Here is a 104221-nt window from a genome sequence, read left to right as displayed (position 1 = left end):
GTACACACGATAAGAAAATCGGAAGGGAAATTTCGTCCAACGAACGATCTGCCGATTTTCGGATTGTTAGTATAGTGCTTTCGACAGCCGATTACGGATTTTCGGATGACAAAAACTGGATGTACAGGCTATAAAATGTTTATCGTCCGTCAACACAACGTCCGATTTTCGTCTCATTAGTACAGTTTTCGACGGAAAAAAATCTTGAGAGCAAGACTAGGCATGCTCAGAGACGAAAGAACATATACAAAGCAATCCAACACATGACATCATTTCTGAAGTAGAATTCTGTCGTACGGGAAAATTCATATGAAAATAACCTCTTCACTTTCCACATCAGACTAGCATGCCACAAAAAAACAACGGACGACGGATCGTTTGATAATCTGATCGTGTGTACAGGGCTTTAGGGGTAGATTTACTAAAACTGGTGGACTCAGAATCTGGTGCAGCTGTGCATGGTAGCCAATCAGCTTCTAACTTCAGCTTGCTCAATTAACCACTTGCCTACTGGGCACTTCTACCCGCTTCCTGCCTAGGCCAATTTTCACTTTTCAGTGCTGTCGCACTTTGAATGACAATTGCACGGTCATGCAATGCTGTACCCAAATTAAATTTTTATCATTTTTTTTCCACACAAACAGAGCTTTCTTTTGCTAGGTTTATTTATTTTCAATGTTTGTTAAAAAAAATTGCAAACTGGTAATTTTTCTCCTTCACTAATGAGGCGGCACTGATAGGTGGCACCGATGGGCTCTGATAGCGGCACTGATAGGCAGCACTGATAGGTGACACTGATTGGCAGCACTGGTGGGCACTATTGGGACCGATAACAGATCCTGGTTATCTGCTTTCTTCTTTTCTCCTCATGGACAGAATGAGGAGAGAAAAGCCAATAACCAGCTTGTGTTTACGTCCTGTGATCAGCTGTCAGTGGCTGACAGTTGATCACGTGGTAAAGGGCTGCTGTGATTGGCCCTTTACCCCATCTGTGATCAGCCAAGTCCGAAGGCAGCAGGATAAGGTGAGGATGTCCATGACATTGGAAACCCGTGCTGTAGCCATCTTTTGGCTATTGAGGTAGTTAAGCTTTGGCAATAAAATCTGGAAGCTGATTGGTTTCTATGCAGAGTTGCACCAGATTTTGCACTCTAGTTTTAGTAAATAACGCCCACGGTGCTTTTATTTGAGACAAGTACATACTATAGAAGCATATGTTTTGTTCATAATTCTTGTCTGAGGCTTACAACCACTTTAATGATTTATAGGTTCTATCTTTGTGTGCTGTCTGTATGCCAGACTGAGTAGATAAAATTCCTGCTGCACAACTCCTGAGATAAAATTATTACAGGGTTAGCCTTTTAGATGTTGTATTACTGTGCTTCCATCACAGTACCTGTGAGAAACAAATAAGCTCCTATCTATTGTATATTTTTAATGAAAAACTGTATATGGAAGCGGTTACTTTAAGCATTATTTATATTAAGGTTATCACATTAAAGTATAACTCTACTGTAACTGAGAGTCATTCACTTTGGATAGAACGGTCAAAACAAAACTAAACCCTTCTTTTAACCCATCAGCCAAGGACGATGCCATCTTGGCCTCTGTTTAGATCTGCAGCTGCCATGGTGCTACACATGTGACCAGCTATGACACCAGCCATTCAAGGATTTGAAAGTTCAGTCCAGAGCTGACATAAGCACGCTGGCAACTTTGACAGTTACCACCATAGGCATGCCTTGAATGTAGCATAACTAACTGGAGCTTTATTTTGTGAAACACTTTAATCAATGGGTTTACTTCCACTTTAAGAATTAGTCACTGTCAACTTTTAATGGATGCACTTTTATTGCATATATTACATAGTTACATAGTAGTTGAGGTTGAATAAAGACAATAGTCCATCCAGTTCAACCTGTGTAGGCGCCCGTAGCCGTAATCATCTCTCATACCCTTGAATGTTCTGATCCTTGAGATGTACATCCAGGAGTCTTTTGACAGCCACCATACTTCCCGCAGAAACCACCCTTCGTGGTAGAGAATTCCACAATCTTGTAGCCCTAACAGTAAAAAACCCCCTGAGTTGCCTGAGGTCAAAACGCTTCTCCTCTAATCGCATTGTATGCCCTCGAGTCCTCATGCAATATTGCACATAAGACACTTACTTTTCATGTAGCGGGGAAGGGTTAAAATCTCAGGAGTTTTATGAAATTCTTTTTTCCCTTGGAAAAATTCTCTTCCAGTTCCTGGCGGTGTTTTTTGGGATAGAAAAGGGAAGATGATTCTCTCCAAAGAAGACGTAGCCAGCAAAAGAAGAATCTTCTCAAAACTTGACACAGAATTTATATTTTATTTGAAACTGTAAGAGAAAAAGTTTGCGATTGCATGATTCTTTATTATAAACATCCTACATTCTTTAAAGCCTATTGGTTTCATTTTAAAGCCCAATTTCTAACTCCATAATGGCTCCGGCAGGATTCAGGAGAAGTTCCAGGTAGAAAATCATACCATTCAATGAGCTAGTGCTTTCTGCAATGCTGTAGCCAGCAGGTACAATAAGTTTATCTATATCTAGAAGTTTCACAATCTATGCCAGCCATAGTTAGGCCTCGTGCAAACTGGTATAAAAACAATTGCAGTGCTCAGTGATCAATCGTAATTAAAAACATAATGAAAAAGTCCAATAAAGGTCCAAAGATTGAAATAAATAAAAAAAAGTTGAAGTGTCCCAGTGTAAAAGTGAAAATAATAAATTAGTCGTGAACGTTGTCCTCCACCTTATAGAAAAAGTGCACACTCACCAGAGCTAATTGCTGTCTAAATTATAGGACAGCAATAGCGTATGTAGCTGCTGGTGTCTTGATCTTTTGATAGTCCTGAAGACCAAACCAGTCACTGCAAGGATCTCCCCATATAGAGTTTTGCATTGATCAAATGCGTATAGGTCCAAATAGAAAAGAGATACTCATAGTGTAGTATTGATATAACAATAAATGTATGTAGCACCCTCCTAGATAGGTGCTAGGTAGGGAGTATAGTTTGCTGTGCCTGCTTATCAGGACAGTGGTAGGTAAAACCTAGTTGCTCTTTCTGCTTAACAGGGGAGCAGGATTTCTAATCAGGCCTGTTGCATGTGTCTATGTGTGATTCATCTGGCCAGTGGGAGTATCCCCACTGTGTCCAATAGGGGAGCCTGTGGGACAGTGGAGGAAACCCAGCCAAAGACGCACAGGCTTTGTAACTGTCCCAGTGGGTTGGCACAGAGAGTGGTGCATTCTGGGATATGTTAAAAAAGCCAAGGGCACATGTGACAGGGTGTTTTTGGACAGGAAGCCAGGTCCCAGGAGGAGGGTGACGACTGTCTCTCCTCCTGTTTGCTGAGGAAGGTGGTACAGGCAGTCAGCCTAGTGAACCAGTGGTGTGGCTGAACCCGGAGGTCCAGTGAAACTGACTGTGGAGTTGGAGGCAGAGCAACTCTGGAAAAACAGTGTCCGTGAGTACAGGGGAGCTTGCCAAAGGGTCTGCCCAAGAAGGGGACCACTCCAGTGGCTAGAGTCAGCGGATGGGTGTCAGCACACAGGCAGTGATAGTAAAGGGGGTAAGTTGTTAACCCTGAAGAGAAAATTCAAACAGGAACAGTCTATTTATCTTCACTTCAGTGGCAAGGTGAAGCAGAGGCCTTGCCGCACACTACAGTTCGTTGTCCTCAAGTTTGTGCATAGTTCATAGTTGGAGTATCCCACTCATCCCTTCTCCCATCCCAGTTCTAAGTAAAACACAAAAACCAAATCCGCTGGACTGATTATTGTCTGAGCCAAGAACTGTTACTGCCGTTTATCTACTGTCAGTTGCTAATGGTAATCCAAGTGTAATTCTCAGCAGCTCTCTAGGGAGCAGTGCTACATTTAATAAAAAATAGATGAACAAAAACATTAAAATAACACTGACCATGAACAGTGTAATGGCATTACACAAGGTCCAAAGAAGACAAAAAAAAAGCAGATACTGTATGTATCCGTCAACTTACATCAAAAGCCACTACGCTAAAGATTAGAATGGCGGCTGGACTTCAGGCATGTCTCAGTAACTCTATGGCCATTTCGTGTCACGCGCATCATCCGGAGTATTCAGCCCTAGTGCATGAGGCTCCGGCTCTTAGCTATGGCTTGAAGGCACAGCCAGGCGCTCTGAGTCTGACAGCTGCTACAGCTGGACGGGGCTGGGCAGTGCAGATAGGGGTATGTTTGTTTTGGGCAGTATGCGTCTAGGGACTAATGCCCGAAATGTAAGCAGTCTGCCTTCTGAGTATTTGTCCTGGAGTGCATACCACCTTAAAAAGAGGTACTGCTAAGTGTACCCTCCAGCTCTGTTCGACTGCAGCAGCTGTCCCACTTGGCAGGCTGGGACCTCCAGCAACAGCTAAATGCTGGGGCCTCATGCACCAGGGCTAAACTCCCAGTGTGCACGAGGCCTTAGCAGGCTTTTTATTGTGCCTTTGGTTTAGATTGTAGGCAGTTGTATTTGATTCTCACTGTGCAGTTCACCTCTCTGAAAACGACATAAGCTGGTGATCAAAACATTTGGTTTGTGTATGTGCAGGCTATGGATCGGGGCTATCAGACAATAAGATTGCCCCATCCATATGAGTTTAGGGTGTATAGCAAATAGAGGTATAGTCAGAAACCTATTAGGCCATCATCCTAAATACAATGTGTAAGTCATAGATGTGCGCAGCCTATTGCATTAGGGTGTGCACTATATATATATATATATATATATATAGCAGTAGGGCAATGGACAGTGTCAGTGGAGCAGTGGACAATGCCAGCAGGGCAGAGATTGGTGTCAGTAGAGCAGTGGATGATGTCAGTAGGGCAGAGATTGGTGTTAGTAGTTTATTTTTACTATTTTTAAAATGTTTACAATTTTTTTTTAATAATGTATTATGATTTTATTTTTTACAATTTTTAGGAGCCCCACAGACCCCTGCTGTCTCACCTTTGGGACAGAGAAAGGGACTGAGGACAGAGATTTCCCAGTCACTTTCTAGGCACACCTGGCACACCTATGGTACAAGTCCAATCTACCCCCCCCCCCCCCCACCGGGGACTTTATCAGCTAGATAAAGCCCCCGGGGAGATTAGATTGGACTTAAATATGGATTTATGTCAGTGCCAGGATGAATCTCTTAATCAATCAGTAGGTGGCTGCATCCACTGAATCTTTTGAAAAGATTTTTTTGGTGATAACTGGTCCCAAATACAAAAAGACATTTTACCTGTGAAAAGATTTGTTTTCAGCACTTCTGTACATCCAGTGCTAAGATTTACACATCCCTGCCCCCTGCCAGACAGCACAGTCAGTTACTTGACCTGACATTTATCCAGTGCAGTTATGCAACACAGCCTGGCTGCCTCAGTAAATGGACAATAAAAGAGCAGCAGAAGACTGATGAGCTCATCCCTTCGCTCACACCCACTATCAGCATGTTACTGATCAGTACATATGCTTGTGCCACATCTGATTAGACCCTAGTTCTGCCTTTCTCTCTTTTAGTTTGAATATTCCTGCACAGGGTATTGCCTGAGGCTTATACAAAGGTAAATGTAGGTACTTAAACTAGCAGCATTTAAATATAAATTGAATATGTTTTAATAAATGCATTCATTTTGTTTTTTTTTATATCTTCTCAAGATTCAGCTTGAGATGTAAAATCTTCTGAAGATTTTACGGTGCTTAAAACTTAGTCATCCAATTCCTCATTTTATTTCCCTGATGAAAATATTGGCAGAGAACTGTGGAAGTAAAATGACTCGTGAAGCTCACTGCTATGTATAATTTCCCCATCTCCTTTCTTCTTCCCATCAGGCTTTTAGCGTTGGGGTGGAAGTCCTTTTCCCAGTACTAGCTTTACATACATTGGTTAAGATACAGTTTCACTGTGACTATAGCAGATGGTACAGACGGCATTACTGGCAGAATAAAGGAACTGAGCTTCCAAGAGTTAGGAGAGTCTTTAGCATGGGCTTTTGGAACAGATGACAATGTATTATACTCCAGTATCTTACACTCAGCTGTGTTCCACCATTATAACCTTTGCACAGTCTGGAGCTTGTCACATATATTGCAGTCTGGTTGTACAAGCTCCAACCTTAACAATCCTTTCAATTAAAATCAAGCAAGCTCTTGAACCATAAAGCTCATATCTAAACACTGAGGACTGTACACTTAGACTGCAGTGTGCGTGGACAGCTTGAGATCCACCTGTACTGTTAAAAAAGAAAAAAAAGACATTGCACTTTCACTGCCAGGTTCCGCTTACAATGTTGTCTTAGCCAAAAACCCCACAGGAACATATGTATATTCTGCCTTGCTCGTTAGAATATCTACCATTGGTAGTAGGTGGTTTCCCACCTGCAGCAAGGACACTGCAAGCTACTCCTATAGCGGAAAGAGGTGCACTATGTCTAAAGGCCACTAGATGGCAATGTTGCCTACCACTACCTTACAGTAAGCCTCCCATGAGAGGAATATGGGGGATTCTATTGCTGACCTCCTCTTGCTACTTCCCTAGTTGTCATGTTGATCCTCTGGTTTCAAAACTTTCTAAGTCTCTGACATGAACAAATACATTGATCACATAAAACGGATAAGAGTCAGAACTCTTGGTTTAAATGCTCATGGTTTAAATGCTCAGGTCAGTTATTCCAAGTACTGAAGCCAGAGGCACAGAGTAACGGTCAGAAAACAAACATTTTTGTAGCAATGGCAATGGCCCTATTTATTCAGTCTGATTCCTGTAAGCCAGGGGTGTCCAACTTTTTCACTTTCCTTGGACACACTGGAAGAAGAGGAATTGTCTTGGGCCACACATAAAATACACTAACAATAAGGCTTATTGCTGACGGGGGAGGAGGGGGCTGCAAAGCTACTACCAACACCAGGAAAAAGCATCTGTAAAAACGTGATTTTAGTAGTGTGTTGCATTAGGGTTAATGCGTGTTTAGCCATATTCGTTTTTAGCAGCATTTTTCTGCCTCTATTCAAAATGAATGGTTCCCTATGAGAGCCATCTTAAATTATCCCACTTCTATCCCATTGATTTGAAATATAGTCCCAGCCAAGTTGGAACATCATGATCCGATTTGTGCTCTGAGGATCTTGAAGGGGAACCCCACGCCAAATTGTAAAATAAATAAGATGGTGTAGGGTCCCCCCCTAAAGATCCATACCAAGCCCTTTGAGTCTGGGAAAACCCCAGGGGAAACCCCACGCCAAAAAAAAAAAAAGGTGTGAGGTCCCCTCAAAATCTGTACCATACCTTTATCTGAGCATGCAGGTCAGGAAAGGGGGGGGGGGGGGCGAGGGAGCACCCCCCCCCGGACCATACTAGACCACACTCCCTCAACATGGGGCAGGGGGGGCTCTGCGTCTTTTCCCGACAACCCTGGGCGGTGGTTGTGGGGGTCTGCAGGCAGGTGGCTTATCGGAATCTGGAGGCCTCCTTTAACAAGGGGGCCCCCAGATCCCAGCCTTCCTCCATGTAAATGTGTATGGGGTACCCATACCCATTCACCCCAAAAAAGGCAGTGTATTGTAAATAAAAACAAGAGACGGTTTTGACAAGTCCTTTATTAAAAATCTTCCTCTGGTCTTCTCCTCCTCCGGTGTTCTCCCTCCCTGCCCCACTTTCTGCTGGTGACGTCCCCATGAGACCATTCCCTTGTGACATCACTTGTTAAAGGGGGCCTCCAGATTGCGATAAGCCCCCTGCCCACAGACCCCACAACCACCACCCAGGGTTGTTGGGAAGAGGCCATTGTCCCCATCGACATGGGAAAAAGGTGCTTTGGGGTGCAGAGCCCCCCCTGCCCCAAAGTACCCACACCCCCTTATGTTCAGGGTGTGTGGCCTGGTATGATGCAGGAGGGGGGGGGGGGCGCTTGCTCTTTCCCCCCTTTCTTGACCTGCGGGGCTGCATGCTCAGAGAAGGGTCTGGTATGAATTTTGGGGGGCCCGCGCCATTTTTTTCCCCATTTTAGCATGGGCTTCCCTTTCAAGATCCATACCAGACTCAAAGGGCCTGATATGGATCTTGGGGGGGGGGACTCCACATCTATATTGTATGTTCACATCAAGCCCTTCCCTCAAAGAGCTTACAGTCTAAAGACCCTAACTCCCGTTCAAACATACCCATAAAAGGGTAATAAGCATTTTCTATTTTCATTTTCTCTTCTGGCAGGTTTACAAAAAAGCTGCCCAAAGAGACTGGAGGCATCGGTGTCACAAATATACATGCTCAGATCACCTAAATGACCTGAGTTTCACAAAGTCTGCCGATTCAGTGTTTTTAGATCTTTTTGTCAGATGTTACTACGGTATACTGAAATATAATTACAAGCATTTCATAAGTGTCAAAGGCTTTTAATGACAGTTACATTAAGTTTATGCAGAGTCAATAGTTGCAGTGTTTGACACTTCTTTTTCAAGACCTCTGCAATTCGCCCTGGCATGTGGTCGATCAACTTCTGGGCCACAACCTGACTGATGGCACCCCATTCTTGCATAATCAATGCTTGGAGTTTGTCAGAATTTGTGGGGTTTTTTTTGGTCACCCGCCTCTTGAGGATTGACCAGGAGTTATCAATGGGATTAAGGTCTGGGAAGTTTCCTTGCCATGGGCCCAAAATTTTGATGTTTTGTTCCCCAAGCCCCTTAGTTATCACTTTTGCCTTATGACAAGGTGCTCCATCATGTTGGAAAAGGCATTGTTCCTCACCAAATTGTTCTTGGATGGTTGGGAGAAGTTGCTCTCAGGGGATGTTTTTGTACCATTCTTTATATATGGTGTGTTCTTAAGCCTCGTACACACGCAACGATTATCGGCTGTCTTTTGTCCAGTGTTGTTGTGTTGGTTGAAATGTGCTCTAGACTGCACACGAATTTTGTCGGCCAACAAAAACCAACTTCAGAATTGATGTCATGTGCTGGTTTACTTTCCGTCTGTTTTTTCTTCTCTGAGCATGCCCAGTCTTGCTCATCTGAATTTTGTCTGCCGAAATCTGTCCTGACGGAAAATCGGCCGTTCTGTTGACGGCCAACAAAAATTTTATAGCCTGCACACCAGATTCTGTTCGGCCGAAAAGTCAGAGTCAGTTGTTGGAAGCATCATACTAACAAGCCGAAAATCGGCCGATCGGACGTCGGCCGAAAATTCACGGCCAACAATCGTTGCGTGTGTACAAGGCATTAGACACAATTGTGAGTGAGCCCACTACCATGGCTGAGAAGAAACCCCACACATGAATGGTCTCAGGAGGCTTTGCTGTTGGTACACACAGGACTGATGATAACCACTCACCTTTTCTTCTCTGGACAAGTTTTTTTTCTGGATGCCCCAAACACTCGGAAAGGGGATTCATCAGAGAAAATGACTTTACACCAGTTGTCAGCAGTCCACTCCCTGTACCTTTTTCAAAATATCAGTCTATCCGTGATGTTTTTCCTGGAGAGAAGTATCTTCTTTGCTGCCCTTCTTGACACCAGGCCATCCTCCAAAAGACTTCTTCTCACTGTGCTTGCCAATGTACTCTCACACCTACCTGATGCCAAAGCTCTGCACTGGTGGTGCCCAGATCCCACAAATGAATCAACTGTAGGAAACGGTCCTGGCGCTTGCTGGACTTTCTTGGGAGCCCTGAAGCCTTCTTCACAAAGGCAGCCTAAATGTTTTTTTATGTAATTAAGTTCAATTTCATTGCAAACTTTGGAATTAATTGCAATTCCTCTGATCACTCTTCATAACATTCTGGAGTAGATGCAAACTGTCAATATAAAAACGGAGGCAGCAGACTGTGAAAATGAATATTTGTGTCATTCTCAAAACCTTTGACCACAGCTGTACACATTTATGACTATGTAGCAGAGAAGGGAAGAGCAGGCAAATAAATCCTGCATTGATAACAGCCAACTAATCATAACACAGCCAGATCATAACACAGTAATCTGCCAGGACCTTGTTTACATGGCTCAGCTCAGGGTTCTATCCAGTTCTAGAGGCTACTATTAAGAAGCTAGTTCTATGTGTGCAGCGTAACCACTTGCCGACCAGCTGCTGTAGTTTTACTGCGGCAGGTCGGCTCTGGTACGCTAAGCGACGTACATGTACGTCTCTTCGTGTAGCAATTAGTGTGGGCGTGAGCTGATTGACTAGAGGGGGAGCCAATCAGCCGGTCCGGCGTCTGCAATGTCCACCGGACACCCGCGATTGCTCCCAATAGAGACAGAACGGCGGTCTGCCAATGTAAACACGGCAGACCGCTGTTCTGTCAGCGATTAACACAGGGATCCTGTGTTCCTCCTCTTTCAGAACACAGGTCTCGGTGTTAATTCAGGGAGCCCATACCCCACACAGTTAGAAAGCACCCCATAGGCACACATTTAACCCTTTGATCGTCCCCAGCTGTTAATCCCTTCCCTGCCACACTTTGTTACCTGTATCATCTTGTTCTTTTTCAGGCATACGTGTCCAATAACTTATTTTTGTTATATTATTTACACTCAGTGTCCTTAGTTGTTCTCCTTTTGGTTGATAAGACGCTCTGTCTTTCACCCGATTTTCTTTTTGCCTTCCCTGCCAGTGCCATTAGTACAGTAACAGTGCATATTTCTAGCACTGATTACTGTAGTAATGTCACTGGTCCCCCCAAAAGTGTCAAAAATGTCAGTTAGGGGTCCGATCTGTCCGCCATCTCAGTCCCGCTACAAAATGCAGATCACCGCCATTACTAGTAAAAAAATAAACAACATAAATCTTTCCCCTAGTTTGTAGACGCAATAACTTTTGCGCAAACCAATCAAAATACACTTATTGGGATTTTTTTTTAATCAAAAATATGTAGCAGAATACATATTAGCCTAAAATGATGAAAAAATTTGATTTTTTTAATTTTTTTTTTATTGGGAATGTTTTATAGCAGAAAGCAAAAAAATATTGACTTTTTTTTCAGAATTGTCGCTCTTTTTTTGTTTAAAGCGAAAAAAATCAAAAAATTGCAGGTGATCAAATACCACCAAAAGAAAGCTCTATTTGTGAGTGGAAAAGGACATCAATTTTGAGTACAGCGCCGCACGACCGCGCAGTTGTCAGTTAAAGTAACGCAGTGCCGCATCGCAAAAAATGTCCTGGTCATTGAGGGGGTAAAACCTTCTGGTCTTTAAGTGGTTAAAGTGATACTAAGCACACACTTTAATTTACATTATCCCTCTCTTTCTGTATATGGCTAAAGGCACTGTAATTATTTTAATAAAAAAAAAACATCCAAGTACCTTCTTTTATAATCGATATACAGCTGTCACATGACCAACATCTTTCCCAGCCTGTCTGCAGGGAAACCATGGCAGAAGGAACCTCCAGTTCTCTGCTACTGGTCACATGTTCAAAATAAATAAAAAAAATAAAAAAAAACAGCCTTTGGGATACAGAGTGAAATATAAATAATTATTATCAATAAACGTTTTTAAATTGTTATACACTATATTACCAAAAGTATTGGTACGCCTGCCTTTGCACGCACATGAACTTTAATAGCATTCCAGTTTTAGTCTGTAGGGTTCAATATTGAGTTGGCCCACCCTTTGCAGCTATAACAGCTTCAACTCTTCTGGGAAGGCTGTCCACAAGGTTCAGTAGTGTGTCTATGGGAATGTTTGACCATTCTTCCAGAAGAGCATTTGTGAGGTCAGGCACTGATGCGGATGAGAAGGCCTGACTCGCAGTCTAGGCTCTAATTCATCCCAAAGGTGTTCTATTGGGTTGAGGTTAGGGCTCTGTGCAGGCCAGTCACCCAAAACTCGCTCATCCATGTCTTTATGGACCTTGCTTTGTACACTGGTGCACAGTCATGTTGGAACAGGAAGGGGCCATCCCAAAACTGTTACCACGAAGTTGGGGGCATGAAATTATCCAAAATGCCCTGGTATGCTGATGCCTTAAGAGTTTCCTTCACTGGAACTAAGGGGCCAGGCCCAACCCCTGAAAAACAACCCCACACCATAATCCCCCCTCCACCAAATGATTTGGACCAGTGAACAGAGCAAGGTCCATAAAGACATGGATGAGCAAGTTTGGAGTGGAGGAACTTGACTGGCCTGCACAGAGTCCTGACCTCAACCCGATAGAACACCTTTGGGATGAAATAGAGTGGAGACTGCGAACCAGGCCTTCTCTACAGCAGTGCCTGACCTCACAAATGTGCTTCTGGAAGAATGGTCAAACATTCCCATAGACACACTCCTAAACCTTGTGGACAGTCTTCCAAAGCTGCAAAAGGTGGGCCAACTCAATATTGAACTCTACGGACTAAGACTGGGATGCCTTTAAAGTTTGTGTGTGTGTAAAGGCAGGCATCACAATACTTTTGGTAATATAGTGTATATCTGAAATGCAATAACATGGTGTGGGTGGATTTCTGCCAATCACGGACTGTGTCCCACCCCTCCAGCCTGAGTCTTAGAATAACAGGGAGGGGAAGCCACCATCAATCAAGATGTAATATCCTGCTCCCATAGTGTTTTGCAATAGAAAGGCATTGAGGAGTAGGGAGAGGGTGGGCTGTCATTGACCACTGTGTATACGCCAACAAGTGTGACCCTATAGTCACATGGGCCGCTCAGATGTGATTGGGAGGAAATGCTCAGGGTAGAAAATACACTGAAAACTGAGCATGCACACTAGCTGCCAACAATGCTCTGCAAAATCCCCAACTACAGTGGGGACATGGACAGGAGGGGGAGACAGAGAACCAGCTTTTTTGCAGAAAACAAATCGCATAGTGACTGAGTGAGTATAAACAGCATGTAATAACCATTTATTGATGCTTTAAGGCACATCATATTACCTGCCCTGAGCTAGCACCACTACCAGGGGTCAGATGATGGCAGCCTTATCTAGGAGCCTCAGCTCTGCCAGGTATATACTGTAGGTTTCTGACAAGTTCTCTTTAAAAACAATTTCTGAAATTGGGGCCTGAACTAGGGACAGGCAGGAGCCGATTGGTAGAAAAGTTGCAACAGAGCTAGAACACAATACAGTATGATAAAAAAATAAATAAAAAAATATTCGCTTAATCACAAATATATATATTTCAGTAATTACAGTTATTTATAATGATGTTTCCAGACCGCGAGGAAAAAACATTTTTTTACAAACCTAAAACAGCCAGGATGACGCCATGCCCATTTCTGCCAATTACTATATTTAAACCAGGTCATTCAACCCAAAACAAATTCATGTTTGGATGCAAACTGGTGAGCCAATTCTTACATTCATTTTTTTTTAAAGCTAATGTACAAAAATCTTTCCACCAGATGATGGCCGGATGACTCCCCAAGAACAGGAAGCAAAGAGACATCTGCCCATCCTCAATTATTTTAGGAACATCCGATTACTACGCATCTTTCGATTGGCCAGGTTGCCTATCGGTTTTTCCAGCCAGCTAAAAAAACCTCTTTCCTGACAGACTCCATGGCAGCATACATATGGGTTAACCCTGCCTCTACTCCTTCCCTATAGGACCCTACTCCCATAAATCTTTGCTCTGAGGCAGAGGCTGCATTCCTTTTTTGTCCTCCTCCTAAGGACCAGAATGGTTGAAGTCTTACCTTGGATGAAGTGTCCATGATCGAGGCCTGGTTGTTCGGCAAGCTGTGCCCCGGAAGACGCGTGGGGTCTCCAGCAGTCCCCAGCTATTAGCGGGGTGGAGAAGGCCGATGGATTTGGTGCCATGTGGAGTCTCCAGCAATCCCCAGCTATTAGCAGGGTGGAGAAGGGTGATTGATACGGTGCCATGTGGGGTCTCCACCAATCCCCAGCTTATTAGCGGGATGGAGAAGGGCGATGGATTCGGTGCCATGTGGAGTCTCCAGCAATCCCCACACGGGATGGAGAAGAGCGATGGATTCAGTGCCACGTGGAGTCTCCAGCAAACCCCACACGGGATGGAGAAGGGCGATGGATTCGGTGCCATGTGGAGTCTCCAGCAATCAGCAGCTATTAGCGGGGTGGAGAAGGGCGATGGATTCCTTGCCATGTGGAGTCTCCAGCAATCCCAAATGATTAGCGGGGTGGAGAAGGGCAATAGATTCAGTGCCATGTGGAATCTCCTGCAATCCTTAGCTATTAGCGGGGTGGAGAAGGGCGATGGATTTGGTGCCATATGGAGTCTCCAGCAATCCCCAGCTATTAGCGGGGTTGAGAAGGGCGATGGATTCCGTGCCATGTGGAGTCTCTAGCAATCTCCAGCTATTAGCAGGATGGAGAAGGGCGATGGATTCCGTGCCATGTGGAGTCTCCAGCAATCCCCAGTGATTAGCGGGGTGAAGAAGGGCAATGGATTCAGTGCCATGTGGAATCTCCTGCAATCCTTAGCTATTAGCGGTGTGGAGAAGGGCGATGGATTCGGTGCCATATGGAGGCATGGTACAGGGGATGCAGAAGCTGCGGGCATGGTACAGGAGATGCAGAGGCTGCGGGCATGGTACAGGAGATGTCAGAGGTTGTACGGGCATGGTACAGGAGATGTCAGAGGCTGCAGGCATGGTACAGAAGATGTCAAAGGCTGCGGGCATGGTACAGAAGATGTCAAAGGCTGCCGACATTGTACAGGAGATGCAGGGGCTGTTGGCATGGTACAGAAGATGCAGAGGCTGTACGGGCATGGTACAGGAGATGTCAGAGGCTGTACGGGCATGGTACAGGAGATGTCAGAGGCTGTACGGGCATGGTACAGGAGATGTCAGAGGCTGTACGGGCATGGTACAGGAGATGTCAGAGGCTGCAGACATTGTATAGGAGATGCAGGGGCTGCGGACATGGTACATAGGGTTGCCACCTCATCCCTTTAAACCAGGACACACATTATTTACACAGGTTCTGTGGCTGATTAAGGTGGTAATTAAACTCACTTAGTGCCTTATCTGCATTATATTAGCCTCAGAACCTGTGTCATTCATATGTGTCCTGGTTTAAACGGATGAGGTGGCAACCCTAATGGTACAGGAGATGCAGAGACTGCGGGCATGGTACAGGAGAGGCAGATGCTATGGAGGGGGTCTTAATCTGTGAGGCGCCTTACTTTTAAAAATGGCACTGCCCGGCACCATCACCTTACTGCGCATGCGCCAACTGCCCGAGAATGGCTGAGCGTGTACGGGCTTTCCCAAGCGGCGGCACATGCACAGTTGACATGTCAGGCCAGCTGAAGCCTTTTTTTTTTTTTACGGGTGCCACTGCCCTTCAAGCAGCCCCAGGGCAGGGAGACTTGCTGGCCTATCGGGAAATTTCCCAGTATCCCGGTAGGCCAGTCCGGCCCTGCTCCTTACACTTGCCCGAGCTAGATTTCAATCCGGCGATGTGCATGAGAGCAATGTCTCTTTCTGCTCTCGCCCTCCTCACTGGACAGACTGATAGCAGAAGGAGCCATTGGCTCCTGCTGCTGTCAATCAAATTCTCTGAGGAAGGAGCGAGGGATGGGGCCAAGCCACACTGTCTGTGTCAAGGGACAAAGATAAGGAGCGAGCCTGCACAAGTGGCCCCATAGGAAGCAGCTTGCTATGGGGGACACCTGCTGCATAGGAGGAGCCAGGAGCGCTGGCGGAGACCCCAGAAACAGAGGAGGATCAGGGCTGTTCTATGCAAAACCATCACACAGAGCAGGTAAGTATGACATGTTTATTATTTTAATGCAAAAAAAAAAAAAAAATTAAGCTTTAATGTCATTTTAAATATCAGGTTTGGATGGTCTGACCCTTTATAAGTCTATGTGCTTTCTAGTTTCAGATAGTAATACACCACAATGGGTCTATATCACCTGTAGACAGGCAGTCGATCGGTACAGTAGAATGTAATCACATAGCTGTGGCATGACAGTAAGTACTACCAGACAGACAATTATTGTCTGGGAAAGTCCAATGATGACACAACTGTAGTAATATTCAGTGCAATTAGTGTGCAGCACACAAAGGTTTCAAGCATTATCCAGTTGCATATTCTTCCTCTATTGCTAGATGCCCCTGAGAAACTTTAATGGATAAACAAGAGGCTTCCTCATACAGTGTCTAAGTGCAAAAAAAAAAGCTTTACAAGTTCAGATTTTAATGTTGGGCAGTGGCGGGATGCCAATTTCTTTCCTTAGAGATTCCACACTCTGTTCCCAGCGCTTCTCATAGTAAAAATTAAGGACGCATCGTGCGTTACGCCCACCATGAACCGCCCAAGGAACTAGTTCGATCAGTTTCTTTTTTCTTCTGCAAAAGAGAAGAGCGGTTAAGCAAACCAGTTATTTAATTTGCCATAAAAACTACTAATGAGACATGAAATATGAACAAAGCATATCCCTCTATAGTGTGTACTGGTTTCAATTAAGAGCAATAGGTGTCACTTTTCATTGCTGCTTCTTTCTTCTGCTATCAGCATGCGTCACTTCAGACAAGTTTTCCTGGCACCAAGAGAAAAATGGTGATATGGGGGGGGGGGGGGGGGGGTTGAATCTCCAGTTGATGGCTCAGAGAAGCTTTAAAATTCATCACTTTGAAATTATATAGAAGAGAAGACTGCAGGTAGACAGGTATACCTTATGTAGGAGGATTTGTTTACATTTCTGTGTATTACATTTCTGAGGTCAGTCACTTCAATGGGCATATGTGGGGGTTTACAACCACTTTAACCTCTTCCCGATGACCATGCTATGCCATAGCCAAAGGATGGCTACAATGCAGTCATCCAGTTCTGGGAGGGTGTCGATGGCCACGCGCTCTGTGATTGCTGTGTCCTCTGGACACAGCTGATTACAGATCATGGTAAAGAGCCAATCACAGCGATCCTTTACAATGTGATCAGCTGTGTCCAATCACAGCTGATCACTTGTAAACAAACTTCCCAGTTTTCGGCATTCCTTTCCTCTTGCGCTGTCACAGCATGAGGACAGAAGAGCCAGTAACTGGCAATTCTGACAGGGGACATTTACACGGATATCAGGGCACTGATCATCAGTGCCCTGATTATCACTGCAACCCCATCAGTGCATCCTATCTGGGCTGCCCATCAGTGCTGCCCATCAGTAAACAGCAAACATTACTTATTTGCAAAATTTTATAACAGAAACTAAAGAAAAACTTTTTTGTTCAAAATGTGCAGTCTTTTTTTAGTTTAAGCAAAAAAAAAAAAAAAAGAAGCTCAGTGGTAAATACCACCAAAAGAGAGCTCTATCTGTCTCAAAACAATTATAAAAAATGTCACATGGGTGCATATTTATTATTTATTATTACATGGGGGCAGTGTAGCATAAACCCACAATTGTCATTCAAAGTGCAATAGCACCTGAAAGCTAAAAATAGGCCTGGGCAGGAAAGGGGGAAAAAGTGGCCAGTATTGAAGTGGTTAAACAAGTGGTACAATGAGAAAGTCAATGCATAAAGATAGTGACAGCTGCTATAGCCTCTTCACTTACTTGGTACTGAGTCGCAGAGGCCCAAAAACAGCTCCCAGGAGGCACATGGGCAGTCCAGTCTGCACAGCTTCAAACCATTTCACCACAACTTCCCCTGCCACAGAGATTAATAGGTTAGACTGCTGTAATCAAAGTGAAGCTCTAGGATTAGGCCCCTTTCACACACGCTGTCCGTTTTTCATCCATCCGTTGACGGATGAAAGACGGACATCAATGCATCTCTATGTAAAAACGGATGACAACGGATGATCATTCGTTACCATCCGTTTCCGTCAATGTCCGTTTTTTTGGAACGGATGAATGCCCTATTTTTCATCCGTCACAAAAAAAAAAAAAACGGATCGGATGAAAAACAGATGTAAAATGGACAAACGGTCCGTTTTTCATCCGTTTTTGCATTGGTAGTGGATGTAAAAAAAAAAAAAAACTGATGAAAAATGGATGAAAAACTGGCGAAAAACGGATGAAAAACGGACGAAAAACTGATACGTTTTGACGTGACTGAACTGATGAACTGAACGGACGTTTGTGTGAAAGAGGCCTTATGATGCATAGATTTCAGCAGACATCACTACAGGTGCTTACTTGCTTCTGTGCCGAAGATACTGAGATAATCCATGCCAGTGGAAGGGAGTGGGAAGGTCTGCTGTCTATAATAAAGCGATCAGTCCCAATGTTGGAGCATAATTGGCCATACACTTTTGATTACTTAATCAATTTTTATCAAAGAGGGGAGGCTGAAAACTGTTGGAGCTAGTAGCTATTAGAATACAATAGCTCAGCACAGGGATTAGTCTATCCATGCCATTGGTGTGGATGGAGGAATCTGTTAGATTTTCTGAATAAAAGAAATATATTAGTGTATGGCCAGATTTAGAAAAACTCAAATTCCTGCAAAGTTTGCAATGCTGCTTTATAGAAGACATATCAATAGAAGACTTATATCAGGTTTGGGTACCTAATCAAGTTCTGTGTACAAATCATAAATTGAATCTATAACTGGGTGAATTTCTTTTTTTTTAATGTGTCTGAAGATTTAGGCACATATAGGGGTCTAGTAATAACCTCTTACCCAGCATATTAGTTGGCATCCCCAGCAGAGTGTGCATGAGATCATGGACTTCCCGATACCGCTGGGCTACATACGCCAATTCCTCGTCATCTACAAACTTCACTGGCATTCGGGTATCAGGGGTAACATTCTGAGGGCAAGACAACATTTCTGTATATTTCTATAGAACAAGTAAACAGTCTTGCAGCTAAACATACACTGATAGCGGGGACTAATCTAAGGCAGGAAACCTGTATCAGGAGATATGTGGAGGCTGCCTTCTGAAAATGCTATTTCTTTGGCTGCTGGCTACCTCTCTTTGCATTACTCATCTGTAAGATGCAGGTAGTAAAGTCAGAGGCAGCCAAAGTTGAGTGCACATTTTAAAGTATATCTAAAGCCAAAAGTCTTCTTTTTTTTTTTTTTATTTGATCAAGTAGGGAAGGCTTAAAACCTGTATCAAATTTTGTTTTAGTTATCTTTGTTTAATTAAGGAGATTTTCCTTCACTTCCTGCCCTATAGACTTAACAGGAAATAAGAGGTTTTAATGCAAAAGTAAGGTAAGTCTCCTCGTTGAAAGTTGGGAGCAAGTGTCCCCACTGAAAGATTAGCCCTCTATTCTCTCTTTAGTCTCTCATTTCATTACATAAAAGGACCAACAGAAAGGCTCAGTGGCAGGGATAAAGTGGCAACAAGTACATTTTGGAAAGGTTTTACACTACATTACCACAAGGATTGGGACGCCTGCCTTTACACACACATGAATTTTAATGGCATCCCAGTCTTAGTCCGTCAAGTTTAATATTGAGTTGGCCCACCCTTTGCAGCTATAACAGCTTCAACTGGCCACAAGGTTTAGGAGTGTCTATGGGAATGTTTGACCATTCATCCAGAAGTGCATTTGTGAGGTCAGGCACAAGACAAGAAGGCCTGGCTCGCAGTCTCCCCACTACTTCATCCCAAAGGGGTTCTACCGGGTTGATGTTTGGACTCTGTGCAGGTCAGTCAAGTTCCTCCACCCCAAACTCGCTCATCCATGTCTTTTTATGGACCTTGATTTGTGCACTGGTCCAAATCATATGGTGGAGGGGGGATTATGGTGTGGGGTTGTTTTTCAGGGGTCGGGCTTGGCCCCCTAGTTCCAGTTAGGTGAACACTTAAGGCATCAGCATACCAAGACATTGTGGACAATTTTATGCTCCCAACTTTGTGGGAACAGTTTGGGGATGGCCCCTTCCTGTTCTAATATGACTGCACACCAGTGCATGAAGCAAGTTCCATAAAGACATGGATGAGCAAGTTTGGGGTGGAGGAACTTGACTGGCCTGCACAGAGTCCTGACCTCAACCTGATAGAACACCTTTGGGATGACTTAGTGAGGAGACAGCGAGCCAGGCCTTCTCGTCCAATATCAGTGCCTGACCTTAAAAATGCGCTTCTGGAAGAATGGTCAAACATTCCCATAGACACACCCTTAAACCTTGTGGACAGCCTTCCCAGAAGAGTTGAAGTCGTTATAGCTGCTTACTAAGACTGGGATGCCATTAAAGTTCATGTGCGTGTAAAGGTGTACATAATAGTGCATAAACCATTGATGGGGAAATTTCATATTTCCTTTTTGTTATTGGCTCACAATATCTAAAAATGAATTCTAAGCCTGGTTACCCAAGCTGGCTTCATACCAAAAGGAATGTCATTACGAAGTGACCAAATGACCAAGTCCTTAAAAGGTAATGTCCTGTATATACCACAGCCAAAACTTGAAATAGTCTTTTTTCAGGGCTGACTAAATGAATGTGCCTGGCTTTGATCATCTGTGCCAAGCTACAATAGAAGCAGACGGAACACCTTGGTGAAAGGGCATCTATAGCCAAGTATTCCTGTTACATTTTCTAACATTTTTTAATCTTTATCTGTCCATACTTAATTAAATGTTATACCTACTGTACAAGTATTTGCATGATCTCTCTTTACTCATCTCAAATATCTGTGCAAAAAAATATCTGTTGATCTTGCAGAAAATCAGAGTTGTCCTGTGGACATTTCCTGTGTCATTTCAAGGAGTCTTATTAGCCCTTAAAGGAGAAGTATGGCCAAAGCTTACACAAAGAGCTGGTCCAGGCTTGGAAAGGATCCTGACTTTACAGTTGGGATCCACCCAGGTTCCTGTACAGGCAGCTGGCTCAGCCTCTCAGCAAGCTGCTAAGAGCCTAAACCAGCTGCTCCCAACACCTCCACAGCCTTGGGCTCTAGTGAGTGCTGGAGGGGCAGAGCAGAGAGCCACTGACTGACCAGTCACCAGCTCTCTGCAGTTTGAGGACTGAGAGCTAAGCGATCTACCAGCTTTGCACATCTAGAGAGTGACATTTTTGCCCATCCTTCCTTGCAAAATATCTCAAGATCTGTCAGATTGGATGGAGAGCGTCTGTGAACAGCAATTTTCAGGTCTTGCCACAGATTCTCAATTGGATTTAGGGCTGGACTTTGACTGGACCATTCTAACACATGAATATGCTTTGATCTAAACCATTCCATTGTAGCTCTGGCTGTATGTTTAGGGTCTTTGTTGTGCTGAAAGGTGAACCTCTGCCCCAGTCTAACAGGTTTTTGTCTAAGATTGCCCTGTATTTGGCTCCATCCATCTTCCCATCAACTGATCAGCTTCCCTGTCCCTGCTAAAGAAAATAATCTCCACAACATGTTGCTGCCGCCACCATGTTTCACGGTAGGGATGGTGTGTTTAGGGTGCTGTGCAGTTAGTTTTCCGCCACACATAGCGTTTTGCTTTTAGGCCAAAAAGTTAAATTTTCACTGTTAACCAGCAAAACTGCAGGTGAGAGGGAGTGCCAACAACTGATGGGCCATGGGTGGCACTCCCATGCATTACCTACTGTTGTCAGAGCGTTCTCTCCTCTCCCCCAAAGCCAGCGCTGGTTGACACGGGAGATCACGTGACCTGACTGGAGAGGCTTGAAAATAAGTATACGATTTTTCTTACACTGGTTAGTAAGCATGGGTGGGGGACAGTTTTAGGAGTAGTTAGGGTTATCCTGGAATTCCACTTTTAAATTCTTATCTTGGACTACAGAATAAGGATGTAAGTTGTAAAAATAAAAAGGGTGGAAGGAATGGAGTAGTTTAGCAAAAAGACAACTGGCACGGCTGACACCACTCAGTCTACAAAAATGCTGGGTGTTGTCAGCCAGCTACTGGTTTATCTTGCCAGAAATCCAGTTTTCTTATGATTACCTCTACCATCTCCTGTGAACTACAGAACATGTACTCCCTATGTAATGGGCATAAGAAGAATGGAATTTATGATGGTCCAAATTAGGAGAGACGCCTGGGGTAACAATCTTGCTCCTCCAAAATTACAGTGCAAGGAGTGAGCATGGTCACTGTAGGACAGGAAGAGTGTGTTACTGGCAGTATCACCAAGTGAAAATAAAGGGTAAAAAATCCTAAAATGATGTAGCCACCACTTCCCGGGAAGGAAGCAGCCATCACATCCCGGGAAGGAAGCAGCCACCACATCCCGGGAAGGAAGCAGCCACCACATCCCAGGAAAGGAAGCAGCCACCACATCCCAGGAAAGGAAGCAGCCACCACATCCCGGGAAAGGAAGCAGCCACCACATCCCGGGAAAGGAAGCAGCCACCACATCCCGGGAAGGAAGCAGCCACCACATCCCGGGAAGGAAGCAGCCACCACATCCCGGGAAGGAAGCAGCCACCACATCCCGGGAAGGAAGCAGCCACCACATCCCAGGAAAGGAAGCAGCCACCACATCCCAGGAAAGGAAGCAGCCACCACATCCCAGGAAAGGAAGCAGCCACCACATCCCAGGAAAGGAAGCAGCCACCACATCTATAGAATGATGTAGATAAACTCAATTTTATTGGGGGCCACATCAGCAGTATGGTTTCCCTTAAAAGACCGGTTATATCTGGGGTGCCCTACATACAAAAAGCAGGGTTCAGAAGTGCGCTACATACAGAGTGCAGAGTTCATGGGTGTCCTATGCACAAAATGCAAAGTTCAGGGGTGCCCTACGCATAGAGTTTAGGGGTGCGTTATGTACAGAGTGCAGTGTGATACATAGAGTGCATGGTTTAGAGGTGCACCATGTACAGAGTGCAGTTCCAGGGGTGACCTATGCACAGAATGCAGAGATCAGGGATGCACTACAGAGTGCAGAGTTAAGGGCTATTAGGGAGTTTAGTGTGCAACCCCCGGCTCCACCTCCCCCCCTCCCAAAAGCTTTCTCACATCTCTCTCTCCTACTTGGTCTGGCTCTAGTACCTCCCTGTGTAGGCGGCTCTGCTACACATGTATTCGGCTCTGTAACTCCCTGTGTTGGCGGCTATGCCTTGCAGTGAGATCATTCTCCCTTTCAGATTCTGAGAGCAAAGCTGCCTCTTGTAAACACAGAAAGCTTCTATGTTTACAAGTGAGCGTGAGTGAAGGATGAGAGGCAGAAAAGGCAGAATGGAGTTTAAGCATGTACCGGCTACATAACTGGGTGCGGGGGGGGGCACATGACAAGGCGGGCTGGATTTGGCCCTTAGGCCCTGTGTTTGACATATGTGAGATAAGAGATCACCTATAGAAAATACATGGTTTATTGAGTGCAGTAAAACACAACCATTGTGTAGCACTACAAAGCAGTAAGCAAAACAGTGTATGTAATGAGCAAAGATGGTTGCCTCCATGTAAATATACAATTACAAAGCATACAAAGAAATAGGGTATTTAAAAAATGAACATCCCCCCCCGATACAATTTTTTTTTCACATAATGCCAATTCCTTTTTACATATACTATATATGAAAGATTATACATGCCCTTTAAATAAACATTGCAAAGGAAGCGGGTTATTAAATAACTCACATTATCATCTAAGAATCGGGCGTACTCTCTGCCAAACACCCCATCTGGCATCTCCCTGAACCTCTCAATATCCAGATTGGACATCCGAATCCGTGGTCTTTCTCTGCAAGGACAGATCAGATTTATATAGGATGGACAGTGACCCTACCAACACTTACATTTGCCCATTTTTATCCAGACAAAAAGAAAAACACATAAAAAAAGGTGAGTTTCGGTTAATCTACCAGCATTAGATCATCCACCTAAGTTTCTGCCCTTCTAAAAGCCCCATAGCAGTATAGATTACTGTGCTGGCATTTGAAATGCATTAAATCTGTGTCCACAGCATTCTGCCATCTTGTACTATTATTAAAGTGTTTTAAACCCGACACCAGTGCAGCCTATGGACAGGATAAAGTTTACAGGACAGCAGCAAATGATTGAAGCATCCAAAAGATCTTTTCACAATTCAACAGATACAAACACATAAGCGAGTACGCTCATTTCCTAGGAGCATTTATTTTACACTGAAATAAAGCTACAGCCTCTAAAGCTGAACTCCAGGCAAATGGTCAAATACACAGATGATATATATATAGAAATATATATTATATATATATATATATATATACACACACATACACACTATTTTACCTACCAAAGGATTTGTAGTTCAGCAACACAGTCCTGTGATTTATGCACCTCTAACCCACCATACAGTGCTGTCTAGCAGGGTATGGGATGTGACATGATTCTCTGCTGCAGTTTCACTTTCACCTACATGTACCCACACCCACCCTATGATTGGACAGTGAAAAGAAAAGCAGCACACTGATGAGCTTATCATGCTGTCACTCTGCTCTCTCCTCCTATCAGAACGTTCTTTGTGTTGCTTTCCCTCTCCCTCCCTTGGCTCGCTGTAGACTGTAACAGTAGTGTGCAAGAGGCGCATACCAAGGCAAGTGCAGGTACTTACACTTCTTGTATTTAAAAAAAATAAATAAATAAATAAATGTAATGATGTATTAAAGTGGTTGTAAACGCTTACATATGCCCAGTGAAGTGACTATCCTTAGGTGATACACAGAGATGAAACAAATGCACCTACATAGCCTGTACCCGTTAATTCACAGTCTTTTCTACATCTACATCCAAAGTGCAGAATTTATAAAGCTTGTCTGAGCTGTCGGAAAAATAGGAGGCAGAGAGCTGGAGTTACAATCTACAAATCTCAATGAGAAGAGCTCTGAGAGATGATTGGAGGGAAGAGACACCCCCCCCCCCTCTACACAGCTCACAGGAACAGAGCTGAGGCTGTAAATCAGCTGGAGATCCCTCCCCTGTCACCATTTTTCTCTTGATGTCAGGAAAACTTGTCAGAAATGATTCATGCTGTTAGCAGAGGAATGAAGAAATTACACTTAGTGCTCCTAATTCAGACAAGTACACACTATAGAAGGATATGTTTGGTTCATCTTTCATGTCTGAGTAAAATAAAAAAAAAATAAAAAAAACCTGCAAGACAAAGCCATAATGAGCTAGTATGCATACTAGCTCATTATGAATTACTTACCTTAGAACGAAGCCCCGACACGGACCCCTGGACACCGCTGCGGGCGCTGACATGATCCCACGGCGTCTCTTCCGGGTTTGGCGGCTCTGGCGCTGTGATTGGCCGGAGCTGCAATGACGTCACTCCCGCGCATGCGCGCGAGAGTCATTTTCCGGCAAGCTCCCGGCAAGGGAAGCTGAAGGTCCGTCAGACCTTCAGAGCGCATGCGCCGCTTGCGTGAGCGGCTGCATGCACTACAAATATCTCCTAAACCGTGCCGGTTTAGTAGATATTAATTGTACCTACAGGTTTTTTTTTTATAGGCTTACCTGTAGTTAAAAGTGAAAAAAAGCGGTATACTACCGCTTTAATAAATACAAACCCAAATTATGTGCGTATTTTATATATGCCTGGAGTTCAGCTTTAAGAGCTAGCTTACACTAGCATTAGCCCTTTGAAGAGCTTTCCATGGTAGATCGCTTTTTAAAGGGTTTTTGACAAATGGTGAGGAGAGTTAGGTCTCCTCCTTGCTGCCTATTTTCACCCCTAAAAGCCTATACCACCATGCCACACCCAGCTGCATTGCATTTGGTTATGGTGAAGCCCCACTCACTTATATGGGCCATGTTCAGAAGGTGATACTGCCCAACACACACAACAGGGGATTTCATTCTTGCTGTAGCTGTGATAAAAGCATTGCTGGTGTGATGTGTGTATACCCCTGTCCGCTGCATAGAATGCGGCTTTATTGCGTGTTTTTACTGCACCCCAACTACATGTGTAAATGAGCTCTAAAAGATATTACTATTTTAGAGCAATAAGAGAGTTGTTCCAGCAGAAACTCACTGTAAAATCTGTATCCCCTCCGGATCATTGCTCATTTTCTCTCTGAGGCTTCGCAAGGCCTGAACTCCAGTGGTTTCCCCAAGAACAGCAATCATATCTGTGGGTTTGAGACAGAAATATTAGTCCACACCCGGCTGTAAGGTTGTGACAAAATTGTTTATGTGGCTCACTGACAAAATGGGCTACCTCCTACGGTTATGGAGCGACTTCTAAAAATAACCAATCTTCTTCTCAGCAGATTTTGCTTTTGTTCTGTGTGCCTCTCTTATAAACTAGCTGCATCTTGTTACTGGAGGTTAAAGTTAGCCATACACGCTACAATAAGTTTTAGATTTCTTTTCCAATCGATCGCTTTCATTAGAAATAATCGATCTATACTCCACTACCCATTCGATCGATCTGATACACATAGAAAAGTGGATTTTTTAATCAACAATTGGAAGATATGATCAAAGGTTATCATATATATATATATATATATATATATATATCTTTGTTTTCACAATGCAATCTCATAATCTGATCGATTAAAATCAGAATAAATTCATAAACAATATATTTCAGTGCTGCCGATGGATACTAATTCATTGATAATTTTCTGCCCTGGCTAATCCACTCTTTTTCATCGAATCAGTAGGATAATAGAATTGTGTATTACCAGCAATACACTGGGCTAAGATCTACTAGTTCAATAACAGTGCTTTAACAGTCATCTAATAAAAAATCCTATCCTACTGTACATTAAAGTAGAACTAAAAGCAAAACTTTTTTTTTTCTTTTTTTGGATAGAGTGGAGATGGATTAGAACCCCTGTCAGTTTTTATTGCTGTCTATGTCCCTGTTGGGGAGATTCACTCTCTCTCTTGATCCTGCTTACCATTATCATTGAAAGTAAAATAAATTACCCAAATTTTGGGTTGTCCCCAGAAAAGTAATAGAGGGGAAATCTTTCAATGGGTACACTAATTCTGGAGACCTGGGGGGCCCCAATGCACTCCCTGTGCAGCCAGGGGCATTATGCTGTCAGCTGCTCACTCTGTATCGGGAGCCCTGTGCTGATGATTACACAGGGAGAGCTGTATTCTCCCAGTATAATCAGCAGGATTAACCTATCAATTTGACACCTCATGCTCTGCTCTAGTCCCTATTAATCCTTCGTGAACCTCAATTCATTTTTAATTTTACTCCTTCTTTCCTTGGTTCTTTTTTTTTGTGCGGATACCTTTTTGTAATTGTTAGTATGTAAACTTTTTAAATAAGTGTTTTTTCATGTTTGTAGCACCACAATAAAAGAAAATTGTTTTAGACCCCTTTCACACTGGAGGAGTCCACCAGGGGATATGCCTGCTCAGCAGGGGATCTCTCCATTGATTCCCACTGAGCAGGCAGATGACAGGTCCGTGTCCGCTATGCTTTCTTTCCTCTATGGGCTGTCGGATAGAAACGGACCGCCTGTCGGTTTCCATCCGACTGTCATCTGATCCACCAGATAGATGGAGACCGGATCCCCATCTGTCGTTTTTAGCAGACAGGATAGGACTGGATGTTGGTGGGTGTCAACGGACACACATCTGTTGACATCCGCTGCTCCATAGAGAGCAATGGATGGTCCGATCGGGTCCACCTGAAAAACTGACAGGTGGACCCTATCGGTCCGCACGTGTGAAAGAAACTTGATTCCGATGCCTCCATAAAAACAAACAAATCACAGAATAATACTTGTTTTTTAATCCCACAATTTAGTTACAGCGGAGTTCCAGCCTAAAAATAAACTTTGCAGCATCAGTAAAGAGTACAAAAACATGAAAAAGAATTGGATAATTAATAATTTTTTTTTGTTTCACTTACCTTGTTTTTAATGAAAATAAACTTACCTTCCTTCCTCTTCCTCCTTGTGCGGCCACGGCCCCCGACGTCACTTCCTCCTTTGCATTGTGTCCTGGAAAATGAGCGTCATTAATCCCAGGATGCAATGGGAACGGCCGGCCGGTACTCTGAGTGCCGATCGCAATCTACAGCGCATGCGCGAGATTGTGATCGGGATTCTGGGTAACCCAGAATCAGGAAGAGGAACACAGCGGGGGGACACCACGGCATCAGATGCCCACACCGGAGATGGCCGCGCTCTGCAATCACTTTTAAAGGTAAGTATTTATCTTTATTCAGTAAATGTAATGTACTGTAATGTGGGGTTAGTGTTAGGGTAATTGGGGATAGCTTAGGATTAGGGGGGTATTTTTAGCTCAAAAAAGTGTATGTGGCCGGAACTCCGCTTTAAAATGTAAGTACCCTTATTTTTATTTACTTTTCTATTCCTGTCCCTTAGCATTGCTTCATTTTTTTTGCACGTGCATAATCATTTATTTCTAGGTAATGTGTGTTTTCATGCGAAATATACTTAGAACACTGCTAGCAACATTTTAACAAATTGCAAAAAAATGTGACAATGACAACAGATCAGTTCTGAGGAATGTCACCTAATGCATCATTGCGTTTAGTCCTCGATCACATCGGTGTAATTTGACAGGTCAAATTGCATGACAAATCACAGCCTATTGCCAGCAATGGCATCGACCCAATCAGTGCGATGCTGGCTTTACGGCACCACATCGATTTCCAAAAGTAGTTCCTACACTACTTTTGGTGACTTGTGGGGGTGACTTCAATAGACATCTGTGCATGAACCCTCACAGATGTCTTTCAAGTCGCCCCTAAGTCGGACTGAAATGCGGCTTTGAAATCGTGCGAGTTTAGATGAAGTTGCACGATTTCAAAGCCGCATTCAACGTGAATGAGGGTTTAAATAGATTTTAAACATGCATCAAAAAGCATGGCGATTTAGAGCTATGAATGACCTCTTAGACTCTCTGCAATGGCTCACTACTTATCTGCTAAAGGCACTTACCGTGTCTATATGGATCATACAGTGACATCACCGCAGAGCCCGCTGACAGCAACAGCTTTTGCAGCACGTTGGTGGGAATGTGATTAGGATATAATATACCAGGCTCAGGCCCATCAGTACTGAATTTACCATCGCCCTCCTGCTCCTCTGCGACTATATTAAATGACTGGCTAAACTGCTTCGAGAGTCCTGTAGAGACAAAAGTTCACATTATACACATACAAAAAGGAATTCCTAAAGCCCAACTCCATTTTTCCCACCAGTCTCTGTCCTCCTCCCTGAAGCCCCCCCCCCCCCAACTCTCCTACCCACCCACCCATCCATCACTGCATATAAAAATAATCCACTTATACATACCTTGCTTCCTACAGTCTTCTCGCCCGTCCAGTGATATTATGTGCCCTTCCTAGGTGGTGGTCCTATCCCCTAGACAATGTGGTCCTCACAACATAATGATCTTGAGCAATGCTCTGTCCAGGAGTACCATGATCCCTGGCTGGTGGCTGACACATGAATAGGGTTGAATGTTGATGAATGTCATTCAACCATGAAGACTGGCGGCATCTTGTGCCTGAGAAGAGGTACTGCAGGGGATAGCTCTAAATTGAAATACTGCAGAGGTGTTATTTTCTCTGTTTCTAAAGTGATAATAATCCCTTAAAGTGGAGTTCCACCCATTTTTGGAACTTTAGATCTATGTAATCCCCTTTAAAACGGCTTTTACCAATGGAAACTTTTTTTTTTTTTTTTTTTTTGCTAGTAAATACCTTAATTTCTGCATTATTCCTCCTCTCCTCACTTCCGGGTCCTATCGGCGATGACGTCATTCGGCGATTCGCAGTGTCTGCTGGGATGTATTCTATTCCAGAAATCTCGCAGTAGCTGAGCTGTAGGGAGCCGTGCCTGCCCCGCCTCCGCCCCGCCTCCTCTCATTGGTTGTATTGTATGAATGTATTAAGGCTGTTCTCTGCCCCGCCTCCTCTCATTGGTTGTATTGTATGAATGTATTAAGGCTGTTCTCTGCCCCGCCTCCGCCCCGCCTCCTCTCTTTGAGTTGTATTGTATGAATACAACTCAATGAGAGGAGGCGGGCAGAGGAGGCGGGGCGGAGGCGGGGCAGAGAACGGCCTTAATACATTCATACAATACAACCAATGAGAGGAGGCGGGGCGGAGGCGGGGCAGAGAACAGCCTTAATACATTCATACAATACAACCAATGAGAGGAGGCGGGGCAGGCACGGCTCAGTACAGCTCAGCTCCTGCGAGATTTCTGGAATAGAATACATCCCAGCAGACACTGCGAATCGCCGAATGACGTCATCGCCGATCGGACCCGGAAGTGAGGAGAGGAGGAATAAAGCAGAAATTAAGGTATTTACTAGCAAAAAAAAAAAAAAAAAAGTTTCCATTGGTAAAAGCCGTTTTAAAGGGGATTACAGCTATGTATTCCAACCTATTAAAAATGGGTGGAACTCCGCTTTAATTTATTGAATCACTTTATGCAGATGAATTAATCACTTGCCACCCAGGCCAATTCTGACATTTGTCTCTTACATGTAAAAAAAAAACAAAAAAAAAAAACATTTTTTTTGCTAGAAAATTACTTGGAACCCTTAAACATTATATATTTTTAACCAAATGCCCTTGAGAATAAAATGGTGGGTGTTGCATTTTTTTAATGGAATTTGCGCAGTGGTTTTTCAAACGCAAATTTTGGGGACAAAATACACTTTAATGAATTTTAGTGCACACAAACACAATATGATACCACATTTTTTGGTAAAATATAAAAAAAGATGAGGTTACGCCCAGTAAATAGGTACCTAACATGTCGCGCTTTAAAACTTCATACGCCCATGCAAGGGTGCCAAACTACGGTACCTAAAAAGCTACATAGACACTTTAAAAGCCCTCACAGGTTACCAGTTTAGAGTTACGCAGGGGGTCTGGAGCTGAAATGATTGCTCTCGCTCTGATGTTCGCGGTGATACCTCACATGAGTGGTGCGATAACCATTTACATATGTTTATGGGTCTTACGTATGCGCTCGCATTTACACGTGAGAATAGGGGAAGAGGATGCTTTAACCACTTCCTTTCAATAATATGTACCCGCACATCCTTGGGTTGAAGTGTTTCTACTGGGATGATGCCTATAGCTACAGGAATCACCGTGGGGTTTTTTTTTTTCCGGCCGACAATTCCCTTCAATGTAAAAGTCATCCTAGCCTAACTGCTGGATTTTACAGGACTCACTCTCCCCGCCACCCTCCAAAGCCTCTCGGGCTTTCTTGTGTGATCAGGAAGCCCTGCACTGAAGCTGGTGGTTTCACTGGCTTACCATAGAGGTTTTTGGAGACCAGATCGTCTCCGATCACCTCTATGGTATTAGGAACCGAAAGTGACCTGTATTTTGTCACTTACGCTTTTGGTCTTTTGTTTACAAGCTATTACTAGCTTGTACAAGCATCAGAACGACCATACGTAAGCGCAGATCGCACCATACATGTGAGGTATCATGGCGAACATCAGAGCGAGAGTAAGAAATCTAGTCCCCGACCTCCTCTGTAACTCTAAACTGGTAACCTGTAAAGACCTTTAAAAGGTCACCTATAGAGATTTTTAGGTACCATAGTTTGGTGCCGTTCCACAGGGGTACGTAATGTTAAAGCATGACATGTTAGGTATCCATTTACTCTGCCTAACATCAAATTTTACAAAAAAAAAATGGGTATTATACTGCGTTTATGTGCGCTAAAATTAAAGTGTATTTTTCCAAATTTGCATTTAAAAAACTGCTGCGAAAATACTCTTGACAGAAAAAATGAAACACTCACCATTTTATTCTCTAGGACCTCTACAAAAAAAACAAAAAAAAAAAAAAACATATATAATTTTTTGGGGTTCGAAGTAATTTTCTATCAAACAAATGAGGATTTTTACATGTAGCGTCAGAACAGGCCTGGGAAGCAGGTGGTTAAAATGTTTTTTATTATTTATTTAAAACTTTTTTTTTTTACACTGTCCCTATTTTTTTGATCATTATTTTGCTATGTTATGAACAACATCGCTTGGGATAGTAATAAGCATTACCGGTCCTCTTCATGTGGAGATCTAGGGTCTATTAGACCCCAGATGTCTTCTCTGGCCTCCAAAGCATCTGATCAAACCAAGATCGGTTAAATCAGATGCTTGTACAAGCCAGTAGGGAATTGTAAACATCAAACTGAATCCGGAAGTGACCAAATCCTCCTTCTGGTTTCGGATCTCACAGAGGGAGGAATGTCAGTTCCTCTCTCTCTGTTTACTGCTGCAGATGCTGCTGGTCGGAGCGGTCCTGGCCTCTCGGGACGGGAGAGTCCAGGAAATGCAGGGGGACTCCCTTCTGCCACCTGAAGAAGTGATCAAGTGGTTCTACAGTCACTTCAACCACTTCTACTTTAAAGGGAACCGCTAGCTGAAAATGTGGATTTTGGGATGATGCCTGCAGGTGCCGGTAAAACCACTGAAACCCAAGGAGGACAAAAGATGTCTTACATGTGACAAGTCAGTGCTAGGGGGTATACTCCCTCTCCCTGCTATAGTCACTCAGTTTTGTTACAAGCAGTGTCAGGAGAATTATAACTCCACAGAGGGGTGGGTGCTGTGCCCGTCAATGAATATCAGAGAAAATTGGATTTTTGTCTTACCGTAAAATCCTTTTCTCTTAAGTTCATTGACGGACGCAGTCTTATGATCTTTATATCAGTAGGGTTATTCTGCTCCCTACAGGAGTAAGACACTAGGCAGAAAAAGTTCTGGCTATGCCTATGGGCAGTCCCAGGGATATACCCTCTCTCTACCTGCTACAGGATGTCAGTTTTGTATCAAAGCAGTGCCAGAGAAAATTATACCAACCAAACTCAAAATAGAGGGGCGGGTACTGCGTCCATCAATGAACTTCAGAGAAAAGGATTTTATGGTAAGACAAAAATACAATCTTCTCTATCATTCATTGAAGGACGCAGTCTTCTGATCTTCGTATCAGTAGGGACGTCCCAAAGCAGTGCCATAAAATGAGGGGGTGGGAACAGCAGACAAATAAGTCCCCAAGGCTAAATCATAGCCAACCAGGCAACCTAGGACTCATCAGAATAACAAGATTAGACCCACCTGAAAAATCATAAAAACCCTCAAGGGAGACCAAGAACCCCTTTAAACAGCAGTCTGCAAAACTTTGTGGCCAAAAGAAGCATTTGCATATGCCAGCACATCCACCATATAACATTTTGTAAAAGGTATGAACAGACAAACCTGAAGCACAGATGCTGATGGTAAAAAGCCCAGGAAGCACTGAAGTAAGTGCCAGAGTAGAGTGCGCCTTAACAGGGAAAGGAGGAACCTGACCCTTAATTGAATAAGCCTGCACCACTGTCTGTCTGATCCATCTGGAAATAGTCGCAGCAGACGCAGGCAAGCCCTTTCTTAGGAGAGTACAAAGAGCGAATCTGACTTCCGAAAAGACTCAGTAGTCGCCAAGTACACCCTGATTGCCCGAACCACATCCAGAGTATGCAGTGCAACTTCCTTAGGATGTGTTGGCTTATCACACAAAGAGGGTAACACGATGTCCTCATTTAAGTGAAAACTGGAAACCAGTTTCGGAAGGAAGGAAGGATCCGGACAAAGTACCACTTTAACCCCTGTTAAACCACCAGATAGGGAGAACAACAGGACAACGCGGCCAGTTCCGACACCCTGCACGCAGAAGTAATAGCCACCAAGAAGGCCACCTTCTGGGATAAGGTAAGCAGGGGAATCTCCCGAATGCTTTCAAAGGGAGGTTTCTGGAGAACCAACAGCACCAAATTAAGGTCCCAAGGTGGAAACGGAGGTACCAAGTGTCGCACCCCCTGGATGAAGTTACGCACGAGGGAATGATTGGCTAATGGCCTTTGAAAGAAAATTGCTAAGGCTGAGACCTGACCCTTGATAGTACTCAAGGCCAACTTTTGATCAACTCCCCGTTGAAGGAAAGCCAAGATCCGAGCCACCGAGTAAGAGCGAGGGGGAGCCCCAAGAGACTCACACCACGCAATGTACGCCTTCCACTTGCAATGATAGATCTTTCTAGAAGTCTCTTTTCTCGCTTTAAGCAGAGTAAGAATCACTGAAGCAGACAACCCCATCCTTCAGCACCTGGATTTCAACAGCCAAGCCGTCAAAGCCAGCAACCGTAAAGCAGGATGGAAGATTGGCCCCTGAGACAGTAAATCCTCCCTGAGAGGAAGTCTCCAAGGAGCGTCCGTGACTAGCCTGACCAGGTGCGCGTACCAAGCTCAGCTAGGTCAGTCCGGAGCCACAAGAATGACCATAATCCCTTCCGCCTAGATCCTGGGAAGAAGTCTTGGCAGCAACTTGAGAGGAGGAAAGACATACATCAGCTGATACTGACCCCACGGGGCCACCAGCGCGTCTGCCAGCGGGTCCCGGGAAAGGGCCACAAACTTCTGCACTTTCCTGTTGATCCAAGACGCCAACAGATCTACATCTGGAGTGCCCCAACGAAGGCACAACTGCTGGAATACCTCCGGATGGGGAGACCATTCCCCTGCATTCAAGGCCCGTTGACTGAGGTAATTCGCCTGTCAATTTACCACCCCTGGAATGTGAACAGCGGAGAGAGCTGGAACAAAGCGTTCCGCCCACCGAAAAATGCATGCCACTTCCAAGGCCGCAAGGACAATTTTGGTGCCCTCTTGTGATTGACATAAGCCATGGCCATGGCATTGTCCGACTGAATGCCCACTGGACAACCCTGCAGGTGCTCGGTCCAGTGGACTAGGCACAGCCCGATCCCTCTAAGCTCCAGAACATTGATCGGCAACCTGGATTCTTCCAGGAACCAGACTCCTTGAGCAGAGAACCTGCCAAGAACCCCTTCCCACCGGACTGGCATCCATGGTGACAATTGTCCAATATAGAGGGAAGGATTTCCCTTGCTTGAGCATCGGGGACCGAAGCCACCATATCAGGGACTCTCTGGACACCTGGCCCAGCTGGATCTGATTGTCCAGGGAATTTGGATTCTTGTTCCATTTGAGAAGGATTTCCTTCTGGAGGATCCTTGTGCGGAATTGAGCGAAGGTGACCGCCTCGAAGGACGACACCATCAGTCCCAGAACTCTCAAACAGGTCCAAAGGGACGACCATTTGCTGGACAGCAAAAGCTGAACCGCGGTCTGGAGTTTTTCCAGAGAAAGAAACACCCTGGCTGAGGACAAGTCCAAAGTCAGGCTCAGATAGTCCAGTCTCATGTAAGGGACCAAGGATGACTTCTGAAGGTTCAGAATCCAACCAAACTCCTCCAGAGTTCTCATGGTTAATTCCAAATTTGTTTTCAGCACCGTGGGAGACTCCGCACATCGAAGCAGATCGTCCAGGTAAACCAGGACCGATATCCCCCCATTGTCGCAACAGCGCCAGGACCGGAGCCAACACCTTTGTGAAGACCTGAGGAGCAGAGGCCGAGACCAAAAGGGTAACGCCACAAACTGATAGTGATTCTCTCCCACGGCAAAAGGAAGAAAATGTTGGTGTCCTGCACATATTGGGATGTGAAGGTAGGCATCTAGATTTCTATTTCTATGGAGGCCAGGAAATCCCCCTGATGTAGGAAGCCACCACCGTGCGAACTGATTCCATCTTGAATTTTTTAAACTCGCACGAAGCAGTTCAGTGCATTCAGGTCCAGGACTGAACGCACCTTGCCTTCCTTCCTGGGGACCGTAAACAGGTTTGAATAAAAGCCCTGAAAACTTTCCGTAGACGGAACCATTACTCCCTGTTGTACCAGTTCCTGGACTGTCCCAAAGAGAGCCTGTAAGCAACCCGGGGACAGTCGCACATTGGAAGGAAAAAGCTTTACCGGCAGGACGGATCGAAACTCGATCTTGTAACTGGACCGTATGACCTCTTGAACCCATTGGTCTTGTGTCCGGTATAGCCATAGGTCCGGGAACTGGCAAAGACGCCCCCCCCACCCCAGATACGGGTGAGGGCGCACCTTCAGGCTGAAGTGGCCTTGTCCTTAGGTCTGGAGAAACTAGATTTGTTTGCCAGACCAGGGTCGCTTGGAACCACCCGAGGGAGTCTTGAAGGGCTTTACTCTTACCCCCTGCGAGACCTTTGATAAGGTCCTCCAGGGTATGCCCAAACAGGTGATCTCTGTTTTTTAGCACCTCATCCTTTTTTTTTTAGGCAACTACCCAGGGACACAAACGATTCCAGGACTGGAGAAAGTGCATCTTTTGACAGCTGGGATCTGGAGGGCCCTGCGGCCTCCTTGAGAGGGGTCAGGTGGGGACACGGGTTTCCCTGGTGCAACATTGACCCTGCAGAACATGTCAGCAAAAGGCCCGATATGGGTGAGGGCGTACCTTCATGCAAAAGGAACCTTGTCTGAGAGTCTGGAAAATCCTGCTCTCGGCTTGCCAAACCAGGTACGTTTGGATCCGCTAGAGGCGCCCCTGAAAGGCTTCAAGCCCTTGTCAGTCGAGCCTGGGGAATGAAAAAACTTATTATGAGCCAAGAAGGAAGGTCCACATCTATGACGAGGTTACTTGCCCTTAGTGCCTGCGGAAGAAAGGTACTCTTCCCCCCTGTGAGACCTTTAATGATGTCATCAAGGGTAGCTCCAAACAGGCGATCTCCTGGAAAGGGAAGATCAATCGAGGCCTTTTTAGAAGTCTGATCCGCAGACTAACATTTGAGCCAAAATACACGCCGAAGGACCACTGCTGAAAGAGAGGCGAGCAATCATGGGAGCCGCATCTAAAGAGGCATCACAGATAAACTGCAGCCCCTGGACCAGCTGGTCTGCCAGCTCAGCAAAGGCAGGAGGGAGCTGTTCTCTCTTCAGGTCACGGCGTAGGAGCTTAGTCCACTCGGTCAGAGTTTGCGACACCAGGGTAATGGTAAATACCGGCCTCATTGCCGAACCAGCTAAAGTGTACACAGTGCAGGTCCCAGGCGGGGGGCGCTTTTTGCTAGCCCATCGCCCGCAAGCCACTTCCACCCAGGACTTAACACACTGCTAAGTGACAACCCCCACTGCGCTGGCAGCACCACCCGGTCACCAAGCACAAGGCACAGAGCGACCCTCAGGAGAGAGGGAGAGGACCACACCAGACTCACCAATGGCTGACACAGGCACCTGCAACCACCAGGAGAATCTGCACTACATGTGCGGCGATCATGAAATCATCCAGGAGTCAGCACCAGGGGAAAAGGAGGGGCTCCCACCACCGAAATCGCAACCCATAGGGCTCCACTGACATGGTCCCTGCTATTTGCAAAGGCAAACTACAAGAAAAGGGCCACCGGACTACACAAACATGGCCACCGTGTATAGGAATACACAGGCTACAACAAAATGGCGACACCACAAGGCATACAGGGACCCAGGCAAGACAAGGAGCCATGGCAGGAGCCCCCACCAGGTATAAATCCCCCCACACAATCAAACGTCTGGTCGCCGGCAGTGCACCCCCCGGCCCCCATCACCAGTTAGCGCCCTGCCCCCACCCCAGGAAAGTGGCCAGACCACTCAAAAAAAATACATCCCCAGCGTATGTGGAGGGGGGGCAAGATGAGGGACTTGGCAAGGGAGGGGGGGTGCCTGCGGAAAGGAGGAGAACCCGGGGGTCTGACCGTCCCAAGGAGGGGCCCACGTCCACCCCAAAACCCTCCAGGGGTAGAGGTGGGACAGCTACTCACCATACCAGGAACCAGGTGGGCACTGTTTACAGACAGATCCTCCTCTCCATCGAGGGCCGTCGACCAGGAGGAATGCTGTGACTCAGGCCAAGGCCATATCGTATGCTACCTCGTGAGACATTTCATTCGCAGAACCAGGCCAACTCCAGGGGGCTATGTCATGGCTGACCAAGCACAGAGCTGAGGCCTGAGCGCCCTCGCTTGCCAGACTGGGGTGACCACAGGATCTAGATTATCCAGCCAGTCGCCCAGTCCTGCAGTTAAGAGAAAATTTCCTCCTGGATTTTTCCTGTGAGATCTACTATCTAAAATTTTTTGCCAGGACCAAAGTTCCCAGCAAGGAACTAGGTCCTTACTCCTGGCTAGTGCCTATGGCAGAGAGAGGGAATATACCCCCTGGGGCTGCCCATAGGCGTAGCCAGAATGTTTTTTCTGCCTAATGTCCTACTCCTGTAGGGGGCAGCATAACCCAATGGTCAAGAACGACAAGAGCTGTGTCCAGCAATGAACGATAGAGAGCAAAGTGGTTTCGTCTGACTTCCTGTTGCATCTCCAGGACAGGAAGTGAAGGAAAATTCCTTTTATGGGACACAGACAGTAACAAAAAACTTGCCAGGGGGTTCTAGCCATTCCCTACCCAACACTGAGAACAAACGTTTTGGCTCTGACAAATGAGATGAAGGTGTGTTGTCACTGCTCCTGGGCATGTAATAGGGAGGAGGGAGTGGGCTGAGACCACCACTTAGTCATGTGTCTGGTTTTAGCCAATCAGCTCGGTTTGGGTATTAATAACCCCTCCCAGTTTGTGAAAACTCTAACAGGTGACAATGATCTGCCATGGCAACCTGCAGGAGAGGGTTAGACTATAGGCACAAATGGAAGGCCAATGAGCACAGGCTATGAAGATATGACTTACCTGTAGCCAGGGGAGCTGTGGCTCTCAGAGTCCTCCAGGCAGGGGCCAGGCCTCTCACCACCATCCCCATTTCCTCCTTCTCCAGCTGGGACTTGTGGTTCACCTTCAGGAAACCCCCAGCAACTTCCAAACTAAGGTCACCGCGCCCCCTCTAGTGGCCGGCTTTGGAATTACAGGCGTGTGACGGCCAGCATGTACGCACGTAGAGAATTACCTCTTGTTTACATTTTGTTACATCAGCCCGGGCGAGTCACGGGAATCCCCTCAGTCCCCGGCGCCAATCAGCAACCGGAGCGTCTGACCAATCTTCATTCAGCGTCCTGAAGCTCAGGCACCAATCGGCGTCCTCGGAGGTTGCCTAGCCCCTGCCTTCCAGATCTTTCCTCGGGCCCCTGCCAATGGCGGTGAGGATGGGCCGAGAGCCAATCGGTGGCTACGCAGCGGTGACTGACGAGGTTGTGGACCAATGAAAGCGCTTAGCGGGCGGGGAGGAGGAGAGTTAGCGTTGGCTCAGCACGTCTGCTCCTCAGTGAAGCGTCTGGAGAAGCGGAGAAGAGCAATCATGGCTGAGAGCGACTGGGATACCGTCACCGTCCTGAGGAAGAAGGGCCCGACTGCTGCGCAGGCCAAGTCAAAGCAGGTAATTACTGTCAGGCGAGGCCCGGGCCTCTCTGAGGCCTCCATTGTTGTGTTCTCCCCTCGCAGGAGAGCTGTGTTCTCTTTCTGAGGGCCTAACAGCTGCTGAGAAGACGGAGAGGGCGGATTGGAGAGCCTGGCAAGGCATGCTGGGAGTTGGGTCAGCAGCATTAAGAGGACCTGTCCTATTTATATTATTTTATAGATATCATTGACCCATCATCCGGGGCCTCACAGCTCTGCTGTAGCCATGCTGCCTTTGTGGGGGCTGCCATCTTCTCTGACAATGTCCATAGAGGCTTCTCTTCACTTCCTTCACCCATGGCCACACACATTCTCCACCTATCAATCAGCCAGGGCTCTGCCTGCTATTAGCATCGGTGTCACAGCTTCCTAGCATCACCACACAATGTTGGTGTCGGTGTCACCGCTTCCCAGCATCATCTAACGATAGGGGCAGTGTCACCACTTCCCAGCATCACCCGGTGATGGTAGTGGCTGTGTACAGGAAGGATCCCTACTATATTGTCAGGATCCACCCGGCTACCTTATAGACGGCTGGCTCTGACTCAGCTCCACGCTGAGAGCTGAAAACCAGCTGCACCTGGCACTCCAATGAGAGGCAGAGTGGAAAGACTAGTGACTGACCACCACTAATATTGTGTGGTTGATGCTGGTAAGCTGTGTCACCGCTTCCCAGCATCACCCGGTGATGGTAGTGGTGGTGTGTCACCGCTTCCCAGCATCACCCGGTGATGGTAGTGGTGGTGTCACCGCTTCCCAGCATCACCCGGTGGTGGTAGTGGTGGTGTGTCACCGCTTCCCAGCATCACCCGGTGATGGTAGTGGTGGTGTCACCCGCTTCCCAGCATCACCCGGTGATGTGTAGTGGTGGTGTCACCGCTTCCCAGCATCACCCGGTGATGGGTAGTGGTGGTGTCACCGCTTCCCAGCATCCACCAGGGATTGGTAGTGGTGGTGTCACCGCTTCCCAGCATCCACCAGGGATTGGTAGTGGTGGTGTCACCGCTTCCCAGCATCCACCAGGGATTGGTAGTGGTGGTGTCACCACTTCCCAGCATCACCCGGCGATGGTAGTGGTGGTGTGTCACCCGCTTCCCAGCATCACCCGGTGATGGTAGTGGTGGTGTGTCACCGCTTCCCAGCATCACCCGGTGATGGTAGTGGTGGTGTGTCACCGCTTCCCAGCATCACCCGGTGATGGTAGTGGTGGTGTGTCACCGCTTCCCAGCATCACCCGGTGATGGTAGTGGTGGTGTGTCACCCGCTTCCCAGCATCACCCGGCGATGGTAGTGGTGGTGTCACCCGCTTCCCAGCATCACCCGGTGATGTGTAGTGGTGGTGTCACCGCTTCCCAGCATCACCCGGTGATGGGTAGTGGTGGTGTCACCGCTTCCCAGCATCCACCAGGGATTGGTAGTGGTGGTGTCACCGCTTCCCAGCATCCACCAGGGATTGGTAGTGGTGGTGTCACCGCTTCCCAGCATCCACCAGGGATTGGTAGTGGTGGTGTCACCACTTCCCAGCATCACCCGGCGATGGTAGTGGTGGTGTGTCACCCGCTTCCCAGCATCACCCGGTGATGGTAGTGGTGGTGTGTCACCGCTTCCCAGCATCACCCGGTGATGGTAGTGGTGGTGTGTCACCGCTTCCCAGCATCACCCGGCGATGGTAGTGGTGGTGTCACCCGCTTCCCAGCATCACCCGGCGATGGTAGTGGTGGTGTGTCACCCGCTTCCCAGCATCACCCGGTGATGGTAGTGGTGGTGTCACCCGCTTCCCAGCATCACCCGGTGATGGGTAGTGGTGGTGTTACCGCTTCCCAGCATCACCCGGTGATGGCTAGTGGTGGTGTCACCGCTTCCCAGCATCCACCAGGCGATGGTAGTGGTGGTGTGTCACCCGCTTCCCAGCATCACCCGGCGATGGTAGTGGTGGTGTGTCACCCGCTTCCCAGCATCACCAGGCGATGGTAGTGGTGGTGTGTCACACGCTTCCCAGCATCACCCGGCGATGGTAGTGGTGGTGTCACCGCTTCCCAGTATCACCCGGCGATGGTAGTGGTGGTGTGTCACCCGCTTCCCAGCATCACCAGGCGATGGTAGTGGTGGTGTGTCACCGCTTCCCAGCATCACCCGGCGATGGTAGTGGTGGTGTGTCACCCGCTTCCCAGCATCACCCGGTGATGGTAGTGGTGGTGTGTCACCCGCTTCCCAGCATCACCCGGTGATGGTAGTGGTGGTGTGTCACCCGCTTCCCAGCATCACCCGGTGATGGTAGTGGTGGTGTGTCACCCGCTTCCCAGCATCACCCGGCGATGGTAGTGGTGGTGTGTCACCCGCTTCCCAGCATCACCCGGTGATGGTAGTGGTGGTGTGTCACCGCTTCCCAGCATCACCCGGCGATGGTAGTGGCGATGTCACCAGTTTCCCATCATCATGGGGGGGGGGGGTGTATACAACCCTCCTATTACTTCACACCTGTATTTTAGAGGAGCTCTGATAGAGAAGTATGGCCAAAGCTGTATTTGCCATAGTTCTGTTGTGGATCACTTTTTCTCTCCTGTGACCCAGAATCGGCTTAAAGCAGGTAATCAACTGACGTCACAGTCACTCCAGGCCCTGAAAGGATCCTGACTATATTGTCAGGTTTCACTCGGCTGGCTTCGAATCGGGTCCACGCAAAGAGCCAAAACCAGCTGCATTTGGCACTCCAATGAAAGGCAGAGTGGAGAAATCGGTGCCCGACAGGTGATCACTCAGTTATCAGGCATAAAGCTGACAGCTCCAGACCTGGTTGCTTTGGGTCCATTGCGTATTGATAGTCTTTAAAAATTTTAAAGTTTGTGAGTGAGTATATCGCTTCTCATTCCTTTTTAATAAACTCTGTTTGGGTAATGCGCAAGGTCAATGCGCCTTCTTTTTGTTCTTTTATACAATGTTCCCATCAGGTTTCCCCTGACCCCAGGAGGGCAGCAAAATCTGTGCTTATACCCGGAACCTTAGAGACCCACCGTCGCCACATCTGTTGAGCGCAGGAGAGTTTATTTGAACACAGGCCCAGTGTATGGTCTGGCATAAAACTTTATAAACAAAGGGCCAGACCTTGGGGACCAGATTGTGTGTCTAATGGGAGTGAAAAACATGCTGCAGGCTTAGTGTGAGTTAAAAAAAAAAAAAAAACCCCTATGCACTGATGCATTCAATAATGCAAATCAACCTCTGGGAAGCCTTCCTCCTGAAGTCCAATAAAAGATATCCCTCTGCGTTCTCAGTTTGATTTCATACATTTTTATTGCTATGAAACAAACTGTAGCATGCACATGAATATTGACAATTCCCAATTTTGAGGAAGTTTAGACGAGACGTTAGGGCACCTTTTTTGTTAATGAGAAATGAATGGTTGTCTTGAAAGATAAATTCCTCTCAATATGGCCCCCCGGCTTCCTTTCATCTCTTCTCTTCTTCCATGTCCATTACTACCCATCTTACACTTTGCAATTTCCAATTTTACGCTGCAAAACCTGTTTCTGTATGATACCCCATTATTCACTTTTGAACTTGACTCTTGGCATTAATTAATAAGCTCACCATTAAAGAGGTTGTAAACCCCCCAAAATTTTTTTTTCTTTTTGCAACCTGCAAGAGAAACGCATAATGAGCTAGTATGCATTGCATACTAGCTCATTATGAAATACTTACCTTAGAACGAGCCCCCGCCGTGCCGTCCGCTTACCTGTATAACGGGCCACATGTCCAGTCGCCCGTCTTCCGGGATCGCGGCATCCGGCCATCTGATTGGCCGGAGCCGCAGTGACGTCACTCCCGCGCGCGGGAGCCGACGGTCACGGCACGGGGCTCTGAAGGAACGGCACGAGCGGCCGTTCCTTCAGAGCGCATGCGCCAGTGACGTCACTGGCTGCATGTAAGGTAAATATCTCCTAAACGGTACATGTTTAGGAGATATTTACAGTACCTATAGGTGGGCCTATGATAAGGCTTACCTATAGGTACAAGTTTACAGAGGAGGGTTTACTTCCTCTTTAATGCAGTTCTTTATTGAACGGTACAGGAAAAATGTGTGAAGTTCTGAGTTTAAACACTCTACCTCCACATCATTTAGGTCTGTGATTTATGTTTAAATACATATATTCTTTAAAATTTTGATCTAAGACCAGCTATGGTATACAAACCCCTGCGTGGGTGAAATGTTCTCTTTCTTTAATTTGGGTTCTTTAACCACTCTGTTCCTATAAGTGTCTGTTTTTACTTATGTGACTTACGCTTACAATAAAATGGTGGTTCCAGGAAAAAAGTCCCAGAATTGGTGAACAGTAGGAATTAAAGCCTTTAGTCAGTGGGGGGTGGCATAGTACTCCTCACTCCTGTCAGAAGAGAATAGAGCCAGGTTGGTATCAGTGGGAGCCCATCATTGGCATCAATGGAGGAATAATGCCCAATTAGGGGTAGTGGCCCATCACTGGTGTCAGCAGCAGGAGTAGTGCCCCAAAGGAAATTTAAAATCAAGTTAAGGGCTGCAATTTAGAGACCTTTAATAAATAAAATGGGTTATAATCCCAGGTTTTGTCTTTTTTTTTTTTTTTTTTTTTTTCTTTTCTTTTCTGATGCCAAAACAGGAAGTGACTGGAAAACTCTCCAAAGTGAGGCGAAATTCCCTCTTAGTTGCTATTTGAACAGTTGATCCCTATTTACAGTTTTCCCTGTTCTGGTGAGAACAGTAAAATTGTCCGCCCCCCCCCCCCCTTTTTGTTTCTTGGCCGCAGTCACCAGGGCAATCAGGAAATCTCGGCAACAAAAAACTGACAGGGAGGGCATACATTGTTATCCTCCCATGCACGAGTAGCCTGCGTGCTCCCTGTGGAGCGTTCCCGGCTTGCTCTCGGATTAGCGAGTCCGTGAGACTCGCCTGGTTACATATCGGAGTAAGGGGGCGATCCCGTCCCCTTAGCATGTGATCAGCTAGCCAATGACAGCTGATCATGTGAAGAAAACAGCAGCCGGCAATCGGCTGTTTTTTTTTTTTTCCTCACACTGACAGTGTGAGGAGAAAAAAAAAAACGCTCACCGGCTGCTGTCAGAGGGATATCGGTCCCGAAAAGGAGAGGGCAAATTGTGCCCACTAGTGCCACCTGCCAGTGCGCACCAGCGCCACCTATCAATGCCCCATCATAAGTGTTGCCTATTAGTGCCCATGAGTGCAGCCTACCAGTTCCCCTTCGGTGCCGCCTATCAGGGCCCATCAGTGCTGCCTCATCAGCACACATCAATGAAGGAGAAAAATGACCTGTTTACAAAATGTTATGACAAACTTTAAAAACTTTTTTTTTTTTTTTTATCTGTTGGTCCACAGAGATAAAGTGGTACTCCGACCTAATCAGTCATTTCTTCCTAAGGTGATTTCTGATTTTCATCGGAATGAAGACATTTTGCTGCCTTCATTTTGTCCTAAACCCAAGGAAATTGCATTATATTCTTTTGGATGTGGTGCGAGCAAGTTTACCTGGCGGCTACTGAGTTGTTCAGAAAATCAGATGCTTTATTTGTCCTTAACAAAGGATCTTGTAAAGGAATGGCTGCGTCTGCTGTGACCATATCTAGATGGATGAGACAGATGATGGTTCAGGCTTATTCGCTAAAGGGTCAGGTTCCTCCTTTCCCTGTGAAGGTGCATTCCATTCGAGTGCTTCCTGGGCTTTTCACCATCAGGCATCAGTGATGCAAGGCGGCAAAAGAGTCGCCTACATTTTGGTTCCTCCAGTGCGGTCTCCATTGCCACCTTGGGACCTCAATTTGATGCTTTGAGGCCTCCAGAAGCCTCCGTTTGAGAATCTTCGGGAGATTCCCTTGCTTACACTGTCTCAGAAGGTGGCTATTACCTCTGCGTGCAGGGTGTCGGAACTGGCTGCATTATCCTGTCGTTCACCTTGCCTGGTTATTCAGGGATAAGGTGGTTCTTCGCCCCTGTCCATCGTTCCTCCCAAAGGTTGTCTCTGATTTTCATTTGCATGAAAAGACATTGTTGCCTTCCCTGTATACCAGGCCTAAACATCCAAAAGGAAATTGCCTTGCATGCCTTGACTGTGGTCTGGGCAATTAGGGTGTACCTGGCAGCTACGGACTCTTTCAGGAAGTCAGACTCTCTATTTGTGCTCACGAATGGGCCTTGGAAAGGGTTGTCAGCTTCCTCTGCGACCATTTCCAGATGGATCAGACACTGATTCAGGCATGTTCCATCAAGGGTCCTGTTTCTCCTTTCCCTGTTAAGGCACTTGGTGCTTCCTGAGCTTTCCGTCATCAGGCGTCAGTGATGCAGGTTTGCAAGGCAGCCACCATGTCGTCGGTGCCCACTTTCACAAAGTTTTATTAAGTGGATGTGTTGGCATCTGTGGATGTTTCTCTTGGCCGCAAGATTTTGCAGGCTGCTGTTGAGAGGACCTGGTCCTCTTCGAGGGTGTATTGTGCTTTTTTTTTTTTTTTTTTTTTTTTTTTTTTTTTTTTTTTTTTTTGAGCTCCTATTGCCTGGTTGGCTACTGTTTAGCCCTGGGAATTTTTCTGCTGTTCCCACCTCTTATGGTTAACACTGCTTTGGGATGTCCCAATGGTTATGAAGATCAGGAGCTGTGTCCCTCAATGAACGAAAGAGAAAATGGGATTTTGGACTTGCCGTGATGTTCATTGACTGACACAGCACCCACACCTCTGTGTGGCGTTGTAATTCTTTTGACACTGCTTGTAACTAAACTGGGTACCTAATAGCAGGGCGAGGGAGTATACCCCCTGGCACTGCCCATAGGCATAGCCAGATTCTTTATCTGCCTAACCCAATGGTGCAGTATAACCCAATAGTTATGAAGATCAGGAACATCAGAGAAATGGATTTTATGGTAAGTCAAATCCTATTTTTATAATTTTGTGGAAAAAAAAATAGCTGTGAAATTATTGGCTCTGTATGGTCTGTTATGCTTCCTAAAAGAACAGTCGAGAGATCAGGGTTTCTCTGGCATGGTCGGATCTGTATAGTGTGACAAACGAAGATCCACACTACAGCTGTACATCTGCTGGTGTTTTATTGCATTTAGCCCCCCGTTCACATTGGCGCAATTTGACAGGCCAAATTGCTGCCTAATGTCGACTTTGCAGCACCGCACAGATTTCCAAAAGTAGTTCCTGCACTACTTTTGGCGACTTCAGGGGTGCTTTCAATCGGCATCTGTGCATAAAGCTTCACAGAAGTCTTTTGAGGTCTCCCCCGGAGTTGGACTGAAATGCGGCTTTGAAATCGTGTGAGTTTAGATGAACTCTCACGATTTCAAAGCAGTGTTGAGTGAGTGTGAACAAGGTGCCTTGAAAAAGTATTCATACCGCTTGAAATTTTACACATTTTGTCATGTTACAACCAATAACGTAAATGTTTTTTATTGAGATTTTATATGATGGACCAAAACATGCTGGGGCATAATTGTGAAGCGAAAGGAAAATGATATATGGTTTTCCAAATTTTTTTAAAAAAAATCTGAAAAGTGTGGCGTGCATTTGTATTTAGCCCCCTTGAGTAAATACTCTGTAGAACCACCTTTTCACAACCTGAAAGTCTTTTTTTTTTTTTTTTTTTTTTTTTTTTGGGATGTCTCTACAAGCTTCGCACATCTAGAGAGTGAAACTTTTGCCAATTCTTTGCAAAATAGCTCAAGCTCTGTCAGATTGGATGCAGAGCGTCTGTGAACACCAATTTTCCAATCCTGCCACAGATTCTCATTTGGATTTAGGTCTGGACTTTGGACCATTCTAACCCATGAATCTACTTTGATCGAAACGATTCCATTGTAGCTCTGGCTGTATGTTTAGAGTCGTCCTGCTTGAAGGTGAACCTCCGCCCCAGTCAAGTCTTTTGCAGACTCTTAACAGGTTTTCTTCTAAGATTGTATTTGGTTCCATCCATCTTCCCATCAACTCTGACCAGTTTTCCTGTTCCTGCTGAAGAAGAAAAGCATCTCCACAACATGTCTCCACCATGTTTCACGGTGGGGATGGGATGTGTTCAGGGTGATGTATAGTGTTAGTTTTCTACCACGCATAGCGTTTTGCTTTAAGGCCATAAAGTTCAGTTTTGGTCTCATCTGACCAGAGCACCTTCTTCCACATGTTTGTGTCCACCACATGGCTTCTCGCAAACTGCAAATGGGACTTATGGATTTCTTTCAACAATGGCTTTCTTCTTGCCACTCTTCCATAAAGGCCAGATTTGTGGGGTGGACAACTAATAGTGGTCTTGTGGACAGATTCTCTCACCTGAGCTCTGGATCTCTGCAGCTCCTCCAGAGTTGCAATGAGCCTCTTGGCTGCTTCTCTGATAGTCTCTCACCTTGCCCGGCCTTTCACTTTAGGTGGGCGGCCATGTCTTGTTAGGTTTGCAGTTGTGCCATACTCTTTTCAGATGGATTGAACAGAGCTTCATGAGATGTTCAAAGCTTGGGATGTTTTTTGATAACCTAACCCTGCTTTAACCTTCTTAACTTTATCCCTGACCTGTCTGGTGTGTTCCTTGGCCTTCATGATGCTGTTTGTTCATTAAGGTTCTTTAACAGACCTCCTGAGGGCTTCACAGATTAGCTGTATTTATACTGAGATTAAATTACACACAGGTGGACTCTATTTAGTAACCAGGTGACTTCTAAAGACAATTGGTTCCACTAGATTCTAGTTGGGGGTATCAGAGTAAAGGGGGCTGAATACAAATGCACGCCACACTTTTCAGATATTTATTTGTAAAAAAAAAAAAAATTGAAAACCATTTTTCCTTCTACATTACAACTATGTGTGCCACTTTGTGTTGGTCTATCACACAAAATACATTCACGTTTTTGGTTGTCACCTGTAACCTGTGGAAAATGTCAAGGGGTAAAAGTACCTCCCCACCCCCCCTTAAGGCAGGCACTGTCTATGTAGTGCTTGGGTATCATTTGGATGGAAAGGTTACGTTCAGAAGCTAGAAGCAAGTTGCATGTAAAGTACACTAATCGATTTCTCAGCTCCAGCAGTCAGTGGCAGGCATCTGAGGTCACACACTGCACAACATAGAGAAGGGAGCTGAGTGAAATCTGTGACCTGAGCAGAGGGAAAGGACCCCCCTCTCCTCAGTCTCATAGGGAAGCATGTACAGCTGAGGCTGTCAATACCCTTCTGTGTGCTGGAATAAGGGGGGGGGGGTGCAGGCTGTCTCCTGGGATTCTTGCATTACCTGTCAGAGGGGAGTCATGCAAATAAACATTCTTGGTGCTTTGGATTAAGGCAAGTATACACTATAGAGGGATATGCTCTGTTCAATTTTTTGTTTCCCTTTCAGAGCTTTACAATCAGTTTGTCGCAATAAAAAAAAAATATTTTGCACTTTCAAAGTCTAAGGCATCCTGTGTACATTTCATGGTACAAAGCTCCCAAAAATCCATTATTTCCAGGTTGTAATGCAAAAAAACAGGGAAAATCACCAAAGGGGAGAATACTTTTTTGCAAGGCACGGCCTTTTTACTTTTCAGTAGAAGTGTTGTAAAACTTTCTCTGTGACTCTTGTCTTGCAGGCAATTATTGCAGCTCAGAGGAAAGGAGACGAGGTGGAGACTTCCAAAAAATGTAAGTTCTAAATCCTCATCACCCAAAAAAATAAGTGCAGTGGACCAGAGCTATGTACTGTCCAATAAAATCTAACACTGTACTTTTGATCCTTTACTAAATAGACCTGTTCTGGCATAACAGGGGCTACAATGACTTAATAGATGCATTGGACTTTGTTAACAGTGCATAGATCCTTTTTAAATCCGTGTTTAACTTAATGGCTTTAAGCTGTTAAATTACCTGATTGGATTATTATACCAAATTGTATAAAAGTGAGCACAGAGTATACGGCAGTACAAATAGCCTGTCTACACAAACAGTGTACACATTTCTAAAGTAAATTAAGAATACAAATTCACTTATTGTAACTAATATATCTGTCTCCCAGGGTCTGCAGGACAGAATAAGCAGCACACAATAACCAAGAACACAGCCAAGCTGGACAGAGAAACAGAGGAACTGCACCACGACAGAGTGCCACTAGAAGTGGGCAAAGTCATTCAGCAAGGCAGACAGACTAAAGGCCTCACACAAAAGGACCTGGCCACTGTAAGCATTCAGACCCTACTGTTCTCTAGGCAGCTGATTAGACTTCTGATGGGAGGTGTTTGGAGGGTTGAAAATCGTTTTCCATATGTCCATGGAACAGTATTCCTTTCTGCAGGGGCTCATGCACATGGCTATAAAATTTGCTTTGTTCAGATATGTACTTAAATATGTATCTGTACCCAGCAGTTTTGTATCCTATGGGCCTAGGCACTCTGATCTATTTTGGTCCCCAGTGTATAGCTGCGTAAACCAAAACTAAAAAAATCTTTGCCATATTTTATACTGTTCACATGTAATCTTTAGTGCTAATGTTTACAGGTGTGTACAGCATATTGGCAGCTTCTGATTACACACTGTTTACATGTTGGCCCTGATCTTGGCAAAGTTATGTAAGGTATGGTGAAGCTGACTATTGTTTACTGGTGTGCCCATGCAGTGGCTGTCTAGTAAATGACTTGAATTGGTCAAGGGAGAAGGGGCCATGCAAGCTACCCGTATGCATCTCAGCTATACGGACTGTAAGTCCATTTGATTCAGCTGCAGTAAAGCTGGCAAGATCCTTCATAATTCCTTTATGGCAATGTGCATGGGGCCTAATGTTGACGTTTTGTAGTTTTAGGCAGTGAGACTTTAGCAATACTGACATCTTGGCTAACCTATATTAGTTCACTTTCAGGATGCTATGTTTAAAAGGATCTTGTTAGGAGAAAATACACACAAACATGATCCTTAACTTCGCTATGCTCTACCATTTCTCCATTCTTCTGTTGAAGCTCTCAGAAATAACCAGTACTTCTGGGTTTGGCAAGCATACCACTTTAAATATGAGTGCTTGTGCTAGATAAGTGCTATGGATCACATAAAGGTGAAGTGCACAAATCCAATTTCATGTGAAAACAGTGCTCTAGTGATCACACTTGGGATTTAAATAATGTGATAATGATATGTGGTTATTTTGGTCAATATAGCAAAGTGTAAATACTACAAAGTAAATTTATAGTCAAAAATGCAAATGTGCAACAAAGCGATTCCCGATACGAGTCCATGCAGGGAGTCCAAGAACGTGTGTTCAAATCAAAATAATCCACCTCGTGAGCCGTGGCAAAATAATATGCTCCCCAGAAATGGGCAGGTTACACAGACCTATATCGTTCCAATATCCATTCCAGATCCCTGGGGTATGCACTCTCCTCCTCCTCACAGAAAAGGGTCTCTGGGATCACTCAATTAGGGGTATGAATGGGACAACAGGAAGCCGTAATAGTGTAATCCAGTTTATTATAAAAATTGTAAAACAAATTAAAATTGGATGCTTACATAAAGAGTGCCCCCCTGGCAAAGGAAAGGTCGCCAAAGTTGCTATGAGAGAGCCTCAGCAATAAGGAGTAATCTCCCCTCTGAAAGCCTGGTAGCGTGGCAGAGGAAATTATGTCACTGGTATCAGGATGTCCGGGCGATGATTAGACCACAATGCATTTCGCGGATTGCGTCATCAGGAAGTCTAAACATCGTCCCACGTGGAGGGTTAATATAGACCTCCCGCTTCTGATTGGATGGAATCATAACAATATGCACTCCAGAGGGTATATTTGTGTATAACCACGTAGTAAGGCACAGCTTTATACTAAAAAAAAAAAAAAAAAAAAAAAAACGCTACTATTATTCAATAAGGCAGGAAGATGGCTTATAATAATCAAAATATGACCGGATTTTCAATGTTGGGGTATATTGTAAAACCAGCTGAACCATAGCAACTTCCCCTATCTTTGAACATAATGGCATACCCATAATAATAAGTGATTTCAGAGTTTCGCCGTAAAAAGAGCATTAAAAATTAAAACTAGATCAGTAATATAGGATAAAAGGCATAAAACGATAAGTATGTGTTTAATAGAAAACAAAACTCTCACAAATATACCCGCTGGAGTGCATGTTGTTATGATTCCATCCAATAAGAGAAGCGGGAGGTCTATATTAACCCGCCGGGTGGGACGATGTTTAGACTTCCTGATTACGCAAGCCGCGAAATGCATTGTGGTCTAATCATCGCCCGAACATCTTGATACCAGTGACCTCATTTCCTCTACAAGCAGTGGAATGCACGCCGACCGCTACCAGGCTATCAGAGGGGAGAATACTCCTTATTGCTGAGGCTTTCTCAAAGCAACTTTGGCAACCTTTCCTGTGCCAGGGGGGCACTCTTTATGTAAGCATCCAATTTTACTTTGTTTTAAAATTTTTATAAACTGGATAACACTATTACGGCTTCCTGTTGTCCCATTCATACCCCTAATTGAGTGAGTGATCCAAGAGACCCTTTTCTGTGAGGAGGAGGAGTATACCCCAGGGATCTGGAGTGGATATTGAGAGTTCTAGATCTGTGTGACCTGCCCATTTCTGGTGAGCATATTATTTTGTCACGGCTCACGAGGTGGATTTTGATTTGAATACACGTTCTTGGATTCCCTGCATGGACTCGTATATCTGGAATCACTTTGTTGCACATTTGCATTTTTGACTATAAATTTACTTTGTAGTATTTAAACTTTGCTATAGCGACCAAAATAACCACATATCATTATCACATTGTTTATATCCCAAGTGTGATCACCTAGAGCACTTTTTCACGTGCAATTTGATTTATTTGTGCACTTCACCTTTATGTGATTCATAGCACTTATCTAGTACGAGCACTCATATTTAAATCTTATTATTGTTGGATTATTTTACAACATCAGCGCCTACTTGATTTTTTGTTTATGTAGTTCATTTGTGTCACCTACACATTTAAAGGGGCAGCAGGTCATCTCACAGTGTTAACCTACATAAAAACCAGGCGCCTTCACATAATCACCCAAGCATACCACTTTGCCTTTATGCCCAGAAATCAGTGGTGAAAGCTGGGCAGGCAGTTTCCAGGCCAAGGCACTGCCACATGGCTCCTACGGATGAACGGAGTGCTGGGGAAGTTCAACTAAGGTATTGACAAGGAAGAGGGTGCGGGGGGGCTTATGAGCTGTTCTAAGTGCTGCAAGATTTTAATGGCTAAAACTCAATGCATCCATTAGGGAATCCTGTTTTGAGAACTAGGTACCAATGTAGAGGTTGCTATAGATTATAGCAAGTGAACTTTTTTCTCTAATCGTCTTCCAGTGCAGCATCTGAGAGATGGACTCCCACCTAAAATAGGAAACCCAATAGTCCACCATCATAAAATTGTCAGCCATACCTGCGTACCTCGTGTTTCCTCTGGACCCACAGGAGCTGCAGCATTTTTTTATTTTTTTTCTTCAGTATCTGCTAACTGCAGGGAACTCCCTGGTCCGCTTCCCATCCAGCCCAGTGGGCTTTGGGTTTTGCAGAGCAGGGGCAGCAAATTGGGCCTATGGCCTCTCCCTGAGGTTTTGCTCCTACTGAGGGGCATGCAACCATCTCCCCAGCTGTATTGCATGCCGATGGTATTCCCCCCACAGAATCGCCGCCATCTGCACCTTGCATCGGCCGTCTGCCTGGACCCCACAAAGCAGCCTCCCGCCGACAGCCCTATCATCCTAGGAAACCGGAGCCCACGCTGCCTGGCACAGATTAACTCCCTCAATGAAACAGATGGAGCAAGACCAGGAGAACAATTGCAGTGCAGTTATGTCCTCCAACCTGCACAGGGTCAGCTGGGGGTGGGGGCGGGGCTGGTAGTGGAAGCAGTTAAAAAGCCTCCAAGCAGAGGCTCTCGGGGGCCATGTCTGATGTTTCCCCACCCTGCCCTGCAGATCCTGCATGTCAGGACAGCTCCCAGGTAAGCCAGAGCACTCTGGAGTTCCCTCTTTCTCTACCTCACTACAAACTGTTCTTTGTTTGTGCATGGCATCCTCTTATCTCACTGGGTCCTTTGTGCTTACAAAGACCCCAGAAGAATGAAAAAGGCAAATCCAGCAGCAAGGCATGCGCCGCTTGCGGTCTGTGGTTTCCCCCAGAATGGAAAAAGCCATTCTACCAAAAATGCATCAGAAAAAGTTGTCCAGGGAATCGCAGGGTTTCCTTAAAGACATGCTCAACTCCTTCAAAAAGAATTAAAAAGCACAATTGGGCCACTGTATTTGGCTATAGAAAAGTTGGAAGTTCCAGAAGGTTACAGCCAGACCAGTACCCCATCGACCAGCAGGCCATCCATTCCCTCGTGTAGTGGGAAGAGGTGGATCAAGCAGAGCAGGAAACTGATTCAAATGATCGGTATCTGAAGACAGTCAATGCTCGGATTCAGATGATGAAGACCACGCATCAGAGGACCCTCTCTTCTTCTTTTTTTTTTTTTTTTTTTTTTTCCTTCAGAAAACACGGATAGTCTGCTGAAAGCCATAGCAGACACGCTGGACATCAAAGAGCAGAAAATGGGGGAGCTTTCCTTACACAACAGGTTGTACAAAGGCTTACACCCCAAAAAACCGAAAACATTCCTGGTACATCAGACTCTGAAAAGCATAATCAAGAAGGAATGGGAAGAGTCAGAAAAGAAGCTTTTCACACCAGCAGTGATAAAGTGCAGATACCCCTCCGCAGAGGAGGATACAAAATCTTAGGCAAAGTGCCCCAAAGTTTGATGCCTCCCTCGCCATAGTCGCAAACAAGTCCGACCTTGGCCTTTAACAACTCCTGGACCCTTATGCCCCGTACACACGTGCAGATTATCTGCAGACTTTTGTCTGCAGACTTACCTTTTCTATGTAGTGCAAGGGCCTGCCGGATTGCATACAAATTGAAAGTGTTTAGGTTTGACCTCATATTATATGGTTTTGGTAAGTCTGCAGACAAAAGTCTGCAGATAATCTGCACGTGTGTATGGGGCATTAGTGATCACATGGATAAGATAAAGGGCGCTGCTAAAGAGCTTGAAAAGCAGGGGCAGCTTCCACCTTTAGTCTGGCTGACTCGGCTACAAGAGCTGCTAGGAGACACCCCAAAAGAAGAATTAGTAAGGACCATTCCCACGCTAACCAGAGTGGCAGCCTTCCTCGCGGATGCTTCGGAGCAGTGAGGGTATCAGCGAGGGCCACTGCCCTAATCAATTCAGCCAAGAGGGCCTTGTGGCTTAAGTCATGGGGAGGGGACATCGTTTCCAAAAATAGATCATGCAGAATCCCCTTCACAGGGGATTTACTGGTTGGGCCAGACTTGGAAATGGTTTTGGACAGAACCACAGCCAAAAACTACAAGTCTGTTACAGTGAGAACTGCAATCAACTGCTGGACTGGGCAACGCACTGGATATCCAAGATCCTTAACAGTTTTCCAGGTCCGGCCAGTGAGCGTGACCCGATCACAGCTCCGGGCTAGGTCGGCCGTGACATAGCCCCACTGGACGGGGGCTGGCGAGTTAAACGTCTCGTGAGAACGCATAGCCCTGGTCACGACCTGAGTTGCAGTGTACCTCTGGTCTGCAGCACCCCCATTCCAAGATGGTGCGGTGGTCTGCCCCGAGTGGTGCCCGCCTGGTTCCAACGTGTAGTGAGTAGTGTACCCCCCCCCCCCTCCCTTTGGTGAATGCTCGGGGTGGACGCGGGCCCCTCCCCAGGTTGGTAGCCCCACATGTGTCTTTCCTTCCCAAATGGCGCTCCTCACTATTGGGGGTCCCCCTCTGCCCCGCCTTTCACCAGCTCCCCCCTGGGAAGCGTGACGCCAGCCGACCAGTCTGCAAAAATTCTGGAGTGATGGTCCTGGTTGGGGTCCCTGCCAGGGCCCCCCTTGTTGGCTGCATGTACGTGGGGGTCCTGCAGGTGCCGCCTTTTTTGCTGTAGATGGTTTCTAATGGCGTCGGCGGCCATGTTTGTGTAGCTTGGCTGCCATGTTTTGGTAGCTTCCCATTGATTTTCAATGCGGCGGCCATTTTCTTGTAAACTGTGAGCGGTGATTCGGCGGTGGGCCTCTAGTGGCAGTAATAAAGAAATATGACCAGCGCTACGGACTAGATGTTTGGGAGAGAAATATATTAGATAGAGGTGTAAGCTGCCCCAATCAGACCTTGGGGTTAAGGTGCAAGTGTTATAGAAGAAGTGTGAAGATTGGTGGTAGCGCCACCACCAATCTTCACACTTCTTCTATAACTCTAGTGGCAGTGCCTGCGCTTCCTTTTTCTCTGACCACCACACGGCTCGTATTTTGGCGCTTTGTGTCCCTTCTGATTCGATGGTGGTGAAGTCCCCTGTGGGTGTGTTAACACTCCCTCTTTCTGCTATAGCAGTGCTTTTGGCACGCTGGGACCTGTGGTGCCACTAGTAGAGCGGTGGGGGGGCTTTTCACAGCTTTTTTTTTTTTTTTTTTTTTTCTCCAGATTTTGCTAGAGGTCCCCAGATAACTATGGAGTCCCTGAAATATATCACCATCTGACCCACTCTCAGAAGCTGCTGGGCCCTCTGAGTTTTGGTCCGCCATGATGGCGGTCCTGCAGTCACTGGTGTCCAAAGTGAACATGGCCCTTCAAAATAGGCCTAGCAAAAAGTGAACCCCCCCGCCTTCACCTGCATTCTCTACCACCTCAGATTCTGAGGTTGATTTGGCCGCCTGGATGGTACCTACCCCGTCAGCTGAGAATGTAAAGATGACAGCTGCTGACGGGAAAGTACAAATCCAGTCTTTGGTTGACTCCCAAAAAAAAACCTTGTAGGGTGATAACCCATGGGGCTGTCTTAAGGGCATTCCTGATGGGTTAAAGAGCAATGGGAAGACATTTGGGCCATGACTTTTTAAAAGTTCTTTACAGCGGTTCAAGCTTACCGCTACTTTGAGGATGAATCCCTGGTTGATGTGAAGCGCCTTACATACCTCTGCAAAGATCTGACCGGTGAAGTGTCATCCGTGATACAACTCGATCGTTCCAGGCAGCCTCCAGTGATCCGACTCAATCATTCCAGGCAGCCCCCAAGCAACAAACTGTCTCAGACAGGATCTTTTTCGCACTGGTAGTGGTATTGGCACTGTGAACCGCCCAGGCCTCTGGCCACGCAGAAAACCTATCCAGACAGACCAAGACATGCTCGTACGTTCTGCTCTTTGGCAAAGTGATATAGTCCATCTGAATGCGCCGAAAGGAATATTCCGGTTTGGGTGAGTGCTTTCCTCGGTACGGTTACCATTTTACCTACATTGTAACTAAACAAGTAGTGGTAAAGTTAGCAGCTGCGGTAGTGAAGCCAGGGGCAATCCAATGCTCCTCCAACTGTGCACAAATAACCATCTTTGACTGATGCCCAGGGTAATGAGCTGAGTGGGCCATCATTGGAAAAAGTGATGTGGGTAAACGCCATTTACCAACATGACCCCAGATGTTGTCTGGACCCTGTGTAGCCCCCAAAGCCGTCTATCTCCTCTTTCCCAGCATTTCCACATTGGTCTGCAGTTTCTTCCACTGGTGACACGTCAGAGGGGATGGCTAGCATCAGGGTCTCTGCCACAGGGCTCAGAGCATCTTCCTTGGCAGCTCTAGATGCTCTATCTGCCAAGGCATTTCCATTGGCTTCCATAGTTGTCTCAGTAGTATGAGCCTTTACCTTCAGAATGGCTATCTTGTGTGCCAAGCAGAAGGCAGTGAACAGTCTGTCTATAAACTCCGCACTGACTTCCCCAAACTAGTCAAGAACCCACTTGCCTTCTGGATAGGACCAAAATCGCGTGCCTCCCCATAAAGCTTATCTCGAATCTATATAGACATTGATCCCCTGATCTTATCTCGCAGGCTCTTGCTAGTGCCCACAACTCAGCTTCCTGTGCGGACATATGGCAACCTAAAGAACCCTTCTCCACAATTTCACCGGTTGAAGTCACTGCATAATCTGGGGTGTAGTTCCTGGAACCAAAGGTTAGCATCTGGAATTTGGGTCTCCTTCACTGGACTGACAGCTGCTGATTCCCACTCCATCAAAGAAAGGCAATTGTGTTGTTCCTTGTGTCCTACTAAAGTTGGAAATTGATCAGAGACCGAGGGCGATTTTTAGTAAAGTTTTGAAAAATGGTAATTTTCCGCACCTTCTCCCCCTTCTCTTCTTTAACAGGAAGAAAGGACACAGGATTCAAAAATAGTGTATCGTTACAAGGTCTCTGGAGGTCCTTCAATGTCTGTCTGTATTCTGATGTGGTTAGATGTCGGGTACCCTGAGGGGGGAAAAAAAAAAGCTTCTACTTGCAGAACTGGCCTAGCCTACAATGGGGAGGTTCAGTCGTTCGTAAAGACACTCCAAAACAATAAGGTGATACCACCCTTCTCCTGCGCTTAGAATCCAAGCTCCCCGACCACACTCCCCACGGGACTCACAACTGGCGTCTCAGATGGCTAAGGTCTTGCTGCCCAAAACGGACTGGGGTAGTCCAACGGTACTAGAGGCAAAGAGAAACAGGGAAAGGGCGCACCGACCTAGCGCATTATCCTCAATAATAGGCTTTATTCATGCAACATATAAAATGGCTACTCACAAACACAGGTAAAAAAAGATCATATCAAGCTCAGTTGCTCCAGTGTCAGGAGTAGTCCATAAGTTAGTCTATAATCCGATGAGATGACGGCTGACGCGTTTCGAGGCTCAGCCTCTTCCTCAGAGCCACTGTGTCATGAGGATAATTTGCTAGGTGGTTGCGCCCTTTCTTTGTTTCTCTTTGCCGTTCGTAAAGACACTGTCTGGCCCAAGAGACCTACGGTGGGAGTTGTCTTGGGATCTTGAGATCTTTAAAACAGTTTTGGCTGCATCAGTGTCAATGAGGCAAGGGAGGGGATATTTTAATTCCTCTAGGATGTGGGCCGACACCAGTTTACCAACACCCTATGATGAGTCAGTCGTTTCTGACCATACCTACCTTTTTTGAAGTTTCCATAGCCTCCGGAATAAATTGCCACCAGCCGGGTTGTTTGGACAATTATGCCTGATGTTCATAGCAGACCTGTAAAAAAAAAAAAAAAAAAAAAAAAAAAAAAACTCAGTTTGCCACAGAGTTTGGAAGAAGGTTCAGGTGTTATGACAGGCTGTTGACAGAGACAGTGTGAGGTGGGAGGATGTCAACCGTATCGGTCTGTACCGTGAGCTGAAGAAAACTGAGATTAAAGTGCGGAGACAGGGTCCATAACGGGCCGTGAATCAGGAGAGACAGTGACCGGTTCAGTGTCAGTGGATCTGGCTTGTCTCAGTAAAGTTAGCCCAGGAAGAGCTTCCTCTACTTCCCTTACCGGATCGCTGGACTCGGCTATCTCATCAGGCCAAGTGTACATAATGCGGTTCTTTACCGCCTCATGCACGCCTTGCTGATTGACCATGATGGATCTCTGAAGCCACAATTGTGCTACGCCTAGCATCTTTGTTGCCTTTTTAGCCTAGTAACTCCTCCCATCTCCAGACATCAAAGGAATGCACCAACTGGTTCCCTTGGTTATGCCACCTCTCGAGGGGTCTCATGGACCGAGCCCCAAATGCAGACTTCATGTACCGCGAAACTGTTTGGCTAATTTGGGGCTCTGCGTTTCCCCCCTTGCATGGACAACCCATGGCCCATGACTATTCGAATCCTTCGCACCTGGTTTAGGAGCAACACTGCCAGGTGCCTGCTTTAACGGTGTCTGCTTGCTTCCGGATTATTTTACACGGCCCTCCGCCACTCAGCTATAAAACCTCAACCCGGTGGCTTTGTACGACTGTACAGCTCATCAACCCCCACTCGCTCCCTAACTCTTGATTATTTTACACGGCCAGATATGGGGCGGGTTTCAGTATCTACTGCTCACACGTTGAATGCTGAAACAATCGTGTCCCTATCACCCGTTTCACGTAGACGGCCCAAAGTACACACGTTCGTTTCGACCTAACCCGTGCAGCCAAACAACCCCAAAAGCACAATGAAAGTCCTCCCTATGCAAACCTTGGCTTCAGTCTATTCCTTGATGTTAATTAAAAAATAAATTGTGATGCCGGTTACTGATTGCACACTGGAAGGTATAACCTCTCTACCTAAAACCCAACCTGCAGTATTGAAAACACTACCTCTGAGAAATAACCGCTAATCAGCACAGAACAAACCCTAAAACTGAATCCAATAAAAGAATGGATGTTAGACTCGACACAGGATGTTAGACTCGACACAGTAGTCTATCGTTAGAAAACGTAGTTACAACAAAAAAATGGGACAAAATGCACTACAAAAACAGCTTAAACACGAATGCTTACAAAGAATGAGAACCGTTCTAAAACAAAATAGTTACCCCTAAAAACACAAACAGATGGGTTTTTTTTATGCTGAATTTCAATTAAAATGAAGAAACCCCAGTTATAAACTGAAATACAGTATAAAAAAAAATCACATAATGGCTCTATAACAAAGTTGCCCTTTTAAACAAAAGAGAAAAATGTTTAGAGATACCAAAAACGGAAGAGGTGGTTTGTTGAAATCCAAAATGGTGGCTCAGCCACATGGGTTTCAACACCACCAAACAAAATGGAGATGTAGAACCCGAAATGGCTGCCACACAAAAGTAAATTTACAACCACATGGGTCTTGATGCTAAAACAAGATGGCGGCCGAACACGTGGTTGACACAAAATGGTGGCACTGAGAACCACCAGCCGCAACCGAAATGGGTAAAAACCGAAAGGTAGAGCAAACATGTTTCTTGGTATAAAAACAAAAAGATGATACTAACAACAGGGAAAACGGGATTTACGATCAACCGTATTCCAAATATAGTGTAAACCTTGGTCTGAGTCTGAGCCATAGTCGTTCCTCCTGGCCGACTATTCTGATGGAGCCGTGGTCTGTCTGAAACAGTGCCCACACTGTTCCTGGTACGGTAGGTAGCTGTCCCCTTCTACCCCTGGAACTGTCGGATCCCTGGGTCCCCCCATCTGCCCCCCCCCCCACCCCTATGGGGTGGTCATACCTTTTTAGGTCGGTCTGGGGTGTCGAGCTGGGGGTGGGTGGGGGGCGCACTGCCGGTGACCGGACGATCGACTTTTGGGATGAGGATGTACCTGGTGGGGGCTCCTGCCAGGGCCCCCCTATCTGCTGGGATCTTGTTCGGAGCTCCTGGGATCCCCCCCTGGGCCCCTGATAGCCAAGCAGGGCCGCCATTTTCTTGTAGCCGTGTGTGCTGTGGATCAGCGGCCATGTTTTGTGTAGCCTTCACGGCCATTTTGTGGTTCTCTTTGAAAATAGCAGCGGCCATGTTTTTTTGAAGCTATGTGGGCAGTGATTTCGGCAGTGGGAGCCCCTCATCCCCTAGTGCTGACTCCTGGATCTTTCTCTTCCTGATCGCCGCTTGGTGCTGTAAGTACCTGATCTGTGGGGGTGAGTCTTTGTTGGATTCTCTCTCTCCTTCTCTCTGCACGGTGGGGAGGGGAGGGGGGTATCCCTAACAGTCTTTTTCTTTTTTTCTTTCTTACCTTTTTTTCCTTTTCTCTCTCAAGTCCCCCCTCGTCACTAATGGAAGTCCCTGGAGCACATTTCCCCACCTGATCCCCTGGGAGGCTGCCAGGCCCTGTAGGTCCCAACAATCCCTGACTGCACTGACGGGGGTCCTGGAGTCCTTAGTGTTCAAGGTGTATTTGGTCCTGGTAAAACGGACTAGCAAAAAGCGTCCCCTGCCTTCACCTGCTTGATCTGTCTCATCAAATACTAAATCTGATTTGGCCTACTCTTCTGGGTCTGTGTCCACTTACCCTGCATGCTCAGTGAGGATGATTTTTCGGCTCCTTTAGCCGTGACTGAAAAGGCGCTGGTGGATGCGCTGATTGTTTCAGTGCGTGAAACTTTAAATATGGAGGATGCGGCTGATGCTGCGTCGGAGGCGCCGGTTCCCTTTGGCACCCACAGGCTCTGCAAGGCGGCAAGGGTGTTCCCCTTTCCTGCTTACATTGATAATATTGTCACAAAACAGTGGGTTTGTCCAAAACACACTTTTGCCGTCCCCAAGCATTTTCCGATGCGGTAGCCTTATGAGGACTCCCTGCTTAAAAAGTGGACAGTCCCGCTTGTAGTGGATTCGCCGGTTTCCAGGTTAAAAAAAAGCCACCTTTAATTCCAGTTGAGGAGTCCCCGGCCTTTAAACATCCGGCTGATAGGAAGTCGGAGGCTGGCCTGCCATATGTTCACTGTGGCTGTTTCGGCACTTGGGCTGGTATTACTATTGCCCTTGGGTCACAAACTCTCACCGAGTGGGCTAAACTTTTACGCCGGGACCTGGAGGAGGAACGGCTTCCCCTTGCCTTTTGTGAAGCTGATGGATCAGTTTGTCCAGGGGCTACAGTTTGTCTGTGATGCCTCTTTGGATGCGGCTCCTTTTATTTCTAGACTGTCTGTCTCTCAGCAGTGACCCTTCCGCGTATTATCTGGCTGAAATGCTGGTCTGCGGACCAGACTTATAAGAAGGCCTTATCTGATCTCCCATTTATGGGGATCGCCTATTTGTCGCTTCCTTGAAAAACCTCAGGGCCGTACTCTTTCTGCAGGCTTTAAGGATTCCGCTCTCTACCCTTTGAACCACTGGAGGAATGCTTGAATAAATACCTTACACTAAAAACAGTACTCCTAGTGACCCTTGTGTCGGCCAGGGGGGGGGGGGGGTAAGTGAAATACAGGCTCATATCTATGATAGAACCCTACTGTCTGATTCAAACGGATAAGATAATCCTAACCCAGACCCGGTTTTCTTACCAAAAGTCTCTTCAATTTTCCACCGAACACAAAATGTGGTTATCCCTTCCAAGTTCAATGGATAGCAAGAAAAGAGACATTACAACAAGCTAAATGTAAGAAAAGTTCTTATAGCTTACCTTGGGAGAACTAAGCACTGGCGCAAAACTACATTTATTCTTTCTCTATGCAGGAGTCAACAAGGGAAAACAGGCCTCAAAGTACAATAGCCAGATGGATAAAGCTTGCTATATAGGCATCCTACCAAGCACAAAACCTTGCCCCACCGAGCGGAGTCAAAGTCCACTCGACCAGAGCTTTGGCATCTTCAAGCGCAGAAAGGGCCGGGACAACATTGGAGCAGATCTGCAGGGCAGCGACATGGTTGAGCTTCAATGCCTTCGTAAGGCATTCTTGCATCAACCAGCTGTCCAGTTAGGACCAGTCATTTGGTCGCAAAGTGCTCCAGACCTTATCTCCTCCCTAGTAAGTATTTCTTGATACATTCTCTCAGATGCTGCCCTGGAAGACGATTAGAGAAAACAGAGTTGGGTACCTGGTAACTCTCTAAGTCTTCCAGGGCAGCACTTGTTCCCTCCCTAAACAGTACAAAGGATTTTTGCTAATTCATAAGCTTGCTGTGAGGGTTCCTTTGATGCTTTACGAATACTGAGGCACGCAGGTTTGGCTGACATTTTTATAATGGTGTACTATTGTGTTTCCTAGTTTAAGTGGGAGGAGCCTATCTCTGATGCTGCCCTGGAAGACTTCTTAGAGTTACCAGGTACCTAACTGTTTTTCTTTACGCTGAAGCCCATAAGGAAATTGAGGTGACTGAGTTGCCTTTCCTTCCTGTGCGTTTTCCTTGGTGTTTATCATCCACAAAAAACATAGGTTAACTTGGCTCTCTTCCAAACCAATGCAATAGTGTGTGCATGTTATCTACTTTGAGTTATATGAACTGATGTAAATTTTTTTGTTTTTTAAAGAGCTGTTTTCACACAGTTTAAATGCATACAAAAGGAATCTCCAGTGCCTTTTTTTTTTTTAATCCTGTTTGTATTTTTATTTTTTAGAGAATTAATGAGAAGCCGCAGGTAATTGCAGATTATGAGTGTGGAAGAGCTATTCCCAGCAATCAAGTAATGGGAAAGATTGAAAGAGCGATTGGTAAGTATTTGGTGTATGCTTTATGTGTACGGACTAGTATTTTAGGCCACCTTTTTGGGAGTGAATTTGCTGTTACGATTTTAAAATAAACCTGTGCTGAGAAGAGTACAAAGGTTGTCATTGCTACCACTGTCATGCTGATAAAAATTTCTTTGGTGATTTGAAGTGACACTAAACCTCTTTATTCACCAAAATTTATATATACTAAATGGTTCTGTAATTTTTCCTGACATTGTATTTGTTCTGCCTCCTTGTAATGCCCTCTGTGAGCTCCTGAGCCTTTGCTTTTCTGTTGACGTCTGTTTGCAGCAAGCATTGCACTTTAGTTGCAGACTTGCCCACTGCTATATATTATATAATATTTCACATGCATACTTGCTACTACACCCCTTAACGCATCTTGCTACTCTTGAGTATGGCGATACCACACGTGTGAGACTTTTTTACAGCCAAACCACATACAGAGGCCTGACATGCAGGGAGGACGGTCAGGTGTTCTAGCAGCATAAATTTACACATCTGATTTCTTGACTACCTATTACACTTTTGAAGGCCCTAGAGCACCAGGACAATGTAAATTACCCAATTTTGGAAAGCAAGCACCACAATGTGTATATTCTATGAGGCGTGAGTCTCTTGAACATGTCCATTTTTTTTTTTTTTTTTCCCCCCCACAAGTTATTAAAAATGTGGAAAGGAAATAAAAACGCAATTTTTATGGCACTGATGGGAACTTTTAGTGGCACTGATGAACGCTTAAGGGGTGCTAGTACTAAGGGCAATGATAGCACTGTAGGTCACTGAGCACAGTAAATCAAGTAGTCTCACGCTGCTGTCTCTCTCTCTTCTCTCCCCACACGCTGTATCGGTGTGAGGAGAGGGCTGAACCAGGCATGGCCCTGGTTTGATGACAAAGTGATCGTTCCATCATTTGATCACGAGGTAAAGGCTTGCTGTGAATGGGGGGGGGGGGGGGGTATAAAAAAAATTTAGGCCCCTTTCAGGCTGATATATTTTTCCTTCATTTTTGCCTTGCAAGGAAAATGTTTCCCTTAAATCCTATGGGACTTATCTATCTTTACTGCCCTGTGCAATAGTTTTGAAGCGATCATCCCTGATTCTCCTCTTCTTGGGTCCCCTGCCGACGCTTTTGGTCCCTTCTGCCTTCAGAGTGCCCCTATAGCATGGTAAAATAAATTCTGCCTTTAGAATAACTCCCTTTTCCTGCCCAGGACTATATGTCCCATGATCCATTGCTCCTCAGGCACTTACTGACATGTATGGATGGTGAACTGAGCTGCAAGTCTGCTGCATTGTTTCCTGATATGTAAACAAATAATGCATTTTGTATGCAGGACAACTAATCGGCTGACCAACTAATCTATTATGAAAATAGTTGACAACTATTTTCATGATCGATTATGTTGATTAGTTGTTACAGCCCTATCAGCATGTCAGCCAGGCAACTGGCATTTCCCGGAAGATTTTAGCAATGGCAGCCCAAAGGTTTTCTTTAACTCTCCAGCAGTTACACTGGAATACCATGTGAGGGTTTTTTTTTTTTTTTTTTTTTTTTTTTTTTTTTTTTTTTTTGAAAAATCACAAAAACAAGCCGGTGTTTTAAGTACATTTCCAGCTTTGCTAAGACTTTAAAGAGTGAGTTTGTTTGGTCCAAGCTGGCTCAAATTTGTATTTCTCTATCGTTCGACAGACGCAGCTCTTCTTAATCATAGACTCATAGGGATTGTCACTAGGCGGAAAAAAACTTGTTGACGCCTATGGGAGCTGTCCCAGCAGGCATTACCTACTCAGGCTCTGCTATACTCAAACTAGTTAGTTCCAGAGGACCAAGATCCAAAGGAACTACGAGCAACAGCCGGCTGGTATTCGAACTGGATAATCAGATCCTTAAGGTCTCCCAGCCTTTGCCTGCGAGCGTGAGCAGGTTATAGTCCAGAACTACGCTGCGCCACGTCGGTGCCCCGATGGATGAGGACGGGCCTGCGAGTAAATCTTCTCTCCGGGACGCAAATGACCTGGAATTCCCTGAGTCGCAGCTTCCTTGTGGCTAACAGCATCCCCATTTCGTATGGGAGGTGATCTGTTTTTCGGAGTAGCGCCCACCGGTACCGTGATATGGCGAGTAAGCTGTCCCCTCCACACCCTTGGAGGTCGTGGGGCAGGCGTGGGCCCATCCCTGGAATAGTCAGACCTTAGGGGCTCCCTCAATTCCCTGGCACCCCTGGAGGACAATCTGGGTAACCCCTGCTTCTCCCTCCTCTAGTAGGTTTTTCACCATGGGGAGTGGGGGGCTGTGGTAAAAATGCGGCCATTTCGCCGCTTTTTTTTATTATTTTTTTGAGGGGGGGGTGAATCGTCCTGGGTGAGTCTCTAAATGGGGCCCCATAGTTGCCTTTTGTTCTGGGACCCCTTTTTTGGGGGTCCCGGAGACCGCATGGCGCGCTATGGGGGCTGCCATTTTTCCATGGTTCGTACCTCTGTGTTCCCATTTGGTTGTATGGGCAGCCATTTTCTTGGATTCCCCATTGAAAACTGCGGCCGTTTTCTTGTGGTCCGGGGGGCGGGCCTGGCACACAGCATGCTTTTTTTCTGTGTATGAGTCAGAGCTGCTTCTTCCTGCACTTTCTGTGTCACTTTCGTTTTGGCTCTGATCGAGACATGTTCTCTGGATCTGGTAAAGTTCTGGGGGTCTCCTGTAGGAGTCCGCAGCTAAATGGGGGGGGCGTGTTTTTCGCCGTCTTAAAAGGGACATTGCCAAAAATGTTTTTCTCTTACGTCCTCCGACAGTCGCCGCCTCTTCATATTCGTCACATATGGGGTATTAGACTTTGCTCCGAAGGAGTAGCTAGGCAACAGAATATGTTAACAATAAAGCTTTAACATATCCCACCCTCAAGGGGTGGTCCCCTCAGTCAATACCCTCCTACTTCCTGCAACCATATCTCAGTTTTAATGTCTAGCTTGTCAGGAGTGGCTGGCTCTCTATGTGCTGGGACTTTTTGTCCCAGACTCTTTCTTCTTTTTGATATTTTGTTTGAGTTTTCTCTCTACCTTTACTTAGCTGTTATTTTTGTCAGCATTAGTTAGTTCTTCGGACGAAGAGGATCATGCGGACTGGGTCTCGGGCTGATCCCCCTGGTCGCAGGTCGTGGGTCAGTGGCTTCCCAGTCTGCCATCGAGCGTTCAGCCAGGTAACGCTCCTGGCACAGTGAACGACCCATCCCTGTTCGGTGCAGGGATGATTGGTGAGGTGGCTACCTCACTGGACGCTGTGCGGTTTCTGAACCGCCATTGTGTGCGTCTTGAATTGCGACTCTCCCTGCCTCATGTGCAGCGGCTTGTTCGCCTGTGCGGGTTCCCCACGCCATGTGAGGTAAGTGTATCTATGTGGGGACCTGTCTGTCTGGGGGGGGTCTCAGTCTGGGACTGTGTAACCTGCCTTTAATCACACTGCTTGTCTCCCTATCTCTCGGCTGCATGCTGTGGGCTGCAAGGGGGGGGGGAGCTGTATGACACTGAGTATGTCAGGCTGGGCAGTGTGAGGAGCTGTGTGCTGTGGGGCATGTTTTTAATGGCATGTTGGGGCATATACAGCGATCGCTGCGGCGATCTAACATGTATCCATATAATGGGATAATATTGTGTGTGATTTTATGCACTGTGGAGCGGCGATTTCGGCGCCAAACGACGCCATTTTACCGGCGCCCGCTCCGGCCGCATGGTTTACATGCACGGCGGCCATTTTCTTGTAGCCTCCATAGGCTTACATAGAGCGCCCTGGCAGCATCACTTCCTCTCTCCTGGAAGCACCGATCGAGGCAGCAGCAGCAGCGGAGTCTCCTCAGGTTTTATCCTTCTATTCCTGTGTTCCATTGCCTGTATTCAGTCTGTATATTCCCTGTGGGGGTCTCATTGTGCCTGAGTGTGGTGCGGTGGGCTGCGCTTGCCGCGCTTGCTGTAAGGGGGCAGTTAACCCTTGGTTGTCTGGCATACAGGGGCAATGGATTCTCAGGAGGGCAAGTTTCCCACAGTATTGGTGGAAAGCCAGGGGACCGCTGTTTCCCCCCCAGGGGGGGATTTAGCCACTATTGTGGCTGGCCTTGCTGCACAGGTGCAAATGCTGGTGGCTGCTCAATCTACTAAACGGCCCAGAGTTGCTCTGTCCTCTGATTCTGAGGGTGAAGGTGATGGGGCTGTTCTGGCGGGGACCCCCCTATCGGGGTCCCGCTCCTCTCTTGATCTAGTGGGGTCTGAGGTAGAGGCTGAAGTTGAGGGGGTTGATAATTCTCCCCCTGGCTCGCCTGAAGAGCTTGCAATCATGGATGAGTTGATTGCTTCCATTAAGCAGACGCTACGTTTGCAGGACGAGGTGTGTCCCCCAGCTGCCTTGGCGGCTTATGGGACGCAGAGAAAACGCAGGACGCCGCAGGTTTTTCCCTGCAATGCTGATTTTCAGCGCGCTGTTAAGGACCAATGGCGCGATTTGCGCAAGCCTTTTGCGGTACCAAGTAAATTTAAGCTGCGTTATCCTTTCTCGCCTGCCACTGATGAAAGGTGGTGTGTGCCTCCGCCAGTGGATCATGCGATTGCGGTTTTGAACAAAGCCACTGCGATCCCTGCAGAGGGATCCCCTGTTTTCCGTGATGCCACGGATAGGAGACTGGAGTCTCTTGCCCGTCATACTTATTCTGTTACGGGTTCTATGCTTAAGGCTCTGTTTGCTTCTCTCATGGCGGCCCAGGCGATCGCAAGTTGGACGCAGATGCTTAGGCGCGTCCTAGTGGCCGATTCGGCCTCGGCGGCGACCCTGGATATGGTGGATCAGATCCACCAGGGTGTCATGTATCTGTGTGATGCGGACCTGGACCTGATTCCGTTGGCCGCGCGTGTGCACAGCGTGGCGGTGTTGTCTCGCCGCCTGGTTTGGTTGAAATGTTGGTCGGTGGACCAATCTTCACGTAAAACCTTAGCCAATCTGCCTTATGATGGGTCTCGCCTTTTTGGGGAGTCCCTGGATGTGTTGATTAAGGGGATTACCGGGGGTAAGAGCACTCTCTTGCCCCATTTCCCCAAGGCTAAGGGGGCTTCTGGGAAGAAGCATGCTCATTTTCGGCCCCCTCAGGGGTCCTTTCGTGCCTTTCGGCCGCACTACAAGGGCAAACCGTTCAAGGGCCAAGGCTCTCAGAAGAAGCCCTGGTCTGGGAAACAGAAGTCCGGTCAATCCGGACCTGCGGCCCATAACAGTTCGGCCTGAAGGGGCGCCCTCACCCAGTTTTGGGGTGGGGGGACGCTTGCTCGGTTTTCTTCAGCCCTGGTTGGCCCGTGTGAGGGACAGATGGGTTCTGGAAATCGTTCGATCTGGTTACAAGATCGAGTTTCTCTCTTGGCCGGAGAGCAGATTTTTTCCCTCAAATCTTCAACTGTCTCCAGAGCGCCTGCGGGATCTGCACCTGGCGGTGCGGGACCTGAGGGCTCAGGGAGTGGTGGTTCCGGTGCCTCATCGGGACAGATTTCGGGGGTTTTATTCCAATCTGTTCACCGTGCCCAGGAAGGAGGGCAAGGTTCGTCCGATTCTGGACTTGAAAGCTCTGAACCGCTCTGTGCGAGTTCGCAAGTTCCGCATGGAATCCCTGCGCTCGGTGGTGGCTGCCCTGGTTCCGGGGGAATTCATGGCCTCCATCGATTTGAAGGATGCGTACCTTCACATCCCCATATTCGAGGGTCATCAGAAGTACCTTCGATTTGCCATTGCGGAGGATCACTACCAGTTTGTGGCGTTGCCCTTTGGGCTCGCCTCGGCTCCGCGGGTCTTCACCAAGGTGCTTGCACCGGTTCTGGCATTATTGAGAGCCCAGGGCATTTCTGTCCTGGGGTATCTGGACGACATTCTGGTTCGGTCTGCGACCAGACAGGGTCTGGAGAAGGACCTGTCTGTCACAATGCAAACTCTGCAGGAGTTCGGTTGGACGATAAATGTTCCAAAGTCGACACTGAGTCCGTCGGTTCGTCTCCCCTATCTGGGAATGATACTGGACTCGGTGCAGGCGAAGGTCTTCCTGCCGGAAGACAAACTCAGGACTCTTCAGGAGGAAGTCAGGTCCCTCAGGGACGTTCCACACTCGTCTCTGCGGACGGGTATGAGATGTCTGGGATTGATGGTCTCGGCCTTCGAGGCGATTCCTTTCGCGCAGTTTCACACGCGGGGTCTCCAAGCGGAGATCCTGTCCAGGTGGGACGGGCGACCTCAATCTCTGGATCTTCAGATCTCGTTGAGTCATCGCACCAGGGAAAACCTTCTGTGGTGGCTCCAGTCCCCGTTGGTGTCCGGGGGCAAGTCGTTTCGTCCGATCTCGTGGACGATAATCACCACGGATGCCAGCCTGTCGGGCTGGGGTGGTGTTCTGGGCGTTCTGTCCGCCCAGGGGACCTGGTCGGAGGGGGAGTCTTCCCTTCCGATCAACATTCTGGAATTGCGTGCAATAAGGCTCTGTCTTCATCGCTGGACGGACCGGCTGCAGGGCTGCCCGGTTCGGGTGCAGACGGACAATGCCACGGCGGTGGCCTACATCAACCACCAAGGGGGCACCAGGAGTGCCCGAGCGGCTCGAGAAGTGGCCGACATTCTGTCTTGGGCCGAGACTCATGTCCCGGCGATAACGGCGGTTCACATTCCGGGAGTGGAGAACTGGCAGGCGGACTATCTGAGTCGCCAGACCCTGGATCAGGGGGAATGGTCTCTCCACCCGGCTGTCTTCCAGATGTTGTGCGCGAAGTGGGGTCTTCCAGATGTGGACCTGTTCGCGTCTCGCCTCAACTACAAGGTGAAGAGGTTCGTGGCAAGGACGCGCGACCCTCGGGCAGACGCGTCGGACGCGTTAGTGGCCCCGTGGCATCAGTACAGGCTGATGTACGCGTTTCCACCGATTCAGTTGCTGTCCAGGTTCCTTCGCAGGTTGCACTCGGAACGCAGCACGGTGATTCTTGTGGCACCGGACTGGCCTCGCCGGTCCTGGTACGCAGACCTCGTGAATCTGGCGGTCGACGCTCCTTGGCGTCTGCCTCTTCGAGACGATCTACTGTCTCAAGGACCGATTTACCATCCTGCTTTACAGTCGCTGGCTTTGACGGCCTGGCTGTTGAGACCGAGGTCCTGAAGGAGAAGGGTCTCTCTCCAGAGGTCGTTCATACTTTGATCAACGCGAGGAAGTCTTCCTCGGGGAAGGTTTATTACCGTACTTGGAAGGCCTATTTTGCCTGGTGTGAGTCCAGGGGGTTTTCACCCCGCACGTACTCGGTTTCCCGTGTGCTGTCTTTCCTTCAGACGGGTGTCGATCAGCGTTTGGCGCTGGCTACGATTAAGGGTCAGGTGTCGGCGCTGGCCGTTCTGTTTCAACGTCCCGTGGCTTCCAACTCCTTGGTTGGCACTTTTATTCAGGGTGTGCGGCATCTGGTTCCTCCTAGGAGGGATCCTTTGCCCCCTTGGGACTTGAATCTAGTTCTATCTGTGTTACAACGTGCTCCTTTTGAACGTATCAGGGAGATCTCGTTGTCTATGTTGTCCAAAAAGGTCGCCTTTTTGGTGGCGATCACTTCGGCTCGCAGAGTGTCGGAACTGGCGGCTTTGTCCTGCAAGTCTCCGTACCTGGTTGTTCATTTGGATAAGGTGGTCTTGCGACCTAATCCTTCTTTTCTACCGAAACGAGTTTCGGAATTCCATCTTAACGAGGATATTGTTTTGCCTTCGTTGTGCACGAAGCCTAAACATCCGAAGGAGGTGAGATTGCACTCTCTGGATGTTGTTCGGGCGATAAGGGTTTACTTTAAATGGACTGAGTCTTTTCGTAAGACTGACTCCTTGTTTGTTCTTCCAGAGGGTCCTCGGAAGGGCATGGCGGCTTCCGCCTCTACCATTGCCAAATGGATCAGGCAGACCATTGAACAGGCCTATGCCTTGCAGGGGAAGGTTCCCCCTGTGCCTGTGAAGGCGCACTCTACTAGATCACTGAGTACGTCTTGGGCCTGCCGTCATGGGGCTTCTGTAGCCCAGGTGTGTAAGGCGGCGACTTGGTCGACCGTACACACTTTCACAAAATTCTACAAAGTAGATGTTCAGGCATCGGCGGATGCTTCCTTTGGCCGCAAGGTTCTTAGTGCGGCTGTTCCATAGGGTCCCTTGTTGGGGACTCCTGGCTGTTGGGATAGTTTTTTGTATCCCCTGGTTTTTTGTCTTTTCCTGGGTTGTTGCTCCTGTTGAGCACTTATTTTGCTGTTGCCCAGCTGGTTTCCTTCCTTTGGTAAGGTTCCTTTCTTTGATGTGGAGACTGCGTTGCCTTTCGGCGCGGATGCGTTTCCCACCCCTCATGTTTGCACTGCTTTGGGACGTCCCCATATGTGACGAATATGAAGAGGCGGCGACTGTCGGAGGACGTAAGAGAAAACGGAATTTTTGTAAAATCTTACCTGTAAAATTCCTTTCTCTGAGTCCTCCGACAGTCGCCGCCCCCGCCCCTCTTTTGGGGTTTGAATGTATACTCTACTGCTATTCCACTAAAACTGAGATATGGTTGCAGGAAGTAGGAGGGTATTGACTGAGGGGACCACCCCTTGAGGGTGGGATATGTTAAAGCTTTATTGTTAACATATTCTGTTGCCTAGCTACTCCTTCGGAGCAAAGTCTAATACCCCATATGTGACGAATATGAAGAGGCGGCGACTGTCGGAGGACTCAGAGAAAGGAATTTTACAGGTAAGATTTTACAAAAATTCCGTTTTTCTCTTTTTGCAAATGAAATCCCAGGATAAAATCTATCCTGCGGTTGCAGCCAGAGATTGCAGTTTTTCTGCAAAGCCTGATGTCAAAAGTGGAGTCTTGTTTGTTCTAGTGCTACTAGCCGCAAACTTCCCCGGTCCTCCCCTCCATCTGCAGGATCTTCGGATTCTGACAAAGACCTGGTCGCCGCAGACCACCCTGAGGGGTTGGTGTCTTCGCATTCTGACGGTGAAGAGGACCTATTCTCCTCAGCTGTTGCACAGGAACGCACTTTGGTGGGAAATTTGATAGTTTCTGTAAGGGAAACTCTAAAAATGGGTGATGCTCCTGCAAATATCACAAATCTAGTGTGGATGAACAGTGGCGACACATCAAGCACATGTTGGTTGTTCTCAAGCGCTTTACACTCCGCTATACCTTTGCCGGGCTGTCCCACTGAAAGTGGATTCCCCGGTGGCCAGGTTGAATAAAGCGACTCTGGTGCCAGTGGAAAAGTCTCCAACCATTTCAGATCCCGTGGATAGACGGGTGGAATCCTTATCCCGTCATGTTCATGTGGTAACGGGTCACATGTTAAAAGCTAACTTTGTGAAGATTCTCGTAGCGCAGACTGCTGCTCAATGGGGGAAAGTTACTGAAGAGTAACTTGGAAACGACACAGCTACCCCCTGCGGTACCGGAGCTGTTGGACCAGACCCTGTGTGTGTGTGTGTGTGTGTGTGTGTGTATATATAATATAATATATATTATTTATTTATTTTAACCTATTTATTTTGATAAACGATATGTCCATTTCACTATTGCTTTAAAATTTATTTCGTTGGGTTATTTCCATGGGGCTGATTGTGTCCTACACCCAGGAGCTGCGATTGTGCTCCGGGGGCCTCCCCTTTCTCTCGCACTGTTAGGGGGCAGGGTAGGCTATCCATTGCACAATCGGTGCCACACCACGTGCCGTGCGCCTGATGTCTCAGCGCCGATCACGATCTAACAGCAGCGGCTTTCAGGTGCTGAGTCTGGTGTCGGATGCTGGTGAGCGTGCATGCTCTCCACACCTTAGGACTCACTAGGTAACTATTTTTGTGCTTGCCTGTGCACTCCCTATTTCTATTTTCCTTCATTTTTTTCAAGTCCATATTTCTTTATGGACTTGAATCTTTTTTATTCTCTATATTTTACCCTTTGGAGTCCCCTGCTCCTTGCTATTCTTACTGATTTCTATTATACTTTGCACATTTTTCTATACGATGATTCATTCCTGACTCACTTGCCACTACTTGTATTATCTATCCATGGCCTGCACTTTGGGCACATTGGTCTTACTATTTATATGCATTCTTTCTTTGGCTATGTCTTGTGTCGACACAGGTTGCATCTCTATTTTTTTTTTTTTCCCCTCCATTCCTGAGCACCACTTTTTCCTCCTTTTTTTTCTTTTGGGTTGTTCACTTTCTGCCCTTTTTTTTTTACTTCACCAGTCTTACCATGGTTGGATCAGGTTTCCCAGCTTTTTTCAGATATATATCACCCTCTAAGCAGCACTACCATTATACTCGTTGTACATTATTTATTTTATCATTATTTCTACAGACCTACTCCTTCGCTGCTGTGTGTATATTTAATTTTTTTTTATTGGGGACCTTGAGTGGCTTTGGTCGTGCTTTGGACTGCCATGCTCCCTCAGCTCCTGGGTTGGACATTACACTTCTCAGCTACCTGCCACCCTCATTACCACTCCAACTCTGAACCCATTTGTAAGCCATCCTATATTTTTCATGTTTTTTTTTTTCCCCCAAGTTTTCTGGATCAAGTTCCATAGATACTCATGTATACCCTTTTCTTGTAGACCCCTGTCCTGCATCTACTTCTGAGAGAATGCATTTAACGCATGAAACGCATCGTGTCTATGATGCAGCTCTAACAATACTACATGATGCATTTTGTTTTCTCTTACGTCCTCCGACAGTCGCCGCCCCTTCCCAAGTCTTCACCAATGGGTATTGACCTTTGCTCCGCAGGAGTAGCTAGGCACAAGATTTGTTAACAAAAGCTTTTAGCATAGACACACCCCTAGGGGCTGTCCCCTTAGTCAATGCCTCCCTGCACCAGCATTCTCAACTCAGTTTGATCTTGCCTAGCTTAGGAGTAGCAGGCTTTCCTGTGCTGGGGCTCCAGTCTCAGCCTTCTACCCTTTTTTTTTTTTTATTTTATTTCAAGTATTTTTCTTTCTTTACTAGCTGTTGTTTTGTCAGCTTTAGTTTAGGGATCTTCGGATGAAGATGATCATGCGGCGCTGGGTCTCGGACTGGCCACCCTGGATCCCAGGGCTGTGGGCCAGATGGATCCCCAGCCTGCCATCGAGCGTTCAGCTATGGTTCGCCCTGGCGCTATGAACGACCCATCCCTGTTCGCTGCAGGGATGCTGCCTGTGAGGTGGCTACCTCACTGGACGCCATTCTGCGGTCTCGTGCTGCAGTCCACTGCGTCCTGGCTGCGGCACTCCCTGTCATCCTGATAGCGCTTTGTCGCTTGAGACGGCTCCCCGCGCCATCCGGTACGGTAAGCACCTTTTCTATGTGGGGGCCTCTGTCTGGGGTGTCAGTCTGCTGCACTGTGTGTCCCCTCATGTCTGTGTAGTGGGCTCCCTGATGTATCCCTGCGGGGTTATTATTTATTCAATGTAGTGAGGTGGGGACCCCTCCCTTTCATATGTCACCTTGTGTGTTATGAGTGCAGACATGTATGTGCGGCGACTGCTACGGCCGAGCGCCACGCGGTCCGCCATTTTCACTGTGTGACATGTTGGCTTCACCCTGGGCCTTGTACAGGGTTGCGGTGCTTTTGGCGCCGATCGCCGCCATTTTTGGTGTGTGGCGGGCCGCTCGATCCGAGCACGTCGGCAGCCATTTTCTAGAAGCCTCCATTGATTCCTATGGGAAGCCATTTTCCCTGAGCCAGCAGCAGTGTTATAGTTCAGCCTATCTCTGGAACAGCGATCAGTGGCAACGCTCTGCGCGCTCTGCAGGTGATTTCTCCATGATTCAGCTGTTTTCTGCCCCTGTGGGGATCGGTGCTTGTTGTGGGCTTTGCGGTGGGCTGCGCTCGCCGCAGCGCTTAAAGGGCCAGTACCTTTTTGTTTCACACTTGTTTATTGACATGGATTCTCTGGATAACTGGTTCCCCCAGCCTGGTGGAGGACCCTGGGTCTGCTAAACCCCCGCTGTGCTTTACTTGGCCGCTGTGGTGACATTTTTGGTGTCATTGATGGGGGTGCGGATGGCTGAATGTTCTGCATAGTTGCGGGCCAGGTTATCTGTCTCCTCTGTTTCAGATGGTGATGTGGCTGCTGTGACTGGCTTGCCCTTTTCAGGGTCTCGCTCATCTCTGGCCCTTTTGGGGTCTGGAGGGGAGGCAGAGGTTGAAGGGGTTGATACGTCTCCCCTATGGCGCCCTATGGCGTCTCATTCCTCATTCGCACCTTTGTTCTTGTGCTTATGGATGTGCTGCTCCCTCCCATGAAAGATCATCCTTTAGGATACATAGAAACTGCTTGTTGGCGCGGGTTTTTTCCCTGCCCTGCTGCATTTCATCACGCTGTGATTGAACAATGGCGCAAAAAAAAAAAAAAAAGCCCTTATTTCAATTTTACGCTGCTTCACCCTGTTGCGCCCTCCACGGAGGAGCGCTTGTGTGTGGCACCCCAGGTGGATCACGCTGGGGCCGTGTTGGCCAGGGTTACCCTGGTTTCCACTGGAGGATACCCCGGTTTTCCGGGATCCTACGGACGGGAGGTTGGGGTCTCTTGCCCGCCATGCTTATATGGTGGCGGGCTCTATGCTCGAACCTATTTCGCTTCCGTCATGGTGGCTCAAGCGGGGACCGCCTGGACTGAGGGGCTCTGGCGCACCCTTGTATCTGCTGCTGCACAGCCAGCTGCGCAGGCTATGGTAGTCTTGCTCCATCAGGGGGTCATGTACTTTTGCGATGCGGCCTTGCATGAGGCCCCTCTCGCTGCACGCCTGTCTAGTGTCGTGGTGCCTACCGTCGACTGATCTGGCTGATGCGTTGGTCGACTGACCAATTGTCACGGAAAACGGTGGATGGTTTTCTCTGTGCTGGGTCTCGCCTTTTTTGGCGAGGCTTTGGATACTCTGGTGAATGAAGTGACTGGGGGCAAGAGCTCTCTGTTGCCCCAGAATCCGAAGGACACGTCCTTTCGCGGCGAGCGGGGCCCCGCATTTGGACCCTCTCAGGGGTCTTTTTCATGCCCTTAAGTCGCAGTCCAGGGGTAGACCCTTCGTAAGGCCAAGGTGGCCTAAAGGAGCCCTGGGCGGGTAGCGAGATTCCGGCTGCGCCGGCTCTTTGCCCCATTCCGCTTCTGCCTGAAGGGACGCCCTCACCCGCTTCTGGGGTGGGGGAACGTTTGTGCGTTTCTCCTCCAGCCTTGGCTGTCCCGCCTCGGGACAGGTGGGTTCAGGAATTCGTTCGAACGAGATACAAGATCGGACAGGTTTTTTTCCTCAATTCTTCGGCTGTCTCCTGGGCGCATGCAGGATCTCCTGGCCCAGGGGGTGGTGGTCCCGGTGCCTCACCGGGTCAGGTTTCGGGGGTTTTTACTCCAATTTGCTCACTGTGGCCAGTAAGGAGGGCAAAGTACGTCCGATCCTGGACTTATAAGCTCTGAACCCCTTTGTGCATGTTCAGGAGTTTTGCGTGGAATCCCTGCGCTCGGTGGGGTTGCCCTGAGCCCGGGAGGATTCCTGGCCTTTGTTGGCCTGTGGGATGCGTGCCTGCGCATCCCTATTTTCGAAGGTCGCCAGAGGTGCCTTGGTTCGCCATTACGGAGGACCGTTGCCGGTTCGCGGCGTTGCCTTTCGGTCTCGCTTCGGCTCCACGGGTTCTTACCAAGTGCTGGCACCTGTTCTGGGCCTGTTGAGAGCCCAGTGCGTTGCGGTCTTGGGTTGTCTGGATGATCTCCTGTTTAGATCGAGTGTCAGTCAGAGCCTGCTGAACGCCCTGTCCACTACGGTACAGGCGCTTCAGGAGTTCGGTTGGACCATCGACGTTCCGAAGTAGACGCTGTCTCCTGCGTTTCGCTTTCCCTATCGGGGAATGGTTCTGGACTCTGCTCATGCTAGTGTGTTCCTGCCGGAGGGAGAACTCCGGACTATTCAGGATGAGGTCAGGGCCCTCCGGGACACCCGTTCCTTCTCACTCAGGACCTGTATGCGGTGCCTGGGGTTAGTGGTCTCGGCCTTCGAGGCGATTCCCTTTGATCGGGTTTCACACGCGGTCTCCCCTAGGGGAGATTCTGGCCAAGTGGAAAATGCGTCCTCAGTCTTGGGATCTGAGGGTTTTCGTTGAGCGCCGAACCAGAAGAGCTCTTCTGTGGTGGCTCCAGTCCCCGGCTGTGTCGGGGGGCAAGTCTTTTCGTCCGTTGCTATGGACGGTGATCACCACGGCTGCCAGTCTGTCGGGCTGGGGTGGTGTTCTGGGCAACCTGTTTGCCCAGGGAACTTGGTAGGAGGAGGGATCCTCCCTTCCGATCAGCAATCTGGACTTGGGAGAGATACAGCTTTGCCTTCTCCAGTGGTCGGTACGACTTCAGGGCCGTATGGTTCGGGTTCAGACGGACTATGCCACCGCGGTGGCTTACGTCGACCACCAAGGGGGCACCAGGTGTGCCCGACATTCTGTCCTGGGCCGGACCTCACGTCCCGGCGTTCACGACAGTTCACATTCCGGGGGTGGGGAACTGGCAGGTCGGTTATCTGAGCCGCCAGACCCTGGACCAGGGGGATTGGTCCCTACACCCGGAAATCTTTCAGATGCTGTGCTCGAGGTGAGGATCCCCGAATGTAGATCTGTTTTGTGTCTCGGCTGAACAACCTGGGGGAAAGGTTTGTGGCAAGCACGCGCGATCCTCGGGCGGCCGCCTCGGACGCGTTGGTGGCACTTTGGCATCAGTATCGGCTGATGTATGCCTTTCCTCTACTTCAGTTGCGATCCAGGCTCCTTCATGGGTTGGCCTGAAAATCGCACGTGGTGTTTCTGATGGCACCCGACTGGCCTCGCCGGTCCTGGCACATGGACATCGTTCATATGGCTGTCGTGCCTCCGTGGCGCCTGCCACTGCGGGAAGCCCTTCTGTCTCGTTGACCGATCTTCCTTCCTGCTTTACAGTCGCTGGCTGTAACGTCCTGGCTGTTGGAAGCCAGATCCTGTGGACGGGGGTCTCTCCCCTGTGGTCCTTTCTTCTCTACTCACGGCAAAAAAGCCTTGTCTGGTAACGTTTATTACCGTGCTTGGAAAGCGTACTTTGCCTGGTATGTGTCCAGGGGATTCTCCCCTCCCCTCGGTGTCGAGAGTGTTGGCTTTCCTTCAGACTGGTGTGGTCCAGCTTTTGGCGCTGGCCACGATAACGGGCCAGGTTTCTGCACTGGCTGTTCTTTTTCGGCGCCCTATGGCGTCTCATTCCTCATTCACATCTTTGTTCGAGGTGTGCGTCTTTTGGCCCCTCCTCGGAGGGGGCCCTTACCTCCGTGGGACTTGGACTTGGTTCTGTCCATGTTGCAGCGTGTCCCCTTTGACAACTTCAAGGGGATATCGTTTGTCTCTGCTGTCTGAAAAGATTGCCTTTTTTAGTGGCGATCACTTCGGATCGCAGGGTGTCAGAGTTGGCGGCGCTGTCCTGCCGTTCTCCCTACTCGGTGGTTCACAAGGGTAAGGTGGTCTTGCGACCTCACCCGCCCTTCATCCCGAAGGTGGCTCTGGCTTTCACCTTGGTGAGGACATTGTCGTGCCTTCGCTCTGTGCGAAGCCCGTGCATCCTAGGGGGTTGCTTTGCATTCCTTGGATGTTGTCAGGACGCTCAGAGTTCCCCCTGTCGTCCGCTATTTCCTTTCGCGAGTCGGATTCCCTCCTTGTCCTTCCTGAGGGTCCTCGGAAGGGCATGGCGGCGTCTGCGGCGACCATTGCCAAATGGATCTGACAGTCCATTGTTCTGGCCTGTACTTGCAGGAACGGGTTCCACCCTTCCCTGTTAAGGCGCACTCTACCAGATCTGAGTACGTCTTGGGCCTTCCGGCTTCGGGCTTTGGTGGCCCTGGTGTGCGAGGCTGCGACTTGGTCGTCCGTGCACACTTTCTCCATTTTTTATAAGGTGGCTGTTCAGGCATCGGCCAATGCCTCCTTTGGCAGTAAAGTTCTCAGTGCGGCAGTGCCTTAGGGACCCTTGTTTTTTGGGTCCTTGGCTGTTGGGGTGTTTTACCCCTGGGTTACTTGTTTTTCCTGGGTTGTTGCTCCTGTTGAGCACGTTTTTCCTGTTGCCCAGTTGGTTCTCTTACTGTGGGTAAGGTTCCTTTCTCTGATGTGGGTAGTGTGTTGCTTTTTCTGCGGCTGCGTCTCCCACCCCTCAGGTCTACACTGCTTTGGGACGTCCCATTGGTGAAGACTTGGGAAGGGGCGGCGACTGTCGGACGTAAGAGAACTGAATTTTTGTAAAATCTTACCGGAAAATTCCTTTCTCTGAGTCCTCCGACAGTCGCCGCCCCCCGCCCCTCTTTTGGGGTTTTTGTGTACTCTTACTGCTATGCTACCAAACTGAGTTGGGAATGCTGGTGCAGGGAGGTATTGACTAAGGGGACAGCCCCTAGGGGTGTGTCTATGCTAAAAGCTTTTGTTGTTAATAAATCTTGTGCCTTGCTACTCCTGCGGAGCAAAGGTCAATACCCATTGGTGAAGACTTGGGAAGGGGCGGCGACTGTCGGAGGACTCAGAGAAAGGAATTTTACGGTAAGATTTTACAAAAATTCCGTTTTTTTTTTTTTTTTTTTTTTTTTTATGTATGATATGTCATTTTTGGAATGATGTATTTATTCATATATTAATCTATTTCATATACACTGGCTCATATTTTTTCTACATGTATTTTTCTGGTGTTAAATGCCATGGATTTCTTGTCTTTATCAGATCATTAAATAAACATTACTGTGATACTTTTTATCAGCTGCTTACCATTGCCTCATTTAATGTCCCAATTCTCCTTTTTTCTTGGTCGTCTGACTTTCAGGGATGGAGATATTGTATGGCTTAGACCAGGTATCTCATTTAAAGTCCCAAATTCCCCCTTTTTGCTTTCACAAGGGGTGATTGTGCCAGCTCCGGAACGTTTTCAAGTATTTTTCCAATCATCTGTTCACCGTGCCCAGAAAAAGCAAGGTGTGTCCCATCCTAGATCTCAAGGCCCTGAACCGTTTTGCACGGGTACATAGGTTTCGGATGGAGTCCATCCGCACGGTTGTAGCGTCTTTGCATCAGTGAGATTTCTTGGCCTCCATAGATGGGGATGTGTAGATATGCGTCCTTTATCTACGCTGGACACCAGCAGTTTCTCCACTTTGCGGTACCTGAGCAGCATTAGCAGTTTGTAGCGTTACCCTTTGGTCTCGCCTCCGCTCCCAGGGTGTTTACCAAGGTTCTGGCTCTAGTGCTAGCATTGCTGCGCCGGAGGGGAATTGCGGTACTGGGGTACCTGGATGATCTGTTGAGAGCGGACACTCATTTGACCCTGTTGGGGGAATGGTTTTAAGCCAATTTGTTTTCTGCTACATATTTTTGGTTAAAAAAAAATCGCAATAAGCGTATTTTGATTGGCTTGCACAAAAGTTATTGCGTTTTTACTAACTACGGGAAAGATTTCCTTTTTTTTTTTTCCAGGACTGCGACATTGCGGCGGACAGATCGGACCCCTGACTGACATTTTTGACACACTTGGGGGTACCAGTGACATTACTACAGTAATCGGTTCTATAAATATGCACTGTTGCTGTAAAAATGACACTGGCAGAGAAGGGGTTAACTTTGCTGGTGATCAAGGGGTTAAGTGTGTCCCTAGTGGCGTGATTCTAACTGTCAAGGGGCATGGCTAGTGAAGTAACCACAGAGACATGCAATCCTATATAGCAGGATCGCATAGCCTCTCTGCTTACTTCAGGGAGAATGACAGACGGCTGTGTTTACATCAGCGTTCTGTCTTTCTCTCTCTGCTGTGGGAGATCGCGAGTGGCCGGCGGCCATCGGAGCCGCCGGTCACACGCGCTGGCTCCCCAGGGAACGAGCGGGGGCGGGAGCGCGCTACAGTCTCGTGGGCGAGCAACGTAGGTCTACGACGCTTATCCTGCAAGCGGCAGAGTGCCTCAGTAAATGTACGGTGGGCGAGGCAAAGTGGTTAAGGACTTCTATATGGACTTTTTTATTTTTTTCACAATTATGCACATTGTTCATGATTATTGATTTTTATGTCACTATTCATTGTTAGCGCTACACGTTTATTCTTTGTTTGGTGCTACAAGTAAGAAAAATTAAGGCAGTCCCACTTACTGACCCCCCTGTTTTCCAGGCCTCAAGCTACGTGGGAAGGACATTGGGAAGCCTCTGGAAAGTGTCCCAAAGAAATGAAAACAAAGCCTCGAAATCGGTGACCCCAGCTGATCTCGACCAGTCCCATGCGGGACTGGGGTTTTACATTGCCAATCTGTACACATCGGGGTTTTGGACTTTGCTAGACAGGACAGACTGAACGCAATCTTGTTACCTGCTGTAAAAACAAAGTATGCATCTCTTACAGATAACACAAAAGTAGGAACTGCAAGGCTCCTGCCAGGCCCAGCTGATTTTAAAATGTATGGGCAGATATTGGATGCTTATTGGTTCCCATATGTTTTCCACACAAATGGAGCTGCTTTCTAACTTTTTATTTTATTTTTTTTTTTAATTTCAGCAGATGGGAGGATTGTTCCCTCCGTTGTTTATATAAGTTCTCACATCCTTGTATGTAATTGTAAAATAAAAATTATCCTACACCTGAATTAACTTCTGATGCTTTTTCATTAAATAAAGTAAATTCCACATTCTTAAAGGGAATGTATACCAAGAGTAATGTACAGAAGATGCAAAAGAATGTCTCATTGCTTTTTGGTGCATTGCTGCATAAGCTGCAATGGTTTGTACTTGCAACACCTTCTGTCCAATTGGATCTACAGCTAAATATGAAATCTACCTTTTGATGCATTTATCTATTCAGTCAAAATTTTATTCTATTTTGAATACTGCTAGCACAATTTACCTGAAAGAGGAAGTAAAGTCACTTAAAAAAAACGAGAGAAAAAAAAGCCCTGTAAAGAGAAAGGCATAATGAGCTAGTATGCATCGCATACTAGCTCATTATGAAGTACTTGCCTTAAAACTAAGCCCCCGCCGTGCCGCCCCCTCAGCGACAGGACGGCCGACATGTCCGGCCGTCCTGCTTCCGGGTTCGCGTCCTCCGGCCATCTGATTGGCCGGAGGCGTGATTACATCACTCCCGCGCGTCCGTGCGGGAGCCGCTGTTCACGGCATAGGACTCTGAAGGCACGGATGGCCGTTCCTTCAGAGCGCATGCGCCGATGACGTCATCAGCAGTATGCACTCTAAATATCTCCTAAACGGTGCATGTTTAGGAGATATGTATAGCACCTATAGGTAAGCCTTAATATAGGCTTACCGATAGGTAAGAGTTTGTGAAGTGGGTTTACAACCTCTTGAAGTCTTTTGTTTTTGCATCAACTTGGCATGATCCCTTGCAAATTTAGATCAGCATGAGAGTTGAGGTTCCAACAATACAAGTCAGGTTGACTCTACTCCAGGAGTCTTCAAACTATGCCCCTCCAGTTGTTCAAAAACGACTTTCTCTTACGCCCTCCCGGCAGTCGCCGCCCATTCACACAGTCTTCACTTATGGGGTATTGACTTCATCTCCACAGAAGTTTCTAGGCATAAGACTTGTAAAAGAACAATAAATCTACATAGTCACACCCATGGGGGCTGTCCTACTAGTCCAATACCCCTCTGCAATAGCCATCCCAATTCAGTTTGGCTTCTGCCTAGATTAGGAGTGGATAGGCTTCCCTGTGCTGGGGCTACAGTCTCAGCCTTCCTCTTTTCTTTATGATTTATTTTCTGGAAATGTCATTTTTCTTTACATTGCTAGCTTTTTATTTTGTCAGCGCTAGTTAGTTAGATCTTCGGATGAAGACGACTTTGCGGAGCTGGGAATCGGACTGACCGTCCTGGTTCTCCAGGACAGAGGGTCAGATGGAATCCTAGTCCGCCATTGAGCGTTTCGAGGGGCTATGTGTTCGCCCTGGCCTCATGAATGACCCATCTCTGTCCATCAGGGATGCAGCCAGGTGAGCTCCTCACTGGCTACCTCACTGGACACAGCATAGGTTCGTCCGTGCATCCTAGTGTCCTGCGTTTTTGGCTGGCGGCACTCCCCTGCCATCTGAGGGCGGGTGGTTTCCCGCTTGATCTGAGGCACCCCACGCCATCGGTACAGGTAAGTACATTCTATGTGGGGCCTCTGTCTGGGGTCGACAGTCCATGGGTGTCTGTGGTGTCCCCTGTGTCTGTGCGTTTTTTGGGCTCCCTGTCCCGGTCCCTGCTGGGGCGCTTTTCCCTCACAGCAGCGCTGTGTGGGGTTTTTTGGGGGTCCCTCTCCTACATGTCAGTTGAATCTGCACCTGCCTCCGGAGCGTTTGAAGGATCTGTGGGAGTCTGTGCAAGATCTCCTGGCTCAAGGGGTGATTGTGCTGGTTCCTCAGCGGGAACGCTCTCAATGTTTCTATTCAAACCTGTTCACGGTGCCCAGAAAGGAGGGAAAAGTGTGTCCAATCTTGGACCTTAAGGCTCTGAACTGCTTTGTGCGGGTGCAGAAGTTTTTTGAATGGAGTCCATTCGGTCGGTGGTGGCATCTTTGGATCAGGGGGATTTAATGGCTTCCAATCATCTCAAAGATGCATGTCTTCACGTCCCCATATTCGAGGGATACCAGCGATTTCTCCGCTTTGCAGTGGCAGAGGAGCACTTTCAGTTTGTGGCATTACCCTTTGGTCTCACCTCTGCTCCCAGAGTTTTTACCAAGGTCTTAGCCCCTGTGCTGGCCTTGTTACGTTGACTGGGTATCTCCATTGTGGGATATCTGGACGATCTCCTGTTGCGAGCAGTCTCCCATTCAGATCTGCTGGGCAACGTTTCCATCACAATTCCGACCCTTCAGGAATTCGGGTGGACGATCAATTTCCACAAATATGCCCTAAAACGGTCCATGCGGGTTACTTATCTGGGGCTGATCCTCGACTCTGCTCTGGAGAGGGTCTTCCTTTCCTTGGACGAGCTTAAGAAGTTGCAAAGGGCGGTCCGATTGCTACTGGAGACCGATCTGTCCTTATTGCGGGCTTGCATGAGGGCCCTGGGTCTGATGGTCTTGACCTTCGACGTGGTCTTATTTGCTCAGTCTCACGAGACTGCCAGAATCTTTCTGCAACTAAATGGAACAGAGATCCTCGGTCCTTGGACCTGAAGATTCGGTTTCAGTCACCTGTCCTGTGCCAAGGCAAGTCCTTCCTGCCGGTGTTTTGGACATTGGTCACCACAGACGCCAGCCTGTCAGGCTGGGGTGGAGTCCTAGGATTGCTCCGTGCCCAGGGAACTTGGACGACAGAGTCTTCCTTGCCGATCAATATTCTGGAGCTGAGAGCAATCAAGCACTGCCTGCTTCACTGGACGAGTCGGCTACGCAGCTCTCCGGTTCGGGTTCAGTCAGACAATCCCACGGCCGTGCCTACATCAATCACCAAGGGGGCACCAGGAGCCTCCTGGCTGCCAAGGAGGTGGCCGAGATTCTGGTGTGGGTGGAACACAATGTTCTGGCTCTCTCTGTAGTCTACATCCCGGGTGCGGGGAATTGGCAGGCGTATTACCTAAGTCGTCAGGTGTTGGATCAATGGGAATCGTCCCTTCATCGGGAGGGGTTTCATCTCCTGTGTGCCCGGTGGGGGACTCCGGAGGTGGATCTGTTTGCATCTCGCCTCAACAGGAAAGTTCAGAGGTTTGTGGCCAGGTCTCTGGGTTCCTCTGGCCGACGCCACAGACGCTCTGGTGGCTCCTTGGAGTCAGGATCGCCTGATCTATGCCTTTCCTCCGCTTGTTCTCCTGCCGAGGTTTTTTTCGCCAGGTGGCGGTGGAAGGCATTCCGGTCATTCTGATGGCACTAGTCTGGCCTCGGCGGTCCTGGTACGCAGAACTGGTAAAAATGGTTGTGATCTTCCATGGTGTATTCTTCTGCGGGAAGATCTATGATCTCAAGGACCAATCTTCCATCCTGCTTTACGGTCGCTGGCTTTAACGGCTTGGCTGTTGAAAGCTAGGGGTCTCTCTGATTTGGTGATTCCTTCCCTTTTGAAGGCCAGGAAGTCGACATCTAGGAAGATCTATCATTGTGCGTGGAAATCGTACATTGTATGGTGTGAATCGCTGCAGCTGCACCCTCTCTATATCTAAGGTTTTGGCCTTTTTAGTAAAGGGGTTGAGCAGCGCTTGGCGTTGGGCACTATCAAGGGCCAGGTGTCGGCCTTGGCTATTTACTTCCAATGTCCGTTGGCTACTCCTAGTATAATTCATTCAGGGGGTGCGTCATCTGGCTCCTCCATGGAGATCCCCGTTACCGCCGTGGGATCTTAATCTGGTTTTGTGTGTTCTTCAAAAGCCTCATTTTGGGGCTATTAGGGAGATTTCTCTGCTTTTTGTCACAGAAGGTTGCCTTCCTAGCGGCTATCACTTCTGCCCACAGAGTTTCTGAATTGGCGGCGCTGTCCTGTCAGCCTTTATTTGGTGGTCCACAGGGATAAAGTGGTCCTGCGACCTAATCCATCCTTTCTTCCTAAGGTGGTGTTGGATTTTCATCTGAATGAAGACATTGTGTTAACTTCCTTATGTTCTAAGCCTAAACATCACAAAGAAGTTTGCCTTGCACTCTCTGGATGTGGTTTGGGCGATAAGGGTTTATCCGACGGTTAAGGAGTTCTTCAGAAAGTCGGACTCTTTTTCCTTCCGGACGGTCCGCTGTGACCATTTTCGAGATGGATCAGGCAGACGGTTGTTCAGGCTTATTCAATCAAGGGTCAGGTTCCTCCTTTCCCTGTGAAGGCGCATTCTACTAGAGCGCTGAGTGCCTCTTGGGCTTTTCGCCATCAGGCCTCTGTTATACAAGTTTGTAAGGCAGCGACTTGGTCGTCTGTGCACACCTTTACAAAATTTTACATGGTGGATTTTTTGGCATCTTCGGATGCCTCTTTTGGCCGCAAGGTTTTGCAGGCTGCAGTTTCATAAGATAATGTTTTTTTGTTATTCTCTTGGGGGTCTTTTACCTGGGTGAGCTCCTGTTTGGTTGAGCTCCATGTTGCCCAGTTGGCTAGGTTTAGCCTTTTGGAGTTGACGTTACTGTCTGGTTGTGGTTTTCCCACCCCTCATGCCTATACTGCTTTGGGACGTCCCACTCAGCTCATGGAGATGAGGCTGCGTCTGTCGATGGACGATGGAGAAAATAAGATATTTTTAGGATCTTACCGTAAAATCTTTTTCTCTGAAGTCAATCGACAGACGCAGCGCCCGCCCCTCTGTATGGGGATGGTTCTTTTGTCTTCACTGCTTGCAGCTAAACTGATGTGCTGGGCTGTGGCAGTGGGGGTTATGCCTTGAGGGACAGCCCCGTGGGCGTGTATATGTCAAGTTTTGTACTAACGTACTGCCTAGACTACTCATCCAGGTGGCAGCATAACCCACTCAGCTCATGGAAATGAGGCTGCGTCTCTTGATGGACATTCAAAGAAAAAAAATTTTACGGTAAGATTTTACAAAAATCTTCTTGTTTTCCTATTGATCTAGGGCTGAAACAACTAATCGACTAAATCAATAACAATCGATAATGACAATCATTGTCAACGATTGTCATTATCGATTAGTTGCTCTGTCGATTAGTTGTGCTGCATTCTTGACATTCCCCGACTGTCAGCGAGCTCCGTCTCCTCTGTGACGCTGCAGTGTGCACTCACTGTCTGTCTCTCTCACAGCTCTGCACTTCCGTGACCTCCCCCCTCCCTCCTCCTTTCCTCTCTGCCTTCTTGCTGAGTCAGTGAGGGAGTGAGTCATATCGAGCTGAGGGAGAAGCAGCAAAACGTGAGTGCCGAGCTTTAGTACTAGTTAGTGTCCATTCCATGCAATGCAGCCCGCCAAAAAACAGAATAAAAGCTTATCCAGATAAGAGTTAATATTCCTTTATTAAGTGCAATATTATAATATAAAAATAAGTGATTAAAAACGTCATGGACATATAGGTGGTCTTTCTATGCTCCCCATTTCATATCTATGGCTGACATGGACGTTTTTATTCACTTATTTTTCTATTATAATATTGCACTTTATAAGGAATATTAACTGTTTTATCTGGATAAGCTTTTATTATATTATTTACAGTATATAGCAGCTTAATTTAAAAAAAAAAAAAAAAAAAGTTTTGGTATAAGTGCCGGTTCACACTTGTGCGGTTTGCGAGATTGCATGTAATTCGGAGCGCACTGCTCCTAAATTACATGTGATCTCATGTGCGGATGCGAGTTCAGCCATACATGAGGCTTTTTTTGAGCCGCCTCAGAATCGGATCGCACAGTGGTAAGTGGTTCACATTTGTGCGATCCGATTCTGTGCGAACTTGCAGATCACACTGCAATATGCAATCGCAACTGGGGGTGTCCACTTTTAATTTGCACCCCCTGCGTATCGCATATGGCAGTGTGAACTGCCAGATGTGCGGATGCGATGGCCTTAGTGCCGGTTCACATTTGTGCGATGCGGGAACGCTGCGAATATGCCGCGTGTTTCCGCATCGCATCCTCACATCTGGCAGTTCACACTGCCATATGCAATACACAGGGGGTGCAAATTAAGTTAACACCCCCAGTTGCAATTGCATATTGCAGTGCGATCTGCAAGTTCGCACAGAATCAGATCGCACAAGTGTGAACCACTGTGCGATACGAATCTGAGGCGGCTCAAAAAAAGGCCTCATGTGCGAGTTTGCTGTGGTTGCGCTGCGAATTAAGCCATACAAAGTGTATGGCTGAACTCGCATCCGCACATGAGATTGCATGTAATTTAGGAGCAGTGCGCTCTGGATTACATGCGATTTCGCAAACCGCACAAGTGTGAACCGGCACTAACACTCTGTAAATAAATGAAAAAAAGGCATATTGAGTTTTTTTATGATTTTAATCGATTAATCGGCAACTAATCGATTATTAAAATAATCGTTAGTTGCAGCCCTACCTTGATCCCTCTGCCAGAGGACCCTCTAGGCTACGCACTCCATATCTAGCAAATCCACATTTCTTGGCATAGAGTTGAGCCCCAAGTTTGCAGAGTTTGGGGACAACGTGGATCTCTGGTGCTTGGGGAGAGGCAATGGTATGCCAGGGCTACAAACTGGAGTTTTGGTCTCTGCCCTCCTTTTTCTTGCCCCAACATTCCTGTATCACCCCACAGATTGAGTTTTCCATTGAGCCCTGGGGGTCTTCTGGATAAAGGTGTTATTGTCTCTGTTCCTCTGGCAGAATGATTTCAGGGTGTTTCCTATACTTGGGGCAAGTTCCCCATGACCAATCTTGGATTTCAGATCCTGATGGTCTTCATTTGAATGCAGAATAAGCCAGTCATAGTTTCTCTTTTGCTCATTGACAGACACACCTCATCTACATGACTATATGGGTTCTATTGCCCCCTACAGGAGTAGGACACTAGGTAGATAAAAACTTGACTATACCTATGGGGCAGTCCCAGGGGGTATACTGAACTCTGCTTTAGGTATTCCGTTTTTTTTCTGCCTGGTCAGGAGTAAGGACCTTGTTCCTTGCTTGGATCTTTAGTCCTGGCAATTTTTTCTTTTTAAATTGAATTTTATTTCCTTTCTTTATATATTTTGTTCCTGTGTGATCTACAATCAAGTGTCGGACTGGGCGAAAAACTGGGTAATCTAGATCCTTTGGATCCCCCCAGTCTAACCAGCGAGCGTGTGCAGATCGCAGCTCTGCGTTAGGTCGGCTGCGACATAGCCCCACTGGACGCAGGCTGGCCTGTGATTTAAACTCGCGAGGGCGCATACGAACTGGCTTCTGCCTGAGTCGTAGCGTTTCCTCCTGGCCGACAGCACCCACATTACGATGGAGCGGGGGTCTGTCCAGAGCATTGCCCACCCTGTTCCTCGTTTGGTAAAGTAGCTGTCCCTCCTCTACCCCTGGAGGACATACCTTTTACAGGTCAGTCTGGGGTGTTGCACTGGTGATGGGAGCGCGCCACCGGCGACCTAACAATCATTCTTAGGAGGGGGATGAGCCTGGTGGGGGCGTTTCCCGGGGCCTCTCTTCCTGTTGGTATTGTTTTTTGTGCAGCTGGGGCCCCCGGGAGCCACCATTTTCTTGTAGCTTTTCATGCTACAGATCGGTGGCCGTGTTTGTGTAGCTTTGGCAGCCATTTTCTTGTGGTTTCCCATTGACAATAGTGACAGTCATGTTTTTGGAGCCGGATGGCCGGTGATTCGGCAGTGGGAGCCTTTCCTTGGCCTCTAGTGCTGATCCCTGGACATTGCTCTTCCTGATCGCTGCATTGTGTGCAGTTAGTCCGGTGCAGCAAGTACCTGACCGGTGGTCAGTCCTTTTTGTGGGGTTCTCTCTCTCTCCCCCTCTGCTATTGCCGCGGTAGTGCTCTGTGCTGGACCTTGTGGTGCCAATAGCATGGTGGGGTGTCCCTTAGTGTTCTACATCTTTTTAGTGTGGGTTCCCCTCTGCACTCATGGAGTCCCTGGAGCATATTCCACCACCTAATCCCCTTCAAGAGGCTGTCAGCCATCCGGGTCCCAACAACTGACTGCGATCCTTGAGTCCTTGGTGTCCAAGGTAGATTTGGTCCTGGGCAAACAGGCTAGCAAAAAGCATCCCCTACCTTCACCTGTTTCCTCTGTCTCATCAGATCCAGAATCTGATTTAGTAGCGGCCGATGCAAGTTACCCTTCGGGGTCTGTGTCCACGCACCCCGCGTGCTCAGATAGCGAGGATGATTCCTCTGCTCCTGTAGCTGCACATGAAAAGGCACTAGTGGATGATTGTATCAGTGCAGGATTCCTTAAAATTAAGGAATGCGACTCATGCAGCATCAGAGGCGCGGGTCACCTTTGGCACTCACAGGTCCTCAAAAGCGGCGAAAGTGTTCCCATTTCCCACCTTCTTTGACAATTGTCACAAAACAGTGGGGGTGCCCAAAATGCACCTTTGAAATCCCTAAGCGTTTTGCAATGCGGTACCCCATGAGGATTCCCTCCTTAAAAAATGGACGGTTCCTTCTGTAGTGGACTCCCTGGTTTCCAGGTTGAATAAAGCCACCTTAATCCCGGTTGTAGAGTCCATAGTCTTCTCAGATCCGGCTGATAGGTCGGAGGCCTTGACCCGCCATATGTTCACTGTGGCTGGTTCGGCACTTAGCTTGCAACACCAGGGCAATAGGAAATACCGGTCTATGACAGAGTGGGCAAAACTTTTACTCCGGGACCTGGAGGGGTTTTTCCTTTGCGGAACAGTTGGTCCAAGGGCTACAGTTGGTCTGTGATGCATCTTTGGACGCCGCTCCCTTGATTATCTAGACGGTCTGTCTCAGTGGTGGTCCTGCGGCGTATTATCTGGCTAAAATGCTGGTCTGCTGAGCAGGTTTCTAAGAAGGCCTTATCCGATCTTCAATTTGTGGGGGATCGCCTGTTTGGAGCTTCCTTGGATGACATCAAAGGCCCGACAGGGGGAAAGAGTACTCTTCTTCCTCAGGCTTCCATGGGTAAGGAGTCCCATTGCAGATGGGGGCCTTTTTTTCAGCTTACAAAACAGCCATTTTGTCCCTCAGGGTCTCGAAACATGGGATCTAAGCCCTTCAGGGCCTCCGGCGGGGGTTCTAAGAAGTCTTGATGCGGCAAGCCCCGAGTGGGTTCTGCCAGATCTGGGGACAAGACTTCATCTGCATGAAGGGGCACCTTCACCAATATTTGGGATGGGGGGACGTCTATGCTGGTTTCTGGATCCGTGGACCTCCCTGATCCAGGACAAGTGGGTCCACTAAGTCATTCGCTCCAGCTACAAGATCGAGTTTTGATCATATCCTACGGAAAGGTTCTTCCCTTCCAACCTGTACTTGTCCCCAGATCACTTAGGGGATCTCTATGGGTAGTGCAAGACTTGTTACTTCAAGGGAGATTGTTCCAGCTCCGACATCGGAACGTTTTAAGGTTTTTACTCAAACCGGTCTACAGTTCCCAGGAAGGAAGGCAAGGTGTGTCCCATTCTGGACCCTGAAGGTGCTAAACTGCTTTTTGTGGGTACAGAAGTTCCCAAGGGAGTTCATTCGCACGGTAGTGGCGTCCCTACATCGGGGAGATTTCCTCGTCTCCATTGACATCAAGGAAGCCTAGCTTCACATCTCAACATGCGCCGCCCACCAGCGCTTTCTCTGCTTTGCCGTGGTCTAGGAACATTTTCAGTTTTTGGCGTTACCCTTTGGTCTTGCCTTCTTGCGGCATTACACTTTGGTCTTCGTTCCTTGGGTATGCACAAAAGTATTGGCCCCGATGCTAGCATTGCTGCGTCAACGGAGGATATCGGTACTGGGGTATCTGGACAATCTGCTTTTGAGAGAAGAGTCTTTGACTGCTCTGTTGGACAACTTGGGGATTACTCTGAAGGAGTTCAGTTGGATTCTGATTCTTCAGAAGTCTGCTCTGGTTCCGTCCACAAGTCTGGACTATCTGGGCCTGACACTGGACTCAGCCTCAGCCAGAGTGTTTCTTCCTCAGGAAAAACTTCAGAAATTGCAGGAGCCAATTCCGCTTCCGCTGTCCAGCGGACAGTCATCTCTTCGGACTCGCATGCGAGTACTGGGCCTGATGGTGTCTACCTTTTTATTGAGGCAGTTCAGTTTGCAAAGTTCCACATGAGATCTCTGTCCAGAGACTGAGGATCCTTGTTCCATGTCACCAGAATCTCCTTTTGCAAACTGATCCTGTTGAGCCGGAGTACGAGGGGGGTCTCTGGTTTGGTGGCTTCGTTCTCCGGCACTTCATCAGGGAAAATTCCTTCCCCTGTACTGGACGATCTTCACCACAGACGCCAGCCTGTCCGGGTGGGGAGGCGTCCTCGGCACGGAAGAGTCCAGGCGACCGATCAATGTACTGGAGCTCTGAGCAATTAGACTTTTAATCTGTACCGGACACCCCTTTAGACAACTTGTCCAATGATCCAAACAATCAGACAATGCCACGGCTGTGGTCTATGTCAATCACCAAGGGGACACAAGAAGTGTCCTGGCGGCTCCGGAAGTAGCTGGCATTCTAAGGTGGGCAGAATGAGTCGTTCCAACCCTCTCTGCTTTTACATATTCCAGGGGTGGAAAATTGGCAGGCGGATTACCTCAGTTGACAGGCGTTGGATCAGGGGGAATGGTCACTTCATCCGGAGGTGTTTCATCAGTTGTGTCTCTGGTGGGGTACACCCTGAGGTGGATTTGTTGGCTTCTCGCTTCAGCAGGAAAGTGCAGAGGTTTGTGGCATGGTCTCGGGGATCCTCTAGCTGACACCACAGATGCTTTAGTGGCTCCTTGGAGTCAGTGTCGTCGGATTTATCCCTCTCCCCCTCCCAAGCTTCTGCGGAGACTCCTTCGCAGGATTGAGGCAGAAGGGATTCCAGCCATTCTAGTGGCTCCGGACTGGTCTCGCCGGTCTTGGGTACGGCTGGTCGCTGATGCTCCTTGGAGACTTCCTCTCAGGGAAAATCTGCTGTCCCAAGGGCCAATCCTCCATCCTGCTTTAAAGTCGCTGGCTTTGACAGCTTGACTGTTGAAAGCCAGGAGCTGAAGGATAGAGGGTTGTCTGAATCGGTGATTCCTATGCTGTTAAAAGCTAGAAAATCTACTTCTAGGAAGATTTACCATTGTACTTGGAAGATGTACATTGCGTGGTGTGAATCACTCAGGGTTCACCCACGCTCCTTTTTGATGACTCTGATCTTGGCTTTCCTCTAACGAGGGGTTGAGTTACGCCTGGCCTCGGCGGTTTTCTTTCAATGCCGGTTGGCCACACATTCCTTGGTGCGTACCTTTTTTATCCAGGGAATAAGAGACTTTGTTCCTCCAGTGCGGTCTCCGTTGCCGCCGTGGCCCTCAATTTGGTGTTGCCGGTTCTGTAGAAGCCTTCCTTTGAAATTATTTGGGAGGTTTCCCTGCATACGTTATCCCAGAAAATGGCCTTTTTGGTGGCTATCACTTCTGCGTGCAGGGTGTCGGAGCGGTCTTGTTCACCTTACCTGGTGGTTCACAAGGATGAGGTGGTTCTTCATCCATGTCCGTCGTTTCTTCTGAAGGTCATCTCTGATTTTCATTTGAATGAAGACATTGTGCTGCCTTCCCTGTGTCCCAGGCCTAAGCATCCTAAGGAAATTGCTTTGCATTCCCTGGATGTGGTCTGGGCAATAAGGGTGTACCTGGCAGCTAGAGTCTCTTAGAAAGTCAGACTCCCTATTTGTCCTCACATATGGACCTCGCGCAGGGCTGGCTACTTCTGCTGCAACCATTTCCAGATGGATCAGACAGACTGTGATTCAGGCCTATTCCATCAAGGGCCAGGTTCCTCTTTTCCCTGTTAAGGTGCACTCTACTCGGGCGCTTAGTGCCTCCTGGGCCTTCCATCATCAGGAGTCGGTGATGCAGGTTTGCAAGGTGGCTACATGGTGTGTGCACATGTTCACAATGTTTTGAAGGTGGATGTTTTGGCATCTACAGATGCTTCCTTTGGCCGCAAGCTTTTGCAGGCTGCTGTTTAAAGGACTTGTCCTCTTTGTGGGTGATTTTTATATATATATATATTTTTTTCAGGTGAGCTCTAGTTGTGGATAATTGAGCTCCATGTTACCTGGCGAAAGTCTCCCCCCCCCCCCCCCTTTACTGTTCCCACCCCTTAGGTTTGACACTGCTGTGGGACATCTCATATAGTCATGAAGATGAGGAGCTGTGTCCGTCAATGAATGAGAAAATGTGATTTTTGACTTGCCATAAAATCCATTTTCTCTTACGTCTTCCGACAGTCGCCGCCTCTTCATATTCGTCACAATGGGGTAATTGACCTTTGCTCCGTAGGAGTAGCTAGGCAACAGAATATGTCAATATTAAAGCTTTTAACATATCCCACCCCCAGGGGGTGGTCCCCTCAGTCAATACCCTCCTACTTCCTGTATCCATACCTCAGTTTCATTGTCTAGCTTGTCAGGAGTAGCTGGATGTCTCTATGCTGGGGCATTTTGTCTCAGCCTTTCTCTTCTTTTTTGATTTTGAGTTTTTTTTCTCTCCCTTTACTTAGATGTTACTTTTGTCAGCATTAGTTAGTTCTTCTGATGAAGAGGATCGTGCGGGCTGGGTCTCGGGCTGGCCCCCCTGGTCGCAGGTTGTGGGCCAGTGGCTTCTCAGCCTGCCATCGAGCGTTCAGTCAGGTATTTTTCCTGGCATATGTGAATGACCCATCCCTGTTCGCTGCAGGGATGCTATGGTGAGGTGGCTACCTCACTGGACGCCATGCGGTTTCGCACCGCAGTTCTGCTGCGTCCTGGCTGCGACTCTCCCTGTCCCATGTGCAGTGGCTTGATCGCTTATGCGGGTTCCCCACGCCATTTAGGAGGTAAGTGTATCTGTGTGGGGACCTGTCTGTTTGGGGGGTGTCAGTCTGGGACTGTGTAACCCTGCCTCTGTTCACACTATTGTGCTCCCTATCTGTCTTGGCTGCATTCTGTGGGCTGCAAGGAGGGGGGCTATGCTGCACTGTTTCTGTGTCAGACTGTGTGCTGCTTTTTTACTGTGTGACAGGCTGTATGCTGCGGGGCATGACTGGATCGTGTTTATGCATACATGAGGCGGCCGCTGCTGCGGTCCGCCATTGTTTTAATATACTGCACATGTACTGGTGTTTTCACTGTATGTGGGGAGCGGCGTTTTCGGCGCCAAGCGCCGCCATTTTGGCGGCGATCGCTCCGGCCTCATGCTTACACTGCAGGCGGCCATTTTTTTGTAGCCTTCCATAGGCTTTAATAGAGCAGCCTGTATTGCATCACTTCCTTTTCCCTGGGTGCACCGATCGAGGCAGCAGTGGTCTCTCCAGGTTTTTATCCTCTCTATTCCTGAATCCTTGCCTGAGTTTGTACTTTTCCCTGTGGGGGTCGGCTTTGTGCTGGTGTGTGTGTGTGTGCGGTGGGGTGCGCTCGCCGCGCTTTTAAAGGGGCAGTACCCTTTGTTCTTCTGCAAACTTTTGGGGGCATGGATTCTCAGGAAAGCAAATTTCCTCTCACTTTGGTGGGAGGCCAAGGGGCTGCTGTTTCCCCCCCTGGGGGTGATTTGGCTGCTGTTGTGGCTAACCTTGCTGCTCAGGTGCAAATGCTTGTAGCTGCTGAATCCACAAAACGGCCCAGAGTTTCAATTTCCTCTGATTCAGAGGGTGATGGTGATGGGGCTGCTATGGCTGGGGTCTCCTTATCGGGGTCCCGTTCCTCCCTGGATTTTGTGGGGTCTGAAGTGGAGGCTGAGGTTGAAGGGGTTAATTCCCCCCCTGGCTCGTCTGAAGAGCTTGCACTCATGGATGAATTGGTTGCTTCTATCAAACAAACACTGCGTTTGCAGGATGAGCCATGTCCTCCTGCTGTCCTGGCCTCCTATGGGACGCAGCGGAGACACAAATCGCAGGTTTTTCCTTGCACTGAAGATTTTCAGCGCGCTGTTAGTGAACAATGGCGCAATATACGGAAGCTTTTTGCTGTGCCTAGTAGGTTCAAGCTGCGTTATCCTTTCACGCCCGCTACTGATGAACGTTGGTGTGTGCCACCTCCGGTGGATCACGCGGTGGCGGTTTTGAATAAGTCCACTGCGATTCCTGCTGAGGATACCCCGGTGTTTCGGGATGCCACGGACAGGAGGCTGGAGTCTCTTGCCCGTCATACTTATTCGGTTACCGGTTCTATGCTAGAAGCTATTTTTGCTTCACTTATGGCAGCTCAGGTGGTCGCGAATTGGACGCAGGTACTTCGGCGCGTCCTGGTGGCTGACTCTGCCCCTCCGGCGACGCTGGCTATGGTGGATCAAATCCATCAGGGAGTCATGTATTTGTGTGATGTGGACTTGGATATAGTCCCGTTGGCTGCACGTGTGCACAGCGTGGCGGTGTTGTCACGCCACCTGGTTTGGCTGAAGTGTTGGTCTGTGGATCAATCTTCGCGAAAAACCTTGGCTAATCTACCCTATACCGGATCTCGCCTTTTTGGCGAATCCTTGGATACACTGATAAAAGGGATCACGGGTGGTAAGAGCACGCTCTTGCCCCAATCCCACAAGGCTAAGGTTGCTCCTGGTAGGAAGCATGCTTCTTTTCGGCCCTCTCAGGGGTCCTTTCATGCCTTTCGGTCGCATTATAAGGGCAAGCCCTTCAAAGGTCAAGGCTCTCAAAAGAAGCCGTGGACAGGTAAGCAGAAGTCCGGCCAGTCCGGATCCGCTGCCCATAACAATGCGGCCTGAAGGGGCGCCCTCACCCAGTTCTGGGGTGGGGGGACTCTTGCTCGGTTTTCTTCATCCCTGGCTGGCCCGTGTTCGGGACAGGTGGGTTCAGGAAATTGTTCGATCTGGCTACAAGATCGAGTTTCTCTCTCGGCCGGAGAGCAGATTTTTTCCCTCAAATCTTCAACTGTCTCCGGAGCGTTTGCGGGATCTGCACCTGGCGGTGCGGGACCTGCGGGCTCAGGGAGTGGTGGTTCCGGTGCCTCATCGGGACAGATTTCGGGGGTTCTATTCCAATCTGTTCACCGTGCCCAGGAAGTAGGGCAAGGTGCGTCCAATTCTCGACTTAAAGGCTCTGAACCGCTTTGTGCGGGTTCGCAAGTTCCGCATGGAATCCCTGCGGTCGGTGGTGGCTGCCCTGGTTCCGGGGGAATTCATGGCCTCCATCGACTTGAAGGATGCGTACCTTCACATCCCCATTTTCGAGGGTCACCAGAGGTACCTTCGATTCGCAATTGCGGAGGATCATTACCAATTCGTGGCACTACCTTTTGGTCTCGCTTCGGCTCCACGGGTGTTCACCAAGGTGCTTGCACCGGTTCTGGCTTTGTTGAGAGCCCAGGGTATCTCTGTCCTGGGGTATCTGGACGACATTCTGGTTCGGTCTGCGACCAGCCAGGGTCTGGTTAAGGACCTGTCCGTCACGATGCAGACTCTGCAGGAGTTTTGGTTGGACGATAAACTTTCCAAAATCGACGCTGTGCCCGTCGGTTCGTCTACCCTACCTGGGTATGATTCTGGACTCGGTCCAGGCGAAGGTCTTCCTACCGGACGACAAACTCAGGACTCTTCAGGAAGAAGTCAGGTCCCTCAGGGACGTTCCGTGCTCGTCCATCCGGACGTGCATGCGCTGTTTGGGATTGATGGTCTCAGCTTTCGAGGCGATTCCCTTCGCCCAGTTTCACACGCGGGGTCTCCAAGCGGAGATCCTATCCAGGTGGGACGGGCGACAGCAATCTCTGGAACTCCAGATTTCGTTAAGTCATCGCACCAGAAGGGATCTTCTGTGGTGGCTCCAGTCCCCAACGGTGTCGGGGGGCAAGTCTTTTCGTCCTCTCTCGTGGACGGTGATCACCACGGATGCCAGTCTATTGGGCTGGGGTGGTGTTCTGGGCGTTCTGTCCGCCCTGGGAACTTGGTCGGAGCAGGAATCTTCCCTTCCGATCAACATTCTGGAATTGCGAGCGATAAATCTCTGCCTTCGACGTTGGACGGACAGGCTGCAGGGCCGTCCGATTCGGGTGCAGACGATCAATGCCACGGCGGTGGCCTACATCAACCACAAAGGGGGCACCAGGAGTGCCCAAGCGGCTCGGGAGGTGGCCGACATCCTGTCTTGGGCCGAGACACACGTCCCGGCGATAACGGCGGTTCACATTCCGGGGGTGGAGAACTGGCAGGCGGATTATCTGAGTCGCCAGACCCTGGACCAGGGGGAATGGTCCCTCCACCCGGATGTCTTCCAGATGTTGTGCGCGAAGTGGGGTCTTCCGGAGGTGGACCTGTTCGCGTCTCGTCTGAACAACAAGGTGAAAAGGTTCGTGGCAAGGACGCGCGATCCTCGGGCAGACGCGTCAGACGCGTTGGTAGCTTCGTGGCATCAGTACCGACTGATGTACGCGTTTCCGCCGATTCAACTGCTGTCCAGGTTCCTTCGCAGGTTGAACTCGGAACCGCACGCGGTGATTCTTGTGGCACCGGACTGGCCTCGCCGGTCCTGGTATGCAGACCTCGTGAATCAGGCGGTCGCCGCCCCGTGGCGTCTGCCTCTTCGAGAGGATCTCCTGTCTCAAGGACCGATATTCCATCCTGCTTTAGTCGCTGGCTTTGACGGCCTGGCTGTTGAAACCGAGGTCCTGAAGGATAGGGGTCTCTCCCCTGAGGTCATTCACACTTTGATCAACGCGAGGAAGTCTTCCTCGGGGAAGGTCTATTACCGTACTTGGAAGGCCTATTTTGCCTGGTGTGAGTCCAGGGGGTATTCCCCTCGCACGTACTCGGTGTCTAGGGTGTTGTCCTTCAGACGGGTGTTGACCAGCGTTTGGCGCTGGCTACGATCAAGGGTCGGGTGTCTGCGTTGGCCGTTCTTTTTCAACGCCCTGTGGCATCTAACTCCTTGGTTAGCACTTTTGTTCAAGGGGTGCGACATCTAGTCCCTCCGAGGAGGGAACCTCTGCCTCCTTGGGACTTGAATCTTGTTCTGTCCGTGTTGCAACATGCTCCTTTTGAACAGATCAGGAAGATCTCATTGTCTATGTTGTCCAAGAAGGTTGCCGTTTTGGTGGCGATCACTTCGGCTCGCAGGGTGTCGGAGCTTGCAGCCTTGTCCTGCAGGTCTCCGTTTTTGGTCATTCACTTGGATAAGGTGGTCTTGCGACCTAACCCTTCCTTTCTTCCGAAGAGGAGTTCGGAATTTCACCTCAATGAGGACATTGTCTTGCCTTCGCTCTGCGCGAAGCCTAAACATCCGAAGGAGGTGGATTTTCACTCCCTGGATGTTGTTCGGGCGATCAGGGTTTACCTGAAATCGACTGAATCTTTTCGCAAGTCGGATTCCTTATTTGTCCTTCCAGAGGGTCCTCGGAAGGGCATGGCGGCGTCGGCTTCTACCATCGCCAAATGGATCAGACAGACCATTGAACAGGCATATGCTTTGAGGGGGAAAGTTCCTCCTATGCCTGTGAAGGCGCACTCTACCAGATCTCTGAGTGCGTCTTGGGCCTGTCATCATTGGGCTTCTGTGGCCCAGGTGTGTAAGGCGGCGACTTGGTCGTCCGTTCACACCTTCTCAAAATTCTACAAGGTGGATGTTCAGGCATCGGCAGATGCTTCCTTTGGCCGCAAGGTTCTTAGTGCGGCAGTTCTTTAAGGTCCCTTGTTTGGACCCTTGGCTGTTTGGGGTGTTTTTATCCCTAGGTTATTTGTTTTTTCCTGGGTTGTTGCTCCTGTTGAGCAAGTTTTTTTTTTTTTTTTCATGCTGCCCAGCTGGTTCCTTCCTTTGGTAAGGTTCCTTTCTCTGCTGTGGAGACGGCGTTGCCTTAGGCGCGGCTGCGTTTCCCACCCCTCATGTTTGCACTGCTTTGGGACGTCCCCATTGTGACGAATATGAAGAGGCGGCGACTGTCGGAGGACGTAAGAGAAAACGGAATTTTTGTAAAATCTTACCTGTAAAATTCCTTTCTCTGAGTCCTCCGACAGTCGCCGCCCCCGCCCCTCTTTTGGGGTTTGGTTGTATACTCTACTGCTATTCTACTGAAACTGAGGTATGGATACAGGAAGTAGGAGGGTATTGACTGAGGGGACCACCCCCTGGGGGTGGGATATGTTAAAAGCTTTAATATTGACATATTCTGTTGCCTAGCTACTCCTACGGAGCAAAGGTCAATTACCCCATTGTGACGAATATGAAGAGGCGGCGACTGTCGGAGGACTCAGAGAAAGGAATTTTACAGGTAAGATTTTACAACAATGCAGTTTTCTCTGATGTTCATTGACGGACACAGCACCTGCCCATCAACTGAATACCTATAGGAGAGTGTGGGAGTATACCCCTTGGCCCCATAGGCGTAGTAAAGGTTTTGTCTGCCTAGTGTCCTACTCCTGTAGGGAGCAGTATAGCTCATATATAGTCATGAAGATGATGGGCTGTGTCCGTCAATGAACATCAGAGAAATGGATTTTACGGTAAGTCAAAAATCCCATTTTTCACAAGCGAAGGGAGGTATTCTAACTTCTGTGGATAGCAAGGAAGTGTACCACCTGCATGTCTTGCCAGCCGACTTGGGTCTCCCTACAATTTTTCTTCCCCCCCCCCCCCCTTCTCCTCTCTGTGGGTCCCCTATCCTTTCAGCCTTTTGTCTGTACCTGCAACCCTATGATGCATACATAGGCGCATTCACATGCACACAAATACATGCATGGACATACATGCTTACACACACATAAACAGATACACATGTAAACCTATATACGCATACATACACGCATGCATATATATCCATACAAACATGCATTCACAGGTACACACATGCAAATACTCACATGCATATATATGGAACAAAGAAAGGAGGGGTCACTATTGTACATGGAAGGAAGGAAAAACCACTATGATACACGGAAGTCAGGAAGGAGCACTATGTTACATAGAAGGCAAGGCAGGAAGGATCACGATCGCACATGGAAGTCAGGAAGGAGCACTAGTGATCCTTCCTGCCTTGCCTTCTATGGCACATGGAAGGCAAGGCAGGAAGATTCAGTATGACATCAGGAAGACCAGAAGGATCACTATAGCACATGGAAGACAGTGTATAACCAAATTATCTGCATCCAGTCAGTCATTTTGTATATAGAAATGTAAGAGAAGCTGTATGTCTAAATATAGTGTTTGAAAATGTTGTGAAAGCATACAAAACTGAGCTGCTAGCTGCTCTCTCTCCATATTGCGCTGTGTGAGACAATGCAGCTTTTACTACAAGAAGGGGGAGGAGCAACTTCAGGTACACATTATAGTGAATGAAGGCAGTGGAAGGGCAGAGCAGGCAGTAGAGGCTATCGTATTCCTCAATCTGACTACGAACTGAAGGAAGGGGGAGATGCAGAAAAGCACAGAGGAGAGCTGCAATGATGGCAGCACGTATTCAGACCATGCTTTCATAGCTCAGCAGCCATAATAAACGTCAGCTCTCAGAGGGGAAGTCAGGACCAGGCAGGATCAACCAGGTATTGTAAAAGATAGAAAGGGGCAATTAAAAAAGCAAAAGCACTATGCTACAGCTTGTACCTTAAAAAAGGGACAGGGGTTGTTTGTATTTGTTCCATAAGTATGTTAATGAATGTACTGTTCTTAACTTTTAAAAATCCAATAAAAATAGTTTAAAAAAAAAAAGGGACAGGGGCATAATTTTTTTTTTTATTTTGGGGTAGCAATCGCTTTACCTAACCTGCAGGAAGGTCATCCGATCTGTATTCAGTTGGACAATGCTATGCCTGTGGCATACATAAACCATGAGGGAGGAATCAGGACTCCCTGTGGCAAGACAGGTGTTTAAATCCTAGCCTAGGCAAAATTTTACAGTCCTGATAATTATTATTATACAGGATTTATATAGCGCCAACAGTTTGCGCAGCGCTTTACAATGTGAGGGAAGACAATACAGTTAGAATACAGTTCAAAACCGGAGGAACTAGAGGACCCTGCTCGTTGGAGCTTACAATCTAGAAGATTTTTTTTTTTATGCTCATCCCCCCCCCCCCCCCACAAGGCATATACTGTACAGTTTGCAGGTGGACTTCCGCAGCTGGCAGTGCCGAGAACTTGGAGAGTGATCCCTATGCCCAGATTTCTCTATCGCTCATTGACAGACGTAGTCTTCTTGATTCTCAAGAGCTGGGTTATGTTGTCTCCGCAGGAGTAGGACTAGGCAGAATGACAAAACGTTCTGGCTCCACCCTAGGGGGCAGTCCCTGAGGGTATATCCTCCCTCTCTCTGCTACAGGGAATCAGTTTTTTTTCTGTCTAGTCAGGAGTAAGGACCTAAGTTCCTTGCTGGGATCTTTTGGTCCTGGCAAGACTTTTTTTCTTTAAGAAAAATACATTTTTTAGGTAGTTTTCTCCAGTGTTTTTTTCCTGTGAGATCTTCAAGCAAAAATGCCGGACTGGGCGACACTTGTGGTCACCCCAGCCGGCCTACGAGCGCGTGCAGACCATGGCATTGCGCTTGGTCGGCCGCGACATATTCAAGTAAGTATGCGGGGCCGGGCGACGGGCTGGATGTTGAGATCCAGTGGTCACCCCGGTTTCTGCCTAAAAGCGCGTGCAGACCAGTGCGCTGAGTCGGCCGCGACGGAGTCCCAGTAAAGGGACTGACTTTGCGAGTTAAAAGCTCGCTTGGACGCCAGGACCAGAGAGTCGAGGCGTCCACAAACCCCCACCCCGGTGGAGAGGGTATTGTGAAGAGAGGGTGCCTGTCGGTTCGGTATGGTGAGTAAACGTTCCCTTTTTTCCTCATTTATGAGGCAGTATATATTATGGGCCCCTCCATATATGGTCAGTATATATCTGATACTTACAAGTCCCCCTTGTAATACAGCATGTGTTTGTGGGAAGTGGACTTGGTTCAAGAGCTAACACTCTACCCAGCAGACTGTAACATTACAGCAGACATAGGAGGTATAATCCTACCTTATGTGCAGTGTATCTCTGTAGATCCATATGTCACCTCTCAGCAGAGTGCAGGTGGATGTGCTGGGAAGACGATATCGGCGGTCCGCCGCCATTTTGCCGTAGACCGAATGCATATATGTCCTCAGGTCACGCCGGCCGCCATGTTTTTGGAGTCTTATGTCTCTTCTATGGGGGCGGCCATGTTTTGTGAGCCCAGCTTCCTCGTGGAGGGCTGGGAACGCCGGAAGGCGTACACAGGGGGCGGAGCCACGCCTTCTGCCCGGGAAAAAGCAAACAGCTCCTTCCAGTCTGTGTAAGACAGACGCTGGCTGCAGTTTGTTGGAAACTGCACTGCATCGGTTGGTGAGCCTTGGGGGTCCCTCTCTCTCTCTCTGGGATCGAGAAGCAGGTACTCTGAGGGGCGCTATTGCGCTAGGGGGAGACACACAAAAAAGAAAAAGTTTTTTTGTTTTTGCTGGCAAAAGTGTCCTGTATTAACATGGACCCTGCCACTCATGTATCTCCTCCGGATCCCCTCGAGGGGTCTGCGGGATCCTCCAGCACCCCATTGACAATTGAATCTTTGTCAGCTATTATGGAAACTTTTGTGTCCCGGGTGGAAGTGGCTTGTCAGGGACAGGGCGCAAGAAAGCGACCCCCGCCTAACCCCTTATTATCTGAAACCTCGGATTCAGACTCTGAGCCTATTTCTGCAGTTGCAGGTACTTCATCTGGTATTGGTGTCTCGGGTCCTGTCTCTTCAGACAGTGAGGAGGATGTTTCGGCATCCGCCATAGCCCGAGAGGAAGCGTTGGTAAACGCACTCATTGTATCTGTTCAAGAGACTTTAAGGTTACAGGGTATTCCATCAGAAATAGCTGAAACTGAGATCCCCTTTGGGACTAAAAAGCGCATCAAAGTAGCAAAGGTTTTTCCATTGCCCAAATGTTTTGGCAATCCAATCGATGAAGAATGGCGTCTGCCAAAACGCACTTTTAATATTTCTAAACGCATTGACAGGCGTTATCCGTTTGAGGAAACCCTTATTAAGAAATGGACAGAACCACCTGTGGTGGATTCACCTATTGCTAGATTGAATAAAGCCACGGTTATTCCTTTAGAAGACGCTCCGTCTTTTAAAGATCCAGTGGATCGCAAGATAGAAGCTATGTCTCGCACCATGTTTCCTTGATTGGATCAGCTTTCAGGCCAATAATTGCTATTGGTCTGGTTTCGCAGGCTGTAACTGAATGGACCAAGTGGTTACGCCGGGACTTAGAAGAAGTCCCTCAGGCGGTATCAGATTTGTTGGAACAAATGATACAGGGGTTACAGTTTGTATGTGATGCGGCGTTAGACGCCACTCCATTAATGGCGCGAGCATCAGTCTCAGCAGTGGTTCTCAGGCGTACACTGTGGCTAAAAGGTTGGTTAGCCGACCAAGGTTCCAAAAAAGCATTGGCTAATATCCCCTTTTCAGGAGAGCGTCTATTTGGAGCCAACTTAGATGAGATCATTAAGGATCTCACCGGTGGAAAAAGCACCTTTTTACCGCAAAATTTTAAAGGTAGAGGAACTCGTCAAAGACGAGGGCCTTCTTTTTCTGCTCACAAGAGGTTTTTTCGTCCAGCGGGTGAAAAAACTAAGTCCTCCAAAG

At 47.7% G+C, this 104221-nt stretch overlaps 2 protein-coding genes across 2 annotated transcripts; one reads left to right on the top strand and one right to left on the bottom strand.

The window, feature by feature from the left end:
- Positions 1–16134: 16134 nt before the first annotated feature.
- On the bottom strand, positions 16135–38519 carry COQ4 (coenzyme Q4). Its single transcript, XM_082264653.1, has 7 exons — positions 38409–38519; positions 28735–28923; positions 25830–25926; positions 23453–23555; positions 18583–18712; positions 17511–17604; positions 16135–16308 (listed from the first exon to the last, which is right to left on the bottom strand). Exons 1-7 carry the CDS (start codon positions 38476–38478, stop codon positions 16149–16151), a joined length of 843 nt encoding a protein of 280 aa, XP_082120779.1. The 5' UTR covers positions 38479–38519; the 3' UTR covers positions 16135–16148.
- Positions 38520–38875: 356 nt separating this feature from the next.
- Positions 38876–81727, top strand: EDF1 (endothelial differentiation related factor 1). The gene is made up of 5 exons (XM_082264565.1): positions 38876–39048; positions 48662–48713; positions 49084–49244; positions 62974–63067; positions 81259–81727. Exons 1-5 carry the CDS (start codon positions 38971–38973, stop codon positions 81315–81317), a joined length of 444 nt encoding a protein of 147 aa, XP_082120691.1. The 5' UTR covers positions 38876–38970; the 3' UTR covers positions 81318–81727.
- Positions 81728–104221: the final 22494 nt, after the last annotated feature.

The sequence above is a fragment of the Pelophylax lessonae genome (assembly GCF_965119305.1).
Source record: "Pelophylax lessonae genome assembly, chromosome: 7".
Lineage (NCBI taxonomy): Eukaryota > Metazoa > Chordata > Amphibia > Anura > Ranidae > Pelophylax > Pelophylax lessonae.
This window is presented reverse-complemented; position numbering and strand designations above follow the sequence as displayed.

Bases quoted from the DNA above. Each gene is read 5' to 3' on its own strand.
- COQ4 (XM_082264653.1), bottom strand. From the start codon at position 38,478: ATGGGGATGGTGGTGAGAGGCCTGGCCCCTGCCTGGAGGACTCTGAGA. The intron at 28,924-38,408 runs GTAAGTCATATC...TTGTCTCTACAG, and splicing joins CACAGCTCCCCTGGCTACAG to GACTCTCGAAGCAGTTTAGC. The intron at 17,605-18,582 runs GTAAGAGGTTAT...TCTCTGTGGCAG, and splicing joins GATGCCAACTAATATGCTGG to GGGAAGTTGTGGTGAAATGG.
- EDF1 (XM_082264565.1), top strand. From the start codon at position 38,971: ATGGCTGAGAGCGACTGGGATACCGTCACCGTCCTGAGGAAGAAGGGC. The intron at 39,049-48,661 runs GTAATTACTGTC...CTTGTCTTGCAG, and splicing joins CGCAGGCCAAGTCAAAGCAG to GCAATTATTGCAGCTCAGAG. The intron at 48,714-49,083 runs GTAAGTTCTAAA...TCTGTCTCCCAG, and splicing joins GGTGGAGACTTCCAAAAAAT to GGTCTGCAGGACAGAATAAG.